This window comes from Pollicipes pollicipes, unplaced genomic scaffold (genome assembly GCF_011947565.3).
Source record: "Pollicipes pollicipes isolate AB1234 unplaced genomic scaffold, Ppol_2.1 Scaffold_4861;HRSCAF=5738_pilon_pilon_pilon, whole genome shotgun sequence".
Lineage (NCBI taxonomy): Eukaryota > Metazoa > Arthropoda > Thecostraca > Pollicipedomorpha > Pollicipedidae > Pollicipes > Pollicipes pollicipes.
The window spans coordinates 1-107,484 of NW_023596571.1; the positions used below are offsets into that span (position 1 = coordinate 1).

Here is a 107,484-nt window from a genome sequence, read left to right on the forward strand (position 1 = left end):
ACAGATTGGAGGGTCAAGGAGGCCTGAACCCCGTCAGTATTCCCGGGTCGGGGTGCATTTTCCGCACCCCCGTCCACGCTGCTGGACGCGAAGCCGCATGGTTCACCGTCTCATAATCAAAAGGCACCTCTAACGCGCGCCGCAGCTGTTGCTCCCACGCTCCCCCCCCCCCCCCCCCCCCCCCCCCCCCCCCCCCCCCCCCCCCCCCCCCCCCCCCCCCACACCACCACGCGGGCAGATTTTAGGCTGCACCGAAGGCGGTAATGCGAAAAATGTTCCTGCCATGCGCACCGAGACCAAAACCACTTCGCTCGTACCAGAGCACCACAGCGCCCTGCGGCATTTTGTGCGGCATATTAGTTGGCGAAAGTGGACAGTTAAACCTGTATCCACATTTTTCTGCAACATTGAAGTCATACCGGCACGGCACCCTGCATGAAAGTCTCTTCTTAACGCTCGTGGTTTCAACGATCCGTATGGCGCACAGGGAGGTGGAGGGGGAGGGGAGGGGGGAGGGGGTCGACACACTCTTACGACGCTGGCAGTACTATCACAATTATCGCTGATGATCATGATTTAAGGTCATGATTCTCGCGACAGCTCCGGCATTGCTATTTTCATACCACCGACAACAATTTGCATCCGATCTAGTCCACCAAACACTAAAACACTGCCCAGTATATTCAGTACGGCATTATTCACACCATCCTCTATCGCATTCTTTGTTGATGGCGGTGCGTCCTACAGTGAACCGTCATTACCATAGCGCCGCCTGTGGCACGTCACATTTCTCACTGCGCCGTTCTTGGCGCATCGCGTTTCTCATCACGTCATGTATTGCGCGCCAAACTTGTCGCCGCGCCTTTCTTGGTGCACCGCGTTTGTTGCCGCACTACCCTGGGTGTGCGTCCCTAGCGACGCGCCACCTTTTTCGCCGCGCCGTTCTTGATGCGCCGCGTTCGTAGCCGCGCCCAGACTGCCGCTGCCTTCGGCTCATCGTCGTTTGCTGTCCATGCGGCCTCTAGTGCAGCGGAGTTAAGGACATATATACCTACGCGGGACGTTAATCCGCTACCCAAGTCCACACCCGAGAGCTCACAGGCACATGGACGGGAGCTGGCCAGCGCTCTGGTACAGTTACACGACACTGACGGTACAGCACACTACACCTCAACCAGACGGCGACGAGCATGCCCAGGGCAGCACCCGGCACAAATCATGCGACATGGTGAGTCTGGCCGCATGCATGCTCGTGGCCCTAAGGATGGCCTGCCCTGGTGCTCCTCGACTCGTGAATTTATCGACCTCGTACCGTTGGGAATTTCGTGCTGTCGAGGGGGAGGGGGGGGGGGGAACATCAACCTTTTTATGGTTCCTGTAGAGCTTAAGCGCAACATAGGATTTCGTTTAGAGGGAGCCTATACAAAGAAGATTTTAACGTCGAAAGATCTCGCGTTCGTTTAGTATACGAAGTAAATTTTCGGCAGCACACGAAGCATACCAACAGTCACAAACTTCGTTCTGAGCCCCACAGCCAGACAGGTTTCCGAACCAATAACCGCCACCACTACAGTACAGCGCGACTGTTCACAGACATCCAGCCGCAAACAGCAATCTTGCCACACATCCACGAACCCCATCAGCAACGCCTACGGCACTCCGCATCCGTAGTGACCCAGTGACGAACACCACACAGCCCACGTCAGCGCGCGTGCGCACCCAAAGGATATTGTTTCTCCTTGGCAGGCGGCCGCTCCCGCTCCCGCTCCCAGTCGTACTCGGGCGCGTAGCGTGGCTCGTCGTAGAACTCCACCTCCTCCTCCCGCTGCCGGGGAGGAGCGGCGGCGACGTCAGCGGTGGGCGGATCGCCGACTGACCGGCCTTGGGGGCCGGGGACGGACATATACGACCACACCCACGCTGGTGGGCCGATGGCGGGGCGCGGCAGGGACCAGTGATGGTGAAACACGCCAGCGTCAGTCGCAGGACGCAAACATTTACTATCTAGCTATTCTGTCGCGTTCGGAGTTCCAGTACCCCTGCTAAATGCTGGAATGACGGATGTAGCAAGAGCTTAGCAAATGGTCCATCTGTTTTTGTCATATGTAGAACAATACAATAGTGGCGCTCCGCAACTTACCAACGGTGGAGGGAGAATGACAGGAGCATGATGAAAAATCACAACAATCCCACAAGACATTCCACACAAACATGACAATCTAAACAAATTGCGCTAATATAACCATTTCTTGCAACCAGACTTGCCAACCCCGTGAGTACACTTCTGCACGAGAACCCCGTCCACACGGGCAGTGCCGTGTCCTGCCTGACCTCAACATAGCCAGTGAGTGTAAACTTCTATTCCAGCCTTGAGCCAACCCTGCCCAGCGGCACGGCGGTCGGCCGCATACCACCCACGCGCCGGCAGACGGGCCACGCCGCCAGTTTCGCCACCACCACATAGCCGGCAGCGTCTCACAGCATACCGGACGAGCTCGCGGCCAAAGCATTAATCGCTGCCGATTGCAGCACCGGCTGCGACAGCGCGCGACTGGGAGGACTTTCCGCCCACAGCTGGTCGAGCTCGCGCCACGAGAGCACGGAAAACAACCGGTCGATTGCTGCGAGTCGGGGATGAGTGGTGTGCAGATGAAATTTTCCAAACCCTATGATAAATGCATTTTAGAGTCCGTCTCCAAAAGAACGGGCATATCGGTCTATAACGATTACCGTAAAACCGCAATGTGCGATATTTTTTAATACGCGTCTTCCCAGTGGCATGTCAAGATGTGCACAATGCCGCGAAGGAAATCACCCCAAGATCGACGACCTTCTAAGCCCACCGGCATTACATGCGCCAGACCTGTTAGATCCCGCTGCGCATTCAATCCGAGAAGCCCACTCATTAACCAGCAGAGAAATTGCACTTTCCACGCCTTTCATCCCCACGAATTAAAAGCATCATTCCTCGCACATCTGCTGACCGCTGAACACACAGGACTGTGTAGTGGGTCTCGAAGGCCCTTCCACCGCCGGGGCGACGCCCTGCTCACCCTCTGCCTCCGTTTGTCCTTGACCTCGCGGAACTCATCGCCCTCGGAGCGTCGCTTCGCTGAAACATCAGCATGGGTCAGAAGGCGGCGCGACACAGACAGGCCCTGGGCACGTTATACGAGGCTCAGGAAGCCGTGTAATGACGCAGGGACACTTCGCCACTATGGGAGTGGAATAAGAGCACATTTTGGTTATTTTACGAGTGCAACCACTAAGACCATGGGAGAGACGGTCTCACGGTAAATTGGGCGAACTACCAGGCGATGGGTTTGGATCTACAGCCTCCACATCATAAATTCAGCCCCTTCTCCATGGTGCGAAGCCGTCGCCATGCAGTGGGGAACAATGCCACTGCCGCAGCCCGCTGCTGACTGCGGCGCCCGACCGTCCACGCTGTGAACGTGAACCGAGCACGGCCGCCTGGCCCACTCACCGGGCTTGTCGTCATCCTTCTTTCGCTTGGACTCGATCGGCGATCCCCTGTCGTCCAGCGACGCCTGCCGGCGGCGTGTGTTCGTCATCGGCAACAGCACGCGCGCAGCAGAGGGCGATCTCCACACTGCTGCCAGCATGGCAAACCAGCAACACGCAACACGAAATGCACTGGCGGCAACACAGAGAAATAGTGACAGAGGTCAGCTGGTGCCGGATCCAATGCCTGGCACCAATGACGAGACGGAGAGCATGGCTAAAAGGCACCAGACTAAATGGACACTAGCAGAATACAAGCGTCACAGCTCGCTACGTTTAAATTAACGACCTGATTAATGTCGGGCTTGTTTAAGCGGTCAGAGGTGACTTTACCGTTTACTGCAGGCTCGGCCGACAACTGGTTACCGCACCGGGTTACAAGCCATTCGGGTCATATACTACCAAGGCCTTGGAAGCTGAGTCAGCCTCATCGAACACGGCCATTTCTCGGGAATGACGTCCCATGCGGAACAAGCACACGACATGCGCTTCGTCACATCCAGCGGTTTACCCTTTTCCTTTCCTTCTTGTCTTCTCGTTTGTTTCTGATTTCCCCCTCCTCCAGGCCCTTCTCCGACTTCTTCCGTTTCTTTTTCTTCTCCTCGTCCTTCTCTGGCATTTTGTCCAACCTCTGTAATAAGATATGCCGGCCATCTGACCCCATTTTTGGCGAAAGAAAGCTTCCAAACCCAAACCAACCGACAATAACATGACTGGCAAACCAAGAAGCACGCGCGTCCAGGCCAAAACGGACAACCAGACCGTCACACACGGCACAACGGAACTCTAACCGTGAACAAGCTTGGCAGCATTGCAAAGAGCGAGTCAGCCCGAGCTTTAGCGGTCTGGACACGCCAGGGTGCTGCGTTCCTCCTTTACTGGACTGCAACAGCTGTGATACAGTACCTGAGGGCGCAGCATCGACTTCGATGCGGCACACACGTACGACCCGCGCCACTGAATCAACGTCGGCGCACCGAGAGGGCGGCTTCGGCGGCCTGGACGACACTTGCCAGCCGCTCCGACGCCAGCAGCCCCGACACGGCGGCCGCGCGCGACGGGGGTCTTCCTGCGTCCGGCGGGGCGGCTGGCGGTCGCCCCCCTTCCGCTCTTGGTTACGCGTCACGGGTCCGAGCTCTTGCACCGTCGGAGCCGGGCTTGTCGAGACTGCGGCTCCGACGGGCGTCGACTGGCCCTCTGGCCGACGGTCTGTCCCACGCGCATCCTCCTGGGCTCTTCCGGGGCTGACGGCGCCGGCGGACGGCCCGCTCCGCTGTCGGGACCGGCCCGCGGCGGGCGCTGGCGCGGCCGTAGCCGCTCGCTCGGCTGGCCGCCGCCGCCGACTCCGACCGGGCAGCGGGACTTGACCGGACGAACAAACGACACCCGCCGACGGGAGACGCGTGACCGCGGTCAGGGGCGCGGCGGCGGGGAGGCGCGTACGTCTCGCAGGCCTTCAACCGGCGAGAGCACCCCAGCCGGCTCAGGAGACCGCGGGAGACGGGAGATCATGCTGGCCATCGAAAGGACGAGTCGAAGAAGCAGAACTCCAGATGAAGACCGTTTTCCATTCAGACCTCAACAAGAGCAAGCCGTCTACGCCGACGTTACCTATGTGACGGTGTAGCGTACGGCTATCAGATCTCTCCGGTAACTGCACATTTCCAGCAGCGCCGACCCTTGTTTTTCTGCTCACTTGCTTTCCATAAATCTTGTACTGCAGACCTCGTGACTTGTACTAACCACTGACCTCGTTTACGGACGGGGCTCACACATCACAGCCCGATCTTTGTGCAAAGGGAGAATATTATAAGTCTCATCACAGCAGAGACATCAGGAGACGTCACGCAGCGCAACCATCACAAAACTCCTTGAAAGACGCGGTCACAGTGAGCTTCAAACCTCCTGCCTGCTCCTGGAGACCTCGACTCCGATGGGCGCCTTACGTTACGACTTCCTGCTGCAGTGCTCGCGCAGCTTCCCCCGCACCCGGCGTTGACGGCGCGCTACACTCCGGGAGGCGTCTCCCCGCTCACGCTGCTCGTGTCCAACCCGCCGACCGGCGGCCGCATCCTCTTCCCTCGCGCCGACACTTAACTATGCACACTGGTGGGCTTCTCTCCGACGGGGCGACTCGCCGTCGCCGACGGCGACGCCCGCGCGGCTCGGCGCCGGCGCGCGCGCGCGAACCGCCCGGCGGCGGCCGGAGGGCGGTCGGTCGGCGCTGGCGCGGCGCTCCCTCCGCGCGCCGCCGCTCAACTCACGTCAATACTAACCTTACTCTCCACTCGGCGGCGCTTGGCCTCTGGAACGGAGACAGCAGCGGGTCAGCGACGCCTGCGAACTAGGCACGGACGCTGGCACGCAGGCGGTGCCGCCAAGCGCAACAATCCGCTGGTGTCTGGGAGCCGAGAGAGCAGACACTACAGCGGACATCCTGGCGACCACCGAACGATGTTGGCCTCCATATCCAGGCACAGACAAAGCTATCCTCACCGGACGCACACACGACCTCATAATGCCAAAACCAAACGCTCGCGCCGACCGCGTCAGCACCCTGCCGCCCCCCGGTGGCCGGTCACGTCCTCGCCGCGGGCCGGCGCGCGGACTCACCTCTGTCGACGTCAGAGGCCTCGGGCAGGCTGCGCACGGCCGAGCCGGCCGGCCGGCGCGGCTTCTCGAAGTACTCGTCCTCGACGACGCGGATCTCATCGGACTCCCTCTCCACGCGGCGGGTCACCTGGTCAGCGGGTCAGCGGGTCAGCAGGTCAGCGGGCCAGCAGGTCAGAGGTCGGCAGGTCAGCGCCGTCAGTCAGCTGACACCGCGGCGCAGCACAGGCCGTCGCCAGCAGCCGTCACCAACGGCCACACTTTACGAGCACGTGCGCGCAGCCAGCTCACTGAGCGACCCGAATACAAACACGGCGCAATGAGTTTTTACGCGACTGGAATATCGGACCGGAACCACAGAAGCACTCGAAAAACACCTGCCAAAGGACAACCCCAGCACAACGTGTACCTGACCCACGAGCCCGCAGCGCCGCGTCCCGAGCGGGCGGCGCGACCGGCTGTCCCACGCGACACCGCACACCTTTTGGTTTCCGACTCTGGCGTGCTGTGTTTGGAGGCCTTCTTGTCGCGCCGCTCCTCACTGCTGTCGTGCTTGCGTTCCCGGGCGCCGGCGCGGTCGGAGCGCGGCGTGCCGGAGCGACTCCGGGTCCTGTGGTCACGGCGCCGGTCAGAGCAGGCAGCGAGCGTGACCTGAGGTCACCCGCCGGCCGCCGTATCTGGAGCGCCGTGTGACCCAGGGCTCGGCAAGGGCGATGTGGTACAGGCACGGTACGCGCTGAGGTCCAGGCGAAAGTCAGCCGAGGTCAGATGTGTTACCCGAGCTCGCGGCATGGGCCAGTGCCGCTAAGATCGGCAAGCAGCCGTATGTAACTGCGACCAGAGATTACGCCACGAGTTTGACGGGCCTCGAGAGTTTACACCCTCAAATCGGTCCTCCGCCTGCACTAGCCGACGCGGATCGTTCGCCTGCACACACCACACATCCCCTGCAGCCGGCGGCCGGGGGGTCGCCGCACTCACTCGTCGTCCTTGGCGCGCTCGCGCGGCCGGCCGTCCCGCTTCTCCCGCCGGTCGGCGTTATCCGGCGTCTCGCGCTGCCGCGGCGGCTCCTGCTTCACCGTCACCGTCTCGGCCGGCGGCTCGGCCGGCTCTGCCGACGGACGGGGCACGCTTAGAGGTGCCCAGCCGGAGCGCAACACGTGCAGGTGGTGCACACCAGTAAGGCAGACATTTCCAGTCACGAGGGGAACGGACCAGTCTACACCTCCCGCGCCCGAGCCACACCCCTAACTTCCCGAGAAACTTTGACATCCGTAAGTCTATCCTGGCCGTCTACACCAGCCTTCACCTTTAACTCTGTAGAATCACACAGCATGGCCAGGCTGAGAGAGGGTCGCCCCGTGCCCGGTAGGCCGACTCTCAGTCAGGCTCCGTGCTGCTTACCGTGCTTCGCGGTCACACCGTTGGCGACGGCGGCCGCCTCCTGGTCGGCGCCAGCCTTGGTCGGTCGCGCCTCCCTGCCGGCGGTGGTGGTGGCGGTGGCGGTGGTGCCGGCGGCGGCGGCAGCGGTGGCGGTGGCGGCGGCCGGGGCGGCGGCTGCCGCGGCCGGCTTCTGTGGCGAGACACCGCAGTCAGAGAGCGGGGCGGCTGAGCTGGCCGTCGGGGGGCGCCACCACAATGCCCGACTGAGCCTTGTCAGGCGACGAGATAGCGTGAACACTTGAGCCATCAGTGTCAGCGTCCGAAGCCAGTCCGAGGTCTAATTTGGAAAAGGAAGGATTTCTGGGTCCTAGATCCGACAAGATGAAACCGCTCTATCCAGACCGCGTTACCGCTGATGGATTTCGACCACCAACGACGATGAGGGGCGCGCGGCCCAACACCGCCCGGCGGACCGACCTTGCTCTTGTCGACTGTGTGGAAGTCCTTCTCGGGGATGTAGGTGTGTTTTGCGGGCGCGCAGCAGGCCGGCGTAGCTGGTGGCCATGAGCGCCAGGTCCTGCCGCTTGTTCTTCTCCGCCTGAATCACCTGCGGCCAGCGGACGGGGAGCGGCTCAGCTGGGGTGTCAGCTGGGCACACGGTCAGGTAAGCCGCCCTGCTGACACAGTGCCGGTTTCAACTGCGCTTACTGGCGCACAGATTCTCGCCCGCGTCCGGACTAGCCCCAGAAAGGCCAAAACGCGGAGGACGGGCAACAAATCGCTGTTGCAGAGTTCTTAGATCTCAGCAGTCTTCATACGCTCTTCAAAAGCTCCATATATTGACTACAAACAAGCGACTATAACAAACAGAGCTGCAAGAGCAGGCGTTTCCATGGAAATGCATAAGCGACGTTTCCATTATGCAGAGTGGGGGTGACAGCCAACATGCGTGGGACATCTCGCACCACAAACCATCTCCACCCCATAATCACGTCAGCAGGAATGCTGCTGCCTACCCTGGGGCTCAGACGACTTGTATGTCACGACACTGCACGGACTCTAGCCTCCCCTATCACACTGCGACGCCCCCCCCCCCCCCTCCCTAGCGATGACGAACCGGCGACACCACGCCAGCGCCGCGGCGAGCCCCATCCGGGCGGCGCGACGTCCGCCTCTCACTCACCGCCTCCACCTTCTTCTCGACGATGTTGGCCACGTGACTAAGCACCGGGTAGCAGGGCAGGATCTTGATGAGGATCTTGAGCGCGTTACGAATCTGCACGTACTCCTTGCTGTCCAGGCAGGTGACGATCGCCTACCAATGACCGCAGGCCGGGTCAGGGATGGGCACGTGCCGGCGGCGGCTCACTGCTGGCGTTTGGCTCTGACGTGCTGCTGTTTCTATTTAGCTGAGAACTGCGACGAAGGCTGCCTAGGAGGGCGCAGGCGTATTTGGCAATTCCCTGTTTGGCGTGCGCAGTTACATTAAGTTTGAGACAATACAATGAATGTGAAAACCATATTACGGCAGGCATAACCGGCGATAGAGTAACCAAAACAAAGGAGCGTACATGGAAGCAGCACTGGGCTTTGAAGCGGATAATCAACAGTCCATAGAGGCAGTGGATGCCAACAAAAGACGACGCATCTCGTTTGTAACGCAGGTGCTCACCAAACTCCAGCCTGCAATCTACTTGAACATCACTTGAAATTACCAGTACTCTACAAAGAAAAGTGCGCACATTCCAGTGTGGCGCCTTGTGTTGCATCTTCACCACGACGCTCCGAATCCCAACCTTGGTGATTTTATAGAACCACTTGAAGCAGACGTGGCGGTAGTTCTCGTAGTCGACGTGGTCGCTGCGCTCGTTCTGCTTGTTGGAGACGCGGAACTTGGTGACGAAGCCGGGGAAGAAGGCGCACTCGCGCTCAAACACCTCGCGGCTGCCGTGCCAGCGCATCACCGTCTCCAGCAGGGCGCACAGGAAGCGGCCGTAGCGCGACGCCTCGTTCTCCGTGCACGACGTGAACGTGTAGGTGATGTTGCAGAACAGCTGCCGGAGGCCGGGCGCCAACAGTGACGGGCGGGAATGGTGCGAGGTGATGGCCGGAGCAGGACGCAACGGGACCGGCGGTCTCGGCGAAATGGGCGATACACACCAGTGACAGCACCGCAATGCCCGCTGATACATGGCAGTTATCGTGTGACACTTGCGGACTGACACGCAGCTCGGCGTGTTTGCGCGGCTGACCCGCGTTGGGATGCTGCTCCCACGTATCAGAGAGCCGGCGACAGGCCCGCAGACAGCGCCGCCCCGACATGCGTCCCGGCGGCCGTGTCAGACAAGCGGCTGGAATCCGACCGCTTTCACTCACCGTTCCGTCCCGAGCCCGGTTCACAGTGATTCCGTAGCGATATAGACAACCGCAACGCAAAAAGCTGTACAAAAAGGTCTCGAATAGTCACAAAAATCGCATAAACTTTGGCAACCTCTGGACGCTTGGCCACCTCCATAACAGCTCCGTAACGTTATGGAGCAGGTTGGGGGTTTTCAACCCTTGACGAAGTGCGGACGGCAATATTGCAACCTTGCGTGCGTTAGGGTATGAATGCTTGCTTCTTTTCCTGAGCATTGGGGACGATTTGATCTTCCTGGTATGTTTGCGTGTAGAAGATAAGCGAATGAGGCGCACACGAGCCGTTGTTGCGAAGCGGGAAGTCAAATTTGTTTTCATGAGAAGGGAAAGGGAGGATTGAGGTTTCCATGATTTGCTAAGAATGGACAACAGCAAAACTGACACAAAGAACTGGTGGAGCCAATGTAAAAATACCAGTTATTTGACAACCGGTGTCCAAACCTCAATCCTCTGACATAAATGGAAAACTCTCCGCCCAGCATGTGCTCTTAGTCTTCAAAATAACGCATCTCAGTCTGCATAGATTCGAATGCTTCAACTCACTGAGCATTTATAACCTGCATAATCCAGCTTTAAATCCACTCACGGCGCATTTGCTGTGTGCAGCGAGCAATCCGGAGAGGCCTTCCCGGCTCACACTGTGACGGAGGCGCGGCGAGACTACTCGACACTTCTGCCCATGCGCAGCTTTACGCTCCTCCCACCATTGCGGGGCTGTCGCCTCACGGAGGCGTCGCGGAGTCGTTACGGAGCCGGTGTGAACCGAGCTTCATTACCTGACAGCGGTCCGCAGCTCTGAAACCCAACACGCACGCTACTCCGTACCATTCCGCCGTGACCCGCATACCACGCTGGTGCGGCGCCTCCTCTGGCAGACGCCGTCGCGTCCATCAGTGGACCCACCCTGTCGTAGCAGATGAGCGTGGAGAAGTTTGGCGTCTTCAGGCTGTGCAGGGTGTGCACGAACTCGGCGCAGTAGAGCGCGTCCATCGAGGTGAACACGCAGCGCGGGAACAGGCACATCTGCACGAACTGCGTCATCGTCTCCGTCTTGGCCGACTTGGCCTGGCGCGGCTCGAACCACGAGTCCTTCTCCTGCGGCGGACAGCGGCGCGACGTCAGCACGGGGTGGGGGCCAGACAGGCAGGCGGGGGTCACAGTCATCAGCTGACGAGGCCCAAACACCTGATTCAACGCTGGAAGGTTTAACAGCCGTAGTCGAGACAGTTGCATCCGATGGTAACCCGACAGACACGGAGCCCGCACCTTCTTCAGGCGGGCGATCACACGGTCGACGTGCTCCTTCTGGCGCTTCTCCTCCTCGTGCAGCTTGTCGATGAGCGCCTGACACCGTTCCTGCTCCTTCTTCCGCTTGCTCTCCGTCTGCGACGCACAGGAGCGGCGCGTCAGGCTCGTGGTGGAACGGCGAGCCCGCAGAGGTGACATGTTCTTCCACACTGGTACGGGCGATGAGTGCAAAGCTTTTGGAAAGAAATGGGGATTGTGGCCATTGAAATGGAACGTGCATTATATGCAAGATTGACAAAAGGGGGCAGTGTAAACACATGATCAGGGGTGTGAAGAGATGAAAATGGTGGTTACTAACCGTCCATTAAGTCCCATACATATGGAAACAAAAAACAGTATACACATTCTCTTTCTCATTTTTTGTTACCCCTCTCCACCGCGAGCCCCAAATTATGCATACACTATTGCCAGTTAACCCAAAAGTTTGCCTAGTCCTTTCCAGCACAAAAATCTGACCCATCAACAGCTCCAACCCTTCCAAGGCCATCCGCCAACCTCTCGCAGTCCGGCCCCGCCCCTCCCCCGCCCACACCCATCCACCCCCGGCCGCGCCCACTCAGACATCCGCCAACCTCTCGCAGTCCGGCCCCTCCCCTCCCCCCGCCCACACCCTCCACCCCCAGCCGCGCCCACTCAGACATCCGCCAACCTCTCGCAGTCCGGCCCCGCCCCTCCCCCCGCCCACACCCATCCACCCCCGGCCGCGCCCACTCAGACATCCGCCAACCTCTCGCCAGTCCGGCCCCTCCCCTCCCCCCGCCCACACCCATCCACCCCCGGCCGCGCCCACTCAGACATCCGCCAACCTCTCGCAGTCCGGCCCCTCCCCTCCCCCGCCCACACCCATCCACCCCCAGCCGCGCCCACTCACCAGGTCCCGGTTGTCGCCCAGCTGGGTTGCCTGCTGCTTTAGCCGGCGCACCTCCTTCTCGTAGCTCTCGGTCGGCACGCGCAGGTCGCTCAGCGTCAGCGACCAGAACGACGTGAAGAACTCAGGACTGATGTCGTCCCAAGTCTTGGCCGGGAACACGGGCACCACGGCCGCCACCACCGGCGCCAGCACCTGCTCGCTGGCCGCCAGGTACTTGTCGCGCTTCTGCTCCACCGACAGCGACTTGTGGTTCTTCTCGGCCTTGCGCAGTTCGTCGTACCGTTGCTGCAGAGCGGCACGGGCCGGTGAGCGAGGAAGCGACGCATCGAAGGCGCTGGCGGCGCTCTGGCCATGACACAAGCGGCCCCGGTGTTCGGGACAGAAAACACCAGTCAGTAGTGGACGAAAGGGTGTGTTGAAGAACATGTAGAGGAAAACGGCAACGTGCGCGATGAATTATTGGCGACTTTTCCACGCCTATACACACGTACACAATCCCATCAACGCTCATTACTCAATGTGCTACGTGCGTCACGGATATAATAGTCAGGCGATCAACAAGACTCTTCCCAGTACAATGCCACCGCCAAACACAGACCCCACCCCGGAGCCGGCGGCTCGCGGCGTACCGGCGCTCACAGCACCCCACCAGTCCCGTGTCGGCGGCTCGCGGCGTACCGGCGCTCACAGCACCCCACCAGTCCCGTGTCGGGCCGGCGGGACCGACGAGGGACACACAGCCCGACACACAGCCGACACACAGCCCGCTCACCTGGATGGCGTGCGTGAACATGGGCCGCGCCAGGAAGAACGCCACGTCCGGACTGACGTGGAATTCTGACAGCAGCTTCTCGAAGGCCGGCAGCCGCTGCCGGTAGTCGTCGATGCTCAGGGCCGACGACAGGAACATGCCGAACTGGACCATGGTGTCCTGGCACTGCCGGACGGAGAGGGGCAGCCGGGGTCAGGCCACGGGCGGCGCGCGCACGACCGCGCTAAGCCGACTTCGAAACACTGATGGCAGCTTTCGGTCCCGGTCCCACTTGACCGGGCCTGATCCACTAATCACGGACAAACCCCCGCACAACACAAAACACAACTCGCTTCCGTTGACACACGCTTAACGCCCATGGCAACGCATCTGGCACTCCAAACATCACGTGACCGTGACAAGCGACGCTGGTCTGGACCGCCTGACACCACGTGACGCAGCGACACCGGCGGTACCAGCGATCGCACCTGGTCATACAGCTTGCCGACCAGCTTGAGGTGGGAGCCCTCGGTCTCCTTGAAGACGACGCAGTGCCGCTGCTGCGCCATCAGCAGCACCATCGGCACCATCAGGCCGTTGTCGATCAAGCTGTCCTTCAGTCGCTGCGACGACTTCTTGGTGTTGCGTACCTGGTTGAAGAAGCCCGCCTGCCGGCCAAGGAAAGAGGGTCAGCCTGCAGCTGACAACGCCAGCGGAGCTCGAGACACCGCCCCACCGGGTCAGCCGTGCCGCGAGAGGCCGGCGCTGGGTGCGTCTGACCTGGGGCCGACTGCCACGTGGCCCCTCTGGCTCCAGAAGCTGCCGTTCAGTTGTCAGTCGCGTTTAGCTGACAGCGATGTGCTGTCGGAAAGGCAAGGTCGAGCACCCTGTGCCAGGCCAAGCCCGCTTGATATCGGCATGGTAAGTTGCCGCAATGACGTCATTCATACACATCAGGCAGGTACAGCCTTTTTTTTCCACCAACTATTCGCAGCCGCAGTGCACTTAACATACGGCGAACAAAAAACATCGAGCGTCGTGACATGTTTGGCACTCAATGTCTTTACACACAACGCTACCGGTCGCCTCGGCATGCCGTTTACGCGAATTGTACGCCCGCCGCAGTCCGGTCCTGGTAACCAGTGCCGAAGCGCCCAGGGGTATGCAGCCCACTGACCTCGGCCCGGAGCATCTCGCCGCCGGCCATGGCCGACAGCTGCTCCTCGGTCATGTCCTCGACGGCCTCGACGCCGGCCATCTTCTGCACCACCTCGCGCAGGATCAGCAGGTCCAGGCTGCCCGCGCGCGGGGACGCGGCGTTAGTGGCGTGCGTGCCGACGTGACGGCTCAGGCCGGCGTACAGCACTGGCAGCACCCAACCGGCACACCGCTTGCCGAGCCAATGCCAGCGCGCGCCTCCAAATCACCGCCAGTGCCCCGCCTGCGTTAGGTGTGACGTAGTGCACGGACACAAGCGAGCCTGAAGGACACGCACCTACACAATGGCTTCAATATCGATGACTGTGCTCCCCATATAGAGTACAATGTTCGTTTATCTGGAATATACAGTATATATATATATATATATATATATATATATATATATATATCCCAATACACATCAAAAGTAGAATTCCTAAAATGAACGCCCGCCTCTCCACGAGCTTCAGGCACCGACTCACCTTTTCATAGACTTGAGCTGGTTGGCGACGTACTGCATGAGCCCAGTGAGGTCTAGGTTGTACTTTTTGAACATGGCTCCGCAGAAGTTGGCCAGCGAGGTGAGCCAGAGCGACAGCGAAGTGCCTGCCGGCCGACGACGTCACATCAGCGGCCGGCGCATCGACCACATCACACGTCACTCGTCACATGTCACACGTCACATGTCACACTTCGAACCTCCCCGAACTAACTGCTAGCACCCCGACACCGCGAGATCCCTCCGTCTGAACCGTCTGGGTGCCAGCCAGTCTGCGAACGCTAAATGAGCAGCCGCGGCCGTGCTGATCGCACAGCATCGGATCATGGAAGAGTCGGACGTCCCTCGAGTCACGTCAATGGTGAAGTGTTCAGAACGGATTCTGACTGGTGTAGCCATGCCCCGCCCACCGTCAGCACCCGCGGACTCTGCAGCGCTGGTACCCGCCGACTGCACGGAACGCCCTAGCGCCACCGCAGTCAGCACGCGCCATCACTTCAATCAAAGGTGAAACTTGTTCTCAGTTGGAGGCGTTCCAGCCGGACGGCCCGCTGGCCAGACATGCTAAAGCGGTGTCCTAGAATTGCCGACTTTGTGTGTAAAGCAACATCCAATGAGAAGGAATTTTTCACTCCTTTTCCCCATATTTTATGTGAATTTTTCACTCCTGCCTGACATTGTCTAATCGCACATGCCAAACCCCTATTCCCCTTTCTGAGGTTTTCAGATGTTATCCATAACCGAGCTCACTTGAAACCACCAAGCATAAACGAGGCTCCGCAGAACCTGGACGCCTATGACCACGTCCTGCCCCACCTACATCTGAATCATGTCTATGTATGCACAGAGCAAGGGCGCCAGGTACCTCCAAGCCCAAGAGCCCCAGCGACCCCAGCCGCTTGCACGCATCAAGTTTGGTTTGTTTACAAAGTGCATCACAATCTGCAGCTGTGCACCAATGCAAGGATTTCCCGCATCCCCTATTTTTTATTGTTTGGTCTCACCACCACACCACGAAAGCAGAGCCTAGTGCAAACACCAGCAAGGCCTGGTAGATAATTTTACTCCACTTTTTTCCCCCGAGGAAACTTGACCACTAAATTGCATCATTCCTGAAATACAAGAGTGAAAAGTTCAAGAAATGTCGTCTAAATTAAACTTACCAGATGAATATCATCATTCGAGCACTCATGTTAACAGATTTTAAGTCAAGTCAGCTGATTACAAAATTTGCGAGAAAAGTACCAGTCTTTACAAATATTTAGCTACTTTTGTTTGTCTTGGTATCATGCGAGTGTGATAACACTTTATTCTTCCTTCCTTTTCGATTGTCTTTAAAGGCACTATCTGCTACTTAAAATTTTGACCAATTTCTCCGCTCAAACTGCAGACTTGTACGTAATTCATACATAAATTGGATTAATTCGCCAGCCGCCCAAACATGTTTGATACGCACCCAAGCGTGAGCAATTCACAGGGAAAGAAGGAGACAATTTGAAGCACCGAACTTATTTTTACCGCCATTTTTGCCCTCTTAAGCCCTCGGTTAACCGTTTTCTTGGTTCATGGCGGCGCTCAACAACGATAAATATAAGCCTTTCGAGTGTCTGAATCACCAGGCTACCTTGGAAGGCTATCGTAATGCTGCCATACAGGGCCTTGGGACAGACCTGACGTAGCTAATACAGAAGTGTTAGCTGGGAAGCAGGAAGAAGCCAGTAAGTCTCCTGTGGACCAAGTACTTGCTTACCTTACCTGCTTTCAACACATGATTGGTAACCAGAGTTAGCCATTTTCTGTTTTAATCCATCGGGTTTTGTCATAATACAAATTATGATGCCACAAGGCATGCAATGGACTTACTTTGTTCAATATTCTTGGTTAGTTGCCCCAAATTTCTTAAAGTGGTCCCTCATGGCTGCTTTAACCAGATGTTTTCTATAGTTCTCATGGTTTGCTGACTGGCAAGTGACTGTATTGTATACATGCACTATATTTTTAGCACAGGGATACTTCAGGCTGCATAGCAATTATAATATGAGTTAAATATTAGTGTGTAATAGTCAGACCATCTCATTTAAACTGTGAAGCTAACATCCCATACTTTGTCATTAAATATGAATAAACAAGCCCAAATGGATGCATCTGCTGCGCCTGAAAAGGCAAGCAGCAATACTGGCATGGTCATCTAAAAGTCATGTTACTTTTGGAGAAGAGAGATCGTTTTTTTTGGAGCATACCCATTATTGCCCTTGACAGGTTAACCATGACAATCAAAATAAGTTGTTCAAAGTGATTTAAAGTGTTTTGATTTGTGTGTTGTCAACTTTGCCTGATGTCAACAAGCATACACAAACGAACTGAATAAAAATGCAAGTTGAAACCAGCCAAAAACTAGCTTTAGGTATCATGTTTTTATCACAAGTGCTGCTGTCAACAGATAGGTGAGTTGAGATGATGTTCATCATATGGGCTACTCTAAGTTAGGTTAAGTTGGTTAAGTGCATGTCAAGTGGCGATAGGAATTGTGCAAGAATCAGTAACTCACAACTGCTGCTGTGATACAAACAGGTTATAAAGGATGAGATGATGCAAGGCCTCTTTAAGTTAGGCACAGGCTACTTTCATGGAAATAAGCATTGGTATTTTGTAAGAAACAGTGACAAAATGTTTGTTTTCCCTGACCCCATCTTAACAGAAGCCAGAAGTATGTCTATTGTGTTTGACTTGGTGATGGGGCTGATGTGTAGGAGTCCAAGGATTTTTTGTTTCAGTGTTTTGTGCTTGTTGAATTTTTTGCTATTTTGTGACTGAATTTACTTGCTTTGTTTTGTTTTAAAAGTGCTGTGGAAGGGAACTGAAAAGTGCAGCATCAAATTATTGGTGTTAATAATTTGCTACGCTCACAATGCTGTCATGAAATTACTACGCTTTAACACGTTCCCGGTTGGCCGGCTAGATACCCTTCGCTCAGGTGGGGGAGGGGGGGAGGGGGTCAATTTGACCCCCCTCTGAGACCTCGGGAACTAAGAAAGCTAGAGACACCAAATTTACAGTGTGTCTTGGCCTATATGTGAACTCCCTTACGTTACGGTTTCAGCTACCTAGGTCATGACCTTCAGGTCAAATAAGGTCAAACAAAGTCGAATTCCAGGATGGTCTCCTAAGTGCCCCCAGAACCAAGGCAACTGCCTCTAAGCGAAAGGTCACAAGCCCATTTGAAGTCATTGACCTTGTTTGACCCTTTGAATGTCATGGTGACCAAAATGATACAAGACTGCCCTGAGATTTATATTTGAGTAAGCCACAAAGATTACGCTAAAGGCCGACCCAGTTCATGTTAGGTCGGTTGCCTGTTCTGACCTCTAAGAAGTGAATTGGAGATGTATAATGTGGTTCCTGCTGTCAATAAATTCGAAATGAGCACCAGAAACTATCCCATACAGCAAGCTCTAGAGTAATAAATCAGGTTGGCTTTGACCATGTTCTGACCTTCATACCTGACCTTAGGTCAGCGTAATTTGCTTATTCAATATTTGTGATACCTAAGAAAGCATCTCAGAAATGTATGCTCTTCGTCACACACTCCGTTGTTGTACCAGATTGAACGATTCCCTAGAAATTGCCTTTGCTGAAACCGTGGGCTGACTTTGACCTGTCAAAGGTCCGCGATCTTACAGGGTACATCTCAAATTTGTATGCCAAACGATCCGCTATGCCATTTTCTACAGCTATGCAAAATTTGGTGCGGCTACGCCGCGCCGTTCAGAAACCATTTGGAAAAAGCCCTGGGGGGGGGGGGGGCAATTTGCCCCCCACCCCACCCGAGTGCCTGTTTATGTATTCTGTTTCACTTTAATGGCCTAAGATGTCAAAAGACGAAATAGTTTTAGATTCCTGATATTACGTCCATGCCAACCTGACATAAATGTCTTTGTTTGCTGAAGCATTGGTCACGAGCTCATAAGTTCCATGTTTTGTGAATTTATTTTTTCATTCCCGCACGGTCCTTTTGCGATGGAATTTTTCACTCCCACCCTAGTTCAAAAGCGATTCTAGCTCCCTGTGCTAAATGGTAAATCCGTGAAAATTGACCATTGTGTGGAAGAGAAGGAAGTTTTAGCCGCTTTCACGTTGTTCAGCCCCCTCCCTCCAAACTGATCTTGCTAAACTGCGCATTCGACTTCAATGACGCCACCACTGGGCATAGTAATTGGAAACACGTTTCCAAAACTTGGCTATCCGTAACCACCGAAACGCTGCCTACGGTCCAGCCCCCCCCCCCCCCCTCCCTCTCCCCATTTACACACACCAAACCGAATTTGTTAGGGCTTACGGGTTAGATGGAAAGGTGTCCCGCAACACGCAACAGACAACACCAATACACGGGTGTGTTCCCCCAATACAGAGCCATCGGCCATCCGGTTGGGCCGGCCGGGCCGTACCGTCATGCTTGGTGCGGTCCTTCTCGGGGTTGGCCAGCGCCTCGATGATGCAGTAGCCGAGCACGTCGTACGACAGGTTGGTGATGTACTTGAGCGAGTCCACCATCGGCCCTATCAGGTTGTCGTAGATCTGGATCTGGCCCAGCATCTGCGGCGCCGGACGAGCGGCCACTGATGAGCCAGGCCGCCCTCACCTCGCGGGCACGGGCGGCAGCTGAATATCACAAGGCACTCACTCGCCACCACCGCGCAGACGGGACGTTGTGGGACACGGATGCCGACCGTCCTCGATGCGATCGCTACACCGTAAAATGGAACGGGGGAGAACGAGCCAAAGAGCATTCCCCCGGCCAATTTCCACCTTCTGGCAATGCGTTTATTCCCTCAAACCAATCCGGAAGTGATATTGGTCGCTGGTGCTCCGAAAACTTCAGCCTGAAGTCAGGACGTGCACACTCACGTATTCGAACATGTAGCCAGGAGCGTTGTGGGTCAGCTTGCCCATGAGCCGACCCAGCGGCTTGACGTTCTCCTTGCTGATGCGCTTCATCAGCGACTTGGACATCTTGATGAAGTCAGCCCTCTTCCGCATCAGCTGCGGGTGTGGCTTGTGACTGTCGTTCTTCCACGTGCCGTACAGCCGGTACCTAAGGCGGCGGAAATAACGCGTGGTCGCTGCCCTCTCAATTAAAAATCTATCAACTGTGCCAAAGGCGTAACGAAGCAGGTGTTCCAACAACGACGGTCTTCAGAGAAAGCGCCAAAGTGTAATACAGCTGACCAGCAGAAGTGATCGTCGCCAGATGCGACCGACCGACCCCCTCCACCCGCCCCACCTGTGCTGGTACGGGTAGAAGTTGAGCACGGTCCAGATCTCCTCGGCCAGGCAGCAGTTGGCCTCGAGCAGCACCAGGCAGGGCAGCACACTCTCCTCCAGGATGGTCAGCACGTCGTAGAAGAGGAACGCTTCACGCGTCTCCGGCGAGTCCGGCTCCGGCTGCTGCAGCCGCTGTGACCAGGCCGGAAGGCACGAGCTCAGAATGGCCAGTGACGGCCAACGGGCAGCTGGCGATCGGTGCCTTGAGGCGTGAGATAGAGGGTGTTCCGCATCCGCGATTACGCAGCATGAATATGGCCACTGCATGGCGGGTGAAGCAAACAACAACAAAAATATGTTAGTCGACGCACCAATCAAATTCAAAAGCTATTGTCATGATACACTTTCTTCAAGGCTGACACGATGGACGAATTACCCACCGACACCAACTTCACCCTTTGGCCACATCGCGCTCCATCTTCGCCAGGTCGCACCAACGTCCCGGGCCACAGACCACTGACCTGACCGCCACCACTGATCGCCGACTGGGCCACTGACCTGGCGGTGGGCGGTGCGCGCCACCCGCAGCACCTTGTACACGAGCCGCACGTCGGCGGCCAGGTAGGGCCCGATGGCCGAGAGCAGCGGCGCCACCTCGGAGCGCACGTCCGCCAGCTGACAGTCGGGCCGCGCCTCCAGCAGCGGCGGCAGCGGCTGCGGCGCCGGCTCCAGCGCCGCCGTCAGGCCGCTGTACCTGCCCGGCGTCATCAGCGACGCGTCACGCATCGACGCGGGCGAGGCTGGGTTACGAGCTTGACGAACTGGACGGCCCAAAGCCCTCACTCCCAGGCAGTCGGTGACGTATTCACACAGTGCGCGGGGGATTCGACCTCGAGCTCCGAGTCCAGAGCATACGGTCCTCGAGTCCGCAACGTTTGTGCACACACCCCGCACGGCCACGGTCGATCTGTACGCCTCCTCCGTTTGCGGGGCCCTTACCGTCTGTAGATGGGGTCGAGCCGGACGGCGAGCAGGCGGCAGGCGGCGGCCGCGATGTCCGGGTGTACCATCAGACAGAAGTCCGGGAACCGCGCCATGATGCGCTGCGCCGTCGCCCAGTCGCCGACCGAGAGCACCGCCTCGCACAGACCCAGCTTCTGGCTCTGCGACAGCGGCTGCGGCCCGGGACCGGGCGTCACACGGGCGGCGGGGGTCGGCGGGAGTCGCAGCCCGAGGGAGACTGCTCGGGGGCCCAGTCAGCACACGCGTGCGATCGTCACGCCGCGCTGGCGAACATCACAGCTCTGGCGGACCCGGAGAAAAGCTCATGACGCGTCACACTTGAGCAACTCCTCCGCAACGCCGGCTTACCGTCCCAATGACCGTCGAAATCGACGACCCCCCCCCCCCCCCCCCTCCCCTTGCCCGACAGCCGGCCGCTGCCACAGGCGGCGCGGCGGCGCTGGACGGTGCCTCACCGCGAGCGGCGGCAGCTCGGCGTCACGTGGGCTGTCCTCCTTGTCCTTGGTGGAGACGACGAACGTGCGCCGCTGGTACTCGGCGGCGGCGGCCATCTGGCGCCGGTGCTCCGCTTCCACCGCCGAGTCGGCCGGCAGCAGCTGCAGCGGCAGGGGCAGCGTCAGACCGGGGACACCGCCGGTCTGAGTGCGCCGCCGAGAGTGCGGACGGCGCTGGGAAACGGCGAAGGGCGAGGAGCCGCGGCGATGGGGCACGACAGGGCGGCGTGAGAATACGCTGGACACCGCGGCACGGCATGTCAGGAAAGACACGGAAGCTCCGCGCACAGATAAGCTGCAGCCCTGGGTGCAGAAAAAACAGAGCACCACGCTCGACGAAAACTTCGCGTACACTTCTGCAGATGAGGGCGGGTATGTCACACTCCCAAGCGGACTACACGCCAAGGGCTCACGGCCGTGGGAGCCAGGGCTAAATCAGCACACACCGCAAAACACTGTCGAATCGCTGCATCTTAGTTCGCGGCCGGCTGCTCACAGCACATAACGAGTAGGCACTACAGCCGAAGCTTCGTACCCTTAACAAGGCCGCCAACGGTCAGGTAATGTGATACAATACGCCTCATCGGACTGCTCCGCGCCGACCACGTCCACGTCCGAGCTCTGAACGTACGCGCCAGCTCCGCTGCGCCAACTCCGGCGGCCGCACACGCACCCAGGGCCAGATGTGTTCCAGCTGGATGACGCCGTGTCGGAGCAGGAGCGCCGTCATGAGGTGGAGCGAGCGCGGCGTGACTGCCTCGGCCTCCTCCTGGCCGGGCTGGCGCCGGCAGAAGCCGTACTTGGCGCCCACCATCTCGCTGACCGTCGCCGCCGACGGCATGTACAGCCGCAGCAGGCCCACGAGGAAGCCGTGGCGCTCCGGCCGCGCCTCCAGCGACGACAGCAGCAGGTCCAGCACTCGGTTCGGGTCCAGGTTGAAGCAGCCTGCGCGAGACGGCGGGAGGGGGGGGGGGCGGCGTCAGATGGGGCCGCCTGGGAGGAGTAGGGGGAGGGGACTAGGCCTTGGCGGCTCGAGGCAGGACTGTGTTTCTACGGTGTGAACATCCGTCACAAAGAACTGTTGACATGAAGTTACATCGTTGTCTTGCGTTGTCCCATGAGCATTAGAAACCATAGGAGCAACGCATGCGTTTTGAAGTCCACTAGTTCAAAAAGCCAGGCCCACTTTCTGCCAAATTAATTATAGATGGTTCAGCTTAAAAGCACGCGGCCCTGGTCGTCAGCACTAACATATTGGTTGCTGCCGCCCCAGACAAGTCATACTTACCAATGACAGATTTGATAATCTCCAGCATCTGCTCTGGGGAGGACGAGGCTGGCTGCTCCTGATTGAGCTCCACCAGCAGCTTGGCGTACCCCTCGCTCTCCTCACGGAAAAGGTTGAACTTGCGCTGCTTGTAGCTGAAAATCAGCGACATTTACCAACGGCATAGCGAGAAGCGCGCTCCACTGCTAATGCGATTCCGGCACGCACTCGAGTATTCTAAATATGTCGCAAGACCGATAGATGCATGATCGCGCCAGGGCTGAGACACATAGGACAGACTGCGCACGAATTATTGCAAACAAACAAACAGTGAATAAGCCGGTTCAAGATCTGGCGAATGCTGCATGAAACGGCTTCCGCAAGTCGCAGAGTCTCGCGGCACAAGAAGCAGAAAGCAGGGATACCACCGCCCTTCCTCGGAGAATGGCTTACTAGAGCTTCGTCTTCAGCTTGATGAACTTCGAGTTGAAAGCCTTGGGGTTTTTCACGACGCCGATGTGAGGGAAACTCTCCACCTCCATTCGCTCCCGCAGCAGCTGGTTCGATACCGCCTGCAACAGCATGACATGTCGTTGGTGCCCATACTATGGCCAGACGCACTGGTCAGAATCATCGTAACTAAGCGTCTCGTGCCGGCATCAGCCATTTTTCACGGTGACATTGCTGGTGGAGAGCACGGTATAGCCACTGCGACAGTCGTCACAACTTACATGTTCGTCCAACCTGGAACGAATTACACGCTGTCGCTAAACGGAGCTTGTTCCAATAGCTTTGCAACACGAGTTGGACTCAGCAGTTTCCATCAGTGCACAATGCATCTCAGGTAAGCGATTGGGATGGCCGATAATTATCTTCGTGTTGTGTGCATTATGGTAACAATATCGGCAGGACGACAACACACGGATGCGCACACCGGCACGCATCGCAATGAGCGTACCCCTTCCACAGACTTGATGATCCAGTACAACCGCTCCTTGTTTTTCGGGTCATCATTTGCCGACATTTCCACCTCCAACATTCCAAAGATATCGACAGCCTGGGCTGGGAGGTCAGGATGAAGAGCCTGCAACAGCACACACCATGTATGACATCCGCGAGGTTTGCGCAGTTGCTTCAGGCCAGATGACGTCGCAAACAATTGCCACAAAGCGACTAATGCAATGACAGCCTGCATGATCATCGTCGTCAGGCTGGTCACATTCCGTAGTCAATGGGCAAAGACGCGTAATCCGCTTTACAACCAGTCTGAGAACACAGCCGTGCGAGCGAACGTCGAAATGTTCATATCTACCCCACAACAAATGCCGGCGCATTGGAGAGACGTCATAATTCAAAGGATGAAAACTTCCACTGATGATCTGAAGATGGTCGGTTCACGCGTAAATATCGCTAATCTTCAGTTTTCCTGCCACAAATGGCAAGTAAAATTGCAGTGCAATAGCTAATCAATGCTTCCCTTATTAGCCTCACCATGCTTCCCACATAGTATGTGCTTCCCTGGATGTGTCTGAATGCGCAGAAGTTACACATTATTACTTCGTCTTTCCTATACACCATTGTTCATTTCCCTATTAATAACGAAACGTATTCCAGAGAATCGCGCGATAAAAACACTGCTGCTCGCAACAACCTGACAAGTTGTTGACGCAGACATTGATGCAAACATTAAAGGCAGTAAGGTAAGCTCATTTATGACTAGTGGTATACATTTAAGTGAAAAAGACTGTTTTAGACAACACAAGTTCTCTGTTGGTAAATGTGCTCCTCAGTACACCAATATCTTACTACGTCATTGTATCCTCCACAACATTAATTGAGAGCCAAATGACGGCCGCTTTATCTGAAAATCGTGCTCATGACCACCATATATGAAAGACCCGACAATTATATTTTTTTTGGCCTTGATCGCCGCGTGACCCAGGGAATGGCAGAATTTTAATGACGTTATTACGACGTCATGGATCCCTGGGTGACATCGAAAAAGTCGCCCCGAAATGGCCTGCACATCTTCGCGGGTGTTCGGCTCAGAAACTGGAGGGGGTTTCGGTCTTAAGGACAGAGCTGTGAACTGCACCAAATGATCTTCAAAATCGCTTTTTCAATTCAAAATCCCATACAGATGTGGAACACTCCCTTTCGTGAATGAAGCTGAATGAAAACGCAGCCGGTGTAACGCACCGGTCCACTCGGGCGCATGCTTAAGAGTCGCCTCGCCCTACAGTGACCCATGCATTGTACGGCAATATGACATCAGCCAAGGCGCGCACATGGCAAATCTGGTACTTACCACTGCCTCTGCCAGTGTCTTTGAGACGCTCTCCTTCTTGAGGGTGCCATCCGTGCCAGCCAGGATGAGACGGTAAAGACACAGACTGACATCTGTGGGCCGGGGCACGGCAATGACTGACACTCAATCAACGGAAATTCGTTCATAGGAGCTGCTGACATGGAAGAGACGTATTCCAACCTTATTATGTGGAGCAATAACAATAAGACACACTTTACTGTGACAAATAATATAAGTATTCTGAAACAATTCCACCACACTAATGGGTGGTGAAAGAAGGTCAATGACATCTGGTTTCTGTCATGAACAGCTGAAAAACTAGTCATGTAAGTACATGTCAGAAGTGAGGAGGGCATGTAATTCATACCTTCTGAGGATCCCACAGAGCCCAAAAGGCCCTTCTCTGCTGGTGGGATGATATTCTTCAGGTACTGGAGGCTGAAACATAGAAAGCAGGTCAGTCCAGGGCGTCACTAGGATTTTACATCGATAATCTGGGGTCCAAGTGCTCTTTGGCCTAGAGGGTAAACAGATAATTTGGGTGTTACACCAGCTCTCATGGGTTCATTGCTGCTATCCAGAGAGCACACACCACTCTGTCAGGGAATAGCACTCCTGCTAATAGCACTCCCATTGTTCATGGAATTCTGACTTCCACTACAGATTCCCAGTGGCACCGGCCCACCCGCACTTGATCACAGGATACTGATCAAAAGATTAGCACAAGAATCAAGAGTGCCGATACTAGAGCAACGAAGATTTTCAAAGTCTGCCACAAAGTGACACACTAGGAATAATATCTTGTTGTAATTTTGTACAAGAAAAATGACCAAACTTACAAGTCACTCCTTCCCACACGTTCCCAATGTTTCACCAGCCCTCGAAACTGGTCTGGAGTCATTGCTGATGTTGCTACCTGGAAGCAAACTTCTTATTAGACTACAAAAGGGAACCACCACTGGCACCTGTCTTAACTGGCTGGTTGGATCGCAGGCTTATCCATGATATGTTTAAACCCTACTGTGGTGATGCAGCTCGCTTAAGCCTGCGGCCATGTAGATTGGTGAGAGGCAATCAAATAAGCCTTGACATGGAGTCTTTTGCCCAGCCAGTTTTGATCTATCAGATGACAGCACTGCACCAGTGATAGCCTGCCGCACCAACCAGCGCGACACGGAACTCTCCATGGTGCACTGACCAGCGCGGTAGGGACACTCTCCACGATGTACCAGCCAATGCGACAGAGATGCTCCCTGTGATGTGCCAACTGGCGTCTTCAGTACCATGGACATGGTTTGCCTTTAAGATAGACCCTTAGAACCAGTGGCTCACTCAGGGAACAAAAACCCACTCTGGGGTGCTGCCACAGCCCTTCCACTTTCTCCACAAGGCCCCTATACATCAGGAGGTGCCTGCTGTGTGCAATGTGCATGCTCGTTACAAATACGACCGGCGTCCTGACAGCAATCACTTGGTGAAGACAGCTCCCCACAGATGATCAAATCAAACCAATGGATGTGATTTGCATAACTTAGGCACTGTTGAACCTTTAAAGGGATAAATTGATCAATTATGTGACCAAAATTTGGCCATTTTCAATCTCTTATCTTCATTGTAACACACCAGTTACACTTGGTGAAAAACTTTCACAGTTCACACTGTGTTGAGCATAATGTTCCCAAAAGGTTGTTTATGTTGGACCCCTAATTGGACCACAGATTGAAAACAAAGACAGGCATATTGCTTGAGGCAAGATAAAACCATCTGCATCCTAGGATTTGATGCAAATTTTCTATAAAAAACAGAAACACATAAAAATTCTCTTTAGAACACTTTAAAAATAAAAACACTTTTAAAAACCACATATTCCATTAACATCATACATGGATAGCACCTTTGTATGTTTGATGTAGAAGCATATTGATGATGCTCATATAGGTGCATCAATGTCTGAATGGGCACATAAATCCTTTCAGATAACATCATCCCTCACTCAAACTAAACATTTCAAAACTTCAAACACTTAAAAGTGTTGTCATTGATGCATTATCTGTGACAATCAAGCTAGAGGAACTGTAAGATTGTGTGTGTGTGTGTGTGTGTGTGTGTGTGTGTGTGTGTGTGTGTGTGTGTGTGTGCGTGCGTGCGTGCGTGCGTGCGTGCGTGCGTGCGTGCGTGCGTGCGTGCGTGCGTGCGTGCGTGCGTGTGTGTGTGTGTGTGTGTGTGTGTGCCTGTGCATGCATGTGCTGAGGGTATATGATGTGAACACTAAGACAGACTTTCAATGAGAGCAACAAAGCAAGTTATCATGGACATAATGTTCACAAATAATGGGAATGCCTATGCCATGGGCTAACAATCTATGCCCAGATAATGTCTCATTATCATGGAAATGATGGTTCACTGCCATTCATATGTAATCAGTGATACCTTAATACAATTCAGCTATTCCCAGACTTATTCAGTGCAACATAAAATGCATGGCAACTATATGGCAAAGCAGATCACTGAACTTTACCAATATTGTTGCCAAACCTCAATATGTTGGCCGCCCTTTCTTACAGTTTACACAATCTTTATGCTTTTAGGTGCACATTCTCACTCAAACATGCCAGTGTTTTGCTTGGCCCTAGTCAACCTTCCAAATATTGTGTGCAAGAAAACATTTCACATTTGTCTCAAACAGTATCAACATTCTAGCAGAAAAAAGAAGAGCAAATGTAGCTATAAATAAATGTAGCTATAAATCTAAGAGCTTAGTCTGGCACACAGTCACCACCAGTCAGTGCACAAAGCTAATGCTTCAGTAGAATATAATGTTATTAAGGATATTTAAAGGAAAAATATCTCAAAAATTTAACAAAAGAAACAAAATTCAGCATGATTTGGTCTTACTAAGTTTGGTGCATACATGCTCCAATACCAGCAAACCAGCATCACATAAGCATTTGAAGTAGTGGATGGATTTTTTGCAGACTGTTTGACTGGGTGTTTTACTTAACTTTTTTAAAAAAAAAACATTGCAGATTGGTGGAAGGTATGAAAAACACACTACTATAAAAGCATTGGACACTGTGTAACAAGGGAGCAACAAAATATAATTGGGGATGAACACATCCCACTCATATCTCACAAGCCAGCCTATGCCACCACACAGCAGCAAGAACAACAGCGACAATGTGGGGTGAGACATTGAGGGCACACAAACAGATAAAACTGGGTGCAACTAATATTTCCAGTTTCTGAAAGTCATCTTAAGTCTTATTCCATTGCATGGGAAAAGGGAGAACAGTACATACTACTTTCTTCACAACAAAGCCACAATCAGCACACAACTTCAAAGCGTGTTTAGCACGTCATTTAATCATTCATCACAATCCAGTGGTGTATGCTTTATGCCTTCAATAGCTTGTGGTGAGAAATCGCATGCTCATTTTAATATCTGGAGCAAGTAAATGGATCTTTAAACTGAAAAACGGCCATGCGCGCCACCCTATTAATTTCGTGGTATTTAATATCGCTTGAAAGACATTTGAGAAAAATCAAAGATACCTGTTGCGTTTTCTATAGCATAACTGAAGTGCTTCTCACAACTCAAGTGCAAGTCGCCACCAGCCACCACGCGCACTCACGCCAGGCCGCGACGATTATATTTTTTGACCCGTCCGTTTAGTTTTACTGGAGCCTTTTCCATGCTGTGAGAACCTAGCGGTAAACTGCAATTTTAATTTAAAAAGTGTAAAGAAAAACAGTAAGTTGTGTTCAAAGTAAGTCTTGAAGATAAATACAAAATTTTAATTCTACAAATTAATCACATTTATAATTAATTGCATTTTGAAACATGATTTCCCAAAATGAATATTTAATTCTGTTTACTTCACCTCTTGGGCTGGTTACCTTCAGTCCACCAGCCGCTGGCCCCGGGTGATGTGGGTTGCCTGTACAACGCTTCACATAGATATACATCTGCGGTTCTTCAGCCAATCGTGCTTAGGCTCTGCTGTAAGTCGGGTTTGCACCCGCTCTCAGGGCTATGACATCAACGGTGATGAGACGATGCGTCTGAAGGGCTAGGCGATGCAGACATTTCGAACGAAATGGTACTGAAACAGGCTGGGAACACTGATATATCCACTTCCCCCGAGACTTACGGACTTCACCCTAGCATACTGCATGAGGCAGCCGAGTCCATCTGTGCTTCCCTAGCTACGATGCTCCGCAAGTCCCTCCAGTGCGTTAGCTTTCCTTGAAGACTGGAAACCGGCCTCGGTAGTGCCTATCTACAAGCAGGGAGACAAACAGTTCCCGGAAACTGTTGACCCTTCGGCTTAACCGCGATACCCTGCAAGATTCTGAAATCCATCATCAAAGACCAGCTGATGACATACTTGAACTCATCTGGCCAACTATCGAAGCACCAGCATGGATTCCGCCCCGAGAAGTTGTGCAACAATCAACTTTCGGGGTTCTCGAGGATTGGAGCAGACTGACTGACCAAGCGAAACCAATTGACACATTTTTTGGATGTTCGAAGGGCTGTCAATTTTGTGCCGCACACACACCTTCTCAGCAAACTGCACGTATATGGCGTGTCCGACAAATTGGTACAGCGGATCAGAGCTTTTCTGACTGGCCGCCAGCGAAGGATGATGTCAGGGGTGCTCACTCAAAATGGACCCCCGCCATCAGTGGCGTCACTCAGGGTTTGGTCGTGAAGCCGCTCCTGTTCGTGATTCACATAAACGATGTGCCTGATGTGGTGACGTTTCAATCAAAATATTCGCAGATGACACCGAAGTACGCGGCAGTATAGTTTCACCAGGCGCAATCGAAGAGCTCCAGGGAGACTGACGCTCTCATCTAGTGGTCAGGCAGGTGGCAAGTCCCTTCTAACGAATCTTTGTGTCATACTCTCCACATTGAGTCCCAGGAGCCCGAAGCACACATTTAATATGCGGGGATCAGTTCTTGAAGCAACACCAGTCGAGAGAGGCTTGGGCGTCCACTTAGACCCTTGCCTAAGATTTCGGAAACAGGCGGCCTCTGTAGTCTCAAAGCCCACCCAGATTCCGTCGGTGATACGTAGATCCTTCCAGAGCATCAGTGCGACAGCACTACCTTTGCTGTACGAGGCCCTTGCGAGACTCCACCTGGAGTACGGTAACATAATCTGGGGACCTTTCAACCGTACGGACCAAAAGCTTGCGGGGCGGGAGCAGCGGCATGCGACTAGAGTGATGCCACGTATCAGGGGCAAACGATATTCACAACGACTACGGCGTTTGGAGGCACCTTCCCTGCATTGCCGAATACGTCGTGGAGGTATGGCAGGCACGTACCAGCTCCTCCATTCAGGGATAAACTTGAAACCTGATGACTTCGTTGCTCTATCCGCGCTGGGGACTTCTCGAGGCCACCGCTGGAATCTCCAATCAGCGAGCACCATCCAGAATCCGCAAATATGTTCACAGCGTACGCGCCACCAACGGCTGGAACAGTCTTGCCTCTGAGGCAGTTCTGTCTACGTCCTCTAACCTCTTCAAGCCTAGGCTCGGCCATCACTGGGCCCACGAAATGTACCACATCCTAATCCAAGGTCAGGCGTAGTTAGTAACCATAGGAGCTCGTTGAGAACGCGACCTACAGGATTTTGCCTTTCTAAATCTCGATTAGTGTAATGCCGCCTGCAATGCGGCACGGGAAGGCAGGCTGAAATTTCGGAAATCTTCGTATGGATAATAAACAAACTGTTAGTGGGTATATAAGTGACAGGTACATATGACCAGCCAGCCGGTGGACTTGGCTTACTGTAAAACTATCCTACGTGCCAACATTTCCATTGCGTGATTTCGTCCGACATAGCTGGTATACAGCGCTCAATGTTGATGTTTTTTTTCGCGAATGATTATTCCCAGCCAGCAATTTCGGTCCGATCCCGACTGCATGCTCCCCCACTTGGAGAATGCTTGGGATCAGCTCGAAAAGTGAGGCACTGATTGAGATTCTCAACTTGCCCCGAATCGTTTTTCAATGTCTCCATTAAGTGGGGTATCCGGGGGCTTTCCCTAACTGGTTATGGCGAGTACGCACTGAAAAACGACTTCCCGAATTAATCCCCAAATCCGACGATAGGTCAAGCCCTGGAAAATCCAACAATCCCAAGCGATTACCAAAGACAGGGGGAGCTCGGGAAACCCCAGTATTTTCCAAGCCAGTTGGAGAAACATAAGGTCTTCCAAGCTTTCCGCAACCCTTCTGACCTTTCCCCAGGCAAACTGCTTGCTGAGCTGCGGAATAGTTTACGTAATTTATCACTGGCTCGTTCAGAAAATTGTCCACACCTTTGTGTTATCAAATTTATGCCATTTTCTAGACTATCGGAAACCATTTCATTGCACCTCTTCTGTTTACTTGCATGAGCCTCATGAACATCCCAGGTATTCGGGCTCTCACATTTTAGCAGTCAATTCACGGTAGTGCAACCGCTAAGGGCTGTTCGAAACACAGATAGTTAAGCCAAAATATTTCAATGACCCCTACCAAGCATCGGGTTAGCGCCAGCGGGCATCAGTGTCCACCAAAACATGTAGAGAACTATTTCTCGACGTTCGTTTCCTTAACAGTGTTGTTCAAACCAGGCCTCACGACGCTTATGTGTTCAGCCTCGAATAAAGTTTATGAATGTGTAATAATTTTAATGTTAAGTGGTCTGCGTTGTTTTCGGCTGCTACTGAAATGTATATTTCTAAGTCGGTATTTGTTGCGCCATGATCCATTACGACGTTTCGGTTTCCCCATATATTCTCCAGCGGTGTGCACGCTCTGCGTAAACGCGCGTCTCCTTTGTGTTTATGTTCATTAAACCGGTCACGAACGCGTCGCTTGGTTTCACTTACATGACATATCTCTGTGCAAAAAAAAATGCTACAAGAAAACTTATAGTTACTTGCTTAGGCGTGCGTTTTCGTTTCAGTCCATTAACACTTATTCAGCCAATCCAGCTCAGTGCTGGAAATGTTGGGTTCTCCAGGGCTGATCGAATTAGTATGAACTTTAAAATGTGCCCACTAGTCCACACCAGCCTAGAGTCATGCAAGCTGCGCGATTATATAGCGGCATATATACCTGTTCGCCCAGCTCATCATCTAGAAACAAGAGTTTCGCACAGATATTTGGGTGTTTCATCGCTTTATGACTTCTCCGCAATCCTGACCGGGCCCTAAATTGAGAACGTGTGGCGCAGGCGGCAGGCTTCACTCTGTAACGCTTTGTTCTCGGTTACCCGTTACAACTCGATGTTCCGGGCATCCGTTCTAACGGAACAGAAATGACATCTTGGCGAGAATGCGCTTACATGATTGGACATCATAAGATACAAGCAACCATTTGCACATCTGTAAAACAAAGATTGCTTTCTTCGTAACCATGGGGGAACCAATGCCAATACAATAACGTGAGGACGCGCATGGCTTACAGTTAAGTTCCGTGGCAAAGCATTAGCTCTCATCCGGATGTTCTACTTTATATACAATTATTTATTAGCCGCCTCAAGCAACTATTAAATGCATTGGCAAATCATTGATCGTAGACCAAATTTAGCTAGAAGAATTAAAAACGTGACTCCAGACGGTACATGAAGGTAATAGCTAGAGGTGCATACCGGCTACCCACCGCCATGCCCGTCATGTATTTGTATGCCGAGCATCCCAAGCGCGCTGGGTTCTTGTGAAACGCGTGAATCATCACTTCAGCATAATCAACTGTGATAATGGCAAGTAGACAAATACTGTCCTAGTTTCCTCCATTAGATTCATGGCGAATTTATATCTACCGAGACCTATGTCTAAACTGAGCTCCACTTTTACTGAACTGTTGTACAGTAGATCAACACATACCCTTGGAGCACAGCGCAATGAATATCAACTTTGAAAGACACATTTTAGCAACAGCTTACGACAACACCGACCTCACTTGGCACACAAATCATTGCACATTCGGACTCTTCGCCCGAGGAAGAGGACACAAGCGCCATTTTTGAACTTGGCCTGAACAGCATTGTTTGGGTGACGCACTTTGAAAATAGCTCTCTCCATGTTGTGAGGGACGCTGATTCTCGCTGGCACTAACCTGATGTTCGGTGGGGGTCATCCAAACCTTTCGGCTTAGCTGCCTATGTTCCAAGCAGTCCATAACAGTACCGTGTTTTGGGCGCTAAAACGCAAGAGCCTGAATACCCAGGATGTTCGTGAGGCTCGTGCAATGCTCGTGGCACCCAATGTTCGTTGCCAGCAAGTTTCTAATCCAATACTCGATATGGTCACCGTAACTTCCCACCTCAGCTGCCTGTGTTTCTTGCGGCCCTTAGCGTAGAGCCAGGTATCGGGTGTCAGGACGTCTGAACTTTGATGATGCAATATTTCGCATTTCTACGGTCTATGACTGCACATATTTTATATTTTTCTGAATTCACGTGTCTTGATTTTTAAACACAGTATTTTGCTTAACCTTGTTCACCTGTGGCCATAAGCATCCTCGCGAAACATCGAGTCTTGTCGATAAAGCCAATGCTTTCCTGATAACGTCGTTTGGCAAGTACGTCCTGGTCAAATGGAAACCGGTTATTGTCAGAATAACATCTCCCAAATCGTATTGCCTTCTAGAAAGGCCACATTGTTTTCATAAGTCATGTAGACTGGCTCACGAGCCTAAACACGACAGCTAAGTGACCAAACAAACACTTGCCCTTTTGCTCTTGGATCGGTTTGCCCAGGCAGTTTACACTTCACATCCGTCGCATGTCACCTAATTATGACTCCGGAAGCAACAGACCGTGCTATGACTCCCTTCGGGCAAACATCAGTTGATTATATCAAGAGAACCGTGGACGGCACACAAGCCTTGAACAGCCTATGATTCGTTCTGCCGCGCCTTCCAAAACTACTCCGACGTCACCTCTGGATGCATGGGAAATGCAAACCATGATACGTTCTGTGTAGCATCTTTCCTACACATCGATTTTATTTGGTCACATCGAAACATTTGGATTGGTTTGGTTTGGATAAGAGGCCTTTGGGGCAGCAGTGACCGTTTCAGGGACACGGAATGAAGGAGAGAGGATAATGGTAGAGGAAAACTGCATGCACCTAGGGTCCTACGCCAAAACTAATGCCGCCCAGGGACCCCTATACGGAAGATGTGATCGCCGCTCGGACGGGGTTTCCGCCAGGGGGCACCTGGTCCTACTCATGGCTGGCGGATGATGGCTGGTTTCTGATGAGTGTCCCGAGGATGTGCGATGAAGCAAAAAGAGGAAAGGAGAGCGCATGTAAAACATCAGCAATTGTACACATGTTTGCGCTTCTATTTCTCCTAATCAACAGCTCATTGCGGAGAAAACGGTGTTGCTGTTTAAAACTAGTGCTAAAAGACTAGTGTTACACTGTCCCGGACGCTAGTTGCCGGTGCCGTTGGCGATGATGGTGAGCCACTGGCACAGCTGGTGATGGTGAGCCACTGGCACAGCTGGTCATGATGACGGGACGCGGTGGCAGCCGGCACCAGCCGCAGAGCGTTGTGGATCGACCGTTCCCGATGGCGGGAATGCCGCCATCTGGGAAGAGCAAGGTGATTGGCCGAAGAAGAACACACTAGGCCTGACTCCTTCGCCCGCCAAATGAACCCGCAGTGAGCGCGCGGCTAAATGAGCCCGCGAAACGCGAGGGCCCTGCGGTTTCCGAACAAACTAGAGAGTGCATGGCGCGACGACGGGTGGCGCGGGCAACCTACGGCCACGAATCCACTGAGTATTAAGCGCCGCACAGGGCGGTGCGATCTGCTAAACGCAGAGACACTTGCTGCGACACTAAAAGTAGATCCAGAAGGGTGCCCACCAGTCACTCTGGAAAAGTTGCAAAGAACTGTCAGCGGCAGCTATGTGTTTGACGATGGCGGCATTCCCGCCATCTCTTCCCAGATGGCGGCATTCCCACCATCGGGAACGGTCGATCCACAACACTCTGCGGCTGGTGCCGGATGCCACCGCGTCCCGTCATCATGACCAGCTGTGCCAGTGGCTCACCATCACCAGCTGTGCCAGTGGCTCACCATCATCGCCAACGGCACTGGCAACTAGCGTCCGGGACAGTGTAACACTAGTCTTTTAGCACTAGTTTTAAACAGCAACACCGTTTTCTCCGCAATGAGCTGTTGATTAGGAGAAATAGAAGCGCAAACATGTGTACTCTTTTTTGACGCGGCCAAAACCAGCTTATATATTTTGTGATCCGATTCGGTGCATTGCTCATAACCGTTCCATTCTCTTTATTCAGCTCAGTTCACTTCAGGCTCATTGCTTGCGTCAAATAAATGGGCCCATGAATCACGCAGCTTGCAAGATCAAAAAACTGATTCAGCACTAGCTCGCTGCTTTAGGTTTCCTGAGCCATAAGTCTCAGTCTATATATATGTCAGTATATATATATATATATATATATATATATGTATATATATATATGTATATATATATATATATGTATATATATATATGTATATATATATATATATATATATATACATATATTTGACTGAGAATGACCTTTCATGTTTTCCGGCCTCCCTCTCATCATACCCAAAGCGTTAGCATCACTGACGCTCTGAGTCACGCTAAATTTTCCTCAAAACTGTCAAATAGCATGATGTTTAAGGGATCTGCCGTGTGAGTGGGATCACTGCTGCGCTATATATATATATATATATATATATATATATATATATATATATATATATATATATACCATTTATAGTGTGGAAATAGGGACACAAATGCTCATAGCAGGTTCGCAGTTTGAACCCAGCAAATGCAATGCAGCAAACGGTACCATTCCTGTAACCTGCCACCATCCAGCTCTCTCGAGTCTCAGCTCTAGATCATCGTATTCTGCCTGGCACCTGCGACCCGACCTCTTAATCAGTGAAATTTTGTTGTGCTCGTGGGTCCTTTACTTTTGCCTGCGAATTTTCTGAAAGTCCAAAAGCCCCAAAAAGTCCGCCCGAAAGTCCACTCGAGGTCGGTCGCCTGAGAGTTCAAAGACGTTCAGCTTTGTTGCGTTTTGCGTTAAAAAGTGTGTCTGTTTGACCGGCTATGGGACACTTCGGAGCCTGTTGACCCTTTCATGGCCCAAGGTGGCTTGGCACCATGCTCCCTCTCTTGGTCCGGCCCTGCTCAGCAATAGCATGCTTACAGCAGTTAAAGTAGTGAATGAGGAATCAGGTAGTATGGTTAGTTAATGGTTGTGGCCAATGGCGGTGAAAAACATGACCAGCCTTGGATTTTATAGATAACAGACTACCTTTCATTAACTTGAGCCTGGGATATGGGAATGCAGAATGTCTGTAGTTGTCCATGGAATATCCTCTGGCTCCTGGTTAAGATTTGCAATCTCTATATTAGGAACAATACATATTGTGCTTGCTGCTTAGAATTACAGTAGCATACTCTGTGCTGATTTTGCAAAAAAACATGATAACTAATGCTGCGTACTGTTATTTTTACACTCTGAAATGGATGCTAATTTGTCTGCGGCGTTTTGTCTCCCCATGCTGCCATTTTAATTTGAGCCATATGGCTCACTGACACGACATTGTCAGAAATCAACATTATAGAAGTAAGGTTGCGCTCACGATTCAGCTCTTAAATTTTACGTCAATTTACGAAGAATGCGATTCAACCCATGGCTCAAGTGCCATTTTTCCCGAACAAGCTGACTCAGCTCACGGCTCACCCCAAAACGGTTGGCCCGTGAGCAAGTTCACAACTCAGCTCGAGTCGAGCGCAAGCCTGGTTGGCGGGAAAACCAAAAGAAAGGTGATTCCTTAAGCACCACGTGATACACTGCAAATTTTTCTCGAAAACGTCAGTCCTCGTATGGCTGCTGAGGTAGCTGCCGGGGTGTCCGATTAGGATGCGACACCAGGCGTGTCGTCTGAGCTGCCGCGGGTAGGCGTTTGAGCATTTACTCTCACACCTGACGCTGACACTGACACCGAGCTCCGCATGATCACCTGTGACACTGACACCGAGCTCCGCATGATCACCTGTGCCACTCACACCGAGCTCCGCATGATGAGCTATGGGATAGATGGACCGTCAGCTTGTGTTTGCTTGAACGCCAACTGTATATGTATGGTCTGTCTACGCTTTTACGCTGAAGGAGTGGTATGTCTTCGTTTAGCCAACTTCTGCTTATCCAAATCCAACGTTTCCACCTCCCGGACACACTCAGTTGTCTGTGCAGTTCACAGACCCGATGCTCCTTCCGGTCCTTGCAACTTCTGGCCCATTTATATGGTCCCTATTGTAGCCAAGATCATAGAGTGTGCTGTACATCGGCAGATCTATGCTTACCCACCCCACGACCACCTCCTGTCCAGGCACTGGTGAGTCCTGTGAGTTCTCCTGTGAGCCAGGGCTAACTCAGCACGATTTTTGTTCTTGTTACTCGACGGAAAGCGAGCTGACGTCTGTATCCATCATATCCTTTCAGCCGATGACGGTGGGGGATCATCGCTCCTGTGCTCGTTGGATTTGAACAAATGTTTCGACGGGTTCATAATTCAAACCTCCTGTTCACATTAAGCCTGCATGGGAACGGCATTTCATGTTTTCCGGCCTTCCTCCAGTCATACCCAGAAATTAGCATCGCTGACACCCTGGGTTACGCTATATTTGCTCCAAAGCTGTCAAACAGCATGATATTTTTCATGACACTCGCTGTGGGAGTAGGACCACTGGTGCATTACGTAACTGCGAATGATCCAAGCCTTTCTGCAAAGGGTGTAGTGGTGGTTCAATGTGCAGATGACTCATATTTTGGTTGGCGGTAAACAAATGTCAAAACATCGCCGATCAAATTGAATACATCCTGGCTGCTCCTGATGCCTGGTTCCGCGCTAACGGTAAAAAAAAAGCAAAACAAGCTAAAATTGTTGGCAGCCACCCAGATCTGTGCAACGTTCACAAATTCAGCATCGATTTTTGGGCTATGATCTTCACCCTTAGTCGCAACTGAACAATAAAGGAAGGCTTTCAGATGATGCTCTGATATAATTCCATATATCTCTTGTTATCACACGTTGTCTTGTAGTTTTGTCTGGTCCGTTACACCTGGGAAACTACTCGCCCTTCTCTGTGGTCCACACACACTGGTCAAAGTCCTCTTGCTGGTCCTTTTGCAGTTCGCTGCTGCATCTCTGCTTACGGGCATGACGCCCAACATAATTTATCTATCACGCCCTCATGCTGGTGCACGAAGTGCTCCGCCTCGGCGAGCCCGAACTGCTCGCCCGCGAGCTATTGACAGCGCCCGAGACTCGCGAGCGCCGCGCGGGACAGGACGGCAACCTCCCTGCGGCGAGATCCCGAACCGAGATGGGAAACGGCGCCTCCAATGCCGGGTGGCCGCGCTGTACAATCAGTGCCAGTGTCAGTATGCTGGAAGTCATCCACGAGGCGGTTTTGACGGTCTACTGTGATAGCTTTGGTCTTAAAATATTCTTATGTTTGGGTGCATGTCGTTTGTCTCGGGTATTGTACATGCTCTTAATTTGCATACATTTATAGATTGCATGAATTTAGTATGCACCTCTGCCCGTTTAATTTGCGTTTTATCGATTCACGACAGGTCGGAATAGCCACCTTTATGATGTAGATCACCTTAATTTGCGTCTAAGTCTGAGTCTAATTTTTTGTCGGCGGCATTCTAAATCGAAGTCTCGCATCTCTAGGTTTAGCCAGTGTCTTACACAAGTGCCAGTGATAACACAAAATGGCAGTCAAGTAGCACATGACAGTAAAAACTGTTTGACCTATGTGTACGACACCGCTTGGTTGTGTTTGAGCCTTGTCTAAAGCGGCGATAAATTGAAACGATGATAGATTTGGGAGATTAATAATGATATCCATTAACCGTGCTTTGTGGAAAATAGGTTGTGCCAAACATGTGCCCAATCACATAACAACTAGAAACATATTTGAAATTATGTGGAGGAGATCCAATAATTTCTCGGACTTGCAAATTATTTGAGGGGTGGGCGTGCACTTTTTCCAGGACTTAGGAAACGTTTGTCCGACTCACGGAACACACATGGTCTACGCGGTTATAACGGAGCCAATCAATTATGCTTGCTGTTTTAGATAGACCGCTCTTGTTACGCCGCGTATATGATGGATCCGGTTATTATAATATTGCATCTACGTGTATGGATTTTGCAATATCGCACGTGTGATGGGCAATGAACCCATGCGACACGTTACATAACAGACCGGGTTCTAAAACCCATATACGGTTGAACACAACACGCTGACACCACGCATGCTGTATCATCTGTGCATACGGGATTACAACGCTCAGAAAAAGATACGCATACTGCTCAAAGTGCCGTTTACGCATGATACGACAATGCGTTCTAGCATTCTGCTTACTAAAAAAAGGTGTCACTTACATGGACAAGCTAACACCCCGCTGTGATAATCACAGGGTCTCACAATAGCATTTGGCGCGGATCGTCAACGAGCGTAATTATTTATGGCCATCACACGCCGGGGGTCGCCATGGATACCGCGGGCCTGGCGCATTCCAGCCAGGGGAGGGGTAGGGGGGGGGGGGGCGGGGCGGCCAGCAGTCGGCCGGTGGCGCCAGCAGCGAGAGCGGCGGTGACGGTGACGAGTCCGTCCACACGTGGCCCAGCTCCCGCCTGCGCTGTTCGGTGCGGCTCCGCGTGCGGCGGCGTACCATCCACCGGCCGCTCTGGTGACAGTGACGGCTCCCGGATTGGGCAGGCTGACGGTGACGGGGCCGCCTGGTGCAGCAGTGGACAGACGACCTCGGGACAGGCCGACTCCGCCGGCGACTGCTCGGCGCGCGCCCGGCCGGCGCGGAGGTAGGCAGACCCGCACCGTCGGCACGCGGACGGCGCAGCGGCCGACGCGCCGCTCTCTGGAGACGGCAGCGGTCCCCTGCTGCCCGGCGCGAGTGCGGGATCGCTTGCCCACGCGTCGTTCAGTACGCCAGATAATTATCCTGTTTGGAGTACGCACTTGAATTGTTGGTTGGAGCATATCGGCATGTGTGCGAAAAGGCTTTTGATCGGTGAATAACTGCGTCACATCTAACGTGCGCAGTCGCAAACGTTTAGTCGTGGGTGGCTACTCTTGCTGAAACAATGACATCGGTCCATGGTGAACAAATTAATTTTCTACGCTTGTATGCTGTCAACTGGCTTCCCTATTCCTGTTTAAGCGCATGCCAGAGGAGGTGAAAGATAACCTTTTGACCTGGTTTTTGATTGATGAACACAGTCATGTTGAAAATTGTAACTCCAACGAAATTAAAGGAGAATAATCCGTGCATGCATAACATAAAGCAAAATGCTTTCTCGATTCAGGTAAGGAGACAACCTGGTGTTATGCTCTGGTTGATTAAACTATTTAATGTTAAAGGGCGCATCGACTGTGTGACCATTTTGCACCCTCTCAACAACTGTCATCCGCATGTCACTCAGTCTGTACTGTGTCGTTCAAATACTGCCTCACACGTCGATCCAAATGCCCATACGGCTGGACGGCTATCAAGATATCTAAAGCAAATGCGGGCCAAGAGGGCGAGCATGTAAAAACTGTCACAACATGTGCTCAAGCGGCAGCCGGCGATTTTTCCACAAACTTCATACTCCGATGCGACTATTCCCATTCTCCAAGCAGTGTTTTGATGGTCTCGAATGCGTTATTCATTTTGCCAAAACCATTTTGCCGCCAGTCACGACTGTCCTGGAAACTGCCGACTTCAGGTCACCCACCAGCAGGTCGGTGACCTGATGGGGAGGGCCGATCTCGACATGCCGCTGCTCTTGCCGCGGCGTCTGCTCTTTCGTTGCCTTCAATACCGACGTGGCAGGGAATTCATATGCGGATGACCTTAACATTTTGGTGGTGTTACTGACGTGTCGTCCTTTGCAAGACCCTAGTCACGTAATTGCAAAGCTAATTTCGTTTAATCAGTTGCAGATAAGTGATGAATCACTCACGCTTTGGTGGACCGATGGAACACACGGAAACACGCTTCCTGTTGTGAGGCACGGTTTTTTGACTATCATTCTACTAAGCGTGATGAAATATAACGGACTCTGTGCTCCCAGCGCATGTTTTACACATTCCACATAGCACATCTTTTGTGCTGCCAGCACACATCCCATCAGCACATGTTCATGTCACTAGCAGCTGTCGCAGAGGAGACGGCCCAGTGGGTCGAGTGGGGGACATGAAACAAGTCAGGCTCCGCGGACGGGCCATCACAGGCATTACGCACAGCGGGTCATGTAGTGCAGAGTGACGACCGCGCTTAAGAGGTGCGGTCCATAAACTCATCATAAGTCAGGACCAGGGATACCACCTTCTAACCTCTGCTGGGTGGCCTGTCCGGAAGGGTTGACGGAACCCGCCCCGAAGACTTGATTTCTTACGGGGATTTCGGCCATTTGAATTTACTTCCTCGATGTTAATGCCGAAATAAATATTAAACAATTATTTCTCAGGCTCCAAATTGCTTCCCTGAAGAGAAATGACATCCCTTTTCAAGTTTTTTTGCGGGCTGTCTTGTTGTGAAAAGCTCATAATGGGGCTAAGCTCACAACAAAACTTCTTAGTAAATCTTATTAAGGGATCGCTGGTGACCACTGCTGTCGCTGATCGTGTTTTATAACCACCACAGCTAAGATTATGCGGCATGCCACCGTTGGGAAACACATGCCTTAGCTTTTATCTGGGCCACCCCGTACTTTAAATAGCTGTTGCATTTTGCAGTCAATTGTTCTTTATCACAATACGGCGTTATCATTTGAAGAAAAAAAATTGTCAAACATTTTCAGACTGGTTCAACACATGAAGGAGTTAGCATAACAAACACAACGTACCTGAAAATACTTTTTGGCACAAAACTAACATGATAATGAAAATGATGCTTGGTTTGGGTACCTGCTACCTAGCAAACCAGTGGCTAAGATAATTGTTCTTTATCTTTTTGGGCCAGTATTCCTTCTTTGCTCACATGCGTTGAGGGGCTCAGAGGAGCTTTGGAAGGAGGGGCTCTGCCCTCAGAATTATATAAAGTGACGCCCTGGTCATGACCTCATGGCCAGTAATGTGTCGCAGGCGGCTGGCCATCTTGGGCAGCCGGCAAAGGTACCGACCTGCGGGTGCTGCAGCCAGCCAAAGGTGCCAGTCAACAGAGTGGAGTCAAGCAGACGGTCACTAGGCCAATCAAGGGTCTTGACGAACAGAGCGCACCACGCACGACAAACAGGCTCCACAGTCAGGAAATTGCCAAAAGCACAGACGTGAAGGGTTGGTGGGTGGAGTGCATGCTTGTGATGTATTTTTCCCGTACTTTACCTACGTATTTCACCTTTGTTTATGTACAGGTTTGACCTCGTCATCTATACCATACTTCCCTGGATGCCGTAGAAGCCGAACAAGAAACGAAACCCTCGCGATGCCAACTTGTAACATCTTGCGGCCTTATTAATCCGTAAATCTTGAAGCACATTTTTAAACTACATTTCGTTTGGTAGGCTCGTCGGATCCCGTCAACAGATTTCAAATCGACTATTTGTGAGCAAAATAAGTTTCGTTTTTTTATTATGCACAGATAACACTATTTCAAGTCAGCATGATTCATATACTTTCAAAAGGATGAGAAAAGCTTATCCAAAGCCATTTATACTTTAAACCAGGCTGGCATTGATCTGCAACGGTCGCGACAAAGATTAGGGCTATTCAGCGAATTGAGCTCTCTACACGTGGTTAGAAGGAATCATGCTTTTTTGGCCAAGCTAAACGAACTCACTAAGGAGACCGTCTCCCCAAGCTGTCCGCTCCTATCTCCGCCTCATCATTGTGACGTCGGTATAAGGGTCTGTTGCCACATTTGTGCTGTATGATCTTAATGCTGTTGTAAGAGTCCTTTCGCGCGATGGTGCACAGCAAACTCCTGCGGTTTCGTTTGAACGAGTTGTTACGCCACGACGACGTCCTCTTAGCTAGCGACGGATCGATTTGCAGCATTTGAGCCACTGACACTGAAAACGCTTCGTTTTAAAGCAATTCGTTTCTGCGCGTGCAAATCACACCATGCCTCGTTTCCTTTACATCAGCTTGTTTGTGATGCTAATTATTCAGCGTGGGACGTTCAACCCAGGCACCAATCCCCAGTTCCGGAAATAACGGTGAAAATGGAGCGCCGAGGGGACTGAGCGATTAGTGTTAGTTGGCTGGACTTCCGGCACACTATTTCGTGTGTGGACACCCTGTCCGTCAGGTGTTGGTCACACTTTAGATGCATTTGACCACTTCTACATCAGTCCATAGCGACTCGCTGAATGTCGTGTTAATCAAACCATGGGCAAATCTACAGATGAAGGCAGGCAAGGCTTAGTAGTGCGTGATTGACCAGGAACGTTTGATCTCAGAGTGAATGCTGAATAAAAGGGAAGCTTCTTTTAGTTACCTCAACACAAAATTCAAGCAAAAACAAGCCTATGTACAGCGTGCGTCTCCGCTAATCCCTGCGGGGACACCCGGCCGCTGATAGAGCTGCCCCCCCCCCCCCCCCCCACCCGCTAACATCGCGAGAGGCCCGCGGTCGGGCGGCCATCAGCCGCTGCAGGGAGCACGTGACGGCCGCAGGTGTGGGGCGCGTCCGCCGGGCCGCCGTCATTACCTGGGATCACGGGCGTCGAATTAGCGGCCTCGCCACGGCTGACCGGGTTCCAGCCGGGGTAGGATGAGGCTGGTGGCGGCAGCCGCGGTCCGCCGCCTGTGGCGTCAGTTCCAGTTGTGTGGCAGCTGTCCCAGCTGTCCCGCCATTTGCCTCGCTGTCTCCCAGGTGTTATCCCCGCCGGCTGCCTCCCCGGCTTCCCCAGGTGTTCACTGCACCGTTAGGCGTCTGACCCCCGCTGGACTCGCGCGGGGCCGCTGGGCGACCTGCAACTCATGGCGGCTGGGCGGGCTCGCAGACCGGAAGGGCTCGAGACCGCAGCCCCGCGGTCGCGTAGCCTTGATCAGCGTGCCGCGCGTCTGGTGCGAGCAGCCCAGTCACGATGGTTGGACTGTCCCGGCCAGCGCCCGGCACCAGCAGGCACAGCGACCACGATGGGTCCACCTTGACCCCCGACAGTCGTGCTGGCAGTGTGGGCGGGCTCCGAGCGCCTCGATCCACGCCCCGACGACGTCACCGACGTTGGTGATGTCACCGTGACCCCGACTGCGTGTATGGGGCAGCTTGCCCGGGGAAGGTTCTAAGCTGTCCCCAGCGGGACACGTGGTACGGGGGGGGGGGAGGGGGGGCGTTGTGGGCCATGAGAGGGAGGGGCCGGTCCGGCCCGTGCGACAATTCTGACCTGTCCACAGCGGGGCCGGTGGTACGCTGTGGAGGGGGACCAAGAGACGGGTAGCCGAGTCACGAGGCTGGTTAATTCATCTAAGGATAACACATTCTGCAACGGTGCGATGTGATCGCAACTGCGGCAGTTCGTGTGATTCATTCGGCCTAAAACGGCAACATCACAGCAATATTTGAGACAAAGAGGCAGACCAAAAAATAGTGGCTTGTTCAATAGTAAGTTTGCCGTTCTCGGCAACCCGACTTTAGCAGGTGATCTACAATTTTTATGACTACATTGTCATTAAAAAAAACACACACATTTGACCTGAGGCCTACCATTAGGACCTCGCATCTCACACCACTTGCATTCGAAAATCATTCGTGGTGTCGCAAAAGTATAATTGATGTACTGTTTGTACTAAAAAAAGAAAAAAATGTAAATAAGTGTGAAATACGAAAATATCCCCACACATCCCCACGTTCGGAGGTGTCAGGAGGGGATTGGAAGGAGAACGAGCAGCGCCGCATTCCTCGTGACCACTATCGAATGAAACATGTAGTGAGCTCAACCGAGGGAGACTGGGTCATGCAAATCGCACGGACATAAATTCCAACCAACTGTGCCAAATTCCCACCCAAATATTCGTGTTTTGCATGACCACGCTCACTACAATCAAATAAACCGCACGCTAATCAAAATTTATCGTTTCCGTCTGCGCATCTGACACCGGCTGGCTAGCACCAGGGAACAGAATAATAAGTTAGTTTTCCTGGCACGTGACGGACTGCACGGCTGAACTCCCGCCTTGCCGTACGACTAGGCGGTCTCTTCTCCGTCGAACGGTGTCGGTCTCATGTGACGGCGATGCTAAATCGCGGAGGTCTGGATCAATGCCGGTCTATACCGTGCAGTTCTCTCACAGTTTGGAATTTGTGCGTTTTGCTAATCGAAGGACACATTGAAGTTTGGCACCATAGGTGGCATGAAAGCTACACGTGACCTGTTGAACTCATTATGACTGCTATTGGCAAACGCTGCATGGCGGTGCAGAGATCAGCGATGGCAGAGACACAGGCCCGTCAGAAGTGTGACGAGCCTCCCCGGGCAGGGCCACCGAAGCCACAACATTCGCCGATCAGTTGACGTGAAGGTAAGTTCGGTACGCGGCCTCACGCAGAACAAACCGCAAAGCAGGAGACAGAATCATCGCTCAGGGCCCTCTATTGGACAATTTCCGGTAGTGGGGATAGGACTTGCTGCAAGCCCGTCACTTTGCTTGCAACCGGAATACCTAGTTGTTTTACAGTCATTTCTTCCGGAAATCGTACGAGCTGATGTGAGCTTCAATGAGGTCGGATTGACAGCAGCACGGCATGTCTTCTCATCAGTTCCACTTTTCACAGCGATAACGCAGCTCTACCGTATCAGGTCTCTTTTCCATAACCACATAATGCCACCATAACATATCTCTAAACCTTCAGCTGCCGCGCTGGTCGATGGGCCCGCGCTGGGATGGAGGATGACGGCCTTGGGCGCTGCCGGATCCGCTGCCGTCCCCGGATGTACTACCCGTGTTACGCCGGCGCTCCGGGGCGCGGGCTGATCATTACGGTGTGTCGCCCACTGATGCCACAGAACTGGGCGCTTACACACAGCCAGTTTGCGTTACCCCACGCGTTCCGCCGCCAGCGGGAGCAGCCACTACCTGGGTTTTGGGACTACTTCTGGTGCTCCCACACAAACGTGAGGCCAACTTATCAGCATTGCAAGCTACTGACATTACTGACCGCGCGGTGGATTGCAGGGAGATGCTTGAGCGACGCATTTGGAGCATTTCTTGTGGAGGGACAGTGAATTTGTGTTGCCTGTTGAGTAATGGTATCAGCCACCTGAGTGGTGTGGCTGCCTATAGGGCATGTAGGCTTGTGGGGCATTCACGAGACACAAGATGACAGCAATCAGGCCTTCCTTCGGGATTAGTACTTCGCGAGCGAACGCCCGCATCAGTGACTTCGCGCAGCCATCGCTGACTTGACCGTGTGTCCTTGCCGCCTGCCCCCGCTCCAAAATAGCTCAGGTCATTTGACAGCTCAGTCATACATGCCAAACACGCTATAAACAGTTTCTCCCCGTTTTGGTGACTGGCGTCTACCTGGTCCCTCTGATGATCAGGTAAAGGCCAGATGACCCCGTTTCGGTAACTGGCCCTGCCACTACTCTCTGGACCGGTCCATTTTCAGTAACTGGCCCTGCCACCACCCTCTGGACCGGTCCATTTTCAGTAACTGGCCCTGCCACTACCCTCTGGACCGGTCCATTTTCAGTAACTGGCCCTGCCACCACCCTCTGGACCGGTCCATTTTCAGTAACTGGCCCTGCCACTACCCTCTGGACCGGTCCATTTTCAGTAACTGGCCCTGCCACCACCCTCTGGACCGGTCCATTTTCAGTAACTGGCCCTGCCACTACCCTCTGGACCGGTCCATTTTCAGTAACTGGCCCTGCCACTACCCTCTGGACCGGTCCATTTTCAGTAACTGGCCCTGCCACCACCCTCTGGACCGGTCCATTTTCAGTAACTGGCCCTGCCACTACCCTCTGGACCGGTCCATTTTCAGTAACTGGCCCTGCCACCACCCTCTGGACCGGTCCATTTTCAGTAACTGGCCCTGCCACCACCCTCTGGACCGGTCCATTTTCAGTAACTGGCCCTGCCACTACCCTCTGGACCGGTCCATTTTCAGTAACTGGCCCTGCCACTACCCTCTGGACCGGTCCATTTTCAGTAACTGGCCCTGCCACTACCCTCTGGACCGGTCCATTTTCAGTAACTGGCCCTGCCACTACCCTCTGGACCGGTCCATTTTCAGTAACTGGCCCTGCCACCACCCTCTGGACCGGTCCATTTTCAGTAACTGGCCCTGCCACCACCCTCTGGACCGGTCCATTTTCAGTAACTGGCCCTGCCACTACCCTCTGGACCGGTCCATTTTCAGTAACTGGCCCTGCCACTACCCTCTGGACTGGTCCATTTTCAGTAACCCGATCCCACCGGTTGCCAGCAGCCCGAGGTCCCAACGGAGCCGACTGTCCGTCACTCACCCCTCCCATCCCGTTCTCAGGCCCTGAGTGTGCAGGACAAGTGAACGGGACCGCCGAAGTCCTGTTCACTTTCATCCCCGCACCTTGCAGGTATGCTCTGTTCACTGATCGAGCGTTCCAGGTAAAATGGAGTCAGACCGTACTAAGTGAGATACATGTATGCCCTTCACCACCACCGCACGCTCCATTTCAAATGGCAGGGAATAATACGCCCGGCTGAGATCACAAACAAGAAGCTAGCGCAGAAAACCACACGCTTGCGCCTGGACAAAAGCAGATTGCCTCCAGGTTACCAATGTCGCAGCCGCTCCGCTTTTCCGGCTGCGGTGGCGGCCGGCGGCGCCGCAGCGGTCGGGGTGTGTCCCTGCGCCGCGGCGTCTATCTGCTGATCGGCCTGCAGCGGTGGTGCTCGCCCCGCGGCGCCGCCCCGCCGCCCCCGCTCGTGGCCGGTCACAAACGCGCGGGCGGGTCGGCGGGTATGCCGCGGGGGGCGGCCGACAGATGGCGTGGCTGCATGAGTCAATGAGGCATTTGGAGCCAAATCGCCATACTGACGAATGTCAGTGGCGTCGTAGCCACAGGAATAGGAAACCTAGCGAAACACATGGGGAATCCGTCACCGATCGCAGGAGATGCAAAGTCAAGTCTACCGCCTCTTTAGAGGATGCGACGTCGCTTTACGCAGTGTCCTGTCTAAAGACGTTGCACCCAAACTCAGCGATAAGCAAGCAAATCACCATCAGAAACGGGCCAGCAAACACATCATCCTGTCACCCGTTTCTTTTCCTGTTTCAAGGCGAAATGCGGCCGAGTTTGCAGCAGGTGCTGTCAGCCGCGCTGCTCCCGGCGCTGCTGGTGACGCCGGCGCTGGGAGAGCTCACGCCAGAGGACGAGGACCTGGGGGCGCTGCTGGGTTCGTTGTCGGAGGACGAACTGCTGAGCGAGGATGGGGCGAGCCGCAGCCGGCGCCAGGCAGACGAGGGCTCTGGCGACGGACCCGACCCTACATCACCGAACGAGGTACGGACCCGATCCGACGTCACCGAATGAGGTACGGACCCGACCCGACGTCAATGAACGAGATGCCGACCGACCCGACAACACCGAACAAGGTACGGACCCGATCCGACGTCACTAAACGAGATACGGACCGACCCGACGTCACCGAACGAGGTACGGACACGACCCGACGTCACCGAATGAGGTACGGACCCGATCCGACGTCACTGAACGAGATACCGACCGACCCGACACCACCGAACAAGGTACGGACCCGATCCGACGTCACCGAACGAGATACGGACCGACCCGACGTCACCGAACGAGGTACGGACTCGATCCGACGTCACTGAACGAGATACGGACCGACCCGACACCACCGAACAAGGTACGGACCCGATCCAACGTCACTAAACGAGATACGGACCGACCCGACGTCACCGAACGAGGTACGGACACGACCCGACGTCACTGAACGAGATACCGACCGACCCGACACCACCGAACAAGGTACGGACCCGATCCGACGTCAATGAACGAGATACCGACCGACCCGACACCACCGAACAAGGTACGGACCCGATCCGACGTCACTAAACGAGATACGGACCGACCCGACGTCACCGAACGAGGTACGGACACGACCCGACGTCACTGAACGAGATACCGACCGACCCGACACCACCGAACAAGGTACGGACCCGATCCGACGTCACTGAACGAGATAGCGGCCGATCCAACGTCACCGAACGAGATACGGACCCGATCCGACGTCGCTGAACGAGATACCGGCCGACCCAACGTCACCGAACGAGGTACGGACCCGATCCGACGTCACTGAACGAGATAGCGGCCGACCCAACGTCACCGAACGAGGTACGGACCCGATCCGACGTCACTGAACGAGATACCGGCCGACCCAACGTCACCGAACGAGGTACGGACCCGATCCGACGTCACTGAACGAGATACCGACCGACCCGACGCCACCGAACAAGGTACGGACCCGATCCGACGTCACCGAGCGAGATGCGGACCGACCCGACGTCACCGAACGAGGTACGGACCCGATCCGACGTCACTGAACGAGATACGGACCGACCCGACACCACTGAACAAGGTACGGACCCGATCCGACGTCACTGAACGATGTACAAGCCGACCCGACACCACCGAACAGGGTACGGACGAGGCTCAAGACTGTCGCGAAGAGCGGGCGGAGGCTCGAGAGGCGACGCCATAGGGGTGGGCCTTCAGTCACCCGCTGACAGGGAAGACGAAATTCCATTGACGATTGGAAGGACTTCTCACTGCCAGCTTGGACGGCTTCTCACTGGAAGTGTGAGGGGCTATCACTGGCGATTTAGATAGCTTCAACGATATCGTCGTTTAACGGTTTCGATAGCTTCTTGTCATTAGAGTTCTTAGCTCAATAGCCTCCTTACAGGTGACGCTTTGGATTTGTAAGGCCACATTTCGTGGTACTTTTATCGTGACATTTAGCGTTATAATGATGATGATAATAATACAAATAATATGGTAATATAATAGTAGTAAAATAAGAATGACCATGCACTTGGGTGAAAGCTGTTATAAATAGCCGATTGCAATGCTTTTCGTTTTTTGTTGTCAGCCCGTTGGAGATAGACTGAACCATTAAATATGTAATGCGCTCGCAGAGAAGTGACGTCATTTTTGGGAAGCCTCATCACCAGAAGGCTGGCACAGACCATGACCCACCTTTGTAAAAGAGGCGTCATTCCGTGCTGGGAATATGTCGGAATCACGTTTCTTTTACATAGACGGGTACACTCGTACATGATGATTCTCGGCGGTCAGCGGCCGTCACGACTAAGGCTCCTCTGCTGCAGGTGGCCGACCGACAATGCTTTCACCGCCACACGCTACATGTTTCGCTTATAACATAAGACAGATAACATCACTTGAGTCGAAAGCCTAGGCATCACAACTCATGGGCATTAGAATACCTGAGATGCATTTTTAAGGAGTTTGCGTTTGAAGGTTAGCTATCTTGGTGCATATCCCTTGCTGACCCAAAACAGACTCCCCATGATATCTTTGGCCGCCACCAGGACTTCAGCTACGATGCGCACTTTAGACCTTAGGCGTGCGCCACTGGGCGCCGCAGCGCACTCCATGAGGGTGTGCAGATCGCCGGCCCATTATGCCCATCACGTGCGTTCGTACCTAAATCGTTGCGTGCATCTTTCACTGGATCTCATCAATCGCTGGGAGACAATATTCAATAAAAAACAAACCATCAAAAACAATAGACTCCGTCCCCAAATAACAGAGCCACCTGCCAAAACTGGCGGCCCGTGCCGGCTGGATGCGCGTGTGTTGACGAGCTCGCTGCAGTGCGAGATGCGCGAGCCGCGCACAACGCCAAGGCCCTGGATCTAGCACAATGTGAACGCACTGCTGCACGTATCGAAATGGGTTTCAGCATAGGTGACGGTGGCGCGTCAACAGGATGCTTGTACTTCGTTAAAAGTTCAAGGTCGGTGGCTCTATTACCGGACCGTGACACACATAGCTGGCCTAACGGGGAGAGGGGAGGGGGAGGGGGAGGGGGGGGGGGGGGGGGGGCTCAGAAAGCCATGTCAGCGCGACGGTTAAAGCCAGACCGGTATCAGACAAGTTGGTGAATTTAGGTTGCCGCTGGTAGCTAACCTAGTCACCAGCTACCCAGACAATGGCCGCATCTTCCTTAAGAGTGTCCCCTTTGCCGGTGTTCAGGCACCATCCCTGACGACTGATGCCGTGAGAGTCACCACATCCCACGCGTACCCCGCCCAGGCCGCGTGCAGACAGCGCAGACGACCGCTTGGTTCATTGACCCTGGAGTAGGCGGTCTGTACAGGGCGCACCCCATGGACGATAATGGTCATGCGTGGGCGTGCTGTGTGGGAACGCGGCCGTGGCCAGCACGTCAGGCCTCTGCCCGCCGCGGTCGATGCCGTGGGTACGCCGCGCGGTCTGGAGGCAGTGACCCATGCCATCACGCCGCCTGCAGACGCCATCACGCCATCGCGGTACCTGCAGACGCCATCACGCCATCACGGTACCTGCAGACCAGGCGGGACCAGCGGCAGACAGCAGTCTGCTGTCAGCAGTCCCCAGCTGATCTGCAGGGGCGTTTACTCGAAAGTGTGGTACGACATTGTTTGATACAGAAATCATTTTGTTGATCTGTGAGCCAAAAGTTGAGATGCTCCTGTCCTTGTTTCCAGGGGAGTCCGACCAGGCCAGTGGCGGGCTCGGATCAGGAAGGTACGGGTATGTCGGTTATCACCAGCGCCACCCCTGTTAAAATTGATTTCAGCTACAGCTTGCTAATCAAGCTAAATGGTAGATGGAATCAATTAATGCGCAACATAAACGTCGAGACGTCGAGCAGCATAATTAGTCAGCCGTCACGGGCTCGGAGCCGGTGCTGCAATGAGCATTGTGACCGCAGCATAACCTGCAGGCATCACTGACAACTAGCTCAGATGTGTAAGCTTCATTCCTGACGTCGGCAGGCAGCCTGGAATGTGACTTTGGCCGCGCTGACGAAGCCACCCTGTGCGACTACACCAACCAGAAGGGGTCGACCTTGACGTGGCGAGCCACGACCGGCCGCTTCGGCAACTGGCTGGGAGGACCGCACGCGGACGCCGAGGACAGCGAGGACGGTGAGGACAGGAGGGAGCAGACGAGAAAAAAGCTCTGGGACGTGGAAAAGGGGCCCGGACAAGGAATGGGGAGTTTTTGGGCAAGAGGCTGCGGTAGTCGAAGTCGGAGAACGGTTGGAGCAAGGGGGAAGAGAGATAGGAACACAAGCATCCGCACACTAGAACGACACATGCCCACTGCTTCCACGTGCCCGCCCTCCGACCAATCTCACCATGTCTCGGCAGGCGGGTACGCGCTCTTCGAGACGTCTCATCGTCCGGAGCGCTCGAGCGGTGTCAACACGGAGTCGGCCCTGCTGCGCAGCCCCCTGCGGCCGCCGACACCAGCCGGCGGACAGTGCATCCGGTAGGTGGTCGCCGGGGCCAAACGCGGTCGTATGGGAAATTCTTGAGCTGCAGAAGCGTGGAAATAAAGGCGAGTGCATTCCCGCATGCAATATCCACCAAGCTCTTACGCTCTAGACTCACTCCAGCTCACATGCGTCCCACACACAAAAATTAGATTAAATCTGTTGACCAAAGTCGCTTCAAGCATGCGTAAAAAAGTCTCAGAATTCGGCAACCAGGTTTTACGATGCGATCGAGGTTACATGTTAAATAAATACGCAACTTACTGCTGGTAAAATCTGGTTAAATCAGAGCAAAACCATCAGCGCAGTGAAATGCTGCTTCTAAGATGCAAAGTTTTCCGTTGCCAACTAGTATATTTCATGAAAAAACAATTCGTTTGAAATGTTAGCCTAAGCTCCCCGAGAAGAGAACGCGCGGCGATGTATTCATAGCAAGTAAGTGCAATGTTCTTTGTAACTGGGGCCGCTGCTCTTCCGCCAGGTTCCAATACAACATACTGGGCCTGAGCGCCGACCGGCTGCGGCTGGTGCTGCACCCTGTCGGCGAAGAGGAGAAGCAGGGCGCTCCGGCGGATCACCGCCAGGATTTGGTGCTCTGGAGCAGCGCCGAGTCGGACGAGGGCTGGCAACAGGTCATGCTGCTCTACAGCTACGGCGGCCAGTACAAGGTCAGCGGTGCTATTGGCCGTGGAGACTTCAGCCTTCCCTTCTCATTCCGCCCAGCGGCAGAGACTGAACGATAGCGAAAACAGCCGCGACCGATAGATATGGGCGAGTGCGATGTTGGGGTAGGGCAAGTGGGAGATCGTACACCAAAGCTGTTTGCAGACTGCGGTAATCACCATCGGCACCACACTCTACGTCACTGGAGCCCGTGCCCATGCTGTGTTTATGTCCACGGAATCGCGTTTTACCTGTTCTGCGCGGACGTGTGAACGTATGGACTCCGGCCCATGCTACACTCGGGGATATCGGTAAAGCGTCAAGTTCGTCTCGGGGGTCTTTTTCAAAACAACATGATCCCGTGTGTCCCCACTGTGGCCCTGTGCGTCCATGCCGTGACCCTGTGCGTCCATGCCGTGACCCTGTGCGTCCCTGCCGTGACCCCATGCGTTCCTGCCGTGACCTGGTGGTCCCTGCCGTGACCTTGTGGTTCCTGCCGTGACCCCGTGCGTCCCTGCCGTGACACTGCCACCGCTCGGCGCCAGCTGGTGTTTGAGGCGATCCCGCGCATCCGGCTGCCGGAGAGCGAGTACCGCGGCCACGTCGCCGTCGATGCGGTGAGGGCCGTCAGGAGCGCCGCCTGCCGAGGCCACTGCACCTTCGACGGCGGGCTCTGCGGCTGGCGCCAGGACGACAGCGACGACTTCCAATGGACGCTCAGCCGTGGCAGCCTCACCCCAAAGACGGGACCACGCACGGTACGCCCGGCCGACGCACGGTACGCTCGGCCGACGCACGGTACGCTCGGCCGACGCACGGTACGCTCGGCCGACGCACGGTACGCTCGGCCGACGCACGGTACGCTCGGCCGACGCACGGCACGCTCGGCCGACGCACGGTACGCTCGGCCGACGCACGGTACGCTCGGCCGACGCACGGTACGCTCGGCCGACGCACGGTACGCTCGGCCGACGCACGGAGGCGCAGAATTTGTGAGACGCCGAGGTGGAGTGGGCGGTCTCAGAACGTTCCAGAGGTTCATCAGTTATAGTTTTATTCACTATTGATCAAGAGGCTGTAATCAATAGTTTGGGACAAGTTCAAAACACCCGTAAGCTGCTATCTGTCGAACGGAAAATCGTGCGATTTTATTTATTAGGTACAATGGCATGGTGGCAAGCGCTCCGTGCCGCTAACGTAAAACAAATGCCATCACTTCAACAAATAAAGTCAATCGTTTCCTGCATGATCGTGGGATAGGGAGTGATCAACACCGCTGTCCAGTAGAACACAAATGAGACCACTGGTAAACCCTACGTCCTCCCCAATCCTTCACGCCCCGCCGCCCGCCGGCAGGACCACGGCAGCGAGGTGCTGGGCGGCACGGCCGGCGGCTACGCCTTCGCCAACTCGGCCTTCCCGCGTCAGCCCGGTGACCGGTCGCGTCTGCTCAGCCCCAAGCTGCCGGCCACCGGCGCCGACGGCCCGCTCTGCTTCCGCTTCTGGACCTACATGTTCGGCTCGGGCGTGGGCACGCTCAGGGTGCTACGGCTCGAGGGTGACGAGGAGACGGAGCTCTGGCGGCTCTCTGGCTCGGCCGGCAAACAGTGGTACCAGGGGCAGGTGCCTGTGGCGGCAGACAGGTCGTTCACGGTGAGTGAGGAGGTGGCAGGAAACTGGACCGGGAGCGTTTCCATCCGGCGCAGCCGCGATAGCAGTTTATTTGCAAATTAACATGAATGTGAGGGCGTTTTCGCCGCGACGTACATAAAGGACATGTGTTGATGATGACAGTGCATGCATTTCGCGTGACACATAGCCCTCGTGATGCCTGTCATGCAAGCACTCGGCTCTGTTTCAGGCTACTCTTTTAAATTAATTCCGGACGGTGCAACTGGTTGGCTGAGTTGTGGCTTGTTGGACCGTATATAGAAAGCCGCCGGGGGAAATCCGGAACAATCCCCGTTTTCTGGTGCAAACATCCTGCTTGCTCATCCAGCATACGTTCTGTGGCCATTTCAAGCGCGCGAGGCGCCACTGTCGATGAGGGAAATGGAGTAGTAGCAAAATTGACGCATTAATATCAACACCTGCCGTATCCGCGGCTTAGGAGAGACGCTGGATCTGCAGGGGCACTGGGCACGGATCGCGGAAGGCCGCATTGTTTTCCTGACTGGCATGGAAAGGTCAGCTGACGGCTGAGCCATGAACGTTAGCCAGGTGGAGGACGGTCCAGTCGTAATACTGCGCCGGCACAACTCGGGCGATGGGTTTGGAGTATTCACAGTCCAGCTCCGCCTAGTGAGCATTTACTCTAAACCCAAAGCCACCTGTGTAAGGCACAATGAATAAATGAAAAAAACAAACAAAGCGGTAGTAGATTGATAAAGTCACATCGCAAAAGGTCATGCTGGTTTTGTTTATACTCCGGTCCGCCAAAGACCCGGCTGCTGCACGGGGTGACTGGTACGGCGCCACCTACAACCTACTCTAGTGCCACCTGCCGGCAGCTGGCGATCGAGGCGCAGCTCAGTGCGACGAGGCTGGGGGACATCGCCATCGACGACGTGTCGCTGATGCCGGGTCTGTGCTCCGCGGCACCGCAGGTGGCCGCTGTCGAGACCATCGGATGCACTTTCGAGGTAGGCAGGGTCAGACACGCCTCCGATAGAGCTATGACTGGATCCAGGGGGTGGGTGGGACGCCACTGCCTCCTCGATGATGGCCAAAGTGGGACAAGGTTGGCACACGCCTGAACTCTGAAGACAGTCTGGGCCACTTTAACTGGGAAAATTTCGTGTTAGAATGATTATTGAAGCAAATGAGATGAAATTCGATGACTTTAAAAATAAGGATAACGTAACTGAATCGACCTTCAAGTCGACATCGCACCCCCAGAGGCGTCCTGGATCCACCCAGGGAAGAATCCAGTCGGACAACCGCTTACTGCAGTTCACGTAGGTCTTCGCCTCACATTGCCTGTGATTCTTCCCCTCTATTATGCCATCGTTGATGACATCGCTATCATGCCACGTTCACGTCTTTGCCAACTAGGTGACGGCTGCGCCCGTCCGAGCCACCTCTAGTTCACATCTGTGCCGCCAGGTGGACGACTGCGGCTGGACAAGCTCTGAGGTTGACTCGCGGCTGCGCCGGCGCGGCTGGGAGCGCGTGCCGGCGGCCAACGGCGCGCTACCGGCCGCCGACCACACGCTCCGGCTGCCCTCGGGCCACATGATGAGCCTGGTGTACAGCGGGCCGCAGCGGCCGGGACAAACCAGCAGCGTCGCCTCACCGCCCGTCACCGGCAGCGAACGCGCCAAGTGCCTGACCTTCTGGTGAGCCGCCGTGGGCCGACAGCAGGGCGACGTGGGGCACGCTGATTGGTTGAGGTCATGTCACGACCAGGGATGGGGACGGTGGGGTATTTTGGCGAGAGGTGAAGCTGTTGTAGAGTGCGGTGGTGGTAAGAGACATGACGAGCCATTGCGGTGGTAATTCTGAAGCCAAGATAAGCGAGTTTGGGAAAACGCTGAGCTTCGTGCTGAGAACCGGCGAAAAGATAGCAGCATGGAGTCTAAAATAGGAACATGTTATCTAATTCCCCTCGTGTGACTCAAAACTTGCATTAGCAGCGCCCTGAAATCCATTGCAACGCGTACGATGAATTGAAAATAAAAATGGTTTTCACTTCGAATCACTCGAATTTGTTACAGTCCTTCCCAGCACCGTGAGTCATGGTCTGAATATTTGTTTTTGTTATGCAGGTACTACATGGACGAGCTGGTACCCCGGTCAGCGGGCGCCCGGCTGGGCAGCCTCAGGGCATCGGCCGTATACACCGACGAACAAGGCAAGGAGCAGACGGTGCAGCTGTGGCGTCTCAACAACGCTCAGCAGCCGCAGTGGCTGTTGGGGCAGGCGCCCGTAACCATGACGCGCGACTACAAGGTACGGCAGCTGGAGAGGTGGGCTGGAGGGAGGGGGGGGGGGGGGGGGGGGGGGCAGCCGTGTCAGTTCTGCCCAATCGAGCGGCGGGGTTTTTAAGGAGAAAGCGAGCGCGTAGGAATTCGTAACTAGAAAATGGATTCGACGTCCGTGCTGTCTGAAGGCAAACCTAGGGTCCCGGGCGGGCAAAGCACGACATTGAATACAACTTAAGAGAAACGTAAGTTTAACAACCCTGAATTAATTTTTTAGCTTTCTTCTAGTGCCCAGGCGCCCGAACGGCGACATTGAATATAACTTTAGAGAAAATGGAACTCAACAATCCTGAATTGTTTTTTCATCTTTCAGGAACGGCTTGTGGCCCTGGATCAGTTGAGTGGTTTTCCTGGTCTGCCATGGTGCTTCGTTTAAATAACTGTGCGGAAATCTGGTAACAAAAGCGAACTTCGACCCAGAACGAACCCTACCTCCCAGGTCGTACGGCTCCTCTGAAAAACTTTGTCCCCCTCAGTGAAATCTTGGCTACACGCCTGATCACACAGAGCGCGCTTCATGAGCATTTTGACGGGGTGAGTGTTCCAAAAAAATAAAACGACAATGACCCCTCCCCAGATCGTGTTTGAAGGCACGTGGGGCGGCAGCACCAAGGGCACGATCGCGCTGGACGACATCATCCTGCTAAACGGTGCGTGCCAGCAGCAGCCGGCGCAGTCGGCGGCGGCGGCCAGCGAATGCGACTTCCAGCAGGGCTCGTGCGGCTGGCGCAACACCACCTCCGACTCGGAGACGCAGCAGCGCTGGCGGCCGGCGAGCGAGCTCTTGCGCCCGCTCCTGCTCGCCGATCACACATTCCGCGCGCCCACCGGCTACCTCTACTTCGACGTGTACAGCCCGCAGGACCGGCGGGTGCGGCTACGTCTGCAGTCACCGCCGCTCGACCTCGGCGACGGCCGCGAGCAGCGCGCTTGCGTCCGCTTCTGGTTCGCGACCATCTCGCACTCGTCTGCCGCGCGGCTGCGCGTGCTCTACTCGCTCGTCTCGGCGACGGAGGACGACGCGGGGGAGGGCGCCGACGACGAGGCCGACGAGCGCGAGGTGTGGTCGCTGCGAGCGTCCGATGCCGACGCCGGTCGCATGACGTGGCTGAACGGCGAGGCGGCTGTGCCCGCCGACAGCGGTCGCTTCCGCGTCACGTTCGAGGGCAGCGCCAGCGACCGCGGCTTCGCCCTCGATGACGTCACCGTCAGGCCGGGCGCGTGTCGAGGTAAGCACCTTCCCCGCGTGTGACCCAGCAGGTAGCGCGCCGGCCATCTTGACTACCGACTTTACCGGCTAAAGCCATACGTTGCTCAAACGCATTAGGCATGAGTGTGGTCGAAAAAGCTTTTGATAGCTCGGACAGAAATTTGCAGACATCCGGACAAATGTGCATACAACGCACGAAGACGCCGTCGTTCTATATTTCGGTTAATTCTGGGGGTGGTCTGTTCCACGCCTACCTTGCGTAACTACTAGATAACCGACAAGAATCCCCTCCATCCAACATACCTAGCACTTTGCCGGGTCTGCCTCGCCATTTTCTGCATATCGATGCGGACGAGTAACAGGTGCTAACTCTGTGCCACCAGTGCGCCCGCCGGCGGCCGCCCCTGCTCAGAACAGCCCGGGTGATAACGAGAACCAGGACGACTCGGGTGAAAGCAAGCAGTAATCCCTGCTGCCGCGGACGCACGTGGAGAACAGCTCGAAGACCTGCAGAGGGTGTCAGGGAGGGCCTTGTCGCCTTGATCGGTGGAAGGCGCTGGTCCTGAGGAGAGGCTGTGCGATGGGGACGTCTAGTCGAGACACCGTCTGTGAAATGTGCCGGAACGTTGCGCAGTCGGTTCTACACCAAGCCATTGAAGCTCTCGCGCGTCGGGGCCCTCCGGTCAATCAGCGCGGTTTGCGTCTGGATGTCACCCAATCAGCATACTTGTGCAGAAACGGCAACAAATCAGCATGATTCGCGTCGCCGCACCGACAAATCGGCGCTACCTAAGTGGCATCGTTTACCTGTGTCAGGGAGCATTTGTATTTACCACACCATTAAAATGGTTGCCACCTGCGTAGCGTGTAGGATAAACATGTACCAATAACCCATGTAACACTAGCAGGCAGCTTATTCATGCCATTCGAGCAAGCACAGCAGCCAACAGGCGATCCGTTAACACGCACCCGGGCGGCCGGCTAGATACCCTTCGCTCGGGTGGGGTGGGCGGTGAGTTTGACCGCGCCCCCTGAGATCTCGGGAACTAAAAGAGCTAGAAACACCAAATTTACAGGATGTGTTGACCTGTACATGAGCTCACTTAGGTCAAAGTTTGAGGGTCCTTGGTCATGACATTTGGATCAAATAAAGTCAAACAAGGCCAAATTCCAGGTTGGTCTCCAAAGTGCCCCCGAACCTGGACAACCGTTTCTAAGTAAAAGGTCGCATGCTCATTTAAGATCGGTGACCTTGTTCGACCTTTTGGAGCCCATGGTGACAAAAATCGTACAAGACTGCTCTGAGTTTTGCATTTGAATAAGCGACAAAGATTACGCTGAGAAGAGTTTCTAAAAACAAAATGTTGATCTGGATCATTTTAGGTCAGTGACCTATTCTGACCTCTACGAAGCCCATGGAAGATGTATAATGCGGTTCCTGTTATCAATAAATTCGAAATGAGCACCAGAAACTATCCCATACAGCAAGGCTTAGAGCAATGAAAGCAGGTTGGTCTTGACCCTGGTCTGACCTTCATATCTGAACATTGGTCAACGTAATTTATTCATTCATTACTTGTGCTGCTTAAGAAAGCACCTCAGATGTGTATAGTTTCGTGCACCTCTTCGTTGTTGCATCAGATTAAACGATTTCCTAGAAATTGACTTCGCTGAAACCACGGCCAGACTTCGACCTATATCAAACTTTTGTATACCAAGCGACCCGCTATTCAATTCTCTACAGCCGGACAAAATATGGCGCGGCTAAGCCGCGCCGTTCGGAAACCACTTTGGAGAACCCTTTGGGGGGAGGGGGTGGGGTCAACTTGATCCCCCACCCGAGCGCGTGCTAGGGCGACACGGTCGTGTGGCAGTTGCGCTGTGCCGAAGAGAGGGGCCGTTTGTGGCCATCAGAAGCTATGCCACCCAATTATTTGGGCAACCTTTTCACTCGCGGGTTTGAGTGAACGAAAAATGCATCCTCAAGCCACTGCACTTATCGACCCTTCTTGACTCAAGTAGCTGAACAGCCGAACAGCCGTGCGGTGATCAATGTCAGTGTCCACTCGCATGTTGAATAAATCAACGGCACTTTCCCTCCTTGCATTCCTTATGCTTGCATGATATTCCGGGTGAATGACGTTGGCGGGCTGTTTGGCTCGAGCATAAACGACGCTCTGATAAAGCTGTGATCGGAGGCTCAGACCCACCCAAAACATGTGGAGCGAATCAACTACATTCTGAGACAACTATGCAGTTTGTCATTGCATATCTGTATTGTATAGAACTGAAAGCCTTCTCATACTGACAAAAGCATGTCCCCGACCGCAAGCTACATGGCAGAAGGCTAAACGTCCAATGAGTAGCCAAAATAACGGTATGGGCAGCATGTGGGGATGTTAAACAAAATAGATGATGATGATGATGATTTGGGGTTTTAGGGCGCATCGACTGCTATAGGTCATGCAGCGCCCATAACTATCAATTTATGCAGGGGCGTCAATCAGAAAAGTGCATCAACCAGGTCACCCTATAAAGCCTTGGTAATCAGCCTAGCATCATGATGAAAAGATCACTGGGAAATCTATAGCGCGCAGAAACTGGAGCACTTTACCAAACTCGACGGCGTTCGAAGAATCCCCTAAAAAGTCACATAGCGTGCGACTCTGGACGTGGTGTCCGAAAAACTGTGCTCTCGTTGCAGTAAGGTGGCGGCAAGCGAAAACAAAATAGATCTGCAAGCGGCGGTCGAAAAGGAAATGACGTATTCCAAACCGTTTCCGTGCGAACATCTTACACCAACACTGAATACTAGTTCCTGCATAGCAGACAGCTTAACTAATCCGTGCTGGGACCATCCTCGGAACTGCGCGACACAAAGGAAATCAAAAATATTACAGCATTTGTGATGTCGCCAAACGCACCCAACGTAAAACCAGCGCGTGCCCAGTCTCAGCAATACGGATACCAAACGAAAAGTTGGCATCTTAATAGTCAATGAACATGTGAGCCTAAACACGCCCGAGAGGAAGCATTTGAGACGAGAAGAGACCTGACGCCACCCACAACGCACGTACACATGTCAAGAACAAACTAGGCCGCAAAACAACGCGATAATCGGCAAACGAGGAAGACTCACAAAACTCACGACACAAGACCGATTGAGACGAGTCTGGAGCCCCAAGCTAATACGTCAGCGAAGCCGCGCCCGATGTCCAATGCATCACACTGGACTCCCGATACCGTCACCCCCAGCCCAGACCAGCGCGTGCAAGCGGGCGTGTGTGAAAGACGTCAGCTCTCGCCACCTCCCCAGTAACAGCCCCCTATCACGGTCACCATCTCACGGCGACTGGGCCACCCTCTGCACCGCCTGCAGTACAGAAGCATTCCACTCCCATGTGCGCGACGTTCGCAAACGCTCGAAGCGAGCGCAGTGCTTCCCCGTATCCCGAACACGCGAGTGAGTTTGGCAGGCGTCCTGCCAACACAGCTCTTTTCAGTAGTCTTTTTTTAGCCATGTCCTAAAGTGGGATCCTCCGACACGGGGGCAGTACAGTAGTGTCGACAGAAGTGTTCCGTACGGTGTGTGCTGCTGTAGGGTGCGAGGGTGTGCACGGACGTCACACTGTCCAGTGGCCCTGAGCGCCGGCGCGACGCCACCGTGTCCCTGTCCGCCGGTGTGGTACTGTGACGTCATTAGCGAGCTCTGGCAGTGCAACGCCGGCGCGACGCTACCATGTCCCTGCACGCCGGTGTGGTACTATGACGTCATCAGCAGGCTCCGGCAGTGCATTCACCCGTCCCGCGCGTGCCGCCCTGCCGGGCCCGCCGCGCCGGCGCCGGCATCAGCCGCAGGGCGGGTCTGGCGTGCGGCCGGCTGGTCTCGCAGCAGGCGTCAGACGCTAGGAGTCCCAACACCACACGTCTCGCCCCCGGAGGACTTCGTTGACGCTGACGTCAGCGCGCTCACGCCACACTTCCGCCGTCCCGCACTCCTAGCCGGCGATCGCACCCGCCAGCGGTACACTCCCGGAGCCGACCTTCGCCGCCTGGCGCGCGCGACTACCGCTCCAGGCACGAGCGACAGAACACGGGAAGACACACTCACTAGCACGGCCGGCGCGAGAGACCCTGCGCGAGGCCACGTCACCCGACCTTCCCGAAACGGCACTTGGCTCTGGTTTGGTCCGCGTCGACACCGCCGGCGGCGCCGCCTAGTGGCCACGGCGCTTGGAGGCGCGCCGCCGGCCACCCTGCTGCTGCTCGCCGCCCATGGAGCCGCTGCACAGGTTGTTGAGCAGGTCTTCCAGGTCGCGGTCACTGCAACGGGAGATGCGCTCGCTCAAGCGGGGACGGCCGACGTCCGCGACCACCGCGTGCTTCGGACAGCGACAGCCATCGCGGTAGACGTCCCGAACCGCGGCGTCTTACCGTACCGCGCACGGTTCGCGCGGCGGGCGGGCGAGGGTTGCAAGGACGGGCGAGGCCGCCAAGGAACACAGCACGACGCCGGCCACACACACACACACACACACACACACACACACACATACGCACGCACGCACGCACGCACGCACGCACGCACGCACGCACACACACACACACACACACACACACACACACACACACACACACACACACACACACACACACACACACACAGACACACACACACACACACACACACGGAGACGCCTGCACGCAGCTTCAGCGGCCACCCAGTCCTAGGACAGGCGAGAGAACCCTTATAAGGTCAGCTGGCATCCTCCCACAGAACCAACACCACAAACGCACACTGATTGCCGCTGCCTTGTTGCCAGCAGTTTTGCCCAAGGCGGTGCGTCTTGGCCGGCGCCACTTACGAGGGCTCGTCGACGGGCTGGCGGTGCCGTTTGGCACCCGAGATGATGCGGTACTGAACCGTGTGGTGGTTGGCCTGCAGGTGCTTGAGGCTCTGCGCCTGGCAGCCGGCCCACTCGCTGATGTCGAACACCGCGCCGTCCATGCAGGCGTAGTAGCGCCAGAACATGCCCAGCCAACTGCTCTCGGCCCAGATGTCACCCTGCGGAAGCGTGCACACGTCAGCGCTGACGACATTACAGCCGACGCGTCACATCCAGCCCTGTGCCAGCCCCCTCCAGACGCTCAAACCCTAGCCTTCCCCCCCCCCCCCCCCCAACACCCAAGCCCTAAGCTAGCCCTCCTCCCGACACCCAAGCCCTGAGCTAGCCCCCATCCCGACACCCAAGCCTTGCGCCAGGCATCTCCCGACACCCATGCCCTGTGCCAACCCCCTTCTGGCGCCCAAACCCTGTACCAGCTCTCCTCCCGACGTTCATACGCCGTCCAATGACACACACGAGACGCCCGCACCACCAGTGCAGCGTCGGCCGGGGGCCGTGCAGCCGAGCCCTGACCTCGCGCGCCGCGTGGCGGATCTTGCAGGTGGCGCAGTCTCGCGCCGCGTACGCCGGCCGCGGCACTTTGGTGCGTCGGTGACGCTGGCTGCAGTTGTTACACCTGGCGGAGCGCGACGCGCGTCACGACCGGTGAGCGCGCCGTCCACGTCACCACATCTCTGACCGGTTGGACCGCGCGCGGCATCGTGCCGCCACGAGTGTGAGCCGTGGGATCATCGGCTATGGGATAACTTAACATGCGGAAAACAGCGTGACTGGGAAAAACGCACATAGGTAGCAATACGGAAGTCCGAATTAACTCTGTGACGCTGAAGAAAAATACTGACGGAAGAAAACAAAGAGCTGGCAGCGAGCAGTTATAGCGCAGCGCACTTCAACGTCATGAAATTCACCTGTGACGAACACAGCCCTCTCATGATCTCCAACTTAGGTGATACATAACATTTGTTATATATCCCAAATCGGTCATATATCCCAACCAAGACTTATTCCAACTCAAAAGCACCCCATGTTTGCAATTCAGCATGCAGCAGCTGTGATATGGCATGTGAATTAACTGATTGTTGCTTGACATCATAACAGCTTGCCCCTGATCTACAACACGCCTTCAGAGACTGCTATAACCACCCACCCCGATCGGAAACCAATAGGATTTGACGCCACCTGAGCTGGCGCGCGGCGCCGCACTGCACGGCCGCCAGCGACCGCGGGAGACCCACCTGAGCGTGTTCTGCGTCTCCTCCATCTTCTCGCGTAGTCGGGTCATCATCTCGTCCATGTACTGGCGGAACGCCTCGTTGACCTCGTGCTCCTCACGCGCCTCCGAGTCGAACGCCTGGCGCTTCTCCTGGGGCCAGGCAAGAGGCGGGACGGTCACGGGAGTCGCTGGCAGACCGGTCATCGAACGTCAGGTGACAGGCAGGAGGGAGCGTCAGGCGAGACAGGAGGGAGCGCCAGATGACAGACAGGAGGGAGACGCTGGCAGACCGGTCATCGAACGTCAGGTGACACGCAGGAGGGAGCGTCAGGCGACAGACAGGAGGGAGTCGCTGGCGGACCGGCCACCGAACATCAGGCGACAGGAGGGAGACGCTAGCAGAGCGGCCGCCAAGCGTCAGGCGACAGACAGGAGGGAGTCGCTGGCGGACCGGCCACCGAACATCAGGCGACAGGAGGGAGACGCTAGCAGAGCGGCCGCCAAGCGCCAGGTGACAGACAGGAGGGAGACGCTAGCAGACCGGCCGCCGAGCGTCAGGTGACAGACAGGAGGGAGACGCCAGCAGACCGGCCGCCGAGTGTCAGGTGGCAGACAGGAGTGCCAGATGACAGACAGGAGGAAGGCCCCCGAACGCCAGATGACAGACAGGAAGGAGGCCGCCGAGCGTCAGGTGACGGACAGGAGGGAGCCGCTGCAGCACATCGCAAGCCGGGCGTTGCACTGGTTCCAGGCCACCCTTTCCTGAAGGAGAGCACAAACGACAGGGGCATTCTTTTCAGGCATGATTCCGAATCAATTTAGTACAAAGAGGGGCTACACATGCCATTCACCAACACCAACATCACTCGAAATTCTGTCAGAACTAAAATCCACTGCCAACTGTTCATTTCGTACACTCATTCGGCAGCATCGTTGATCGCGTTGTTTTCCACCATTACATTTCTATTCATCGCTGCTGCTCCAACCGAGCTCAGCGCACGGTGACCGTGATAGCGAAATCGGAGCCCAGGGTGCACCACCCTGACACCACGCCTCCGTTCCTCCCTCTGCCCCCTCACACGGGCATTGACCACGCTCATCTGCAGTCACCCTGGCAACCAAGACGCGGCGAGCAGGCGCCCACTCGGCGGGCGGCGGGGAGGGGCGACTCACGGGTACGCCAACCAGCTGGAAGGCGCGCTGCAGGATCTTGAAGGCCTCCTCGGCGCCCGGACTGCGGCTCTTGTCCGGGTGCACGAGCAGCGCCTGCCGCCGGTAGTACTTACGGATGTCGGCGTCCGAGCAGTCGTGCGTCACACCCAGGATACTGCGGCCGGAGCACGGAGCCGGTCAGACGGGCGCGGCGCGGCGCGGCGAGGCGAGGGGGCACGGAGCCGGTCAGACGGGCGCGGCGCGGTAGGCGAGGCGAGGGAGCACGGAGCCGGTCAGACGGGCGCGGCGCGGTGCGGCGAGGCGAGGGAGCACGCAGCCGGTCAGACGGGCGCGGCGCGGCGGGAGAGGCGAGTCAATGGAGCACGGAGCCGGTCAGACGGGCGCGGCGCGGCGGGCGAGGCGAGGGAGCACGGAGCCGGTAAGACGGGCGCGGCGCGGCAGGCAAGGCAAGGGAGCACGCAGCCGGTCAGACGGGCGCGGAGCGGCGGGCGAGGCGAGGCGAGGGAGCACGGAGCCGGTCAGACGGGCGCGGCGCGGTGGGCGAGGCAAGGGAGCACAGAGCCGGTCAGACGGGCGCGGCGCGGCAGGCGAGGCAAGGGAGCACGGAGCCAGTCAGACGGGCGCGGCGCGGTGGGCGAAGCGAGGGAGCACAGAGCCGGTCAGACGGGCGCGGCGCGGCGGGAAGAGCGAGCACGCGGCGGCCGGAGCACGGAGCCGGTCAGACGGGCGCGGCGCGGCGGGAGAGGCGAGCACGCGGCGGCCGCCGGGGGCTGTGGCCAGAGCACGGACATGTCTTTCGATGACCGGGGAGCCGACAACTCGCCTTAAACTCGGAAAAACAAGCCCCCGATAACATCATTTCCATCGTCTTGTCGCACATCTACTGTCACGATCATTGCCACCCTGGGCCAGTTTGAGAGAGACAGACACTCCGTGCGAGTTATGTCAAGCATGCCAATACTTAGCACATCTGAAAAATGTCGGAAACACGTGTTTAAGAAAGCAGTTGACAGCCAGCTCAGCGAGTTGTAAAAGCCGCGCAGGGTCGCGCGGCACCGTCCCCGCTCCACCGCACCTGTATGGGTCAGAGTTCTTGCAGGCCAGGAGGCGCGTCATCGCCTCGTCTCCGGTGGCCGGCAGCGTGATGTTGGCCGGCAGACCGCCGGCGCGCGCGGCGGCCGAGGCGGCGGCGGCGACCGGCCGGGCGAGCCAGGCGCGCGCCGCCGCCAGCCAGGCCGTCACGGCGCCGCGCACGGCCGCCGCAGCGCCGCCCACACTCCGCCGCGTCTCCTCGGCCCAGGAGCGCGCCGCGCGCCACAGCAGCTGCGCCGACATCACCGCCACGTCCAGGACCAGGTGCAGCAGCCAGGCCAGCAGCGCCGACAGCAGCGCCACGCCCGGCGCCAGCTGCGCACGCAGGCGGCGCAGCAGCTCGCCGTCGGCGTCGCTGGCGCCGCGGCGGCCGCGCGCCGCCCGGCCCGGCCGCGACCGGAACGTCAGCTCCTTGCTGACACGCTCCGACTTGGCGGCGCCCGGCGTCAGCAGGTTGAGAGGCTGGGAGCTGCGCGACTGCGAGAGCGTCTTGTTGTCCGGCTTGCTCAGCGTCATGTCTGCAGCCCCAGAGGCGGTTCTCATCGTGACGGGAGAGCCAATAGTGGTTGAACGCGCTGGTTACGGTTCCGAACAATGACAAAGAAGCTGGAACATGGTTCGTATGTCACGTGACCTTTCTAAACCAAAAAGGCTACAGATCGTTCATTCTCCACGTACCACTACAAGTAGGCATACACCTCTACATCACGTTGCCCCGCGGTCAAGAGTCAGTGATCTCGTAGCGGCAATTTCGATCAAACGAATTTGTTGCAACCCAATCTCACCCGAAATTTAGACACCAAAACCCTGTCACCACCTCGCCCCACAAACCTAGGGCACTCACCGACTTTCTTGGTCTCGTTAGATGCCTTTCCGCAGTTCTTCTGCTTGCCGACATTGACGTCGATCTTCTTGGGGTCACCGGCTGCCGGCGGCGGCGGCGGCGGCGTGTGCACGTGCGTCTGGGCCGGCCCCAGGGTCGAGGACGATCCCAGGTTGTTGTTGTAGTTGAGTGGGCGCCGCTGGACAGGCGGTTGCACCCGGTCCGGGTTGTTGTTGAGCGTTTCAGAGCGCCGGCCGGCCGCACCCCCGGCCTCCTCCGTCGAGGCTGCCGGTCGGGGCGGGTCAGGTCACCGCCGCCCAGTACAGGCTCTGGATAGACGGACGGACGGGGGGGAGGGGGGGGGGGGGAGGGGTCGGAGTTATACTAACAAAGCAGCCATGCATGAAGCTCTCATGTGTTCCAAACAAAACATAGGATCTGACTCGCTAGGAGCCGTCACGCTAGATGGCGAACGGCTCACACAGCGGGTTGAACGCAGAATGAACAATTAGCACCGTGTTGTTCAGCAACTGATCTACTGACCCCTTGATGACACGCAATGACATCTGACCAGTGACACTCAGGTATAACTGGCACAGAAACCTACCCCAGTGATGATATAAATGAGGTATGAGGCTCTCGTAACATGTCGTACATGGATCTATCCCTAGTCCTATCGACCCTAAGCTAGCAGACAGCCCATTCCCGATCTTCTCCCGCGGCAGAGGGCTGGCGTCTCCCGTCGCCTCACCCGCTCGGGCCGCCTTCTTGCCCCTGTTCTTCCTGCCGGCGGTGTCGGCCAGCTGCTGGGCGGCCGGCCGCCGGCCGCGCACCGCCGGCGTCTCGCCGGGCGGCGCCCTGGCCAGCGGCGGCTCGTCGCGCGCCGGCCGCGCCTCCGCATCTGAGGCACGCCGGCGGCGTCCGTGGCCGCGGCCGCCGCGCCGCCCGCCGCCGCTGCCGCCGCCGCCGGCCGCCGGCTCCGCGTCCGCGGGGGAGCGGCCCGTCGGCTCGCGACGCGAACAGCGCTCGGCCGGCGCCCCGCCGCGCGGCGGCGCCGGCTTCGACAGCACGGCTGAGTAACTGGGCCGGGAGGGCGCGGCCGGCGCGGCCGGCGCGGCAGCCTCGGCGGCCGGCGGCGGGTTCACCTCCGATGGCGGCGCGGACGGCGCCGGCCGCGGCGGCTCGACGGGCGCCGGCGCGGCCGAGCCGCCCAGCAAGCCGCCAAGCAGGCTGCTGAGGAAGGAGCCGTGCGCCGGCGGCGGCGGCGACGGCGGCTGGCACGGATCAAACAGCGGCGCGTCGAAGCCGGCCAGGTGGGCGGCCAGGTTGTCGCTGATGCTGGCCGTGCCGAGCTCGCCGCCGCCGCCGCCGCCGTCGCTGCCGCCGGCTGGCGACGCCAGGTCGGCCTGGTACGGTGCCGCCGGGCCGCCGAAGTGCAGGCCGCGCCGCTCGCCGCCGAACAGCGCGTGCGGCAGCGGCGCTGGCGCGGCGCCGGCCGGCTGCCAGGCGGGCGGCGCGGCGCGGATCGGACCAAACGGCGAGTACTGGCCGTCGCCGGTGGCGTCCGGTCCCAGCTCGGCCGTAAGACGCTCGATCAGGTTGTTGATGGAGGCGCGCCGCTCCAGGTCACTGTGCGGCTCCATTGTCGGACCAGCTGTTGGAGATGAATGTGAATGTGAGAAAGGGATGTAAACAGGTTTGGTGCTATGCTGATAACCAGCGTAATAATGCTAAAAGGACTAACAACATGATGTCTTAAAGGTGGTATTTTTGTTTTCAGCATGCACTCAACCACCCTGATTACCAAATTCACAGGCTCTATAAATGTGCAAAATTATGGAGGGAGCACAGATTTATAAAACCAATACCTAGAAAAAATGCATTTGTAAGCAACTACATTATTCATAATCATAAGAGAACTGCATAAGACATACATCATGGTGATACAATGATGATCACAAAATGTCCCATAAGCAAACATCTCATTCATGAGATATGCATCATGGTGACACCAGTCATCATCAAAACACATCAAGATTGTGTAGTTCTCAATGGATCAAAATTAATTGTAATGGACAACACTGGATGTCTTATCCCAGAGGTCAAAATATCATTTCAGCTCCCTCCTCATAAGGCAATTTTGAAGGTCTGAGCATACACAAAATCAATGATATCATGCATTTTCAAAATTCTGAAACCTTACAATTCAAAACTGATGCTTCAAGCCAGAACTATAAGCAGGTTGGGCAAATAACTAAAACCAAGTAAATACAACAAACACACATGACTTACAGGTAACATATGCAGAGCAAGTTAAGCAATACCAGCTATTTGATACCTTCATAAAATTGAAAGCAGATTGGAATGATAACAAACAAGCAAAAAACAACTTTTTGAAACCTTGATATTTTCTCATTTCTACTTCAGATGTACTGAGATTTCACAGCTGAGGTTCAATGGTAATTGACACCTTATGCTTGCAGGTATCTTGAACAGTTAATTTTAGGATTCAATGACAGTACCTCATCTAGATCCATCAACATGGTCTGCTGATTTTTTAAAGCTTAGCATGGCAAATTAACAGATATGATGCAGGTTTCTATCAATAGCACATAGGGAGCACAATTTAAAGCAATGTGCTACCTGTTCATGCTAACTGTTGGAACACCTGAATTAGCAATATATTTCAGCAACTGCTACAGGATTTTATGTTAAACACAAAATGTAAGTGCTACCTCATAGGAAAGTTGGGGAAGGCCTCTGCATAGGTAGAATACTTGCCATGCTTGTAAGTGCAAGTAAAAGCAATCATTTTAGGCTTAGAAGGCTGCTTAAATTGATCTCACATGTAATCTTTGATAGAATGAGCCTTAACAGCTGTCATTCATCTTACTAACAGGAACATTTGGCAAAAATATGAACATAAATATATTCAGGTTTGGATGTGCTCAATATTTGTGTTTTATACTGCATATCCCTGAGGGCTCTCAGATGTTTTATCATGTGTTATCATCCAATCTTCAGAAGCAAAAAACAAAACAAAAAAAACAAACAAAAAAAACTATAAAAAACAAGTGCTTAAGCATATGTTAATTTGGGTATGCATTCTTCTAATGCAGTTATTTAAGTAAAACTTAATATTCATGCATCAGTGACACAGTATTCCTTCTCATCTACCCATTTCAATAAATGAAATGTCTGACAAAAGATTTACACCACGCACCAGGCGATTCCTCAGGACTTTGGTCCGAGCTTGTAGAAGTTCAGACAAATTGTCATTTCTTCCCCAAAGTAAAATTATGGCTGATAAAAAAGAAAGAAAGTAGGATGGAAATTTCACACTTTGTTGTTCATTAAGCCCTGATATGTTGCACTATGCTTCTATTCAACCATGTAACTAGTAGCAGGAGATCCAAGCATGAACTACAATACTTGATAATTGTCAACTAAGCGACATTAATGTCCTGGGGCAGGGACACACATCGGATTTCACAGTAGGGGTACAAATGTCACTACTAAACATCTTTGCATACAAAGGGCACACATTACAATGATTCTTAAATGGTGCACAACATGCATCAGAAAATGTAACACCGTGTTTTCAATCCATTATATCGATACACATTCCCAATCTGGCTCCTATTGCCATTATTCGCATGCTCATTAATAAATGTCAAACTTGATAAAGGTGGCATGCGCCACTCTACCTCCATTTATCGCTATAACACTCCAGGGTGTCGTTACGGGTATGGTTTGTCGCTCATATGCCTATAACCTTGAGTGGACTCGACTGCCCAGTTAAGCATATTTCAATGGAGTCCAGAATGCCAAGGCGGCCCCAAAAAAGGGACGCAAATGCTATCAACCCAAATGCTGCATCGCTTCACCATTCACCTTGACCAGCGCCCTCCTGTGGGAACGCCATATCCGCGGACTCTTCGGGCCAACACGCTTGTCAATGCGCCAGCTTTCGGCGCCAAACAGTGATTGACCAAGGCTGCCAAAATTTCTTCGGCGTGTCGTTGAAAAAAAAAAAATGCACCAGAGCTCAGAATGATGGGTAGGAGCGTAGCCTTCTCCAACAATAAATGCGCGTTAGGGATTACAAAATGCATCGACAACTAATTGGGCAAAGCATCGATGATGCCAAAATAACAAATTAATGCATGACTGGACAGATGTGGGACCTTAATCGTCTCGATCCAATTCTTTTCCCTGCATTTCAAAATGGTGTGGAAGAAATTCGTATGGGGTGGACGAGGCACAGAAGGCACGTGTCCCCGTTAGGTCACGAGGGTTCCAAATGGCCCACAGGATGCACGGTTAAGGCTGAAAAGGTCCGAGGGGCTGGCCGGTGATGACATTAAACGGAATGCTCTAAATTTGAAGATGTTGATATAAACAACCGATGTGATGAAATAACCTCACTTGTAAGATTTGGTACACCTTTAAGTGGATAGGACTGTATCTGAATTACAATTCGAATACCAAATGCTACGGTACAGCACGACGGTACAATTTAACGTTACAGAATCGACAGGACTAAGCAGCCGACCCTTGTCCGCTCTCCTTCGCGCCGCCCAGCGGCCGCCCGCACCGCCGTCAGCGCCGGCAACAATGCATCTCGCGCTGCACAGCTCGTGGGGCTATCGTGCCTCTACGCGCCGGGCACCTCCGCCCCGCGCGGCCCGCCCCCCCCCCCCCCCCCCCCCCGGATTCTCATGGATCACAACAGCGCATTACGGATCATTACAACAATGGCAATGCGGCGCCCTCCGCAGGCGGGTGCTCCGGCGCAGTGGCACCAGCTCGTCCCTGGCCGGTCCAACCGCACGGTCTGCCGGCTCAGGCGCGTCTACAGCCGCGCCAGCACCGTCCTCCGTCTCCGGTTGACAGTCCACACACATGTACATCGGCGGCCCATCGTCGGCACTGTCACTGTCCCCATCGCCGTCTTCGCCCCCTCCACACCGAGGCCGGACGTCTCTCACGTGCCACGGCACTCCGTTGACCTCTACCACCTGCCGCGACACCGCACCCGTCACTGTCCCGCGACGCCACACCCGTCACTGTCCCGCGACGCGACGTTTCCGTGCAACGCGTGCTTCGGCGACGCATCCACACTCGGTTCCCAACTCTGAGATGCACACCGTTAGACACGGGTGGGTGCGGTTCCCCAGCCTCAGCCATGGGCGTAGGAACAGGGGGGCCAGGTGGGCCACGCCCCCCCCCCCCCACTTTTCAATGTGGGGGTGGGGGAGTGGGGGGCAGCAGTGTCAGCTGGCCCCCACTTTTCAGATTAAGGTTGTGTTTAGCTTACTTTTGTACCAAATTTAAATACACATGCCGATTTACCTAGCTTACCAGTCATCTTCCTCAAGATGCGTCATCAGTTTCGTTTACTTATTGACCATCGCTTAATATCACAGCTGCAGGCCGACGCCACGCGGCCTATGGAGAATGCAACGCCAGGCGTTCAGCCTGTTGTTGCTATGACTTGCGAGCGCAAATATTCAAAACCATATCGCATAGTTTTTTTTGTCAGTAATCAATTCTGACTGAATCTTGAACATTTTAGGATAAACATGGATTAGCCATGTTAATACAAGCTTAGGACCTCATTGCATCCACAATCTACGTTCAGGGATTCCTCAATATCTTTGAGGAAAACAGAAAAACACGGAACTGGAGCCTGTGTGACAAATATCGGACCACCTTTGGCAATCAGGGGCGTCCTTGCGTCAATGGGAGTTCCTGTGCTGATCCGGGGCCAACTGCATGGGTCAGAAGGCCTCCCGTGTGAAGGAGGAGAACAATGTGATATGATATGTCCTTCCAATGGCCACCGGATCGACCAGGAGATCCCGCCCCGTGTCGCTAGAATGACAGCCAGAAGACACTTCGTGATGGGACAGAGTAAACCTTCAGCTCTTGGCGGGAACCGGTAATGTGCCCTTGGTGTTCTACTCGAGGGACCCCTTGCCCGGAGGGAAATGAGGGGTCTCATTATTGTTGAGTGGGGTGGAGATCGCATCATTGCTGAATAGAGTAGGCCGAAATGAATTTTTAAAGAAACGAACAAGGCCATCCCATGCCTGAGAACGCTCATCTTTCAGAATGGATTAGTGAAAAAGTGCATCAAGAAGTTTGAACATGCCCGCCCGTAACCTCAAGAGCAAGGACAGCGATGGTCTGGGTTGCAGCTTCCGTAAAACCGAACGGCTTCGGCTACCGCAAGTGCCATCAAACGGCAGGCGCCGTGTAAGTCTGTCTTCTGGACAAATTAATAGTTACAGAAACACGCAAAATAGAGAATCTACCTTTCCTCTTCCAGGTCCACCACCAGATTCCGGCACCACTTCGCGGTGTTTTAAGGGCCAATCTGGTCTTATCATCAGTCTCAAAAAAGCACGCGTGAAACATGCGCCCAGACTGCCTTGTAGATGTAGGATTTGATGTCCTGAAACGTTCAAAGGTACTTCTTTCAGAAGCGTCATCATTTTCAGCCACCCGTTGGCCACAGCTCAGTATTAGCTGCTGAGCCGACGCTGCGCGGCCTGCGGAGACTGCAACGCATGGAGTCGAGTTTTTTTTACAAAGATTTGCGAGTGCGCATGCTCAAAATTATGCCACCTAACTTTTATTTCTAACCGATTCAAGTTTTCAAAGGTCATAGTCAGGCCATGGTTTCAGCGAAGTCAACTTCTAGGGAATTCTTCAATCTCATGCAGCAATGAAGTGTTAGACGAAGCCATACATCTCTGGGATACTTCCTTAGGCAACACAAATATTGAAAGAGCAAATAACGTTGACCTAAGGTCAGGTATAAATGTCAGACCAAGGTCAAAACCAACCTGTTGTATTACTTTAGGGCTTGCTGTGTGGAATAGTTTCTTTCGCTCGTTTCGAATTCGTGGATAGCAGGAACCGCATTATACATCGTCCATCGTTATGCATTGTCGAATAGGTCATTGACCTAAAATGACCTAGGTCAACGTTTTGTTTTTAGAAACATACTGTCTAGCGCAATCTTCTCGCTTGTTCAAGCGCAAAACTCAGAACAGCCTTGCGTGATTTTGGTCACCATGACCTTCAACAGGTCAAACAAGGTCAATGACCTTGACTGAACATGTCACCTTTTGCTAATAAACAGGTACCTAGGTTATGAGGGCACTTTAGAGACCAACCTGGAATTTGACCTTGTTTGACCTCATTTGACCCAAAAGTCATGACTTAAGAACCTCAAACTTTAACCAAAGTGAGTTCACGTACAGGCCAACACACCCTGTGAATTTGGTGTCTCTAGCTCTTTTAGTTCCTGAGATCTCAGCGGGGTCAAATTGATCCCCCAACCGAGCGAAGGGCATCTAGCCGGCCACCCGGGCGCGCCATCAAAATGTGGACAGAATTGATTTCACGGTAGCTTCTGGTTTCTGTTCTGGTTACAACGTGAAAATAACAACGAAACGAAGAAAACCGCGTCCCTTGTTAACAAGTAAACTGTATCCGGTTTTTTGTGGGGGGGATCACTATTTTGTTAACCCCGTGTTCCTCTTAGCAAGGCTCTGGCTACCCTTCCCTACACACAAAAGCAGATCAAGTGATCTACGTTGAATGACGGGCAATGAAATGTCCGTTGGGCCAATCCGTACCTAAAGCAGGCAGCTTACTGGCAGCATTTTTCTGGGGTGGTTTGGTGTAGGGGGAGATAATCCGGAAAAAGATACTTTTGCAGGTGTCAAACACATGCTTTGCATCCCAATTACCAGCAATACTTACCCGGAAATGTGCAACAAAGCAGCCATACCATCAGTTTGCAGTCGGTCATTCGGAGACAGCCGGGCCATGACAGTGGCCACCGACTTCGGACGGGAGCTGGGCTCAGACAGGGAATATATGACAGAAAGGCATTCATTCTGTGGCTTGGTTTTCAAAGAAGAATCTTCAGTTCTATGGCTTTTGTCACATGGTTTTTGGCAGCTTCAAGCTTCCGAATTTGTTTCGGCCTAAAATTCTGCGACAAGTCTTATCTCTTGAAAAGCAGCCAGCGAAATGAAGACGCATGCAAAACTTGTACTGTGAGCTATCGATCCACTTTCAAAATTTTCACCAACCTTTGCTCAGGCCATATTTTGGCATCTACCTTGTGGAGACAGATGCCTCCTTAATGTCCCAAAATGCCTACCCACTAGTGGAATTTCGGCTCCCCACGAAAGACAACGTTGAATGGACGAATAATCTTGGGAAGCTGGATAGGCTTATTTCCCGAATGACATAGATGATTCGCATAAGAGTGTGCACCAGTGAGAAATAGCTCTAGATGTATATCTAGAATAGCAGTCATTACATTTGAATAAATTGCAATAGCCACCATCCCTACCTTACCCCCTCCCCCTCCCCTCCCCCCGGTCATCGGGCTTGTTTTCCAGAAAAGTTCCTGAAGTAGGCCCTGACCTTGGCCCCACCACTTTTTGAAACATTCCCACGCCTCATTCCCATTCTTTGGCCTCAGCGGCGCCCGCCGGCACCAGCCGGACGCAATCCCCTACAGAGTACCGATATAATCCCGACGCTGGCGCGGGTTCCGCCGTCTCCCTATCGCAGGGGGTCACATTATAAAGATGGATCGCCTCGGCCACAGTGCGACGCCTCGCAGCGATGACATCAACGGTCCGGTGGCAGCGTTCTTCGTTGCCACCCGCCTCGCGAGCAGCTCGGAACCTCATGGTCACCATCCACCGCGCCGCGAGAGCGGCACCTGGCGGCCACGAAACACAGCGTCATTATCAGCCAAAACATCCTCCGGAGCCCCACGCTCGAGGAAACAGCTGTCCTAGGTGACCGACGACCTCGGCGGCACCGGCGCGGCGCAGGGGGCGCCACACGCAGAAGCGGGGTGGTCCGCAGTCGATGATGGTGAGGTAGCTCTGTCCGTTGTGGTGGGTGACGTCGATGGTGCGATGCGCTGCCACGTGGCAGCCGCGCCTAGCGAGCCGTGTCTCCACCGCACCGGCGCTAGGTCGATCGAGCGGCACGCACAACAGCTCTCCACCACCGCACGTGCTACGGCTCGCGTAACGTCACGCGACACGTCACGGCGTGCGAAGTACAGCGTTCGACGGACCCTTGGGTGACCCGCCCGCCCCTGCGACTCTCGGACCGACGCACCACGCACGTTCCCCGCGCCACCGGCGGCATGCGCCGCGTTATCACTGGGCGGCGGCGGCTCGCCCACGGTCGCCGCACTGACGCCCGGCGGCGGCAGCTCGTCCACAGGAGTCACACTCGCATCACGGAGCCACTCCTTGAGCACGCGCGTCAGCGCGTCGGCTCGGTTCTCCGCCGATCGCACGAGCGCCACCGACAACCGCAGCTGCAGCTCACTGACCAGCTGACAGACGATTTCGACGCGTCGCCGAATCAGCAGCTCGCCGTGCGTCTTGCTTCGGAGGCGCGCGCGACCACTGATGGCGTCATCAAGCCAGCGATGAACGGTAGCCGAGTCGGTACGAAGGTCGCTTGTCTGTGCTCCCCACGCGACGGCCAGATTGACGCCTCGGATGGCCGCGTCCAGCTCGGCCATGTTGGTATGCGTGGCTTCATCCCGTCTCAGCCAGAACGCGTCCTCGATGACATCACCGTGCGCCGACTCTACCACGACCCCCGTGGCCAGAGAACTTGCGGCCGTCCAAATGACCATGTCTTCACCCTCCACGCACCACGCGCCACGGGCCGGGTCGTCACTGTTCAGGCGTCCTGCGACGTAGTCCGTCTGAGCGCGCAGCGCTGCATCCTCGGTGGCGTCATCCCACGTCCAGTCAGTTGGATTCACACGCCGTTTGAGCCGGGCCGCTGCAGGCCTAAGCCATCCGAACACGGAAAGGTGTGCGACCAGTCGCCCACACAACGCCAACACGGCGCGGCGCGTCACGCGAGCCGGCGGCGCGCCCAACGGGTTGTCCCGCACCCATCGCAGTTCTCTGCCCTCTGCTTGGACGCGCAGGCCAGAGCGCACTCTCGCAGTCCACCGAACAGGACCGCCAGCCGCCGGAGGTCGGCCAGAAACACGTCAGCCGCCTCACCCGGCATCAGTCGTCGAGTGGCGAACATGCCGTAGGCGGTGTACTGATCGAGGGCAAACGCGGAGTATAGTGCGCCCCGCACAGCCCCAAAGGAGCAGCCGTCGGCCACCGGCAACTGCGACCAGACGTGGAACGCGCCGCCGGCGAGGTGCAGAGGTGTGACCGACTCGGCGGCCACCGCCTTCAGCTGGCACAGCATCTCCGCACGCGTCATCCAGCTCACGACATCACCGGTCCCGTCGTACTCGGGGATGAGGCGAGCATCGAATGTCGGTGCTACGGCTGCCGGCTGGTGAACGGCGGCAGCCAGCGTCGGAGCAGAAATGGTCGTTTGTAGACTAATTGTCGGCGCCACCCCGCTGGTCCATCACGGGGGCTTGCACAGACGGGCCCGGAACGCCCGTCGCCATAACGCTGAAATGGCTTGTATTTGAATTACAGTTCGAATACTAAATGCTATCGTACAAGACGACGGTACAATCAAACGTTACAGAATCGACAGGACCAAGCAACCAACCCTCGTCAGCGCTCAATCGCGCCACCCAGCGGGCGCCGCCGCCGCCGTCAGCGCCTGCAAGAATACATTTCGTGCTGCACAGCTCGTGCGGCTCTGGTGCCCCTTATTTTGCAATATATTGTGACCTTCAAGGTAAAAAACTGGGTCAGAGGACGGGGAACTCGATGTCACTCAAAAACCACTGGCCGATTTGAAAACTGTAGGCAGCAAAACATTCACAAGCGCAAGAGCTAGCGTCCGTCAAAAAGTTCTGACCCCTCAAGGACAACCTTCAAGGCCAAACGCCGCCTCAAAGGACGGGGAACTCCACATAACCCAAGAAATGCAGGCCTTTTTAAGCTTCTAAACATCATAATATTTCCCACAGAAGCAACCAGCGTCCGTCAAAAAGTCTTGTCCTCTCAGGTTCACCCTTCAAGGTCAAATGCAAGCTCAAAGGACGGGCAGCTCCATATCATCAAAAAACTATCGGCCGATTTTAAACTTGCAACAATCAAAATGTTCATCACCGAAATAACTAGCGTTCGTCAAAATGTCCTGACCTCTCAAGGTCGTCCATCGAGGCCAAACGTGGGCGCAAAGGATGGGGAGCTCCCTATCATAAAAAATCACCGGCCAGTTTTAAACTTGTATGCATCATGATAAGCACCACAGAAAGCTATAGCATTCGTCAAAAAGTCCTGGCCTCTCCAGGTCGTTCTTCTGGGTCAAACGCAAGCCCAAAGGATGGGAACTCCATATCACACCAAAATTACCGGCCGCTTTTCCCGTCCTCCTTCCCGTTTCCGTCCGATCTCCCCGTCCTTTGAGCCCTCGTTTGACCTCGAAGGGTGGCTTTGTGAGGTCAGAAGTTTTTGACAGACGCTCGTTCTTTCTGTGGTGAGTATTCTGATGCTTGTAAGCTAAAAACCGGCCGGTAATTTTTGGGTGATATGGAGTTCCCCGTCTTTTGAGCCCTGGCTTAACCCTGAAGGACGACGTTGAAAGGTCAGGACTTTTTGACAGACGCTAGTTCTTTCTGTGGTGAATATTCTGATGTTTGTAAGCTCAAAATCGGCTGGTACTTTTTGGGTGATATGGAGTTCCCGCCCTTCGAGCCCATGTTTGACCTTGGAGGGTGCCCTTGAGAGGTCGGGATTTTTTACAAACACTTGTTCTTTCTGTGGTGAATATTCTGATGTTTGCATGTTAAAAATCGGCCGGTAATTTTCGGGTGATATGCAGTTCCCCGTTCTTTGGTCTGTGTTTGACTTTGAGAGGGCACCTCGAGAGGTCAGGAGTTTTGACGGACGTTACCTCTTTCTGCCGCGAATATTTCGATGTTTGTAAGTCTAAAATCGGCCGGTAATTTTTTGGTGATGGGGAGTTCCCCGTCCTTCGAGCCTGTGTTTGACCTTAAAGGGTGATCTTGAGAGGTCAATACTTTTTGACGGGCGTTAGCTCTTGCTATGGGGAATGTTCTGATCTTTGGAAGTTTAGTATAGGCCGGTAATTTTTGGGTGATATGAAGTTCCCCGTGCTTTGAGCCCGCGTTCGACCATGAGGGGTGACCTTGAGAGGTCAGAACTTTTTGGCGGACGCTAGTTCTTGCGCCTTTAAATATTTTGATGCGCACAGTTCTCAAATCGCCCGATATTTTTTGGGTGATATGGAGTTCCCCTTTCTTTGACCCGCCTTTTGACCTTGAAGGTCACATGATATTGCAGTATAAGGGTCATTTTTCGTGTCCTCATGCCACAATTGACCTTGACACCCTTTTACAGAGAAATCAGAACTCGTCGCTGAAAAAATCGCTGAATCTACCCGCCGGGCACTTCCGCTCCGCGCGGCCGCACAACACAAGGACTGCTCTAGACAACACAATTTCTCCTTTTAATAAAGACGCTGCTCATTACATCATTGTTGATTGCGCCATCGTACCTTGCTCAAAATTGGCTGAGAGTCAATTGACGGCCGCTACATTTGGCAGTCGTGCCTACGCACACCAGACATTAGCGACTCGACAATTCTTGTTCGTTTGGCTTTGATCGTCGCATGGCCAATGTAATGCCATAATTGGAATGACATTATTGTAGCGTCATAAATGCCTGAATGACCTTGAAATAATCTGCACGAAATAGTCTAGACATCTGGGCGGGCGTTTAGCTCAGAAACAAGAGGGGCTTAGATCTTAAGAATGACGGACTGTGAACTGCAACGAATGATCTTCAATATGGCTATTTCGGTTCAAAATATCATACAAATGTGAAACACTCCGTTCAAGAAGCGCTTGCCCACATGACTGAGCCCTCAAATGTGAGTCACATGGCCTCTTGCGCCGATCGGCCCCCTGGGATAATGAGGGCTTTTATTTCGATCAGAAACCACCAGCACTTGAAAGCCGGCTAAGTTGTGTCGGTCCGGGCTCTGGGGCCATTTCCCAAGCAGAGACAAGGCCGGGGCTCGCGATCTGCGTTGGTCGGGCCCTGAAACAACGAAGCTCTTCCTGTTGCGGTCAGGGGCCCAGAGTGCCTAGCAATGGGTCCCGTGCCGGGAAGATGCTTTGAATCGGCCAGGGGCACAATATCTTAGCAGGAACAGGCGCCGACCGCCAAAGGTCAGAGGGCCTCTCGCGTTGGTCGCAGCCGCTTGGCAACAGACGGCGATATGAGATCAGCTTGGGGTCCCACTACCGAACGGAAAGCCCACCGTCCTATTTTAGTCTGGGGGTAGTTAAGCCAGACTGGAGTTCCCGCGCCAGTGATCGGATCCCGCGCCGAAACGAGATCGTTTTGCGCCAGTGGGGGTTCCTGCATCTATTCGGCGCCAACTACTCTGCTAAGAGGGCCCCCATCAGCAGAGTGAAGCAATGCTTATCCCTCCCCCAACACCTCCGGATTGCCCGTGAGGCCCGGCTACCATGTCACCAGAATGAAAGTCACTAGGTTTCACTGGCTGGGGCGGAAGGGTCACACAGAACTAGCAACACAGACGCATAAGAAACTTGTCAGAACTCCATTCGAAGCCTAACACCATTCTATACCGCAAGTATGCCATTCTCGCTAAGCAAACAAGCTTAAACACACGCTCGGGTGGGAAGGGAGGGACAATTTGCCCCCCGCAAATGTTTTCCAGAATGGTTTCCGAACGACGCGGTGTAGCCGCGCCAAATTCCCGTAGTTGTCGGCAATTGAACAGAGGACCGGTTGGTATAAAAAATTTAGATGCGCCTTATAATGTCGCTGACCTATGGCAGACAGAAAGTCATGCCTTGGTTTCAGCGAAGGCATTTTCTAGGGAATCGTTCAATCTGATCCAACAACGGAGTGTTAGACGAAGCCATACATCTCTGAGATGCTTTCTCAGGCATCAAAACAATTGCATAAGCAAATGACATTGACCTAAGGTCAGGTATGAAGGTCACACCAAGGTACAAACCAACCTGTTTTATGGACCTAGGGTTTGCTGTTTGGGATAGTTCCTGGTGTTCATTTCGATTTATTGATGGCAGGCACCGTATCCTACACCTTCCAAGGACTTCTTAAAGACCAGAATAGGTCATTGACCTTAGATGACCCAGGCCAACATATTGTTTTTAAGAACATACCACCTAGCGTAATCTTTGTCGCTTATTCAAAAGCAAAACTCAGAGCAGGCTTGTATGACTTTCGTCACCATGAACTTCCAAAGGTGAAAGAAGGTCACTGACCTTAAGTGAGCACGTAACCTTTTGCTTAGAAACAGTTATCTAGGTTCTGAGGGCACTTTGGAGACAACTTGGAATTTGACCTTGTTTGACCTTATTTGACCCGAAGGGCATTGCCTAGGAAGCTCAAACTTTGACCTAAGTGAGTTCACGTACAGGTCAACACACCCTGTGAATTTAATGTTTTTAGCTCTCTTAGTTCCCGATATCTCAGAGGGGAGGGGGGGGGTCAAATTGACCCCCTACCCGAGCGAAGCGTGTCCAGCCGGCCACCCGGGCACGTGTTAAAGCAGACAGCTTCAAACCGAAGCGCTCGAAGGTAGCAAAGCAGCCATTCAGTGCGGACACCCAAGCTTGTAGCTGTAATCGGAGTTCAGTCTGATGACAAGATAATTTGTACGACCATGCTGGCTGTAAATGGAGCATTGCACTTCATTGGACATTTTCCAGTCCTCCACACCAAAATGTGACGTCAACATTTCTACAAAAGTTCAAAAAAGGTCCAAAAAGCTGCCATTCAAATAATGTGCTGCCTACCCGCTCCCGCCAAGTGTTTTACGACGTTTCCTCCTTTGGCAATACAACTAACAGTAAAGCACAGTAAACCAGTAAAACACATTTGGCCGCGTGGGACGAGCGAGGTGAGTGCGTAACTAATTGTTACCACCGTGGAGGTGCGGCATAAGCACACGCTAACGCAGCCCGTCATCTTTGGGAATCCGTGCATACCCAAACATAGCTCACCTTTTTTGTTAGACATCGAAACATCCTCATTTCATAAATCTAGCAGGTAGAGAGGCACTGATGTTTGTCACCTCCGCACAAGTTTACCAACGCCAATTGGGGGCCTGACATGGCCTGACAATGTCAATCCATGAAAGCGACCAACAAAGACTCATTTACTCACCTCGCCCTACTCAAGAGAAAACCTCAGTAAAAAGTGTTGAGTGAGTGCCGGGGGAGTAGTCTTCATAGTCAGCTACAGTTCAGATCCACTCAGTCTGACAGAAACGTCTAGTGCTGATTTCATGAAGAAACCGAGGAATAATTCACACATGCCTCCAAAACCCCACCCAGGATCTGTCATTACCGGAAACAATTCGACCAAAGGCCGCCAGACCCCAGGGTCATAGGACAGATTCAACGTGCAATTGCTTGCCACTTGCCAGACACCCGCTCATGTTCGAAGCTTTTCATTTTATGTTGACGCGCCGGCTCGGTTTCCTGCATTTCTGCGAGGCCTGTTTTAGGTCGCTTGCAATCACAGCTGTTCATGAAACTGAACCAATCACAATGGAATCTGGCAAAACTGCCACAACCATGAATGGCACCTGTTAGTAATTTTCTTGTCTAAACTTCGACACATCTACCTCAACCCAACTTCAGCTGACATATGTGGACACATAAAACATAAAACCGATAACCAGCGATGTACGGTACGCAATAAATTTTGTCTCCAGACACAGACAGTTTGTCGGTATGTCTGTCTGACATAAGATGCCTCATCTTATCATGCTTGGCCCCTCACAAATTGCGTGTATCCACTGCGAATCTGATCTCTGCCCCAAACCGTTTCAAATTCCTTGTGGGGCGTGAGCATCCAGCGAATCAAAGTTTTCACCTGGTGGGATCTGGTGATTTACGTGGGGGGGGGGGGGGGGGAGGGATTTGACGGTCACTGGTGGGAACTATCCCCTGCTTAAATGTTTAAAGAGGCGCTGTCAAGTCTTTCTCGGACTGGCTGCCAATTCCTGCCAGGTAACTCTGACATCACAAAATGTTCCAAGTTGTAATCAAACACCGACATAATGAGGCATGGATGCCGGCTTCCTAAAATGATTGGGGGGGGGGGGGGGCGGAGTTGGGAAGTTACTGCAAGTGAGCAGATACGAGAAACTTCTTGGATTTCGTCCACTTATGTTCTAGTTACCCAATAAGTTAATATATATATATATATATATATATATATATATATATCGACTAGGCTTACCACAAGTTTTTTAAGCTCATGTGCCTAGCCACAGCAATGATATGTGAAAGCCCGGCAGTTGCTAACAGCTTCCTACAAACGCACCTGTTTTGTGAATATGAAAGGGTGCGATTGCACGGTTTTCTGACATCTCAGTAGTGAAATTTGCGCTTATATGCTTTATATGCAGTTATGCCTTTATGCCGTTTTCATTATGCCATTATATGATTAGGTGATTTGTGGCGTATTTATTAAAGATTTAGAAACATAGTGCGTACACATTGCATGTGGTTGTTGCAACCCGTCTACACGCCGCTTTCGACACACGAAAGTTTTATCGATAAAATATATTTATTTCAGTACATTTGTAGAACAAAATTTTAGCACTTCTCCACACATCAGTTTAGAAAATGACTCGCTTTTTCCACACATACGCTCGGGTGGATGCCCTGCTATTGAGAATGGCCTTTACCCATTCGTTTAAACAAAACACGCATAGCGAGCCTGCTGCACTTCTGGGAGACTGTTTTAAGCTGTTGCGCGTCTGAAGGGAAAGCGACCCACAACCGCTTTTCTTCGAACGCGTGGCAAACAAAACTCCCGTCATGATAGTGACATACGCAACGCACGTTGATGGTGAGAGCGTTGCTAGCTGAGCTGGCTCTTCCATGGCCAAATGATTGCACTTATGGACGCATGCTCGATGGTCAATGAGCTCGCCCACGCAAGGGCGCAGCCAGAGTTTTGGTAAGGGAGGGGGAGAGGGACAATACGTTGGCAAAGGGAAGATTTGGATTCCTTTTAAAAAGGCTGCCCCCCCCCCCCAAAAAAAAGCACCTGATCTTGCCCTCTTGATTTCGAGAGACACGGTTTTCTTTGTTGTATTTCAATAGTTACCTTTAACTGAAACAGACGCTAGAAGCCTCCAACAAATACAATTCTATTTTAACTTTGAACACAACAAGCTGAAGGCGCCAGTTGATATATGATTGCATGAAATGAGCTTCCGGTTCTTTTTATTTTGCAATTTTTAAGTGGGCCCTTTCTAGGCCGATAACACTTCGGAGCTGCTCGGAAATTTTTCTGAGTTGTGCAGAGCTTTGTGAACGTAGATATCACGACGGCTTTTCTCGCGCGTCAGGCGCCCGCAACACTGTGTCAGCTGCAGCGGCCAACACCACTCGCTGTGATGGGATGTGCACCCCCGGCTATCGGTGCTCTTGTTCACAAGATTGTGAACACGCAGGCTCAAAACTGCTCATGAGGTCTGTTGCACAAGTCGAATATGAACAATGATGGACGTACTCGGCTGTGTTAGACTGTGACATACTCGTTCGTGTTTGTGCTGGACTTCATTTTGATCCTTCCTACTGAATACTAAGGACACCACTTATCTCTTTTTCTGGCAGGGGTCCAGTGGGCATAACACTAGGCGGCAAATTGTATTCTCCGGTCAAGGATAAAATACCCCTTTTGCCATAGCCTAGGGTGGCTGCCGGCGGCCATATTGGCGACACAAGGGCGGAGTCCCCTTGGACGATAGGAAAGCTGTAAAAGCGGCCAATGATACGCTGGTCGCCTTCTGACGCCGGAGGCCCCTGACCCGAGCATTTGGCAATGGATCAGCGGAATCAGCGGAAGAGCCCCCATTGACACAACAAGACGCGTCGTTGCCCGCAGGTAGGCTAATATTTGATATATAGAGTCCAGCTCGGCCCCAAAGGCCACTGACTGAAATGAAATGCAGAGACCCGATCGGTACTGGGGGCCCTGACTGACACCGGGCCTTTGCATTGTCTAAATGGGGAACCTCATCATGAGTTTTCACACATCCTTTCTTTGTCAAAGGGTTCCTACCAACGCAAAAGGCTCCATGGCATCTGGGATTCCGTCCCTATCCTTGATCAGCAACCTTTCCCCTGGCCGCTCGGGGCACCTTGCCGACACAGAACTCTCTGTTTGGCGCTGTAGGCCCCTGACCGTCACTTGATCCTCGGAGTTTCAGGGGACCCGATCAATGCAAATAGAAGCTTCCGGCGTTGCCCGTGCTGGGAAATGGGTACTTAAGTCCCAGGCCTGACGCTGGAGTAATCTGGTGTAATCTAATGCGGCGAATCCGTGCGTGTCACAGCTAGTCCTCCAATACAGGGGTGCAGTTTCGCAGAATAGGATTGGGGGGAGATGAGGGGAAATCTAGTCCTAAATACACTTAAAGCAGGTTTCTCCATGGTTTTGGTCCCCTTTCCTCCCAACGTTATCGGGTTGGAGTCCCCTACCCCTCCCCTACCACACTTAACAAGGAACTACTGCCCCGCTCGCTCTGTCTCGGCGGAGGATAGTGCCGTTGGGCATCATCGTCATTTTGTTCAGCGTTGTTCGTCGAAACCAGGTTTTATTAATCGACATAGGGTTGATGCTACGTTGCTCCAGGCGTTGTTGGACGTGTGCTGTTTCGCGAGTAAAGGGTGATAGTTGATGTGCGAGACTATTAACACGCGTTCGGGTGGGGGTCAAATTGACCCTCCCGAAAGTTTTTCCAGAATGGTTTTCAAACGGTACGGCGCAGCCACACCAAATTTTGCATAGCTTTAGAAAATTAAATAGCAAATCGTTTGGCATCACAAATTTAGATGTACCTTGTAAGGTCGCTGACCTATTATATGTGAAAGTCAGGTCATGGTTTCAGCGAAGGCAATTTCTAGGGAATCGTTCAATCTGATCCAAGAACGGAGTGTTAGACAAAACCATACATCTCTGAAGCACTTTCTTAGGCAACCAAAATAATGAATGAGCAAATTAAGTTGACCTAAGGTCAGGTATGAAGGTCAGACTAAGGTCAAAACCAACCTGCATTATTACTCTAGGGCTTGCTGTATGGGATAGTTTCCGGCGCTCCAGTGCTCACTTCGAATTTATTGATAGCAGGAACCGCATTATGCATCTTTCATGGACTTTTTAGAAGTCAGAATAGGTCATTGACCTGAAATGACCCGGGCCAATTTTTTAGGGGAAAATACTGCTTGGCGTAATCTTTCTCGCTTATTCAAATGCAAAACCCAGAGCAGTCTTGTGTGATTTTGGTCACCATGACCTTCAAAAGGTCAAACAAGGTCACTGACCTTAGCTGAGCATGTGACCTTTTGCTTAGAAACAGTTATCTAAGTTATGGGAGCACTTTGGAGACCAACCTGGAATTTGAAGTTGTTTGACCTTATTTGACCCGAAGGTCATGACCTAAGAGCTTAAAACTTTGACCTAAGTGACTTCACGTAGAGGTCAGCACACCCTGTAAATTTGGTATTTCTAGCCCTCTCATTTTCCGAGATCTTAGGGGGGTCAAATTGACCCCCACCCGAGCGAAGGGTATCTAGCCGGCCACCTGGGCGAGTGTAAAAGGCTGCCATGGAATCCTCCGGCTGGTAGCTGCAAGGCGGGGTGCAGATTGCAACGCAACACTCACGTTACTTATGTTCGACAAGGCTAGTGTTGCTTTGGTGGTCACTGTCGGACGATTACCGCTATCGGTTCAGTCTGCAGGCGTAGATCGCCAGATTTCCGTAACTGTTCCATCGAATATTCACGTCGAAGTAAAGGTCAGCACATTTCAAAGATTCTTCCTTAAGTAGACGGCAAACAGCTTGTTCACGTTTTTGGGTGCTGGTACTCGACTGGATCGTTTTTAATCACCGACAAGACGTGAAAAAATGATGCAACTTGCTGTACCATGTAGAGCCTGACACGTCGCTGAACATCGCCAAAACGCTCAGACACTAGCACAAGCCTAGGCCACTGTCAAGACATACCACCCGCACACTTCAAAACGTGCGGCATGCAGAAGGAAGGAAATACTCGAGTAAACAGGGCACGAACAGGGATATTTAAAACAGCGGCTGGCTCAGTCACCTGGACCTAACCGAACTTGATATCGCAAGCTGAATATTGTTTGTTTCCTAAACCTGAAAAACAATAAGCATACTTTTTTAGCTACTCATATAACTTTGACCTCTCACTTTTAACATCATGCTAGTACCTGCTCGGGCTCCAGAGGGCTGGAAGTGGGGACGGGGAAGGGCAAAATCACTTTTGGGGGCCAAATTAAGCATTGAGGTGGGTCGGAACGGTGACCTACCCAAAAGAGTACACATCGAAACCCATTTAATGAGGTTTATATTGACTAATTAACGGTTTTTGTTGCTAAAAACAGTCTTTTAAGCTTAAATCATACGAATAGCTACAACTGAGTCTTGTCATATCTGCAGCTTGCCTCAATATCTTCACATGTAGAACATGACCTTTAAGCAAAGATATGTGCAGTGTGCAGAAGTATTCAACAGTCCATAAGTTGTTTTCCATGCACTTTTAGTCAATTATCTACCTTAACCTGTTACATTTTTTTAGGCGCGGGCGGTAAAAAAATCCGGGTCGTCAACCATCGTAAAAACAGAAAATGCTCAGTTAAGCATCATCCGGTGAAAGGTAAGATTAAGGCCACGGAGATCATAGATGTGTTTCAAAATGTGAATACTTCTATTAAAGGCGGTATGTGCACCTTTCAGTGAATTTCATTGCATATCTACATGATCTGACAACGGTGAAAACTCATGCCCAAAGATGACCTGTAGCTCTAAGTTCAGAGGTCACGAGGAGCTGAAGATTAATGTATGGTAATCTGTCGCTGGGTACTATAGGTGTACAGGATGGGATCGAATTAAAAGAAGTTCGAAAATTTCCGTGGTATTTTACGTGGAATGACTCCAGTGCAATCATCCAAGCATTACATCCATCAATACGTGGCAGGAATGATTGGTTTCTCAGTGGTTGGTGGCAGACAACACGAAACGCTGCGCTCTCCTTCCGAAGTCGTGGTAGACATGGCATGTTTTGGCGCTTGCTGCCGTTACGTTTCCGTTAGGCTCCAAGTCCGTTCATGGCGTGCCACCTGCCTATCCTCATCCGGTGACGTCCCCCCCCCCCCCCGGCGGCGGGTCATCAACAGCGGTCGCGTGCTCACCGTGCTGCATATTCCAGTGATGTGCGCGGCTTTGTATTTTCCAGTGACGCTCGATAGAGTCCTGCTTAGTGTCCCTGCTGGATGCCTGGTACCTGGCTGGGAGGGAACGGCTACCACGGGACGGAGGACGAACACGACTGCAAGCCTGGTAGAATGAATCGGTGAATTGTAGCCCTGTTGCCACACACCTTGATATCTATGACATGATTATCACACGTTGGTAAATATACGATTTGGCATCTGAACAGATGTGGTTTATGTATATATATATATATATATATATATATATATATACATATAATATACATCTCTCTCTCCCTCTCTCTCTCTCTCTCTCTCTCTCTCTCTCTCTCTCTCTCTCTCTCTCTCTCTCTCTCCTCTCTCTCCTCTCTCTCTCTCTCTCTCTCTCTCTCTCTCTCTCTCTCTCTCTCTCTCTCTCTCTCTCTCTCTCTCTCTCTCTCCAGAGTTGTCCAGTTTCCAGTTGTCTTGACCAGTTAAGACCGGACCAGGCCGGACCAGTTATCAAGGACCAGAGCTGTCATATAAGCTGTTGTTTATGAATATTCCTCTACGGGAGCCAGATTTTTCGGTAGCGACGACTTGCGACATTGCTGAGGTCAACACCCCCGTGTTGCAGTATCCGGTACGTTGTCCTCCTGCGCCCGTCTGCCCGTCCGGGAGCTTAAGGACGAAGACAACCAATAATTGCCTGGACACGTGAAAAGTCGCAAAAATGTCGACTTACTCGGCAATAATGCCGTGCTCAAGGGCAATGGTCAGCATCCGCGAATCGATCCTAAAGCCCAAGGCACGACAAAGCGCTAAAGCCCCAACTATACTGCAGCACTTCGTCACGAACTGTGAGAGGATAACATACATCAGCAGGATGTCAGCATCAGACCAACCCCTTAACCAACGACATGAAGTCACAAAGACGCCAATCATCTCCCTCCCCTGTGGCCTAACATCCAACACCGCCGAACGAACCGCTGAGCGCGGCTCACAAAGAGCCCATCCCGGCTGTGACATCACTGACACGGGCGGCGGCGCAGCGGCGGCCGACCGGCGGTATCCGGGAGAGCTGAGACGGCCGACCCGGCGTCGGGGGAGGAGCCTGCGGCACGGGGGTTCGCTGCGCTCGGGCCGGCCAGCGCAGCTCCATTCTGCCGCGCGCACCGCCGCCGTCAGGATGAGGGCTGCCCTGGTGCTGTGTGTGCTGCTGTGCGCCACGCTGGCCGGCGGCGCGCCCAACCTGCTGCCGGGAGACCCGAGGCTGTCCGACCCCAACCACCAGCATCACCACGGCGACCACGGCCACGACGACCACGGCGATCACGGCGACCACGGGCACCACGGAGACCACGGCGACCACGGAGACCACGGGCACCACGGAGACCACGGCGACCACGGAGATCATGGCGACCACGGCGATCACGGCGACCACGATCACGGGAAGCATGGAGCTCACGGAGATCACTCAGGAGAGCACGGAGATCACGCTGGGGAGCACGGAGCACATGGAGACGAGCACGACCATCACGATGGAGCCCAGGCTTCTGCCGATCTGGGTGGCGTGTCTTCCGAACTGTTGCCGCCCTCCTCCAGCACCGTAGACTACGGAGCGGGTATAAACGTAACACCGCGCAAGCCGGGGCACGTGGGACACTACAACCCGTTCCTGCCGGAATACGATGGACCTGCCGGCGGACGAACGGGAGCCCAGCGGACACAAGCGGCACCCTTCATCAGCCAGCGGCAGGCTGCTCCGCGACAGCAGTTCCAGCAGCAGCCACAGCAGTACCAGCAGCAGCAGCAGTTCCTGCAGCAGCAGCGGTTCCAGCAGTCACAGTTCCAGCAGCCGCGGTTCCAGCAACAGCAGTTCCAGCAGCAGCAGTTCGTCACGTCGCGTCCCTTCATCCCGATCCGGCCGGAGGATCTCAACCGCAACCCGGGCACGGGTAACTCCGGCCCGAAGGGTCCGGTCGCCGCCTCGTGCGCCTCGGGACTACTCTGCGTGACCGAGTCGAGCTGCGACCCGTACACTGGATTCATCGTAGGCAGCCTGGACCGTCCGTCGGACCCGTCGCTGCCGACGGTGGCCCAGCAGCGCTGCGCTCTGGCCGGCTTCAGCTCCGGCGTCTGCTGCCAGCAGAAGCCCAAGCCGTTCGTCGACCCCAGTGCCAACCTGATCAGCGGCGCGAACGTCTTCCAGAACGGAGCGAGGCGGGGCAACGTTGGCACCACGAGCACGCAGTTCCGTCCCGTGCCGGCGGGCCAGAGGAGCGACTACACCAGCAACCCGTTCCTCAGCGGCGCCTTCGCCGCGCGCGACCGTGGTCAGAGCCAGACGTCGACCCCCGCCGGGCAAAGGCAGTTCGGCTCCAGCCTGGAGCAGCCCCAGAGCGGCTCCTCGGCCCAGGGCGCGGGGCAGATCACCTGCAGCTTCGGGCAGCAGTGTGTCGAAGTAAACCGCTGCGGAGCCGACGGCTTCGTGACCAACAGGGCAGCGCTGGGCAATCGTAGCCCCACCCTGACTACGGTGGGTATTACTCGGCCCGTGGTGAGGTCTTACAGACAACGCTACCTTCGCTGTTGCTGTTTAACGGGGGTGATATTTATGAGAAAGTATACCTGTGTGCGTCGGATGCTACTGGCGGCGCGGGATCCTTTTTGTTGCAGCTGTTATCGTTATTAGCTTTCTATCGTTCACCATGTTTCCTACGTAAGCCACTGATGCGGCATATTGCAAATAGATGTTTGTTGGCATCGGGCGTAAGTGGATGTTTGTTGGCATTTCCCAAATTCTCGATTTCCCGCAACGTTTGTTTGTATGTAATATGTTTTTGCTCATATTTTTTACATTTTGTGTTGGTCGTTTCAGTACTGCCGCACGACGTTCGGCGGCAGGGGCGTGTGCTGCCGCCCTCGGCAGCAGCAGGCTGCGCCGGCGGGCGTCCAGCAGGGCTCAATTGGCGGGTCCGGGGCCTCAAGCTCGCCGACCTGCGGACAGAGCAACGTCATCGGCGCGGCCAGCGCTCAGTCCGGCCAAGCCGGCTTCGGTACGTCGTTCCGTCCAGTTGACACAGTGGACGGGGCTACAACTAACAAGGTCTTTTAGTCAATCTGAAAATATATTATGTTGATTAGGAATGATAGTTCTAATATGGCAGCGATAGAACCTATGTGATAAAACAAGGAATTTTCTCCTGGAATGCACATGATATTCTTTCCCAAAGATTTTCCCCAAACTGCCCAGTGACGTTGTCCAAATTGCGAAAGCAGCGGACGGCTTCCGAGACGCGAAGTAGCCTCATTGACTTTTATAACTCACGCTCTGTCATTCGTTCCTTCTTGCTCATTCATCTTACCCATAAACGAAGAAACCATGCTTGCATGCATTCACTTGATTGGTTTAATTCGCTGCGTAAAAATTGTCCTTAAAGACCAAATGAATCGACTGTGATGGAAGTGATGGACGACAAAACCTACAACAAGAGAGTAATAGAGGCAGTTAAGTGCAACCATAGCGCAATATTGGAACGTTTCTGAACTTAGTTGACGCAGCCCCTTCCTCCTCCGTTGAAGCACTTCCTCAGTTCGCATGCTGCAACATTTCCGAAGTCTAGTAGTCTCTATCCGTGACCTTTGCTCCTCTGGATCTGCACCGTCTTCCCACATCAAACCATAAACCATGACCCGCACGACCCTTGGCGCATACGCTCCCTGACGTACACCTGAGCGCTATCTCACCCCCCCCCCCCTCCCCCCAGGTCTGAGCTCATGATTTCCTCTACATCATCCATATTGCATGGGAATCCTGATTTAATGACAACACCACTCCATGAGAAAGGCCACGAGAAGATTGCACGATGCGATTGGTTATCAGTGTAAGGGCACCACTTAGAAATTCGTGCCATACGTGGCCTTTTTTGTGATCAATGTGACACAGTGGTAACATTTGATCTTGGTTCATGCCACAAGTACGCACGTTGATGTCATGCACAGAGACTGAAGAATATTTGTGCGATGTGTTTTTGATATTCTGTTTCTAAAACAATCTCAACGTGACAATTTAAACGACAATTCTAAATGACGTAATTTGTAGCGTTTAAAAATCGAACGGTCCTCCGGCTTAAAGCACATTCTTTTAAGTTAACGGTCTTTTCTTGGTGAACTCGGTGATATGATACAACGCTAACTGTGGCTCACACCACGCGTATACATAATATGCGTGCCCCGTCTGCCGTGGGTTCATGCAGTCATGTAAATAGGTTTATAATAATCCTATTCACGCCAGCATTTATTCGGCTGACTACCGATGTTGTTCCACTGCATTTCACAGACACACAGTTCTGACATACATACAAACATACATACATGCGTATATATATATATATATATATATATATATACACATATTACATGCTACGTTTGTACACGTTGTCACGTGGGACCAAATGATCAAGCACCGCAAACAGCAAACGGCGGCCCTGTTCATGCTTATCCAACTTTTGTCTCAATAATTTAAGATTTGGTACCAAATTAGGCCGCTGTCTTAAAATGCTTGTGTGGAAGGAGCTAATAAAGAACCGGGCTAAAGTAAAAAGAAAAACTGCTGGCTCTGGTTATGTGGTTAGGCTAGTTCTGCTTAAGTGGGTATGCGGTCTAAATATGTAGCGAATAGTTCCGTTTCGGTTGGCTCACTTAGCGCATGAACACAACTTTCCACGAAAAAAGTAGGTTGCAGCCAGTGCTTAAATGCGGTCGGTAATTTTTGTGGGCGAGAGGGTGCACTACGTGTTGCATCATGAGCAGTTCTAACCGTTGCGACACGGAAGGCCATCAGTGAGTATTGTTAGTTGTGAGTTAGATGCTGTAAGTTGTACGAGTCTTGAGCTAGATGCCAGGAACCGCCTCTGTTATGGTTTATTTCCGCTGAAAAATGGCGCATCCAGGAAGGTATCGCATAGGTGTTTTATCGTTCTAACTCAATGCTTCACTGTCACTGTTTTACAACCAACGATTCCATTGGCCTTCACTGGGCACGGTTTGCCCTTGAGCTCTAATGGACATCTAGTAATACCGAACACACGATTCTCACCTGCCTGCCGAGGATTGTCTCACAGTGTATGCCAAGGTAAAGGGGTTATCATGAAAGAATAATTCACGGTCTCCTGGACTCTGGCCCCATATCGCTAGTAGCGAGACTGTTGAGTATTCGGAAACACTATCGCAGAATCGTCATACCTGCCGCAAGGAAAACACAATATTCTCCTCTGTTCACAGTTTAATTGGGTACACCGCGCCGTGTACCATCATGCCGTGTTGCATACGCCAGCAGTGCTCCATTTTAATACCCGCTTTTGCCACTTCAGTCGAGAAAATGAAAAATGCTGGCCATTTCGAAATAATCGCATCGCAAAAAAATATCGGAACTCGTTTCTCGCGTGCACAGATGGCGTACGTCCAGCTTAGATTTTGTAAAATAATCCGATTCCAGCGTCCGTCATTTTTTTTGTTTCAGAGACTTACAAAGCTTAAGTTCTCCAGATTCTCCATCTCCCCTTACATCACAAGTGCATTAGTACCTTTGCTCGCATTGGATGTAGCAGTGAGCTAATTGTGGCAAAACACCTTACTTAAATGATAAATCCAATGGGCTGATGACTTCTCTCGTCAGAATTAGACTGCAGTTGACCATGACCGAGTTAACACTGTGACTACGGAGGGCTAAAGCTGTGCAGCCCAGTGCCCTTGTCCGCTGCCCGAGTCAGCGGCGATTGCCCAGCCCGCCGGGATTACATGTAAAGAGCAGCCTGTCTGCACGCCAGGTCCTCTTGCCACCCGATAGGGATGACTCATCGTACTCGCACACGTGACGTCCCGATTAGCGCGACACCCACGTGCTGTCATCCGCCCGCAGCAGCACCCCAAACACGCCCAGACGCGGACACAGAACTCGTCAGCAACGGCAGGGCGCGTCAGATGTGAATACCTTGCAAAAGCCACCGAAAGTATGCCGTCAGGCTTCGTGCGATCACTTCTGGAGGAGAGCTGCGGTACGGCTCGCTGGCCCAGGTGGCTGAGCCGCTGGCATCAGGGCCCTCCTCGCCCGCCCGCCGCGTGCCCCCGCGTCTGCCAGTTCCGTGTGCCAGCTTAGTTCTCAGAAGGTCGCCGGAGCCAGCGCCGCAGCGACCGTGACTCTCTGTCGAAACTGACCATTGGCTGCGCGCCAGACGCCGGGGAGGAGCGCTGCCGGGCGCCGGGGCGGCTCGTGTCGGCCGGCGTGGCCCCTCCCTCAGCCGACCGATGGGGTCTGTTGCACTCCCACACCCGAGCTTTCGTGCTGAGTCGACGACACTGCAGATGTTGCATGCAAGATGTATGCTGGTCAGATTTTGGATGCATGCTATTGGTTACCCCTGCCGACAGATTTTGCCGACAGATTTCTGATGGTTATACCAGGCACGTGCAGTACATAAGTTCTTGAATTAATACTGACTGCTGATGTTGTTAGGCAAGCGTGTGGAACAAGCAATTAGTTCGATATGCTTTGTTTATCACTCAGTCGACCCTAGCTGTACTGAGAATACCACGGTCGACCAGGCCTTTATCTATCGGAATGTGGTAACATAAGCGCTATGAGTGTTTACGTGATAAAGCGGGGCTTTCCGGAGATGGTCCGTCAAAGGTTTTAGATAAATCTAGCAAACACATTACGTAAGGACAGCTTCATATGTCGGGGGTGAATGCCATTACTTTCTTTCCATTACCCTCCGTCCCCATCCCTCTCCCAACCCGTGGCTGTGTGTTTTAACTTCCTCTTTTTTTTCTCTCTCTCTCTCTCTCTCTCTCTCTCTCTCAATCTATATCTGCCTTTCTCGCCCTCCCCCCATTCCTCTCCCCCTCTCGGGTGCGGAGCTCGCGCGAGGCGCAATTACCTTCTTGCTGCACATATATGCACAAAATCATTGAACGGATTACTAATCCAGATTACAGATGACCAGCCTGCTCTGATAACCTAACGCCCCCGAACATTCACAGCAGACAATGCGTTGTAACTGTGCACCTCATGGATCCGCAGTGCTCCCTCTTGTGCGCCATTGCAGTCTCCCAGTGCTCCGTGTCCGCCTGACGCGTGCCATCTTCCTAGCGCCGTCGCAGTCCCCGTTGTTGGCGCCGACCGCCCGTCGCTGATCAACGCTCTCTTCGACAGGCGAGATGCCGTGGCAGGCGATCATCTACTATACCAACAACACGTTTGTCTGCGGCGCTACCCTCGTCAGTGAGCGGCATGTCGCGACAGCAGCCCACTGCCTCAAGTAGTGAGTACAACCCGTGGCTGCGTGTGCCCTCCCCCCCCCCCCCCTCGTTACCACGAAGTGAAGCATGCGGGGTAGGGACACACCCAAATGAATAATTGATTGGGTTGGGGAGAAGCAGCTGTAAATATCGGTGATAGGAATGACGGGTGCGACTAACAGGGGTCATGCACATTATGCTACCCTGCACATCCCTCATAGCGTATTTGCTAACTGCGCTGGCCATTAACGCTGCGCAATTCATGCCTCTTCATCTTGCGAAGGATTCCAAAATAGAGTTGTTGAGGGAATCGAACACAAAATCGTCTCTTTGTGGAGCAAACATTTACTCACTGCTTGATATGAGACATTTAGTGGCCTCTCCAGAGTACAAGTGGGACTACCCAGCAAAAATATGCCTAAGATGAATGGAAAGAGGGGTGGTAATGGGCTGCTCGTGTCCCTCACCACGCCTCACTGAACGGACAACCAACGGCAATCGACCGTCCTTGGTGGTCGTGCGTGGGTGGCGCCCAACTGCGCCCCGTGCGCGGCTGGAGGGACGCCCCACCCGTCCGGTGACGGGACACGGCGTCCCGGGCTTTCCGCGTCAGCCTATATCCGGCAGGAGATCGCCCTGAGCCGCAGGCCCGGACCTCGTCGCGGACATGCCGGCGCTCGGAGGGCTCCGTCCCCAGTCGGGCGGCACAGCCGGGGCACGAGGCCACACTTGACACGGCTGCATCCGTGATAGATCGGATTTGATTTTAGCGCCATGTCCTGTGTCCTCCTCTGCGGTGGGGTTAGCTCATGCTTTTGCATGAGCGCCTCTCGGGGAGCTTCAGCAGGCTCGAAGGAACTTAGTCGTGGATTTGGCGAAAGGCATGACACAGCATTAGAACATTTCATCATGAACGTTTACGATCAAGAAAAAAAGGCTAGACGAACTTCCATCTTGGATAGCAAACCGATCAGGGGGCGGCGTCGTAGCTTTTCATTTGTGAGGGGTAGAGGATTTTCTAGAGACTTTCTGTACAAAATGGGGCCTTTACCGCAGGTGGGTCCTGCGCAGCGTCGCATACAAGGGTGAGGGACAATGAGAGCATGTGGCCCCTTATCAAACTGTCACATCATATCCAAGTTAATAAAGTGAATAGTTCAAAAATGTAGGGTGGGCATCTTCTAATTATGGAGCAAAGGGTCTTGATTACCTAAAACAGGGCCTTTTTCCAGAAAGGCCTTAAAATCCATAAAGATAAAAATTCATAAAATCCATAATCCTAATTCAAAACGGGATGTTTACGATACACGAAGGGTCCTCCAAATCTAGACAAGGGGCCTCTTTATCGCAAAACAGGGCACCCTGATCCGGAACCGTGGCCATGCGATGCATGAAAGGGGCCTCCTGCTCCAGAAATGGGGCCTCCTAAATGCAGAGGATGCCTCCTAAACCAGGACAGCGGCCTCCTATTTTGTAACGGGGGCCTCCAGAGCCATTAAGGGGCCAAAGGGCAAAACGTGGGCCAACATTGCACTTTTTGATCTATAGCATTGGCTACCTTATTCATAAAAATGACCTTAGAACCTAAAAACGGGTCTCTTAGTGTAGGGAAAAGTTTTCCAAACCGGATTTATTACTGTCTAGCTTATAGTCTTCCTTTATCTAAATATTGATTCTCTACCTATAGCTACGATGCCTTTAGTTGAAGACAAGGGGCCTCCCCATTTTTTAGAGGGTGTGTAAAACATATTTTGTCCCGTCTTCCCCTTTGCAGAGGGGGGGGGGGGGGGTATGGCGTAGGGACGGCACAGCATGACGAAGCCGTCATCGACGAATCTTCGCCCAAATCAAGGGTCAGACGCTCTGCATGCTCAGCACAAATGTTGAGTGTATGGATCACTTGAGTGCGCACCAACATATATGTGAAAGTATACAAGGCACTGGTGTGTGCTCCCTGGCCCAGCGGAATTGCTTTAAGCAGAGTCCACAATTTCAAAAGCAGCATAACCGAAGTGGCGCAGTGTATTTCATGTCTTGGGTTGACCTACTTCCCTCGCCAAATCAGGGGAGGAGTCGGCTGCCGAAGCTCGTGCTGAAGGATTCGGGGCTGCACCAGACCAGCCGGGGGTTAGCAGTGTCGTGGCCGCGCCCACCGTCCGCCGCACGCCTCGGGTGTGATACACCGCTCAGCCGTGCAAAGACGGCGCGGTGCCAGGGTACCAAGGCCAGGAATGTGAACCTTCGCTACGTCCGGAGAGGGTCACCGAGATAGGCCAGGGAATGGACATTCGATACGTCCGGAGAGCGTCACCGAGATGAATCACTTTGGCCGTGGGCAGTGGGCACACAGGCTACATGAATAATCTGACCATCAACTGTGGTGAAATCAAAGTGAAGCGCCGAACTCATTGTCGTAAGAGCCCCATTACAACATTCCCTGAGTCAGTCGCGATGAGTCACAGCTGGCCCCACTTAAGACAAAGCCATCGCATTGCTTGCATGACAGGCAGGGGCGTCATTTTTGTACTTCGGGGGGGGGGGGGCTGAGCTCTCCCCAATACTGGCTTGAGTCCCCTCAATGCACAGGGACGGAAAGGGAATAATGGGCCAATTAAATGCAACAGGTTTCTGTAAACTGCTGGTACACTATGCACCTAAGCAAATCATTATACTATCACGTCGGCTTCAAATGAAAAGTCATTCCTCAACAGGAAAGGAATTTCGAAATATGCGGAATATAAAATAATAAAAGAAATATAAAATATAAAAGAAAATCTGTATAAAAAAGAAATATAAAAGAAAATATATTTTTCTAAATTATAATCTCGGATTTGGGGAGGGGCTCAACTTAAAGCATCCGAAGTCCGTGGAAAAGTCAGGATTTGGGAGCGGGCTAACTAAACTTAATTGGCCCAGCAGCCCCCCCCCCCCACCAATTTAGAACCTGACACCCCCATGACAGGACGAGGACAGGTCAGTGGAGAACAGGAGAGCAGCTAAGAGGGAGGGACAGGAACCCGGCCTCCCTCATGCCCTTATTTTTCTTCATTTTCTCCATCGATATCTTCTGGCAGAAAGGTAAAAACGGCGTGATGCGTATGCACTACCTCCGCCTTCAGAAAATCTCCTCAGAAAATCCTGGCTGTGCCCTTGATTGAAAGAGTGCTGCAAAGTAAGCCATCCCGTATATTTAAGGCAAACCCCGTCACCGTATGCCGCATTGCGCCCAAATCCCGTTTTACATCCTTCTCAAATACTGAAGCGCATCTCAAATAAGACCGTGGACATACGTGCACGCTACCACTGGCATATTAGCAGCACCGGCGTGGCCGGCCATCCATCGCACCGCCGTGTGGAGGGAGCATAGCTCGGCCCGGAACAGACTGACTCTCGTTTCAGCATGAAGCCGGATGAGATTAAGGTGCGCCTCGGCGAGCACCAGATCTTCTCGCTCAGAGAGCCCTACCCCTACCAGGACGTCGGCGTCTCCGTCATCCACATGCATCCAGGTTAGTTGGTGCTGGCCTTGCCACAGGCTCGGTGGCGCAGAGTGACGGCATTTTCAGCGCTCTGCGCACTGCAAACGAGACACATAGGACACTCTTCTCCGGGAGCTTGACCCTGTGTGCGCCAGATCTTTTCTGGTCGTTCTGAATGCGTTAAGCTTTAATGCGGTGTCCGAAGGCGGTATGTGGCCCTTATTAAGGTTGTTTGAGGTTAATGTAACAACAGGCCATGCCTGAAGAATCATGTTTAATCCGACCGCAAGTACGTCAGAAACCAATGTGACTGAGAACAGTGTTAAGGCTGTCGTAAGGGTCATCCCAAGTCGGGGGTCACGTCAGGTCAAGCCTTAAAAATTGCAAAATATTGTTAACTCAAAGCACCATTTCTCTTCATTCAGCATCGCAGCACGTCTCGTACTCTCCGTCACATTGCAAGATGTACAGACAATCCCTCGCTGACTTGCGCAATGTTCACGCGCTCACTCCTTCCCGGACAGGTTTCCGCGAGGGTCCCCTGTTTAACGACGTGGCTGTGCTGGAGCTGAGCCGCCCGGCGCTGCTGGGGCCGCACGTACAGCCAATCTGCCTGCCACAGGCCGGCCAGATCTTCACCGGGCGCTGCCTCGGCTCCGGCTGGGGCAAGATCGCCTTTGACGGTCAGTGCGAACGGGGCCGAGTCCCAGTCAACCAGAGCTCAGTCAGCCGGCGCGCCGTCTCGGCCGCGCGGGTCGACTGCGCTCTGTAGGGGAGTCCCAGTCAACCAGAGCTCAGTCAGCCGGCGCGCCGTCTCGGCCGCGCGGGTCGACTGCGCTCTGTAGAGGAGCGGCGGGGCAGGCGGATCGACTTTCGATCGCTGGTTTTTCGATTGGCTGGTTGAAAGCAGCAAGCGCATATGATGATGTCATGCTTACCACGGCATTCTGCTCAGTCTAAAACATGGCATATTATTGCCGGAAGATCCTATTTTAAAACTAATCTCCCTTGATAGGCTGGGAGGAACTGGGCAAACGGCGTTATGAAGAAATCGTTCAGTATAGTGAGTTAACTCGACAAAAATCGACGTTATGGGAAAACGTATTTTTTCCCAGATATCAAATGCTTCCTTGATAACGTCGTTTATTTAGTGCCTCCTGATATTTTGGAGGCCAATTGTCGCCAAAATACGACCTCTCGGTTCTTGACGCCAAAAAGTCAGGAGCTGAATACATCTTTTGCCAATATCAAGCATTTATATTGACCTCTATTTGGTAACACAAGATACTCTCCGGAGTTCTAATGCGTGGTGACCGATAATTTTTTTTTTTGTCAGCCACAACTATGAGCCATTATCGTGCCAAAGATAAGATATAGGCTTAAAGATGCTGCGCGGCTTCCTGAAGCGTCTGTTGAATATCAGCAATCAGAAAAGGCAGTCACTGACCGGTTTTCTGTGCCATCCCAGACGAGTACGCGGCTGTCCTCAGAAAAGTGGAGCTTCCTATCGTCGCTTACAGTGTTTGCCAGGCCAACCTCAAGAAGTCAGGTTTGGGAGACCGCTTCAGGCTAGACAAGAGCTTTATCTGCGCCGGAGGAGAAGAGGGAATCGACGCTTGCAGGGTAATTGTCTGTCGCTATCCCGTGGCAGGCTCAATTATAAGCTGATGACACCCAATTCAGAGGGCTTTACAGCTGTTCCAGCTTCCGGGTGTTTATGTTTATATTTCCTGGTCTTCTCACTTCGATCAAGCTGGCCGCTTAAATTCAGCTTATCAGCAGGAGAAAATCTAACAGCAAATTGAAAGTCATGCGCTGACTGTAAAGTTCACGATCGTTTGCAGCATTTTGACCCTTGCACCCAGGAAAATTTTGGATCGATGAAACGCGCAAACATTTCATGATAGCAGCGAATGTGGTCTACTTTCACGAAAAACAAGCTATCGTCCTCTCGTTCCCGGCGAAGTCTTCGCTTTTGACGACATGTCTTGCGTCAGTTTGACGGCCGGCGCGTGTTCCGTCGCAGGCCGATGGTGGCGGACCGCTAGCGTGCCCGGTGGACGGCTCCTACGTCCTGGCGGGCATCACCTCCTGGGCGCTGAACTGCGGCGAGCGCGACGTGCCCGGGGTGTTCGCCAGCACCGTCACCGCTCTCGACTTCATCCAGAGGAGCATGGGCATCGCCACCGGCCCTGCCAGCACCAGCACCATCCAGCGGGCGAACCAGCCCGACAGAAATGTCTCTTATGGCAGATAGATGGAAAAAGGTGTCTTGATGTTGCCCTCTTCCACGTTCCGCTGCAGCCTTGCAGCAGGGACAGATATGCGGCGATTTCGGACGTGACTGATTACCGGGCATGAGTTTCCGAAAGTCCTGAATACATCATTGTCACGATCTGCTTGGTTTTTGATTTGGTTTGGTTTGGGGATTTATTTATGTATATTTTTGGGCTGTTATACTTTTTTGGTTTTGGTCTCTTTGGTTTGATTGGGAGATTTGGCGCCAGCTGCCTCGGACCTTTCAGGTGATACCGGCGCTGCCTGACCAAACCGAGGCTGTGTATTGGTCGACTGGCAGTCGGCAGTCTTGGCGTGAAATACTTTGAGTTAGCTCTTCACGGCCCCCTAAAATCACTAGTAACTGAAATACTTTGAGTTAGCTCTTCACGGCCCCCTAAAATTACTAGTAACTGAAATACTTTGAGTTAGCTCTTCACGGCCCCCTAAAATCACTAGTAACTGAAATACTTTGAGTTAGCTCTTCACGGCCCCCTAAAATCACTAGTAACTGAAATACTTTGAGTTAGCTCTTCACGGCCCCCTAAAATCACTAGTAACTGAAATAGCCATCAGTGATCGGGTGAGTGCTTAGATATATTGTAGCTGTTTGTTATTGTAGCTGTCTGTTAGTTCCTCGTTTCAGTACCTGACGGCATATTTCATACCAGTGAGAGGCGCTCCTTTGGAATTGTTAACTTTTAGTGGCGGTACCTAGCCATCGATAATGGTGTCCATTAAAAAGGACATTGTAGCGACACCTACGTAGTACTTGGAAGCGTGGCAGTACTGCGGTATAGCTGGATTGTCTCAGTCTAGGCTAAGAACAAATATCTCATACATCGGGCATCGGGCATCGGGCCTCAGGCTGGTCAACCCCACCATGCGTAGGCTCACAGGCCAGGACCTGTAGTTTACTCCGGCTGGGAGTAAGAAGGCTGGACGCTGCAATATGGCCTTATAAGCCGCAGCGTTACTCGACTTTTTCTTTTTTCATTCGCTTGCTTTGATTAGGAACTAATCAATTTTCATTCAGAAGACAGGCGCAAAATTCGTCACCTCACCATACTAATATCACGGTCTGCTCTCGTCTCTCCCTGGAACTAGGTACAGACGGGACGGCCTCGGGTCAGGGATTTCCAGCCGCACTGCCTCGGGCTGCTCCAGTGCTCCGCTGCGACCACTGGCCATTAACATCGCTTATAGCGATAGTAAAGCTCCCTGGCCACTGTGGCCTCGAGGCGAATCGCAACCGCGGAATGCCGCCTTGGAGATAAATCTGGGTAGAAACGGCGCGAGTGCGGGGATGGCCGCAAAGCCCTTCTTGGAGGCAAGTCACGCCGGATGTCACTAATTTTCGCCGGACAAGCAGATTGTGGCCGCCACCAAACGTCGCACGCAAACACCTGCGCAAGCGCAAAATTGGTTTGCGCGTGCGTTGTACATGTAAACGACAGGAACAAGGAATGAAAAAGCAGGTGATATAGAAAAGACAGGATGTAAAATATATAAGGCAGCAGCAGCCTAGAGGCGTAACTTATATTTGTTACAGCCTACTGACTGCGTTAGCAACTCCGCGTGAACATTTTGCCAAACGTGACAGCTCGTATAAATGTGCAGAAGGCTATATATATATATATATATATATATATATATATATATATACAACACCTACACACAAGCAACAAACATGACATTCCTGAAGACATTGGGACAAAAAGACATCAGGCCAACATAGAGCCACCATGGCCCATCGAGGTTGGCCTACCCCAGGTTCGGCCTACAACCTGGACACTAGCCTTACCACCTGACCTGCCTGAGTTTAACTGTAAATGAGATCTTTGGACCAATAGAACTTGTGCAAGCGATTTTTAAATGTTGCCAGATCAAGACTTCCTACAGCTTTGTTTGCAGTCCTGTCTAATGATTCACTAGTCTTTCACTAAATGGCATCTGCCTCTTCAAAGTACTACTCATACCTTTTGTTGATTGAAAATGGTTTGCTCTAAATCCCAGCCTAATTTCCAATGCTCCTCGTAGATCTACCTTCTCTATCCCTTTCACTTCATACCTTAAATACCTCTATCAGATGCCCTGTAAGTCTACGATATTTCAGTGAATATAAATACGAAGCCGTAGGCCTAGCCTTGTATTCTAAGCTGCCAATCCCATTTATCATCCTAGCTGCTTTCGCTGTACTCTTTCCAGCCTATCGACATCTTTTTGGAAGCATGGTGACCAAGCCTATACACAATACTCTAGATGTGGTCTGACATGAGCTAAGTACATTTCACAACATTCCTACCCTTTTAATGAAAATTAATGTCAATAAGTCCCAGTATCCAAAGTGACTTGCTCATAGCAGCCCCTCATTGCTCTCCAGCTTAAAATCCCAAACAAATTGTAGCTTCTAAGTCCTGTTCTTTTTCGATCTGATCCAGCTTCTGGCCTCCCCATTTGATAGTTGATGCCCTTACTGCCAAAAGTACCCAAACGCATCACCTTTGCATCATTCCCGCTAAGATGCATCTTATTTCATTCACATTTTAATTAGCTGATTGATCAATGGATTAATTCATTCACTTATCATTTTATCTATTTATTCCTTTAATTAAGATGCAAAATAAAACGCAACATGAGAGCGTAAACAATGCACTGAGAACGTGTCGAGAATCTCTCAGTAAGTTGAAAGGGACATTCCAGACTTGAAAATTTGAGGCAAGCATCAGAGATGATAAAATAATCTCACTTATAACTGTCGATATATCATTAAGTGGAAAACACTGCTTAAGAAAAATTTCGTTTTCGTTAACATCATTCTCAACACATTATTGTTTGATTGCGTCAGGGAAGTTGTATGACCACGCATGACGGTGGTACTGATAAAGCACTCACTTGTGCTTCTTCAGTCTCCCGATAGATGATAGTACGAGCTGTAAGTGCTCGCTTAGCCAAATATGGTTATGTGCCCATGTTCTGCCCTTTCTCGTACACATTTATCTGAGTTTGATGTGCATGCTTGTACTCATACTCGGTAAAGCGCTCTTCTTATTTCTTAATTACAAGTCTAATTATCGTGTTAGCTAAGAATAAGTTTGTTTTAGGACCTTTCAAACTTGACTGACGTTCGCCAAGAGCCTGTTGACGGCCGTTATAGCTGGATATCGTGCTCACGGACGCCGGATTTGTAAGAATCGATCATTGTATTTTCCTTGACCTTAAACACCCCGTGGCCAGTAGAATGACAGGATTTGAATCACGTTATAAGGGCGTCATGATTGCATGGAAAACCTTAGAATAGTCTGCACGAAATTGTTTACACATCTTTGCGGGTGGTTTAGTTCAGAAACCAAAGCGGTTTAGGTCTTTAGTAGGGCAGAGCTGTGAACTGCACCGTGTTATCTTCAAGAGGGCTACTTTGGTTCAAACCCCCATGCCACTATCGAACATTCACTTCATGATTAAACGAGCATGGAGTTGCTGTCAAAGCAGTAAGCTTATAAGTTTACGATGGTAAACCTGCAGACGTATTGGGCAAACTTACAAGACTGACCTACCTACAATCAGTCTTCTCTTCAGATGCCAACTCGCAGACAGCGACCAGTGCGTAGTTTTCATGGAATTGAAACTATTGGGTTCGAGTGTTACCACTTTGGAAATGCCCCAGTCGAAAATTCGAGAAATATGCGGGAGTCTTCCGAGCTAAAGACGCGGTGGCTTGCGGGCGCATAAAATACAGTACTTGATTTAGGGAAAACAATTCTCTGGTACTGAAACAATATGCTTCATGTGCGCAGATTTCACACTTTGTGAAAGCTGTAAAACCCGTAGGGGAAGGTGGGATGGGGGTTAAAAAGTAACTGTCACTACCGGTCGTGGCCTGTTGATTTTTTTGTCTGTCTTGCTGTTGCTCTCATCTTTACTGCTCTAGGATCCGTAACTTACGTGTGACATGAAGGGGAATGTTCCACATTCGAAAATATTGTGTCAGGCATCAGATGTGATGGGAAATACTTCTTTGTAACTGTTGGTAAGCTTTCAAAGTTCAAAAACGACGCTAAGTGGCAAAACTTCCAAGCTTGTAAGAATGGGCCCCATTGCGTCATTGTTTGATGGCGTCATGAAATGGGTTTTGTGGCGACAGCAAAACCTGGCAGCAACTGGCAGCCAGACCTAGATATACCTAGAAACACACGAAAGCTGACGCCAACTGGCCATCCTCATCGCGGGTGCTGTGTCGGGGGGCCAGACTGGTGGGTGGGTTGTTTATGGATTTTTTGTCTTGGTGCTGGCCGTAAGAAAGGCCTTTGGTGGACTGTTTGACATGCGCAACGTAGCGATCGCCAGCTTTTATGGCAGATTATTCATATCAAAGCACGATATGCTGTGCGGCTGCTGTTGCTGCTTTGCTGTTGATGATTTTGCCAATACTTTATCGTCGACCCATCGCTGCGCGCAGTGCTATAGTCCTGACATTGATGTCATGTGATGTGTACAGAAGTCACTGTCCTTATTGTTTTTAAGTGGAAATGGGGTGTCGTGCCAGAATGAACAAATTTGTAACATTGTCTTTATTGTTTGTAACTGGAAGTGTGGTGTCATGCGAAAATTAACGAAGTTGTAACGTTACCATGCATTGATTGTCGAAGCATTGCTATTGTGGTAAAGATGGTAAGGTTGGGCTACCAAGAATGTTTTTTTGCTTATAATTATTCATGCAATTAATAGTTAACCATGATATAACCATTGTGGTGCAATGACATTCTTGCCGTAGACAGTCCTTTGGAGTTGTTGAATGAATTTTTACCAGTCATTCATAAATACAAGCTGCTATATCATAGGATTGACAAAGTGTACTCAGCCAATGTGGTACATTGTGTACTGGCACTGGTCAATAGCTTCATTTTGGCACTATCTCGGTGCTGTTCTGTGGCATGACATAATGAACAACAATATGGTTTTTCGACTGCAATCCATGCCTTCTTCATAATAAATTCCAGCATAACAAGATGGGTCAATCATGCACTCTTGTACTGACTTCCTATCTGACATATGACTGACCAAAAACACATGAAACAATATAACGATCATTTTCAGCAAAGCAGACAACCAATAAGTGACATCACTTGCTCAGCCTGCCTCGGAAATTCAGAAAACACAGGTGGGAAAGATGCAAACACATATTTCATTTCCATGGTCATGCTACATGCCGTAGCCATAAGGCTGATTACTTATAAATAACAGGAACATTTTACATGCGGTGAAAGGACACTGTAATCATGCTGACCTTACACAAGGCTGGAGGCATGACGAGGCACAAATGCATGTAGTTACGGTTGGATGGGCAAAATGCAAAGAAGTGATGAAGCTGCCAGTACACACCAGGCTCATGATAAACATATTATTAAGTGCTGTCCAGGACACCAACAGCAATACTTTTCCACCTTTCTCAGCACCCAGCATCCCACGCAAGTTGCAATGACTATGACATTGATTACTCAGGGGGAATGTTCGCCTGCATAAAATATTTGTGAAGACAGTACAATGTTCATCAGTAACAATAAAGCTATATTTTCAGAATTACTCAGGGAAAGAC

At 53.1% G+C, this 107,484-nt stretch overlaps 4 protein-coding genes across 4 annotated transcripts; 2 read left to right on the top strand and 2 right to left on the bottom strand.

The window, feature by feature from the left end:
* Positions 1 to 663: 663 nt before the first annotated feature.
* Positions 664 to 28,577, bottom strand: LOC119099660 (THO complex subunit 2-like). Its single transcript, XM_037222725.1, is given in 35 exon segments — positions 664 to 1,024; positions 1,731 to 1,825; positions 3,054 to 3,112; positions 3,488 to 3,551; positions 4,037 to 4,431; positions 5,807 to 5,830; positions 6,139 to 6,245; positions 6,617 to 6,745; positions 7,117 to 7,190; positions 7,996 to 8,034; positions 8,036 to 8,125; positions 8,702 to 8,833; positions 9,315 to 9,572; positions 10,840 to 11,031; positions 11,203 to 11,319; positions 12,116 to 12,400; positions 12,888 to 13,052; positions 13,355 to 13,534; positions 14,044 to 14,161; positions 14,549 to 14,672; positions 19,011 to 19,158; positions 19,471 to 19,657; positions 19,847 to 20,019; positions 20,386 to 20,502; positions 20,542 to 20,581; positions 20,827 to 21,002; positions 21,306 to 21,446; positions 22,018 to 22,289; positions 22,633 to 22,766; positions 23,065 to 23,183; positions 23,570 to 23,695; positions 24,920 to 25,011; positions 25,287 to 25,357; positions 25,759 to 25,835; positions 28,472 to 28,577. Coding segments are annotated over 34 exon segments (4,536 nt in total). The 5' UTR covers positions 25,821 to 25,835; positions 28,472 to 28,577; the 3' UTR covers positions 664 to 993.
* An 11,047-nt stretch (positions 28,578 to 39,624) lies between these two features.
* On the top strand, positions 39,625 to 59,380 carry LOC119099662 (MAM and LDL-receptor class A domain-containing protein 1). Its single transcript, XM_037222727.1, has 13 exons — positions 39,625 to 39,856; positions 48,252 to 48,475; positions 51,709 to 51,748; positions 52,000 to 52,152; positions 52,378 to 52,498; positions 52,984 to 53,170; positions 53,711 to 53,923; positions 54,522 to 54,818; positions 55,676 to 55,807; positions 56,271 to 56,503; positions 56,933 to 57,116; positions 57,726 to 58,377; positions 58,742 to 59,380. The coding sequence occupies exons 2-13, from the start codon at positions 48,257 to 48,259 to the stop codon at positions 58,822 to 58,824; spliced, it is 2,514 nt and encodes an 837-aa protein (XP_037078622.1). The 5' UTR covers positions 39,625 to 39,856; positions 48,252 to 48,256; the 3' UTR covers positions 58,825 to 59,380.
* A 505-nt stretch (positions 59,381 to 59,885) lies between these two features.
* LOC119099663 (dnaJ homolog subfamily C member 14) lies at positions 59,886 to 66,847 on the bottom strand. The gene is made up of 6 exons (XM_037222729.1): positions 66,727 to 66,847; positions 65,652 to 65,805; positions 64,501 to 64,628; positions 63,779 to 63,881; positions 63,224 to 63,423; positions 59,886 to 62,681 (listed from the first exon to the last, which is right to left on the bottom strand). Exons 1-6 carry the CDS (start codon positions 66,765 to 66,767, stop codon positions 62,576 to 62,578), a joined length of 732 nt encoding a protein of 243 aa, XP_037078624.1. The 5' UTR covers positions 66,768 to 66,847; the 3' UTR covers positions 59,886 to 62,575.
* A 23,160-nt stretch (positions 66,848 to 90,007) lies between these two features.
* LOC119099661 (serine proteinase stubble) lies at positions 90,008 to 101,889 on the top strand. The gene is made up of 7 exons (XM_037222726.1): positions 90,008 to 91,369; positions 91,712 to 91,889; positions 96,047 to 96,155; positions 99,532 to 99,641; positions 100,136 to 100,294; positions 101,080 to 101,234; positions 101,638 to 101,889. Exons 1-7 carry the CDS (start codon positions 90,020 to 90,022, stop codon positions 101,866 to 101,868), a joined length of 2,292 nt encoding a protein of 763 aa, XP_037078621.1. The 5' UTR covers positions 90,008 to 90,019; the 3' UTR covers positions 101,869 to 101,889.
* Positions 101,890 to 107,484: the final 5,595 nt, after the last annotated feature.

Excerpts from the sequence above, each read along its gene's own strand:
- LOC119099662 (XM_037222727.1), top strand. The coding sequence starts at position 48,257 with ATGCGGCCGAGTTTGCAGCAGGTGCTGTCAGCCGCGCTGCTCCCGGCG. Across the intron at positions 51,749-51,999 it reads GGCGGGCTCGGATCAGGAAG|GCAGCCTGGAATGTGACTTT; the intron begins GTACGGGTATGT and ends TGACGTCGGCAG. Across the intron at positions 52,153-52,377 it reads CGCCGAGGACAGCGAGGACG|GCGGGTACGCGCTCTTCGAG; the intron begins GTGAGGACAGGA and ends ATGTCTCGGCAG.
- LOC119099661 (XM_037222726.1), top strand. The coding sequence starts at position 90,020 with ATGAGGGCTGCCCTGGTGCTGTGTGTGCTGCTGTGCGCCACGCTGGCC. Across the intron at positions 91,370-91,711 it reads GTAGCCCCACCCTGACTACG|TACTGCCGCACGACGTTCGG; the intron begins GTGGGTATTACT and ends TGGTCGTTTCAG. Across the intron at positions 101,235-101,637 it reads AGGGAATCGACGCTTGCAGG|GCCGATGGTGGCGGACCGCT; the intron begins GTAATTGTCTGT and ends GTTCCGTCGCAG.
- LOC119099663 (XM_037222729.1), bottom strand. The coding sequence starts at position 66,767 with ATGACGCGCCTCCTGGCCTGCAAGAACTCTGACCCATACAG. Across the intron at positions 63,882-64,500 it reads GAGACGCAGAACACGCTCAG|GTGTAACAACTGCAGCCAGC; the intron begins GTGGGTCTCCCG and ends GCGCTCCGCCAG. Across the intron at positions 62,682-63,223 it reads CAGCCCGTCGACGAGCCCTC|TGACCGCGACCTGGAAGACC; the intron begins GTAAGTGGCGCC and ends CTCCCGTTGCAG.